We start from the raw sequence: 144179 nt of genomic DNA, 5'->3' as shown, positions 1-144179 counted from the left end.
ATGGGGTGGGCTCCCGTTGCTCGGTCCCTGCTCCTGCCAACCTAGCAGTTCGAAAGCACGTCAAAGTGCAAGTAGACAAATAGGTACTACTCCGGCGGAAAGGCAAACGGCCACATGACCCAGAAGCTGTACGCCGGCTCCTCGGCCAATAAAGCAAGATGAGCGCCACAATCCCAGAGTCGTCTGCGACTGGACCTAATGGTCAGGAGTCCCTTTACCTTTACCATGCACAGGGTCATTGTAAGAATAAAATGGAAAGAGGGAGAAGAACCATGCATGCCACCTTGTGCTCCTCAGAGGACAGCTGGGTTAAAAAATGCATAAACAAACAAACAAACACTTTCCAGGGTGTGTGTTTTTCCACACATTGTTTCAGACAGCGCAAATTTGTAGGTTTGCTTTTAAATGCAAACAAAATCAAATTTATCTCAAATCCCTAGGTGCAGCATAAGTCGCAAATGGAGTATGGCAGACAGAACACCAGCTAAATCAGAAATGAACGCTCACCAAACCTCTACTAACTGGGTTCTGTGCATATGTTATAATTTGTAAAAGTGCAGAATGTGACTTTAGGAGCAGCAGTAGTGGACAGCAGTGCTCACCTGACCTCCCAGCAGCTGAATTGGAGCTGCTTACTAGGAAGAAGTGGGGAGCCAGTAGGAGGGTTTTTGTGGGGCAGAGGGAGAGGCAGGAGCTGGCTCTGCCAGTGCATTTGTACTGCACTGACCTCCCTGCTGTTTCATCCCTCTCCTTCCTGGTGAGCAGCAGTGACTCAGTTGTTCGGAGGTCAGGTGAGCACCACGCCATTGACTGCTGAGGAGCAGGTTCCAGAAAATCTCAGCCTTTGTACATTAAAAAAACAACAACAGCACTTATTCTAGCCCTTATTGTTGTGAAGCTGTGCTTGAAAGCATGTGGGCCTTAAAGCCAGGTGAAATACATCAAGCTGCTGTTACAGTAGTGTGAGCTGTTCCACTTCAATAGACTACTCTCATCTTTAGGATGGGATGATAATTTCTCTCTCCTCTTCTCATATGCCTCCTCTCTTTCCTTCTTTTTTTTTACTAATGGACTGTGGAAGTCAAAGCTTGATCTTTGCTATTTCCTCCCCATTTTGAAGACCCTGTTGTGTGCCATACATGTATGTGTACATGCACATAACACACAGGCAATAGCATCCATGCCTGCGCACACACACACCACAAGTCTGTGTTATGTCCTTTTCACCCCACTGTTTTCTTTCACTTTCATTGTCAGAACTTAAAAAAAAACAGAGTTCAAGTCTTTATTGATTTTAGAGCTGTAATTAATTTCATCCTTTCCGCCTTTGTCAATGAATTCTCTGCCTCTCTGCCTCATACACTTGTGCAGTTAAAGTGGATTGACTCCAACTCCCCCTCCCCTTTGACACTCCATATCTTGCCATCCTTTACAAGCCTCAGGTGCCAGTCCTGAAATTAATTTGGAGCAGGCTGTCACCCATTGAGAAAGCTCTTTGGGAAACCTGGATCTTCCCAGCAGATGCGAGTAATCACATTAGTAGCCTGGATCTTTCAGGAACCTTATCATCTCACATGACCCATAGCGCCCCTGGATAGCCATCAACCGTGTTCTAGATCAAAACACTGCTCATTTGGAGCTGTGGGAAGTATTCTAAGAAGCGTCCCCACAGTTATTGCAAATTTGTGGGGAAGGAAAGAAAGGGAGAGGAGAATGAAGGATCAGTGACTGTTGCACAACATATTTCATGTTTAAAACCAACTGCAGAGAATGGGGCAGGATGTGCAATAGAAAGCTGGTTGGTATTTGTGTGGGGAGCTATGATCAATGTGAGCCTAGTACCGTGAGCATCAGTGTGTTGAGCAACAAGTGCAACTTTTAAACCTTTGTACAGTAGGCTAGTTCCTATGCACACACACACACACACACACACACACACACACCCTATCCTCCATCCAGGCAACAAAAGTCATTATCACAAATCAATGATACCTTCCAGGTAGAACAAAAAGCCTCAGAGAGTATGAAGCAAATCTGCTGAGAGGTGTGGTCTGGATAGAAAGGGTGTGGTTGCCGCTGAGGGAGTCCCAAGGGCCAGTTAGAGGCACATCTAGCCTCTGGACCTGAGGTTCCCCACCTGTTTTAGCTTAAGAATGTTTGAGCCTCTCGCTCTGTTATGATGAAATGAGCTGCTGCTGCTGCTTCTTTATTGAACAGGCTACCCTCTACATGTCACTTTGCTGATAGGAAGCCTTCCATCCTTGCAGGTCAGAACTAGCATCATAGATCCAGCCACAGCTATATGTGACCACCATCGGACACTCAGTCAGTGTTTGATGTAAATGATTGTTTTTTAAAAAATATCAAAGGGCATGATTATGCGAACTGCAGAAAGTTTTTGATTTGTTACCTATCTCTAAAAATGCAATGTGGAGAATGAAAAGGTATCATCTCAGCTGCGCTGCTGGCACTTAACAAGTGCAATTGCCCGTTAATGCTTGACTTAAATGTGCCTGATTGTAATGGAATTTGCCAGACTGGATGCTAAAGTGGCGCATGTAGAAGTGGAAACCAAGACCAGGTTGTAAATGCTTGCAGGATGGGCCACCCCAGCATGTTCGCCAAGCTTGGGGTGCGACTTTTGCTGCTGTACTGGAAACCACAATGGAAGTCCGAGTGCCCAGTTAACACACACTCACATAAAGTTTTCTTTCTTTTCTTTTCTTGGTTTTTTTCTTTTCTTTTGTTTTGTGATGGAACAAGAAACAGTGGCTTTTTTCAAAATGGCCGAGTCCTAAGCATCACTTATTGAGTAGTTAATGTGCATAATAACCAGCCACTGGCACATTCACCAGGCTTCAGGAAGTATATGTCCAGATCCTTCTGTAAAGAAGGAATTGGGCACACCTCCCGGTCATATACATAAGTAATGTGCTTATATTGACTGTATTTTGTTCATTCTCCAGCCAGTATGCATAATCTCCAACAGAAAAAAACTACTGTATAATAAATACAATGCAGTATAAAAGAAAACTACAACATAATGCATAAAACAACTTTAAAAACCCAAACGAAAACATAGCAGCACATTTTGAAACATATTTTAGCGTCAGAGATCCTTCCCTCTTCACCCCGCCTCTTGCAAGGCACATCCTGACCCTCACTATACAACACTCATCCCACTAACGCAAAGACATCACACCCCAAATTCTGCCTTACAGTTACACAAAACCATACAGTACAAACTTCTTGTTCCATATCACTCAACCCATTCTACTCCTACACCTCACATGCATTCATCAGTACACACAAACACACCACCCCACCTAGTATTCCAGTTATCTCCCACTCCATCACCAATCAATCTTTCTACTCAACTTGAAATATACGACAAAAACACCAAGACAACAATGAAACCATCCACTGACAGAACTGTATAAAACTGTATAAAATAATGCAGATTGCCACATGTCAGTCACGCCAGGTTGCTGTCTCCCACCCAGTACTCTCGTGCAAGGATGAATGGTGCTCCTTCCCCCTCATCTCAAACATTTCAACCCACACAAGGAAGAGGAAGTGGGGAGCTTGCATCTATCTATCAGAGTACTGTATGTGGAGGCTCGCTGGTAGAGGGAACAGGAGCACTTGGGGCTACAACATTTTATTGCAGGTATCGCTTGTGATGCACTTTTCCCCCTGCACATTTTGGTTACATCCTGCATATTTGGGTTGTGTCCTGCCCATATGTCTTGCATAGGGTGTGTGTGTGTGTGTGTGAGAGAGAGAGAGAGAGAGAGAGAGAGAGTCCGTAAGGATGACTGTCCCCTCTCTTACAGAGTTATTTTTAATGTTTACTGAGCTGATAAATGCAAGGCAAGGCACTTGGAGCACACAGTGAGTGTTGTTGTTACTACAAAACAGCCAGCCAGCAGCAGTCAAACTCTCTAAAACAGCCAATTCCTGCCTTCCAATGGTGGAAGTTTGTATGATCATCAGGATTCACAACACCAACTTGTGCCATGGTGTAACTCGCAGACACTGGCTAAATTGATTAGCTAAGACCTTGTTTGCTCCAGGAACTGGGGGGGGGGGCGGCAGCGGCAGTTTTCAAAACAAAACAATCCCTACTTGGTTGCTGAGTTTGAGCCACAGAGTGGCTCTCTGGCTTAATCCCCAACTCGGCCACCACTCGCTTCCCAGTCTGACATTGTTTGCTGGCGAGCGATGGTGCCAGAAGGAATTAGGAGCCATTTGTCTTGTATTCCCTCCACCTCCACTTCCCCACAAAATCTGGACATGCCCTTGAATTCAACAGTCCTGGCAATAAGTTAATGGCAGCTACTCAACTTTAACAGGTCTGTGGGTAGCTTTATCGCCAGCCATCTGTGTTGACAGCAGCGTAACCAAAGCTCAAAAGCATATTGGAATCTTTGGCCATATGGCGGCCAGGAAGGGAGAGCCAATGAGTCCAGGAGGAGAGTTTGCATCGTATACAAAAGCAGGTGCCCAGAGAGGGAGGCATATGCCTTACCTGACAGCTAACAGGAAAAGGTTGTCCTTGGGGTCCATACACAACAAGAGCCATGTTTCCATAGAATCATAGAACTGCAGAGTCAGAAGGGAATCTGAGGACCACCCAGTCCAACCCCCTGCAATGCAGGAATCTCAACGCAGGACTCCTAGCTGGGTCATTAACACAAGGCCATTTCTATTAAGGGCTTACCACTTTGCCAATCCACACTTTATTACCATTTAGAAACATGAAGAAACATGAAGGCTGTCAGCTATAAATAATAATTATTATATAATAAATACTACTACTACTATAATAATAATAATAATTAATATTTATTTATTTATTTATTTATTCATTCATTCATTCATTCCCCACCCATCTGGCTGGGTTTCCCCAGCCACTCTGGACGGCTTCCAACAAATATTAAAACAATAGTCCGTCAAACATTAAAAGCGTCCCTAAACAGGGCTGCCTTCAGATATCTTCTAAAAGTCTGGTAGTTGTTTTTCTCTTTGACATCTGGTGGGAAGGACATTCCACAGGGCGGGCGCCACTACAAGAAGGCCCTCTGCCTGGTTCCCTGTAACTTGGCTTCTCGCAGCGAGGGAACCGCCAGTGATAACTTATACAAAGCTAAAAGCCATTTAATGCTGATTTTAGGTGTTTTATTATGACTGCAGCATTTTTTTTTAATTGAGATGTGTTACTGTAAGGCGCTTAGAGGTTAAAGTACTAGAGAAGGCCTTTTTCTTAAAAAAAAAGTCAAGAAATCTCTCTAACCTGTTTCTCACCCCATTCCGCAAAACACTCTCAACCTTCCCCTTCCCTTGATGCTACGAAAGGCTTACTTCTTAGTCCCTTTTACATCCTGTCCAGTAGACCACTTCCATGTTGACTGCTGGGCCAAAGCTCTCCCATTCTTTTCGACACCCTTCTTCCAAGCATGTGCTTTGAGTGCTTCCTGATGAGTATTCTGTTCACGGGGATAATCTAGCCGAGCACTTCCCATTTTATGCTTTTCATTAAATCTCACCAACATCTAAATAGCAAAATCGATGCTTTTGTCAGCAGTGTGCATGCAGCAATAAGATTCCTCTTCCTGGTCTTGCTTCCATGCCCCCACTCGCCCACAAACCACCTGGTTTTTCCTCATGAGAAGCAGCACAGGCAGCAATTCAGCTCATAGCATTTTGCAGGTCCATCACAATCACGAGGAAAAGGCATTTGAAGTCATCAGGTGGGTGAGGGAGTTCCCTGTAGGGAACTGCCATGCCCCTGATCCAGCAGACTTTGGTTTAACTGCCCATCCTTTGCCAATGCACAGTTGGAGCTGCACTTTCAGGCTCCTGGCTGTGCACACTGGCAGACATGACTCTACCTGCTGCACACTTGATGTCACATATGATATCAGGATAGGGAGGCATAGTTTGGGGTGGGGGAAGAGCCTTGTGGGCCAAATTTGAACTCCTGGAGGGCCATGTTTGGGTTGAAAGCTCCCCATCCCTAGTCTCGATGGACAAATGCCATTGCCTGATATAAGGCACCTACATTTATTCCTAAATAAACATGTGTAGTTTCAGGATCTCTGGGCTTGAACTCAGATGGGAAGGAAACCTAGCAGGTACTATGAGCTGCATGCACACAGCACGCTCAGGAACGGAGGAATTATAGGGGTGGCCAACATTGCCCTCTGCAATTGGGTGATGTATGGAAGTGAGAGCTGGACCATAAAGAAGGCTTATCACTGAAGAATTGATGCTTTTGAATTATGGTGCTGGAGGAGACTCTTGAGTGTCCCATGGACTGCAAGAAGATCAAACCTATCTATTCTCAAGAAAATCAGCCCTGAGTGCTCACTGGAAGGACAGATCCTGAAGCTGAGGCTCCAATACTTTGGCCACCTCATGAGAAGAGAAAACTCCCCGGAAAAGACCCTAATGCTGGGAAAGATTGAGGGCACAAGGAGAAGGGGACGACAGAGGACGAGATGGTTGGACAGTGTTCTCGATGCTACTAACATGAGTTTGACCAAAATGCGGGAGGCAGTGGAAGACAGGAGTGCCTGGCGTGCTCTGGTCCATGCGGTCACGAAGAGTCAGACACCCTCCCATCAGAGGTCAAAGAGATAAACAACTACCTGACATTTAGAAAATACCTGAAGGCAGCCCTGTTTAGGGAAGTTTTTAATCTGTGATATTCTAATGTATTTTAATATTTGTTGGAAGCCGCCCAGGATGGCCGGGGACACCCAGCCAGATGGGTGGGGTAATATAATATTATTATTATATTATTATTATTATTATTATTATTATTATCAACAACAACAGGAGCATCTGGATTGGCCAGGCGTGGTATAAATAGCATGATCATAGCAGTTAGTCAGGCCTTCTTCCTTTGCCAGCTAAAATGGGCTAGTGCTTGCTGCACTTCAAGTTCTCCAGCTCAAGCTGCTGATTTCAGTGACCATGAGACGGATGCACCACTTTAGATTCAAGGATGGCCACTCATAGCCTTGTCATGGCCCTGACTGACAGGGCAGGTCCTAGGAGGTCCTGAAACAAGGGAACAAAGGGCATTGATCAAATCAATCTTCCCCTTAAGCCAGGAAGGGCCATTGACCAGTGGTAAAGCATCTGCATGGTATGCACAAGGTCTCAAGTCCAATCCCCAGCATCACCAGGTGGACCAAGAGAAACTCCTGCTTGAAATCTGGAAAGGCACTGTTGGTCATTGTAGACAACTGGACCTGTGATCTGACTCAATAGAACACAGCTCCCCATGATTCTAGAAGCCAGGGTCTGTGTGCAACAAACTCAATGCCTAAGGAAGAAGTCTGCCAATTTCAAGTATTTTGGCAAGAGAATAAGAAGGTTGGCTGCATTTCCCTAATACTTGCTAATCCTGCCAGGTCAGGTCACCTTTTGAATCCATTTTGCATTGTTGCATTGTGGTTTTGCTAACTGAGACTGGAGTTTGCTTGCTGTGAACAGATTGAGAGCTCCACCAGTATGGCCCTGGACTCTGCATGCGTTCCTCAAAGCAAAGTTTCCCAAGAGTGTGCTTTGTTATGGCACACCAAGCTGTGATCTGAGGCTGCAGTGGATCCTTCCTCACATGATCCACCGTCCCAAAGCTGCAGGCCAGGTGGCTGGAAGGCAGCTGAGTTGTCAGTCACATTCTTAGCTTAAACAGTCACATGCTTAGTTATCACTGGACTAAGTTTCAGAGACTTGAAATGGATTCCCTCATTTCTCCCATAATGCATCTGTGTGGAACAGGAAGGAAGAACTCTCTGCTGCTGTTCTTTTCTATGGTTTCATCAAGATACTACACTGTATCCATGTCCCAGAATTTTTATTTCGTTCCTTCCCTTTCCCTGTGTATAATAGGGTACTTTTTACAACAGCTTCTTTCACTATTTATTGTTTTTACTTAGTAAATATACATGTGCTCTTCCTCTCAAAGCAGCTCTGTTGTTTTTAAAGACTACAAAGTGCTGAGTGTGTGACGATTTCACCAAAATTGTGGAGAATCAGGGTAAGGATTATCAGTAACGTTCAGGGAGATACACACACCCTGCCACCTTCCCACTATTTGAGCACTACTGTAGATAGTAACTAAACCTGAGCGTGCGCGTGCACACATTTTTCTCCTTCTCTGTGCAACCAGAAGTCCTATTATTATTAATAACATTTGCTTTTATCCCCGCTCTCCAAATTCACACGTGCATCCACCTGCTTAAATTCAGAGCTTTCCCATTGCAATCCTTTTCAGAATATACACTTAATAGAGCTTTGCACAATGCTAGAAATTCAGGTACCACACTGAACCACAAGGGGTGGGTGGGGAAAGGCTTCCAAGGGACAGGGGGGCTCAAAGGGGGCTCCTGGCTGCTCCTTTGCTGCAGCAAGATGCACTCCCAGCTGCCCATCTTCTGAGCCTGTTGATACCTCCCTTTGTGGATGGTGCTGGTTTGGCTGGGTCAAGTACTGACACTCAGAGAATGGGTTTGCTACTAGTATGCAAGATAATACACAGCACTTATAGGCATAAGCCATGTGCTCCATAGTTAATAGGTGAAGGAGGAATCACAATTCCATTGTCTTTGATTTATCCAGTCTCCCCTGTCCGTACTAAAATCAGTCTTCTAATTGCAGTGCCCAAACCCTCAAGGTGTATCAGGTTGCTAAGGCAGATCAGCTGAGAGGAAGACCCTCCTTTGCACCCAGCGGGGCTTAAAATATATATATATACATATATCAACCCACCGAATTTAAGGGGCAGGTCTGGGGAGTAGGTGGAAATGGAGGAGAGAAGGAAGGAGGGGGATGAGCCTCCAGCTGTTAGTTGCTGGAGTGAGATCATATTGAACTAAACCACAGTGTAAACTTTATTAAAGGTCACACTAATGAATGGCTTAATTCTAGAATTATAAATTAATTCATGTGGCTTTTCCTTTGTGAACAACTGTGCTTTTCTGGAGCTAACCAGCTCTCTAACATACACAGTGGGTTGAGCTAATGTGGTTATACTGCCACCTGCTGATCAATGCCACTATTTACATCTCAGAACTGCTCCAGAGATGGATGTGTAGAGAGATAAAAGTGAAGGGCGTTGGGAGTGTGCCCAAGTACACTGCCTTGTGTGAGAATTGCATACATGTTTGTTCACTTCAGCTTCCAAAAGGAAGAGAAGCTTTCAAAACCACCGTCTGGAGCCACAAATATAAGTCCTTGCCAAAGACCACCTAGGCTGGGATGAGCTCTGAAGCAGTGGACTCCATGGAGGCTGATCCATTCAGGCAAATCAGGCACTGCCCCAGCCACCTCAGTCTACGCTAAGCCAATCCGCACCAGCCTGCCTTCTTACAACCAGTCAGGAGATGGCTCTGTCTCTCATAGGCTCTGTCTCCACCTACTGTTGGTCTCCCTGCCTTACATTGAGCAACAGCCAACACTGAGTGGACTTCCTAGCCCACACTTCAGCGCCTCCTAGTGTTGGATGGTGGTGGCACAATGGTTAAATCCCTGCATCTCATTCCTCAAGTGATCAACCCAAGATCTACTGTAGGCTTAAACGTTAGCAAGCAGAGCTGTTGACTTCAACACAATTAAGTTTTAAGGGACCACAGCTCATAGACACAGTACATGTTTTGCATACGGATGATCTCAGATTCAGTCCTGAGCATCACTAGGCTGGCTGAAAGGAGAGATAGCCCACTGCCAGAACGTGGTCCCCTCAACAACACAAAAAGATTCCCCTCCCCTGCTTTGGGGTCTGAACTGCAAAGACAGCAGGGGATTGACTATCATCAGCCCCTTTACAAAGGAACCAAAATGACACCTTTCAGGATCAACAAGGAAACAACAAGCTATTTAAAGGCACAGGGTAGTGTCCAACAAAATTCTACTCAGAATAGTCCCACTGAAATTAAGGAACCTAAGTTAATAATGTTCATTAACTTCAGTGGCTCTACTCTGAATAGGACTACCATCAGATACAACCCCTTAGATTGTACTCACCTGGGTACTGCCTGAGATAGCATCAAATGGCCAACGCCAACACACACACACACACACCACACAGAGGCTGGGCTGGGGGGATGGGGAGAAATCAATGAAGTTTACATTTAAACACAAATCTATCAAATTCACACTTTATAAAGCAATCACTCCCCCCAAAAAACAGCTTCCTTCAAAATCTGCTCATCTCCACATTTTTCAATGCAGTTACCCAGCAAGTAATGTGCATAAAAATGCAGATACTTTGGTTCTTGAACGCCTTGATGTTCGAACATTTCGGCTCCCAAACGCAGGAAACCCAGAAGTGTTCCAGTTTTCAAACGTTTTTTTTTTGGAAGCCAAATGTCCGATGCAGTTGTCGGCTATTGTTTCCGGGGTACCTGCGCCAATCAGAAGCTGCACCTTGGTTTTCGAATGTTTCAGAAGTCGAACAGATTATGTTTGAGAACCAAAGTACTACTGTACAATGGTTAGTGTGCATCAAAACGCACATATTAATTAAAATAGCAACAAAATGTGTACATTGAGTCAAATTGCATACAAAAATAGGTTTATTGGAGAAAATTCACACTAAAATGCTGTCCAATTTTATTTTATTTTTTAAAAAAATCCACAAATTGCTGCAGAAATGTGGAGAACTGAATTTAAAATGGGAAACTGAGAGAACCAAAATTGACAGATCCATCCATCCCTAATCCCAGGCCAGGTTATAGGGTATCCAGGGCCAACCACAGCTGGTGTAGAAAATTTCATAAGCACCTCTCCCTACTCCCTGGCAGTAAGATAAAATAGTGTCGAATTAAATAACTAACAATTTGCAGCCCTTTCTTGACCCTCAAAATTAGCAGCCTAGAGATATCTGTCTGCATATGCACACACGTACATGTTCTAAATTTCCTTACCCCTATCCCTTTAAACTGAGAGGCCATGACTGCAGTGCAACTTGACATTCAGCCCACTGAGAGGCCACGTTACCCATTTTGGCTGGTGTGTTCTCTTTTCCTCCCCCCCCCCCCATGCCCCAGATTTAATACTTTTGACACATTTATTTATTCTATTGAATCAATTGATGCTACCAGCAATTTTTTTTTACCTCCGAGCAAAACAAAAAACAGGTGCCTTAATTTATTGCATTAAATAGCTGTATCAAAGACTTTCTGACAGATCAAGAGAAACTGCTGTAGGGGAAGGATTTCTGCCACCATTTGCCAAGCTTTTAAAAAAAGAAAGGAAAAGAAAAGCTAGACGCCAAGCAACAATCAGGACTGTATTGTAGATTTAGAATTGTGATTAGCCTCTGCATTCAGAAGCGGTAATTCCACCAGAAGCCCCAGACTTCAGTGGCAAAGAGAAAAATGGGAATGCTGAAGAGAAGAGATCAATTCTAGAGGAGATAAAAGGCAACAGAGAAATTGGCTGATAACTATTCAGATCTCGTGCATCCCACCTTCCTGAAAGAAGGGTAATTAAAGCCATATTCTAATTAACTTGTACTTTGCCCCCAATCAGAAGCATCCTTTGCGGAAAAACTAATGAGGCTGGGAGAATGGGTTCTTCCTTGTGGATCCTGTCTATCTAAGTAAAATAGAAAGCAATCTTTAATTTGGGGCAGGAGAGGAGGGAAATGAGACAAAAGCTCTCTGAATAGTTGGGTGCTAAAGACTTCAGACCCCTCAACTGGTGCAGGTTAGAATCGGTGACCCCCTTCAGAAGCTCAGAGCCAAACCATACCTGATCTGCAAATATGTGCTTATAAAACTCAACACTTGCTTCAATTGGGAAGGGGTGGTTTTCAGCAGAGGAGTTGCGCTACTAAGCTTCTGCTACAACCCAGATCTAAGAGGAGGAGGAGGAGGAGGAGGAGGAGGAGGAGATTTGCTGACAGCAGCTGGGTGATTTCATCCTCCTTTCTACCCTGCTCCCTGTCCAAACTGCCAAAAATGCTGGATATGAGGGTGAGAGGGAAGAAGACTTTTCACAACCAGCAGTGCCATTGAGGTATCTGACAATGTTCCTTCTGCCACAGGCTGAAAGATGAACCCAGATTAATTCCATGGATGGGTGTTTCAACTGTATTTGCTAATCTGCCTCTCCTGTTTGCAGATGGACAGGAGCGAGTTCCAGCAGGATTCGGTTCTCAAGCAGCTGGAAGTGCTCAAGGAGGAAGAGAAGGAGTTTCAGAATTTGAAGGTAATTGACTACAGCAGGGGTGGGGAACATGTGGCCCTGGAAATGGTGCTGGACTCCAGTCCCCATCAGTGTGGACACAGTGCCCAGAGTTGATGGGAGTTGTAGTCCAGACAACATCTGTAAGGCCACAGGGGCTCCTTTCCTGGGCAACAGGATACTTACTACTTTACTCATGTAGACAACAATGCTACCTTGGGGTTAACACATCCAGGGATTCCTTAGTCACCTGTATCTGACAAATGGGAAGGAAAACAAGTCAAGTCCAGTTTAAGCCAATGAAGCGCCACTAGAATCAACATCAATACAATAAGCACAAGTACTTATCACACCAGGTAGCCAGGTTTCTTCATTCATTATACCATGAGAGGCTGGTAAACACCAGCCCCTGCCACCTTTTACAAAAAAATTAAAGTGAAATTTGGTGCAAAGCCAGACTCAATCATATTGAGAACATGGGTGAGAGTGCGGCCCAGAGGAGTTCAGCATGTGATGGCATCATCCTGTGGTTACATCAACAGCCACCCAGTTCAGTATTCAAATAGGTAGTTACTGCAGCGCTCAAATGCCTACAGCAGCAGCTTGGGGAGCAATGTGCCAAACTCATTGTAGATCTGCTAAAACTATGTAATGCAAAACTCATTGTAGATAAGATAAACTAAAGCAAAGGCAGGGAACCAATTATTATCTGCTACCACCATCCCTGCAGGCCAAGTGTGACAGGTGGGGGGGCCACTTGCTTGTCAGTCACCTGATGCCACAATAATATCTGATGTCCTTTCTTCCCTGCCCGCATGATTTGAAATACAGGCGACGACCATTTCGCACGGGGATTCCCTTCCCTCTTCCAGGTCCAAAAGTACCCGTGGTGTGTGATCATGTCATTTGGATATGCCTAAAATGGTTACCACCTGTACTATTATTTAAGAATTTGCACCTGAATTCCCTCCCCTCCCCCTTCCCTTACTGTCGCTTTCCCCTTGTATGTTGTGTTTTTTAGATTGAAAGTCTGCAGGCAAGGAACTGCCTTGTTAAAATTTAGTGTGTAAGCCACTCTGGCTGAATGTTGGGGTGAAAAAATACAGTCGTACCTTGGATCTCAAATGCCTTGGCTTCCGAACGATTGAAACCTGGAAGTGAGTGTTCTGGTTTGTGAATGTTTTTTTGGAAGCCAAACATCCGACAGGGCTTCCGCGGCTTCTGATTGAGTGCAGGAGCTTCCTGCAGCCAATCAGAAGCCACGCTTTGGTTTCCAAACGTTTTGGAAGTCGAACAGACTTCCCGGAATGGATTCCGTTCGACTTCCAAGGTATGACTGTACTCTTAGGGTACCAGTAAATAAAGGCGCAGCCAACAGTATAAACCAAGAAGTCTAAAACACAAAACATGCACCCTGGGCCAAGAAATAACCCTTCTCCCCATTTCTTCCAGGATCCCACTAATGGTTATTACAGTGTGAACACCTTCAAGGACCACCACTCCACTCCCACCATCTCCCTCTCAGGCTGCCAGCCGGACCTGAGACCAGCCAACAAGCAGCGTGTGCCTACGGGCATGTCCTTCACCAACATCTACACGACCCTGAGCGGGCAGAACCGCCTCTACGACTACAGCCAGCGCTTCGTCTTGGGCATGGGCAGCTCCATCGAGCTGTGCGAGCGGGAATTCCAGCGGGGCTCCATGAGCGACAGCAGCTCCTTCCTGGACACGCAGTGCGACAGCAGCGTCAGCAGCAGCGGCAAGCAGGACGGCTACGTACAGTTCGACAAGGCCAGCAAGGCCTCGGCCTCCTCTTCCCACCACTCCCAGTCCTCCTCTCAAAACTCAGACCCCTCCCGGCCCCTGCAGAGGAGAATGCAGACCCATGTGTGAGAAGGATGGGACTGGGACATGGAAGCGGTGGTGGGGAGGAGGAGGGGAGGAGGAAGAGGAGCAGCAGGCTGGGACGCTGGAAGAAGGCAAGGTCCTATCCCAGCCTGAAAACCCATAAGCTTCGTTGGTTGCTTTTCCATATGTGTAACAACGGCATCTTCTTTCAGGAAAGGGTTGGAGTTCTAGACTCAACACCACAGGAGAACCACACGAACCCTCTTTCATTCTATAAAATATGAGCTGTCTGGCTACAGGATGTTTGAGACAACACATGGTCTTCCTGTTGATCAGCAATTTTGTATTTCCTGATTCCTCTGAGATTACCTCTCCCATTTTCACTTGATGGGAGAGACATACATGCTACCTGTCAAGTCCTCTGTTCTTGGTCACTTCACAAAGAGAGGGTGACCAATGCTCCTGGTGTCTTTCCCCTCCGCTTCCTCTTCCTCCATGACATCACTTCCTGACTGGACATTTTGGAGATGGCACACCTTCAAAGCTGTCAAGTTTGCCAGCCTAACACCCTTCCTGCCGCTTAGCCCCATTTGCAAACTGCAATCACAAAAAAATATTGTCTTCAAACAACCTCAAAGAGTTTGGCTTACTTTTAAGGAAGTTCCGTAGGGGGGAGAGGAACAGTCATTAGTGTAACTTAGTGTGCACTGACTGCTTAATTCTGGTCGTCTCTCTTTTTTTTACTTTCTTTTGTTTGGTGTTGAGTGTTCATAATATTACAGTGTGTCTTTGGACTAAAAGCAAAACAAAACCTGGAGTTGAAAACTTTTAAAGTGTCGATTCTCAGCAGAACACCCAGACAGACAGAAACACAACAGACACGCACAATAGGAACGCTCTGGTCTGGATCAGCTGCAAAGGAACTGTTGGTGGAGAGAGGACTGAGCTCATAATCTGAGTGACGTGTGACAATCACAGAGAAGGCCCTTCCCGTGGGGGCTACTGCGAGTGAACATAGACCATTTTCTTACTGCTGCTTGTGTATTTCCTCCCCCCCACCCTATTCTCTACCCCTCCCCCCAATAGCACAACTGGAAAATTAATACAAGAGTTGTTACAAGTGCCTTTGCAGTGAATTCATTTGAAAGCTTGTCAAACAGAAGGTCTCCATTGCGAAAGAGAAATTACATACACCTTTTCGGGTGAAGGGTACCTACAGAAAGCCCCACAATCTCAGGGCTCTTCCAGATACCCTATTCACTGAACACTCATTCTGATTTGTTTGCACGGGGTTAAGGTGACATTGCATCAAAGCAAGTGTTGTCCCACACTTTCCTATACATTTCACCATCACTCGCCTCAATGCAAAAAGTCCAATATTTGGGGGAAGTTGGTTTGCTGCACAAGGACTCCAAACCAACCATAACTGCACAACCTGAATTTGCCAGTATGTGATTGTATCCCGCCCCAAAATGGCAAGTCTGGAAGTGCCCTCCATTCAATGCCAAGTAGTGGCTAGGTGATCAAAATGTACCAGGAGTACTTATTAATTTAATTTCATGGAATTGTAGAGGCAGAAGGGACCCTGAGGATCATCTAGTCAACCCCTTCCAATTGCAGTTGTCCCATACAGGGATTGAACCTGCAACCTTGGCATTATCAGCACCACCCGGTAACCAACTGTTGCCTAATACAAAATGTTTCTAGATGACTTACACACACAGTTATAAAATGACCATCGGGTATGTAGCAAAACAATGATACCCAAATATCTATCATTGAAACTGCAGTAAGCATGACAATATTCACTCAAAACCAACTGGGAGATGAGAAAAGGGCACCCAAAAACCTGCAAAACAAGGCCCATAAATCTGCTTTAACAATCTACACTCTAGCAGCCAAAAGTCAAAATCAGCCCCAACATTAAATAATTCTAGCAAGATGTACTTCTGGCACTCCCTGTAGGGGTTCCCCCAACCCAACCCAGAAAAATACCCACCTGGCTTCTGGGAGGTTCTGGCCTTCTCAAGCCAGCAGGTGACAATCAAACAGCAGGTCTTCCTGCTGGGATTCTCTTCCATGGCCATGCATCAGCAAACACAGAACAGGGCCCAGATGAGGTAAAAGAGTCACCTGTGCCATGATTGTCCCCTCTGCTGCATTCTTTCATCCAGGTGGGTGACTATGGGGGAACTGGATGCACAATACATCTCTGGCCTCCTTCCTAGCAGCTGTTCACTGAGGGTTTTAGCCTTTTAAAAAATTATTTGTGCACAAGTTTACATTTTCACATAATGTGCAGCAGACAAGGAAGTGCGTCCTGGTTTTATGAGAACCCTGTCTGGTACAGGAAAGCTTAATAATAATAATAATATAATAATAATAATAATCACTTTGAAAAACAGATTGGTCCACAAACTGCGTATCTTCAGGGGACTGTTCACAAGACATGGACGTCCACAAATATTCAAACTGTTGTGACTGGGTTGACTTCCTCTTGATGGAAGGGTGCAGGGTGTAAGCATGGGATAACGTATTTGTTAATGTCTGGAAGAACAGCATATATAGAGAGAGAAGGGATGGGGACAGTGGCCTGATCTAGCACATCACATTTCTCTGATGATCGCCATGTGTATCATGAAATACTTTTTCCTCCCTGTTGCCCAGTATGCTGTGCTCCTGCTTTAGAGGCCAGAAACAGCAGAGATTTGCATATGCTAATTTATACATATAGATGCAAGTTTAGAAATAGTTACTATAATGTAAATAGAAATGTAATACATCCCACCATAGCAGGGAACAAGACTTTAAATAGGTGACCTGTGTGCCTTCTCAGCCTGCTATTTTGATTGAGGGCAAATCTAAGCCCCCTTCATTATCTTTAATCCAGACTTGAGCCGGACAGCCCTTCAAAGGGGACTGTCCTCTGACAGCCTTTCCAACATAGGACACAGTCACCTTTTACTGTTTACACAGATAACTTAGGAAACTGTTGAGGAGGTTTGGGGGGGGGGCGGTGTATCAGCAAAAGAAAGAAAGAAAGAAAGAAAAAGAAGAAAGAAAGAAAGAAAAAGAAAGAAAGAAGAAAAGAAGAAAAGAAAGAAAGAAAGAAAAAAGAAGAAAGAAAGAAAGAAAGAAAAAAAAAGAAAGAAAAGAAAGAAGAAAGAGTGCAGCCTGCATAAATAACGAAGGGTTTCTGCCTTTCATTATTTTTTGAAATTAGGGACCAAGAAGATGCATGTTCGCTTTTTGCAGCAGATGCATACCCTCACAGCCTGTCAGGGCAAAGCTGTACTGATGCATGGCAACCCCTAAACGTTGGGGACCCAGTGGCCAGAGCAGTGGGGCAGTGAGTGATGCAACTTTACACTTTTGACTTACTGGTCTTACGGAGGGCAGGGGCATCCACCGTGCAGCTCAGAGAGTGGTGCACAAAGTGGTGTCCCCCTCCTCATTTCACCCTCACACCAACCCTGTAAGGTAGGTTAGACATAAAGGGCAATTAGTTCACTTCAAAATGTGGTAAGCCAGCCCCCATCTGCTGTGTTTCAAGGCCTGCCTGCTCTTTCTGTGAGTAGGGGTCAGGCCTGGACCTCTCCCCTAAAGCCCTGCCCTGACAGCACTGCTGGATCAGTGGGAGAAGAAACCTGTAGGGAAGTAAATAGAAAGGACGGCCCTGTTGAGTTGATCAAGGCAGAAAGCCAGGCTGCCTTTTTACCAGGCCTACCCTGAAGTTCCATATTGCTGCCACTCCTTGGGGCTGAGCTGCAGATTCCAGTTTCATTCTCCGTTGGAAAGGACTTTGACACCGCCCAAATGGACTCACCAGGCCTGACCCCAGCAACAGGCTTGGTCCACACTGCCGCTCCAGCAGTGTAGGACTCAACAGAGATCTTGCTGCTCTTTGACTATGGCAGGGGCAGCCAATGGAGTGCCCTCCAGATGTTGTGGACTGTAACTCCCATCATCCCTGACCTTTGGCGACACTGGCTGGGGCTGATTGGAGCCACAGTCCACAACATCTGGAGGGTACCATGTGGATTACTGTTGGTCCACACTGGAACCAATTTTTGGCATGCAAAGTGTGCAAACGTGTAAATGTTTTGCATGTGAACTGTGCTCTACCATTAAACTACAGCTCCGCCCTTACCAAATGCACACTGCCATGAAAAAGTACAACAAGGATTCTAGATCAAATTCAAGGGCACAATAAAGATAAGTGTAAGGTTCTGCATTTAGGCAGGAATAACCAGCTGCACAAATATAAGATGGGGGACATCTGGCTTGCCATAAGTACATGTGAAAAGATCTAGGGGTCTTAACAGACCACAAGCTAAAAATGAAAATGTGTTCTGCGGCAGCAATAAAAAGCGAATGCTATTTAGGCTGCATCAACAGAAGTAAATGACCCCTGGGTGGTTAGGTCCAGTCAAGGCGATTATAAAGTGTGGCGGTCATCTTGCGTTCTGGTCCGGAGGGAGCCGGTGTTTGTCCACAGACAGCTTTCGGGTCATGTGGCCAGCATGACTAAACTTCTGGCACAACGGAACACCATGACGGAAGCCAGAGTGCACGGAAATGCTGTTTACCTTCCCGCCGCAGCGTACCTATTTATCTACTCACACTGGTATGCTTTCAAACTGCTAGGTTTGCAGAAGCTGGGACAGAGCAACGGAAGCTCAACTGCCAACCTTCTGATCGGCAAGCCCAAAAGGCTCAGCAGTTTAGACCAACAGCACCACCTGTGTCCCTGCCAATAGGAAGTACAGTATCTTGATCAAGGGAAGTAATAGTCCCGCTCTATTCTGCCTTGGTCAGACCACACCTGGAGTACGTGGTCCAGTTTCTGGCACCACAGTCTATAAAGGATATTGACAGGAATGTGTGCAGAGGAGGGGGACCGAGGTTATCAAAGTTCCGGAAACCAAGCCTTATGAGGAACGGTTGAGGGAATTTGTTATGTTTAGTCTGGAAAAGAGGAGAGTGGGAGGAGATACGATAGACATCTTCAAATATCTAGAGGGCTGTCACATGGAAGATGGAGAAGGCTTGTTTCTCCTGCCCTGGAGGGGTAGGACTGAACCAATGGTTTCAAGAGAGGAAATTCCATGTAAACATCTGGAAGAACTTTCTGACAGTAAGAGCTGTTCCGACAGTGGAATGGTCTCCATTGAGACGTTATGGACTCTCCTTCATTGGAGCAGAGACCTGTTATGGATGCTTTAGCTGAGATTCTTGCATTGCAGAGGGTTGGACTAGATGACCCTCGGGTTCACTTCCAACTCTACATTTCTATGATTCTATGAACCCCCTGGGCCATTTGCAGTGTCAGAGGTGAAGATGGCTAACCTCCACAGCACAGGGCCAACAGGCAGCTAACAATGCAGACAATTAAACAGCTCGTAAAATGCTTCATGTTGAAGAACCTTCCACTTCCCTAAGCCAGCAGGCTGTGCATCAATCTTACAGCAGCTTTCTGCTGCTTACCAGCACTGGGTGAGCTATTTAGGTCGACAGTACTCAAAATCCCTGGATAACAGGTTGCATTTTTAATTATTTGTCATGCCTAGCGTTGCTTCTGGTTTTGCAAACTGAACATGGAAACAAGACAAGTCCTCCTTGGCAGAAGAACTTGACAGGTGCTTACATTGTATATTTGCACTAACCAAACATTATTAGGCTTGGACTCAACAATACAGAACAGGAGATTTTAATTTTAATTCTATTATTTATTGTAAAAGGGAGGAAGGAAAAGGGAGGGGCGTCTTTTCGTCCTCTCGCCCCTCTTTTTTCTGAAAACATACTGTTGCTGCCACCTACTGGTCATGTGCAAGAATCGCAAACTCCTAATTGCCTTACATCCTTGCTATCCATACAGCACCCAAAGTCCCCTGGCTGAGACCACGGTGTAGGGCCCTCGCTATTTCTACCTCACACATAATTCATGAAGCTTGATTAATATGCAAATACTTGGCAGCTGATCACCCCTCGCGAGCAGTTAATGATTTGTTCAGGGACCCAGCTGCCTGCCAGTATATATATTTTCTTTAGTTTACTGTCTACGGCAGGCGCTTCTTCAACCATCTGTTCATTAAATATGTAACAAGCAACAGTGATAAGCAATTAAACTGGCTGCAAATTAACCAATTTGCTTGGGGAGCAGCCTTTTGAGCGCTTGTTTGTTTCATTAAACCTTAAATTCATCAGGAATCCAAAGGAACGGAATGCCGTGAGCCACGTTCAGAGCCAGGCTGCAGCTTTCTTTCTCGGAAGCAGGGAGGGGACGATCCCTTCCCGTAAGCAAAAATGCATTAATGTCCATTCAGCCCAGATATGCAAAGCCGCACATGAGACTTCCTTTCCAGCCTAAGTCAGGGTAGGCTAGCCCCCACCCAGTTGCCTGGAGGGTGCCTCCAATTCTGTTCCTCCTGGCCTTGGGTGCTGGCACAATAGCAGCCTCTTGGTGCGGGGTGGGGGTGGGAATCTACCAAGTGTGGCTAGTGCATCAACCACTGAGACCTCAAGTGGGATCTGCCCAGCCAGCTGTGCTCAGAACCCCTACTAGTCACTTATCCTCACATGTCCCATTTTCCCCAACCTCCCTCATTCCAGCAAGGATTCAACTCAGGGGCGTAGCCAAGGGCGGGGCTAAATCAAGTAAACCATTAAAAAAAACTTACATGACTGAGGTTCTGCCCCCCCCCTATCATGAAGCCTGCCCCCCTATCATGAATCCTGCTATGCCCGTGATCCACTCTGCTGTCCTTGGTCAACTGAGCATTCCATATCCATTTTCCTGTGGTTCTTTGACAGACACTAGAGATGGCATGACATAGTTTATTCCTTTTGTCTTCATCGCAATGCTCAAAAGGAGGAGGAGGAGGCGGCACCTGTGGTCCTTCAGATGTTAGTGGATCACAGCTCCCATGGTCCTTCACCATTGGCCATGCTAGGAGTGACTGGTGGGAGCTGGAATTCAACAGCAACTAGGCGAACAGAAGTTCCCTACCCACTTGTAAAGGTTTATCAGACAGAGAGCAGAGTCGGCACAAGACAAGATTCTTGAGGCAGAACTGCAAATATCTCTCTCTCTCATACACCCACACCCACACACCCCAAGGTGCTTGACACCCAAGGCTATTTGAAGTTATTCTAGCACCTGAGGCAGAAAATCCCACACGTCCTTCTCTATCAGAAGAAAAAAATATGGTAATAAATAACAACTTTGCTGACTACTCATGACAATTGTCGGACGAAACCACCTCACTCTACCTAAACGGTAGAACTGGCCCTAACTAACAAAGTACTGAAGGCTACCCAGAGAGCTTCACAGCCTATTTGGGTTTTCCAGTTTTGGGGTTTCTACATCCGGATCCAACACAGTACCACAGCACTTCTGGAACAGACCTTTTAATTAAAAGCTAGTGGCACACATGTGTTTTGCTTTTATCTTTTCACCACGTTTTGAGAAACATCCTCACCGAACCTCGCAGAGGTTCTAGCATGACAAAGCCCCACTTTGTTCCTAAAAGAACACACTCTCTTTGCAACAACTGCAACTTCGAGGGTAGCTGAAGCATCCAGAGAAGTGATGGGTGCTGCAGGCAGATCACCAACCAACACCATCATTGTGACCATCCTGCACAGCACACGTTGACCATACTCGATCAGCTTGGATTATTGCCAGCAGTCCTGGAGAGAATAGCAACGCTCCAGCTTGAGTGACGAGTCAGCATGGCTGCAGATAAGGGCTGCTTCACTTGGGAGCATTTAGGGCTTATCCACAATTCCTCTTGCCCCACTGCTTTCTCTTTCCCAAGAATGGGAAACCTGTGGCTCTCCAGATGTTGTTGAGTAACTCTAAAAATCCCTAACACAACAACAAAGGAAAAGTCCTGGTGAATCAGGCCAAAGGCCTGTCTAGTCCAGCATCCTGTTCTCACAATGGACAACCAGGTGCCTCCCCACCTGCGATTCCCACCAACTGGCATTGAGAGGTATATTTCCCCAAACCATGGGGGCCAGGGCATAGGCATCATAGCAGGTAACATTGGCAATGCTGGCTGGGACTGTTGGAAGTCGAAATACCACAAGTTATGGAGAGCCATATGTGTATAACCCTCTTACGGGGGGGGGGGGGGTTACAAAAAAAATGTGCAGGTAATCAATCCAATTGTTCACCAAGTAGTAATGCAATTACAAAACTAAACATATTGTGCTATATGTATTCATTGTGTCGACTCTTCTGTAGTTATTCTGTTCCCCCATACACATTTTGAGTATAGGTCTAAGCATGAATACTACAGACAGGCATGTTTGCCAGGGAGCTACAACTGGTTGAGGATCATTGACACATTGCACTTTAGCAATCCGGGTTGTTATTGAGTGTGCATTCCACAGGGAGCCACAGCCAGCCCCAGCTCCGAGAGAATTATGGACATTTCCTGAGCAAAACGGAGCTGCTTTAAGGATTTGGGTATCTTTCTCTATAGAGCTTTGGCACCTATGTAAATGAAGCAAAGCCTCAGTTTACCTATACTCAGCTTTTGAAATTGCCGTCTTCTTTGCAACACAATATAATCCCTTAAATCCTGAGCTCCTGGCATGAAATTTGGTTCAGGGTTAAATTCAACATTCTAGGGTCCAAACCAAGGCCTAGTCTCACCTCCCACTCGAGAGGGAGGGGGAAAGATATAACATACATCCATTTTATTCAGTTCAATTGTTTGTCCTGCTTGCAGGCGACACCACATAAACTGTGGGATTCTGAAGCAAGGTGTCATGAACTGGCAGGACTTTGGGGAAGAGAATCCCGGCGAGGGGTGTAGCCAGGACTGGGACACATCGGGGCAAGCTGCGGATGGGGAAGGAAAAGTTAGTGTAGGAAGTACTCACGGGCTGACAGAAGATGATGAGGGGGTGGAGGTCAGTGCACAGGAACCAGAGCAGCAGGGCCCATCACAAGAGCCAGGGGGCCCCTGTCTCCATGAACACAGTGGACTCTGAGGTGTAGGGAGCAGCAGGAAGGGTGCTCCAGGAGGCTGAGGCAAGCAAGGGCCCACAGCCCGCTCCCTAGCTGGCCAGGTGGAGCTCGCTAGCTCTGAGAGGAGGTGTGTGATTCCTCAACTGGAGTAGGCAGGTGAGGGTCAGCTGCCTCATCAAGCTCAGATGCTGCAAGGGGCATGCAAAGTATAAAAGGGCAGTAGAGCTGAGGAGCTGTGTCTGCTCAGCTATCCATGTTGATGGACCTTGAACTGGATGTGCCTAGACTGCCACAAGACTGTACTTTGGGTTTGACTCTGGACTGTTTCCTGAGTGCTGGACTTGGCTACTTGGGTTGACCTTGAACCTCGTTTCCTGACCTTTGGATTTAGGACTTTGGACTTCGCTTGTGTAGATCGAGCCTCAGACTTTGAACTTTGGACTTGACATACAGCCAAGTAAGCCAGAAACCTCTATCAGTTATATTGAGTTGTGGAGATTTCTTTCTGTTACGGTTCAGAGAACAAAAGTTTGAATTGGTCATCCACAATTTATGCATGAAAAGGCAGCTGTTGCCTGATAACTTTCCTTTTTGGAAGCCATCATTCCATACTCTATCCAGCCACAGGGTGGCGCTGCACAGGATTGCTAAAATTGAAGACATTTCCTTGGTGTGAGAGAGGGATTAATAAGTTTTCCCTCATAACAAATAAATCAGTATAACTATTGAGTAAATTTCCACTGCAATTCTACCTGTGTGAGAAGTGTAAGACAAGCAGGCAGCTTGTTCTTGGAAAGAATGAGGGCAAATTAACCTTGCTCCTGAATAATTATTATTATTAATTTTTATTTATTTATTTATTTATTTATTTTTAACAACACATCAGTGTGGTTTATTAGGTCTGATATATTGGGAATCTTGCCGCCAAAAGACACAAAACCCCACAAAATATAAAACATTTATGAAAACTAAATGGAAACTTATTGCTTATAAAGCAACGTCAAGTAGCCTATGAATACAAAAATATTTTTTGCATACTTGGCAGAAATAATGTAGTTTTTGGTATTCGTGGAAAATTTGCAGGCCAATGAGGTTTAGCAGTTAGATACGAAAAGGCCGGGGGGGGGGGGGAGAGATCCAGGTTTAAATCTCAACTCAATGACAGCCCAGAGGGAGATCTTGATCCAGGTCACTGTCAACCCGTCTCAAAGACTTCTTGTGATTATGCTTGCTAAATGGAGGACTCATGAAATTGTGGGATATTTTAAATAACAAAATACATAAAATTACATTTAGTTGGTGTGTGTGTGTGTGTGTGTGTGTGTGTGTATTGTGGGAGCCTCAGGCAAAGTGAGGACTAAAACAGCCCACAGAACTTATAGGGTGCAGGAATCATAGAATCTTAGAGTTTGAAGAGAACAAAGGGTCATCTATTCCAACCCCCTGCAAATGCAGGCATCCATGACAGATGGCCATCCAACTTTGCTTAAAAAACCTCCAAGGAAGGAGAGTCCACTATCTCTTGTGGGAGACTGTTCCACAGCCAAACAGCTCTTACTGTCAGAACACTTTTTCCCTCTGCAATCTCCTTTCTTGCAACTTGAAGCCATTGAAATCAATTGGTGGTTACTCCATTAGGGCAAAATGGGGCACTGCCCCCCAAAAAGGTCAGCCCACCCCAGATTGCCCCCCCCCACCCTGCATGCCTTCTTACTTAACAACCAGTCCAAGGAGCAGCCACTCTTCTTCCCCAGTCTCTCCACCCTTCAGCAGCAGCCATCTGAAGGGTCACTTCACTCCCGATACAGCAGCCATGTTTGCCATTCATTGGAAGAGTGGTCCATTAGTGTGAATGGGGCCCAGCTCCCCCCCCCCAACTGCCTGTCTTCTTTTTTACAGCCAGTTGAGGGCGGTGGGTGAGGGGGCATGACAGTCATCTTCTTCCCTCTCAGTGGTGCCATTATAAACTCAACTGGGCGGAGGAACAGTGTGGGAGCAAAACTGAAATAAGTTGACTCTGCCTGTCCTTGGTTCTGGCTCCACTTCCTGCCTCTTTCTGTGGGCATCAGCCACCACGGTTGCCATAGCTACCCTGCAGGGGTGGGGAACCTGAGGCCCAGCGGCAGAATACGGCTCCCCAGGCCCCTCTATGTGGCCCTTGGGACTCTCCCCAAGCCATGCCCCATCTCTCCAGGCCACACCCCCTCAGTGTCCCGACTTTGCAGCCTCCTTGGGTGTTTTTTGCCAGGCTGGAATGAGCCTTTCTTGAACACTTGGTTGTGCTTCTTGCTTTCCTGGACTGACAATACAGAGAGTGTATGTTTGTAGAAACCAGCTTACTGTAAAAAAGGGGGGGAAAGTAGGCCCACTTTGGCCTCTGGCCCTGCCCGCCACTGACATGTGGCCCCCACAAGATTGCACAGAAGGGAAGGCGGCCCTTGAGCTGAAGAAAGGTTCCCCACTCCTGCATTTTAAGGGACACACCAGTCTTCAAACACAGGATCCAAAGCATCATGATGTATGTTTAGATATTAAAAACATTTTCTTTAATCAGTTCTTAGCAGTCATATGTGTGCTTTAGAGGATTGTGGCACATATAGTCTTCCCGTAATCATAACAAACTTATTAATATCTTTCTACTGCAGAACAGGAAGGGGAAATAACAAGGAGGAGCATTGTGTGTCTGTATGTGTCCTGAGATCGTCGGTGCTCCAGGGGTGGGGGGTGGGAGAAGTGTTAACAGGGCCTTTGAGAAACAAGTTTAGATTGTCTATGGGGTTGTTGGCATTCATTTATGCTGTCTGCTTTATTTATCAGCTAGCATAAGGCGGCCAGGTCTTTAATTAGAGAATGTAGCCTCATCACTGTCCTATAAAAGAGCTAATGTGAATGTTCTTTTGTTTCTTTTAATAGTGTTGCGATATCACGAAAGTAATTAAAATAGTTGCTGCATCTGCCTAGCTCCAATAAGGAACCCTTTGCAGCTCTATTGAATCACACATTTTATGAGCAACCGAAACACATCTAGAGAAACTGAAATTCAACATTTTTACACAGCCTATAATCGTCTTAAAGGAGTGGTGGCCCCCTCAGTATCGTTGTGCTTCAACCTGGCTTTCGTTTCAACCTGGGGTGGAGAGATTGAGTAGATATATGCAGGTTTGCATAAGTTTGAGGAAGCCATTTTCGAAAATAGCCACCAACCATCCTCCTTCAGAACCTCCCTCATATGCCTTATAGCACCTACAGCCATACACTTCTGTCCAAAAGGCAGCAACTGGATTAATGGCCAGCTGCCATGGTTGTCAGTTCATTTCCAGGCCCTCACATTAGTGTATAAAGCAAGGGTAGGCAACCTAAGGCCTGTGGGCCGGATGCGGCCCAATCACCTTCTCAATCCGGCCTGCGGACGGTCTGGGAATCAGCATGGTTTTACATGAGCAGGACATGTCCTTTTATTTAAAATGCATCTCTGGATTATTTGTGGGGCATAGGAATTTGTTCATAATTTTTCCCGTCTGAGGGACGGTGGACCGGCCCACGGCTGAAAAAGGTTGCTGACCCCTGACATAAAGCCTTACTCCACAAATATATAAAGAAGTGGTGGCCAAAACTCGGCCCTCCAGGTGTTTTGGGACTACAATTCCCATCATCCCTGACCACTTGTGCCTTCGACACATATTAAGTTGTATATTTCAGTATTGCTATTGTACGTTTATTGATGCAGCTCCACCTACTGGCCAGAAAGAATGTTGCAATGGATGGCAGTTGCTGGCAGTTGCTGACAGAGGGGAGGGAGATTCCATTTGGTGAGAGAGCCTGAGGGATTTCTGTTACATGTTTCCACAGATGGTATTGCATCATTGTTTTACCCGATCTTTGACTTTTAAATAAGTTAGATTGCTGAAACAGTCTCTTTATTAAAGGACAGAGGGGTTTACCTGCCTGTCAAGCTACATGTGTCACCAGACAGTGTAGTGGGGGCAGAACACCCTGGTTCTATTAGCTAGGGATGATGGGAGTTGTAGTCTCAAAACATCTGGAGGGCCGAGTTTGGACACCACTAATCTAAAGTCACCCTCCTTCCCTACAGATCCTCAGACGCTGAGCAGAAGGGGCCCTCTTGGTAGTTTTCCTAACCCTCAGAAGTTCCAAGGGGTGGGCAACCTAGGAGATGGTATTCTCTGGGGCAGCCCCAAATTGTAGAATTCCCTCCCTACAGAGGAAAATAAAGCTTTATTTGGGCGTAAGTGTTTAAATACTCGATGACCTCGCACTTCCTGTTGTCTGCCAGGCGATTAGCTGTGCCAATTACACCGGAGCCCTGCCATGCTGATAATTGAGGATAATGTGGGAGTAATTATCCTCCCAACCCTCCCAGGGTTGGGGGGGCACTCTACCCGCAGATCGTCCAATACCTGCTGCCCGTCCAGAAGGAAGAGGGGGCAGGGGGCGCTGGGTGTAAGCCTCACGGTTGTGGCAACTTCCCAAAGCCGACGCCATGAGCAAAGGACACCTGTTTTTTAAGATAAATTCGGACTTAACTAACAGGCATGCTCTGAACCAGCATAGATGAAATAACTTGCTAATTTAATCAGCCACTGAGAAAGATTGATCTGCGGAAAGACTTTTTTCGGGACCAAAACACAATGGTTTGAAATACGTAAGTGGACGCTATCTTAATTGTGAAACAGACTGTGTGAAATTTTGTCTATGATTCTGGCAATGATCATTAAGGGAAAGATGAAAGGAATTCCTGATGGAGCTATTGTTTCAGTGTGGAGGAATCATCTCATTAACAGCTGGAAGGAGGCCAAGACAGAGTTTTGGGTATCTGCCTGGGATTAATGGTGGACTATGATGTGGGTGGCACTGTGTTCTAAACCACTGAGCCTCTTGCGCTTGCTGATCAGAAGGTCAGCGGTTCGAATCTCTGCGATGGGGTGAGCTCCTGTTGCTCGGTCCCAGCTCCTGCCAACCTAGCAGTTCGAAAGCATGCCAAAAAGTGCAAGTAGATAAATAGGTACCACTCCGGCAGGAAGGTAAATGGCGTTTCCGTGCACTGCTCTGGTTTCAGTGTTCCGTTGCGCCAGAAGCGACTTAGTCATGCTGGCCACATGACCCAGAAAAACAGTCTGCAGACAAACTCCGTCTCCCTCGACCTGTAAAGCGAGATGAGCACCGCAACCCGAGTCATCTGCGACTGGACTTAACTGTCAAGGGTCCTTTACCTTTTTTTTAATGACACAGTTAAAATATCTCTGTATGTAGAAAATGAAACTAAAGATAGCTGAGGAGCAGAAACAGTACAAAGGACTGACCCACTCATTGAATTAATTGATGAATTAATTGTACAACCCCAGGGCAAGGTGAGCCTTTTTTATTCTCTTTTGAAAAAAATGCATTTACAGTTTTACCTGGTAAACCTCCCCCGAAAGGTCAACGGTCTGAAATACGCAAGTGGGTTTGAAAGAACACTGCTGCTATCTCCTCAGTGGAAGGAAGTAAAAAATTCTGGACTGGAGCTACTTTGTTTTGGCAGGGGTACCAGCATGTTGGGAGATGGTGTGAGACTACGGAGGGGAATTCTGGATGGCTGCCCGGAGCTAATGGTGTCTTTTTTGTCTGGGACTGTGGCAGAAATCGAAAATGGAATTGCTGGAATGTGGACAATGGGGGGGGGATATTTCACACAGAACTGTGAAGATGAAAGTTTGAACAGACCAGTGGTTGTAAACATAAATGAAAATTAAGTGAAGGATTAACATTGGAATGGTTTATTGACTAATTAAGAAATGCAATGTGATATTAGATTATTAGCACTCCGTGAAATTCAGCTTGGGAAGCCACCCAAAGATACATAATTTGGAATTTATATTTGGCTTTTTCATTGTATTGTAATTTGGAATGTTTTGATGTGGTTCTTTTTGGATGATTAAAATGGAAAATTTAATAAATATTATATACAAAAATAAATACTCAATGACCTGCCTTTCAAATAAGTGGAGATGAAGCAGCTGGTTGCCATGGCGAAATTATGATGACACTGTCACACTGTAGTGGCAGTGCTGAAGTCCTAAGTCAGATTCAAGGGGGAATGTCTACCAGTTAACAGTGACCTAAGGTTTACCAGTAAAACATGAAATGGTGCACACGCTACATCTTGTTCATGTGCTTAGTTCATAAATTTTCTCTTAGTTAAATAAACAATATTTTATTACTTATCCCCAGCTACTGGAGGGAAATGCAACCTCTGGGCTGAAAAATGTCCCCCTCCTGCTCCCTTGGGTTTCCGGTGGCCTTCAGAGATAAGTGGCACAACTCGGGGGGGGGTGTCTTTTGGCTGCTGAGCTGTGCCCCCCATTGTGAGGGCTGAGGGCGTGATGGTGATGCCTCCCCAGCTGCTGCCATTGTCTGTGGGTTGACTGTGATGTCACAAAAACATTTGACAGCTGAGCGGGTATAAATGTGGGCCAAGGCGCAAGCCTTGGCAGCTGACTTCCCCAGAGAGAAATGGGCAGCTCGGTGGCACTCAGCCCTGGTGGTCTCCTGTCCCGTGGCAGCAAGCTGGCAAGCAGAAGGAGGCAATCGCCTGGTGCTGGGATGCTATGCAGCAAGGAGAAGGCAAGTACAAAGTTTACTTGCTGGTGGGATCGCTACTTGAAGGCGACTGATACCCAGCTCTGAAGCTGGTTGATGTCTGGCAATGGACTTTGCGGGGCTGCAACTGGTGGATGGTTGTCGGAAAAGTTTGCATTCAGGCTAGTGGATGGCGCAAGGCTATGCTGGCTGAGATGGATGCAAACTGCTTTGGAAGCCTTGTTTGTTATTGGGCCGCCGAACAGAGGAGTCTGGGGGAGACGCTGTCAGATAGTGGCCATCCCACTCACCTGTTTGCCTTTTGCCATACCTGAGAGAAGGAGCTTTGAAGGGACATCTGCTACATTGCAAGTGATGGGGCAGTGGGAAAGAGGAAAATGAGGGACGAAACATTAGGCTATTGGAGGTGCTATGAAGACGTTTTGAACAGGAATGGCTTCCCCTCAGGGATTCTGGGAACTGTAGGTGGTTAAGGGGACAGAGTTTTTAGGGTGGTTTGGGGTTGGGTTAGGGGTAGGATTTAGGTTGGATAGGGGTAGGGTTCCGGTTCCCTTCTTGTCAGGGAACTCTGACAAGGGTTAAGGGCTAGCGTTAAGATGTGTTTTTCCTGATGATGTGCCTGATCTTGGGTTACCCCACTTGCAAGTGTGTATAATTAAAAGGTTTCCTAATTCACCCATTTTGTCCAGATCATTTTATTTAAAAGGTCCCAGAGACCTTAAGTCAAAGGAACCAGTTTATTTAGCTCTCACAAAGGGCAAAATAAATAATACCAATCCCTCAACTGCCCAAACGGTCTATTAAAACTAACAGATTTTGGGGAAACTTTTTAAAAATGGGAGGGCCAGGGAACCTTGGTGGGTGCTAAGGGGGGTTTTTGAGGGTGCCACGGAGTCCACATTCTACACGTGTCACAAGGGGGGGGCTCCTCAGTCATCATTTCTTTATTAACAAGTGCCGCCCCTTGAGGCCTAGTTTCCCCAGCCCTGTCTATGTACCCTGGGTATGGTCTCCTGTGATGTCACAAACAGACACAGCAGCTGAGGGGAAGGAGGACAGGAGGGGGACATTTTTCAGCCCAGGGGCTGCATTTCCCTCCACACAACACTAAAGCAAGCCTTATCTCTGTACAGGAAGCTGTTCAAGGAATGACATGCAGAGAGAAAGCACCAAACCCAATTAAACCTATTAAGAAATATGTTGTCCAACCCCCTGGAATGCAGGAAACTCAGGTGGAATTTAGGAAATGTTTGTATTTCTGCTTGTGTTTATAGTATCGGTATTGCTATTCGGAATACTTGAAATGGGGGGAGGGGCCTCAGCTGTACAACCACCTCCCTTCATTTGGGGGGGTCTCCCCCCCCACTTGCCCAGCAGCTTCCCTGCCTATCTCCCCCATCATCATCCCACTGGCATTGCATCCTCCCCCCAGCCCCCCCAAAAAACTTTGCTGCGCCCCCAGGTGTTTTTCACTCACCTGAACCCTTGCAGGGAAGCGGCAGGGTGACTGGGCTGCTTAAACCATGCCCCTTTTCCAATGGAAGCGGCATGGGGGGGTCGTCAGTATCCAGCACCCCTTTCTCTGCTTCTCTTGAACTCTTTGACTTTAACCCTTAGCAGTGGTGTCCAAACCTTTTTCAAAGAGGGGCCAGATTTGATGAAGTGAAGGGCCGTGAGGGCTGACCTTTTTTTTTTAGGATTGAAATTGTGGGTTGTTTTTTGTTTTTGTTTTTAGGATTTTACCCCAGAAAACAAACTGCCACAGGGGCCAATTAAATTGACTGGCAGGCCGGATTTGACCCCTGAAATGGACTTTGGACATGCCTGCTCTAGGTTGAACACACTTAGCAAACCCAATGTTTTGTTTGAACACAGAATACTGCCAAGAATGTGAGTCCAGACAATTATCCTATTTTTAACAAAATGGGAATAAGGAGTAACGGGGGCACACCCCATTTGCAATTTTGGCCCATTGCACATGCAGGATTTTGGAAACTGCAGACTTGAGTCAACCTGCACGTGAAGTCTACCCTTCTTTTAGTTCCACACTATGCCTTCTATGTCATCCAAGTGGAAATGGCCATCAATATTTACTTTCCCACATGAAGTCCATTACAGTGACAGGACTAAATGGGGTGGAATGATTTATGTGAGACAAGTAGCATCCCTGGGCCTTTCTTCTTCAACTGTCACCTGGTAGCAGCCATTACAGCAGGCTGTCTCTGTGGGAGAGATGGTGAACAGAGCCCATTCAATCCGCTCTGCTGAAAAACAGCTCCATTGTTCTTTCCCTAGCAGTTGATCATTATAAGAATGTTTAACTTTTAATGATTGGTGCTTGAATTCTTTTACCCTCCCTCTTTCTTCCATATCCCTTTCTTCTTGAGTGTTGTGTATTTTACAGTGTAACCCTATGGGCACACTGTTTAATTGATTGTCTGCAAGCTGTTCTGAGTGGCGTTTTGGCTAAACAGCGAGTTAAAATTGCTCTAAAGAAATAATATACATATCTAGGACAAGCAATATTGTTTCAATTAGTCAAAAGTAGTGAAAAGTCACTCAAATATCAAAAATTTCCAACACATCTGCTGTGTTTGAAGACACTGTCTTCATATATGGAGGATATATGAAAATCTGAATTTACAATATAGCACGATAAGGTTGGTGAACAACATAAAAAACAAAAGCCCTGAATTTTAAGAGCTTGACAATTGGCTAGTCTGAAAACATTTTTATCAGACTTCACCAATTTGGTGCCTTCCAGGTGTTGAGACTCCCATCCATTAGGGATGGTCTGAGTTGAAGACCAGCAACATCTGGAGGGCTGAGGAATACCCCATGTTTATTCTCTGCTACATAATTACCTTCCTGCAGAAACCTGCCAGTCCCATTTCCTTTTGGCTTTATACCTACTAGAGAGAAAGGTTGTAAGGCCCTAAACCATGCAGGACTTGGTCACGGAGGTCATCTGGTGGTGCCATGTACATCCGAGGTTCTTTTGGCTGGCAGCCAGCCAGAAAAGAGCATTTAGCATAGAATCAGAGTTGGAAGAGACCACAAGGGCCATCCAGTCCAACGCCCTGCCAAGCAGGAAACACCATCAAAGCATTCCTGACAGATGGCTGTCCTCTTAAAGACCTCCAAAGAAGGAGACTCCACCACACTCCTTGGTAGCAAATTCCACTGCCGAACAGCTCTCACTGTCAGGAAGTTCTTCCTAATGTTTAGGTGGAATCTTCTTTCTTGTAGTTTGAATCCATTGCTTTGTGTCCGCTTCTCTGGAGCAGCAGAAAACAACCTTTCACCCTCCTCTATATGACATCCTTTTATATATTTGAAATGATGGCACACACTTCTTCCCAGTCAACCGTTAGCTGCTTTCAAGGCTTCTAGGAGTAGCAACGCTGCCTTGTTTGCTTTTGTAGTTCTCTACGGTTGAGATTTCTTAATATTAGTTATTCCATGTTTTTAATATGCTGTATACCATTTTGAAACCTTTTGTCATCAGACCTCCATACATGTTTGCAAATAAATACATACATAAAGGATGGGGAGGCTATGTTTGCAGGAGCATCCTGCAGCCAATCGGAAGCCACACTTTGGTTTCCAAACGTTTTGGAAGTCGGACAGACTTCTAGAATGGATTCTGTTTGACTTCCAAGGTACAACTGTATTGATAGTTCCAACAATGCAATGACTTGTGCTTTGTTCCATAATTTCATTCCTGCTTTGTTATGGATGTGACATGGAACAATCCATCATTGTTGTCACCCTTTATGGGGCTAGAAACCAGTTGCAGGTGAAAAATCCTCTGCCACCTCTAAGATATGTTTCCAAATCACCACCACACTGCATGAAATTGCTCTTGATTGCCCTAAACCGCAAGGAAAACTTCATTGGTAATGAATATCAAGCTTATTCTACAAAAGATGCATGATTTGCAAAGGGTATTTTAAAATTTAATTTATTAAATTACTTAACACTGAACTGCAGTAATTGCTTAACCAGGAAAGATACTTCCAACATTCTCTGTAGGTTTCAAACTCCTTTGAAATAACAACATTTAAGAACTCTTGTTCTTCTGAGGATCCATATGGAATTCTGCAACAAACCAGTTCCCAAGTTGAAGCTCTCTGTGCATTCTCAAAGGGACATAACATGAGCAACTCAATTCAGTTGCCTTCTTGGCAATAGGTGTGATGGCCTAAGCCATAAGGAGGTTACATTCCCAGCAGGCCCTTCAAAGTTGGGCACTTGCAATCACAGCTAAGGCACGGTGGTTGTGCACACAAGGTGTGGCGGGTGGTGGACAGGGAAATTATATTGTCACCTTCCTCCCTTTGTCTTCTTCCCCTCATGGATGAATTACAAGGTTCCAAACTGTGCAGCAGTCAATTCAGACCCTTTAACCAACAGTAAGCAAATTTAAGAGATATACTTTGATCTCAAAGCTGAAATTAAAAGAAGGTGGGGTTAAAGTATTGATTCTTGCACAACTAGCCCCAAACAATATTTGAAAGAGAGTCTCTTCCAAGCACTTGTCTGTGCCTCAGGCAAGACTAGAACATCTGACCCGAGGCCCATTTCTGAAATGTCTGGACCACTCCCCCCCTCCCCCTAATTCTCTGCCTACTTAAACTGGCAGCTTACTTCAAAATTTGCCCCCCTTTTAGGTGCATGAGAAGAGTCTTCATCCTAAATTACCAGAACACTCATCCTGCTACTAGAAAAGACAAAGGAGCGGTACAGAATTTAGGTTTTGTGAGCGAGGAATAAAACATTTTTCCTCTTCCCCCCCCCCCCCACAAAACGGATACACAATTCCCAGCTATCTCCCCCCTCCCCCTCTCCTTCTTTCCTTCAACATTCAGCTTTGGTTATGCCATTTCATTTGTACTGGAGTCTTATGTCTGTTGGGAAGTAACTCCCAAATGCTAGAGGGGAAAAAAGCCTACAGCTTATATTTAATAACAGACTTCGTATACAGACATACTCTCATTCTCTCTCTCTCTCTCTCTCTCTCTCTCTCACACACACACACACACACACACACACACACCCTTCACAGAAGGAGGATTTACTTCCAACGAAGTGCCCAGAAACACCCATGTTCAGCTTGGCACCTTTTTTTAAGTAAAAAAAAACCACTTATCAAATACTGTAGGGTATCCTCCCCTTATGTCACAGACTCCAAAAAATAAGAACTGAATGAGACAGAGAAATCAACATTATCAACTCCCACCATCCCTAACAGCTTTCTCCTGGGTATTCCAAACTCCTTCACTGCATGGAGGACTTGAACCAGTACACTTTTGTCTCATTCAAACACAAACATTAAATATGGCAGGCAGCTAACAATCCTTCATTCAATTGCCCCCCTGCTCCGTCCGGTGACACCTAACATAGTTTCAACAGAAACAGCAGAGTAAGCAACTACCACTGCACTTCCCGGAGTCAGAAGGCAAAAGTGATTAAAGATCTCGAGGTGCCACATGGGTGATAATTTGACCCCCAATGGGAATGCCACTTGTGCCACCCTTGAGGCCCACAGGCAGCTCAGTCATTGGCCTCCCAAAGGCTCTTCTATGCCACGAGTGAAGCTTTTGGGAACTTCTGTATCTAAAAGTCTCAACTTGGTGCAGAGAAAATCCTGCAACAGTCCGTGCAAAGAGGACTCTGTAGCAGGCAGCATCCACCCTGCTTCCAGCTGCTGCCATCAACCAACCACTTCCCAGACCATCTCCATCCTTAGCTGCCAATACATCTAAGGGTCACACACTTCCACCCCAGTGTTTCGAGTGAAGCTGCAGGGTCTCCACACCAGTCAATGTTGGGGGGTGGGGGCAAGGGACAGCTAGCCATGGGCAGCTGTGTTGGACCAGCAGCTGGCTCAGAAAAAAACCCTCAAAACGGCAGTCCATTTTCCATCAGAAGTAGGTGAGGTTCTTGATGACACCCAGTTCAAGCATCTTTTTTATTGCTAATGCCTCATGTGAGATATTGTGTTCTGAACCCTGTAAGAGAAGGCAATGAGAAACACATTAGGCCAGGTCGATATATTGATATAATGTCAAAAACTGGTTTGAAGTTCACATCGTGATAATTGTTTCATAATATTTGAGCTAGCAATATATCCCAAATCACAATGTGTGTAAGGGCTAGGCGATACCTGCTTATCAATATCACAACTCACGAGCTAAACATTGCAATCTACCACAATGTCTGAAATAAGGATGGAACTATACAGAGGCAGCTGCTGCTACTGCCATCACTCTTATCACCGCCACAGGGCTTTGCAGGCCGCCACTGTGCATGCCACAACCAAGATGCTGCTGCCTAGAAGGCCTGCTGGCAGTCTGGTAGTCCCAGATTATTTGTATTCACTATGACTCATCAACTGCACTTTGGATTGTCCAGAATACCACCATTTGGTAGCCAAGCCCAAAACCAAAAGTCTCATTTGGATGCACTTGGGCTTCCCTGCTGCTGCAAGTGAGATGATTGATAATATCATCATTTTAGACCCTTAAGTAGTAGCAGTTGCCTGTCCTGTTTGCCTCTGCGTAGTGTTCCTTCCTTATTTCAGATATTGTGGTATATTGATATATCATGATGTTTAGCTGGTGATATACTGTGATACTGAAAACCGGTTATCGCCCAGCCCTACCATGCAGTTTGCTGGTTTTCAGCTTTTCAAGAGTCCCCGAAGGAGAAAGTTTGTATTCTAAGAAAAAATAAACAATTGAGCTCATCCAGTCCAACCACCTGCTTAATACGGTACCTCCCTGCCTAGGGCTCCTTTGCCAACTTGGGAGAGGAGCAAGCAGAATGAAAACAAGAGCCCGGCTGCTGGGATCAGACCAAGGGGGACCCATCCAGTCCAGCATTCTGTTCTCACAGTGACCAACCATATGCCTAAGGGAAGCACACAAGCATGCTTCCACACATATGTTCCCCTGCAACTGGTATTCAGAGGCATACCACCATCTCTCCCTTCTCTCCCTCTTTCCCAGTCTTATCTCTAAACCTCTTTTCAAGCTGTCCAATCATCTTTCTGGAAGCCCACATGTTCTCACTAAGCCATAGCTGGCTTATCATGCACTGCAAACCTGGTAAATGAGAAAGATACTCCCAGCCTAGGTGTAAAGGGAGGCAGCGGCGGGGGTGGGGGAGGGAGAGGAATTAAAGGTTGGAGTGAAACATCAGTAATATGCAAAAAAAGGTACAATCTGTTACAACTCAGAATTGGAGCTCAAATGTATGCCGTGAAGGATGGAGCCAGCCTGCCAAGCCAAGAGGATGGAGACTGCCAACCCTTGCTTCCTGGTGCTCAGCACTGAGATCAGGAGATAAAGCACTCTGCCTGCTCTTTAAAGAGGAGGGGGGGAACCCTCTTCCATCTCAGCACTGAGATGGGGAGATAAAATCTGTCTGTGAAGTGTAAAAGGCAAACATTTCACACCCGCATCACATTCCAATGCTGTGTCCTTGTACATGTGGTTTGTGTGCGGTATGTGTTCTCTGGATGTGCAGTGAGTGTACGTGCATGCATCCCCTCACACAGAAGTATAGAATAACCACACCTGCTGATGGCATGTGGCTAATCATTAGTTTAGCCTCAGGTTGAAAAAGGGTTCACTACTCCTGCTATGAAGGGTCATCTTGCATACTTGCTATTTACTTCCAACCTGTTTTTCTTTTGCACCAGGGATGGGCAACCTGTGGCCCTCCAGGCACTGTCAGACTGCAACTCCCATCACCATCATTTACTGGCCATAGTGGCTCGAGCTGATGGAGTCCAACAACATCCGGAGGCCCACAGATTCCCTGCCCCTAATTTACACTCATCTGTATATGCCAGTCATAAAGCTGATTAAAGCTAGTCCATGAAAGGTTAATGCCCTAAGAAAACTGATTAGTCACAATGTTGGTTTTTTTTTAATGAACTGTTTGTTTGTTTCATCTGTGAATGATTAATAGTTTTTTTTTAACAAGCCAGAATATTAAACTAGGTTCAAACCTGGTTTGACATCCTGGCTTGTTCTGAGGCTATAATTTCTCAGTCCAGACAAAATGTGAAACTACAGTTAACTGCAGACTTTCTGATTTGTTTGTTGGCTCGTACAAAGTGGCTAAAGCCTTGTTCACATCTCAGTTTATTAAGTCGAGGGAAGATTGTATGGACTTTCCCTATACAAGCAGCTTCTTATATTATATTCATCTGACAAGAGAGGCAATGGTTACTCACAGTCATCGACTTCAGTGTGACTTGCTCGTAGTAGTGAATGGTCTGCTTCTTGGAGTCAGGGTATCCAAAGCCCGCGATATGAACTATGTCACAGAAGTGCAATGCTAAGGTGATAGCCACTAATCCTGTGGTTGGTTTCTAGGGGAAGACAGAGGAACATGATGCTGGGTTCACTTTCTCTTGGCACAAAGCTTACCTTGAGAAGTCAGGATGGTTTAGTGGTTGCAGCAGCCTTCGACTGATGGAAGTTACAGCCCAAAACATCTGGAGGGCACCAGATTGAGGAAGGCTGGGCCAGAAGGCTTGACCCTGATCAGGGGGGACACCCAGGTTCAAATCCCCTCCCAACTACAAAGTTTACTGAGTGACCTTTGGCCGGTCCATGCCTCTGACCCCTAACCTGCTTTACAGGGCTGCAGTGAGTACGCTCTGCCTCCACAGCAGGGAGGCAGAATTATTATTATTAATTATTATTATTATTATATTAATTTTATTTGTACCCCACCCATCTGGCTAGGTCCCCCAAGCCACTCTGGGCGGCTTCCAACAAATATTAAAATACATTAAAATGTCACAGATTAAAAACTTCCCTAAACAGGGCTGCCTTCAGGTATTTTCTGAATGTCAAGTAGTTGCTTATCTCTTTGACCTCTGATGGGAGGGCATTCCACAGGACGGGTGCCACTACCGAGAAGGCCCTCTCGGGCTTCTGAATATAAGTTGCTGGAAACCACAGGAGGGGAGAGTGCTCTTGTGCTTGAATCCTGCTTGTGGGTTTCCCATGGGAATCCGGCAGGCCACTGTGTGAACAGGATTCTGGACTAGATGGGCCACTGGCCTGATCCAGCAGGCTCTCCTTATGCCCTTAATCTATACATTTTCACACGCACACAACTTTTGCCTATAACTGGTATTGAGGGGGAAGTTCCTGTTCATTCCAGAGGCTTTCCCCATCCCTAGACTGCGGACTTTCTTAAAACAATAGAAAAAATAATATCAGCACGCTCAGCTTTATTGTCCCAAAACAATGTCTGTGTTTGCACAGGTGTGATGACAGCATCTTAGATAAAGTGTAGCTTTGAAACCTTGGCAGAGGAGTTTCTCATCGGCTTTGAAACTTCAGCCACAGAAATGCTTCCTGATAACTGCCACACACATAAAAAAGTAGTTCTAAAGTTGTCAAGTAAAAAGCAAGACACCCCACCTCGGCAAACACTGGTAGACTACAGCCTGTCCAATCTAGAAGTTGCCAACAGGATAGCAAACAACACTGAACATAAAAGCAGTGTGTCCCGAGATAACATGAACTAAGGCCCAGGTGTCTTTGAAGGAGTAAACATCTTCCTGGGCTGAACCACTTCAGACTACAGGTTGGGACTCCCATGAGTAAATGCTCCTCCACACACAAAAAAAACTCCCAGCTCATTTGAGGGACAACTAGCACATCTGGGGGGAAGGGTTCTATCCTAGCCTTAACACACTCATCTTCTATATGCAGGGATATACTTAAGTAAATTTAGCACAAAGAAGCATTTCGTCATGCAAGCCCCCACCTGCAGCCTGAGGTGATAAGGCACAGGCATAGACTTTACCACCTCAGTGAGAACTAGGCTGAAAGATCTTACAAGTCACCTCACCCTGATTTGGAAAAGCAGTGCAGGCTGAGCTGAGGTGCTTTCCCCACACAAGTGACTAAAAAAAAAATACATCTGCACCTGAAATGTCAGTTAATTGAACATACTTCTGATTCAAAATTTAGCTTTCTGCCCTGCATGGACAACATTCACATCTGCTACTTTCCTCACTAAAGATGCTCCTAGCAGCATGGGATACAGATGATCTGTGATTGGAGAGGTAGGGGGAAGTGAGAGAGACAGAGAGACGGACAGACACAGACACACTGTGTTTAAATGCTTAAAATAAGTGGCAGATACAAGTTGAGAAGTGAAATGTCTCAGGACACCAGAGTTGGGAAAGGGCCACAATTAACACTTGGTCTCCTGTGCTGTTTTCCCCAATCAAAATCAAAATCCTGCTAGAAGGCAGGGGGAAGAGATACAGACATCCATACTGTATCACTCCCCCCCCCCCCCGTCCCACTGGTCTAACAGATTTGGGGCAGGGGAAAATATGTTAAAGGAAATATAACACACACCTGATACCACTGTTCTGAGGCCATTTACACTCTACTCTCACCACTGATTTTAAGCTTTAAAGACAGACACCTGGAGATCCATTCAGAGACCACCCACATCATGTGTATTTGGGTCCCAAGATATCCAGGTGCCACATTACAGGAGCGATCACAGCTTGGAGACGACCAAGAAAGCACGCGTTGCTCGTTTTAGGAATAAACCACAACTCTTGTAACTTGTCCCTTCCCTTCCCTTCCCCCCCCTCTCATGCTTGCCACTCTTACCTGTTTTAACTTCTTCAGCTGCTTCATTGGAAGCTTAAGCAATTTGGCAGCGGTTATTTCCATAAAATACGGGTTCAGGATTCGCACTTGCTCAGGATTTGCATCCCAAATTAAGGGAGGCTGTTTCCAAAAGCCCTTCCGAACCTGGAAAAGAGGATTAAGATATGTTAGCCAGGAGCTCTTTACTCTCAAGAGCAGAATCAAAGCAAGAGAGCTGAGCTGGGTTTAAGCAGGAGGAAAAAGTGGGGCAGCGAAAGCAGAGTCATTTCCTATTGGTGGCTTTCTGGTGTTATACCCTAGGATCTGATCTCTGGGATTAGATGGGATGCTCTCTCTGTATCTTTAGGCCGCCTGGAGATCACAGTATCTCTGAGCAAGACCAGAACGCTCTTCCATAGCTACTTCAATTGCCTTGGTTCTCATGTTCACCCACAACACCACTCTAGGAGGTAGGTTACTATTCCCATTTTTATAAGCTGAGAATTTAGCGTTTGCCCATGTCTACCATAGAAGACCACGGCAAAGGCAGGTCTTCCAGAGCTGAGTCCAATACACTGCCTGCAGGGTCGCATGGACAAGCAAAACAAGCTGCCATGCTTCTGAAGAACATGCTCAGGGGGGAGGAATGAAACTCAGTGGTAGAGCATCTGCCTCACTTGTGGAAGGTCCTAGGTTCAATCCCTGGTGTCCCCAGCTGGGGTTGGGAAAAGCTCCTGCATGAAACCTTAAAGAGCTGCTGCCACTCAGTCCAGAAAATGCTGAGAACTAGACGGACCAATGGCCTGGCTCAATATAAGGCAGATTCCTGTGTCCCTGGGGGTAAAAGAAAGGGCTTCTGGATCAGAGGAAAGGGACCAGGAGATGCACTAGTCTTCATCTCCCAATAACTTACCCTTTTCTTGTCGTGCAATATTGTTTCCATCCACTGGAAATCCATGGGTTTGAATGGCACCAGCACCAGCAATGTGTCTGGATTGTTTTCTCTTTGGGGGTTGAAATGTGCTGACTCCGGGTAGAAGAGCCGCATAGTGGTCTTGGAGCCCACGTCGCTCTCATAACCATAAACTGGTGCATTGTTCAATCTGCAGTGGGGCAGAGAGGAGGAAAGGGAGTTTGCACCCTTGGCAGAACATAGGCAGGCATTTCGTCGTTTTATGAGAACGAACCCATGCGCAGGGGTTCGATGTAAGGGTATCTGCCACATGTCCACGTTATATACTACAGGGTGGCTGCAGTTACCCTCTTCTCTTATGCCTAGCCACTGCTTTGACTAGAGCAGAAGCAGCCAAGAAGGGTGTCCTCCAAATGTTGCTGAACTACACCTTCTATCAGCTCCAGTGAGAGTGGCCAAAGCTCAAGGAGGAAGGGAGCTGGAGTCCAAGAACACCTCTCAGGTAGAGTGCAACACATCATTTACTTTATCTGCTGATCCATCAATTCAGAGGGAAACCCAGAGGACATTTATGGGTCTCTTCCCAAGAACAGGTATATGTTATGGAAAAGCACTGGGCTACCAATAAAAACAACATCGCTTAGTCATATTCTTCCTGCTTTGTAATACAGTAGGGTGTGTATGTGCTTGGTGCTCTGATGTTATCATGCTGTGCATTTCCCCATCTCCTCCTTCACATTACTTGCTGCCGCTGATGGGGGTGGTAGCAAGGTGGAAAAGTGGAAGGTGGTGGTGTCAGTAGATGAGGTAAGTACGACTTGCAGAGGGGAAGGATCCACTGGGATGATGCCGCTGTTGCAAACAGCCCCATTCAGTTCCACGTGGCAAAACAGGACCATGCTACATTCAGAGAAACTGGCTGCATTGCTGTGAAAGATCACAGACCCCGATGCATCTAAGTACCTGATCACAACATCGTATTTGTTAATAGCTTCTCCCATAGAGCTGTTTCTGAGCCGGTGTCCATTTCCTACTACTGCACATCTCCGGCACTTCAAACTGCGAAAGAGAAAAGGAAGACTCCGTTATACACTCCTAGACAGGGAAGAAACGTCTCAGAAGGTTGGCTAATCAGAGAAGAACACAGGAAGCTGCCTTGGTCCACAGCTCAGTGTTGTCTACACTGACTGGCAGCAGCTATTCAGGGCTTCGGGCAGCGAGTGTGTCCTAGCTCTACCTGGAAATGCTGGGAATAGAACTGTCCATATGCAAAATAGAGGTCTTCCAAGCTACAGCCCTTCCATAAATGCTATGACCACTTACTGGAAAGCGGAGACACGTGCTACTTTAAGCACCCCACCTGACAATATATGAAGTGCCAGTAGGGTGGGGTTTGCAGGGGTAGACTAGTTGTACACTAAAGGGGGGGGGACCGACCAGAGCACAATGGCAGAGTATACTAACCATTTGTAAGAAACTATTTTTACACAAAGTATTCTTCTGTCTCAGTCTTTGACAGTACTGATTTGCTTAAATTTGTTTGCATTTTTCCATTAACATCCAGATTTAAATAATCCCTTATGAATTTAAGAACATAAGAGAAGCCTTGCTAGGTCGGGCCAAAAGCCCATCTAATCCAGCGCCTTATTTTCACAGAAACCAACCAGGTGCCCGGGGGAAGCCTACAAGCAAGACATGGGTGCAACAGCACTCTCCCTTTAATTAGCTGTCATCATTGGGCTATATTTCTGTAAATACCTTCTAAGTCAGGCTTCCTCAAACTCGGCCCTCCAGCTGTTTTTGGACTACAATTCCCATCATCCCTGACCACTGGTCCTGCTAGCTAGGGATCATGGGAGTTGTAGGCCAAAAACATCTGGAGGGGCGAGTTTGAGGAAGCCTGTACTAAGTGTTGTTAAGTTACCCATTTCGAATATTCCCATAGTGTCCTTAATACCTGCTTTTTGGTAACACGCCCATGTTTTTGCATGTTCTGGTGTTATTTTTTTAAATTTATGTTACAACATCGTACATGCATAATAAAACATGATACGACTGCCAAAAAAAAACAATGGGTCACTAGGGTAAAATACAACATGTCATTTTACAGTACATCATAATGAGCTGATGGCAGTAAACCAACTTCAGTAAATTAACTTGGAAATACACAGAATAGTAAGAGTATTATTACCCGCTTATCTACACCATATTGCACTATATGTTGTAGGCATTTCTTATTGTTTCATCTGTATATTTAATAAAATTATACCACACAGTGTATAAACTATCTTGTTTTTTAATCTCCCCTTGCCACCTTCAATTTCTATGACGTTTCCATTATGGCTGTTTGCCAGACTATATTACACCAGAGGTTAATTTGTAGACATTCCCACCACAAATGGTGGTAAGTAAAGGTACCCATAATTTGGCATCCTCTGCAACATAATGGGAAACTACTGGGCTTTGTAGAAGATAGGTACCTCAGTGTTATACACCACCCCATGCACAATTTTTAGTGAACATTCCCTAATGGTTGCTGGAAGAGATTTATATGGTGCTTTTATCCAATTATTATATGCAACTTCAATACTATTTTGTAGATGGGAAGCCAGGTGCTAGGCCAATACAATTAATTTCTATCTTGAATGGGGATTTCAGGCACAGACCTACCTGGTTTACCACGTGCTAATCCACTAGGCCAGCAGCTTGGTAGATTAAGCCACAAATTTGCACACACCTAGGTGGCGCTGTGGGTTAAACCACAGAGTCTAGGGCTTGCCGATCGAAGGCCGGCGGTTTAAATCCCTGCGACGGGGTGAGCTCCCGTTGCTTGGTCCCAGCTCCTGCCCACCTAACAGTTTGAAAGCACGTCAAAGTGCAAGTAGATAAATAGGGACTGCTCCGGTGGGAAGGTAAACGGCGTTTCCGTGCGCTGCTCTGGTTCGCCAGAAGCAGCTCTGTTATGCTGGCCACATGACCCAGAAGCTGTCTGCGGACAAAAGCCGGCTCCCTTGGCCTATAGAGCAAGATGAGCGCTGCAACCCCAGAGTCGGACATGACTGGACCTAATGGTCGGGGGTCCCTTTACCTTTTAACATTAGCTATTTCATCCTAGCTTTGGTTGATTGGCAGTTCAGCTTCTCACACCTCTGCTAAAACCAACACTTCCTTTACTCTCCTATGGATTTCTTACTTTTCACTTTAAATACCCAGACTGACTTTCAGAGCACTGACTTTATTTCCAGGCAGGTATCAGACTTCTGGCTGTGACTCAGTGCCACAATTTTATGTCCCGAAGGAAAGGATGGAACCACACGTCAGAGACTTGATCAAGATTGGCACTCTGAAATACTGAAGAGTCACACTGCCTGTAAATGACCTAGATGGACTAATAGCCTGACATGGATTAAAGCAGCTATCTAGGTTCCCCACGTTAAGATTTGAAAGAGGGATTGCCACTCTTAGGTCATATTTATACCATACATCTAAGGCACATTTAACAAACATGGTTTCCCCCAAAGAACCCTGAGTTTACCTCTCACACAGCTGCAATTGCCAGCACCCATAACCAACTACTGCTCCCAGGATTCTTTGGGGGAAGCAATGTGCTTTATATATGCTGTAAATATGTATTAGATCAGGGGTCGGCAACCTAAGACTCATGGGCCACAAGCAGCCCATGGGGGTCATTTAACCGACCCATGGACCCCTGCCGCCCCTCGGTCGGCTCCCGTGCTAAAATGGCACGGAGCAGAGCGGGGACCGCCTTCCGGGATGCTGGCCAGCTTCCCATTGGCTGCAGGAAGCTCCTGCAGCCAATGGGAAGCTGTGCACGCCTCCTCCGCACCAGAAGGAGTACCGGAAATAGTGTTTGCGCATGCATGTGCACACTCCGGCCCACCACGGCGTCTGCAGGACCGTGAACCGGCCCAAGCCGCAAAAACTTTGCCACCTCCTGCTTTAGATGCACAGTGGTGTTGATGTGACTGTACATTGCACACTCACACCCAGTTTCACCTCTGATAAGCAGGTTTTGCAGGATTTAAGTTTAAAAACTATACCTGCAGCACAGGCTGAAGTGGGGAAAACTTGTTCCAAGGGGAATGAAACCTTCCAAACAGTGGTGCTCTCAAAAGCCTTTGACAGAGATAATTCCTAGCACTGTCACCTTAAGAGTTTAAAAACAACAACAAAAAACTGGAGATGCTGTGAACTGAAAGAGGGACCTCCCACACAAACTACAAGCTCCACCCATGCTCACGCCATCACATCTCTGTAAAAATGGCAAGTTTCTGAGTATCCTCCCCTGACCATTCACTTTGGTTGCAGGGTCAGGCCTCTGGGTTCTCTGAATTCTTTTACCGCTGAATTGACCTCTTTGTGACTTTACACACAGAGAGAAATTCTCGTTCCTGGCATTGCTTGGGAACTCTTAAGAAACCAAAATATTGCTGCAGTTTTGAAATCAGTGGTTAACACCAACAGTTTTGTAAAGCTCTGTCTGCCAACTTGATTCAAAAATATGTCCAACTGTATGCCAACATAGACGAAAACATGCTCCCTGATCTCAGGAACCATCATGCAAAATTTGGTTACAATATCTTAAGAGGTGTTGATATATACAGCAAACTTTCCAAAATACATAGATACACATATTTCCTGTAAAAAAAAAATCATTCTGTAACACACATGTATGAACTTGCCCGGAGTAACTATGGTGGAGAAAAGGGATACTCCATGCTCTGCAGCTACCAATTCCATAAATGGGAGAGAATAGCCCAAAGAACTGAACCCACCCGTTTTCTGAATGAAGTTGTATTACCTTTGTAAGCTTTCAGGCACAGCATAACTTGTGATCGCCAGAACTCGCAAGAGAATTTCCTCTGCAAAGGAACAAATGTAGGCAATTAACCAGCTTAGTCCATGCTGCCTCGGTTCAGACATTAAGAACGTAAGAGCTGCCCCGACGGAACAGCCCAAAGGACGAAACTGCTGGAAACAGAATGATGGACTAGATGGAATCTTGTTCTGATGTAGCAAATCAATTCTTACAACTTACTTAGGGTGATTGGAGAGCCAAGAAGAGCAAAATGGTGCAGGCAGCATTACTATATAACGTGCCTCTTGCCTGACGCCATGCTAACTCCAGAGGAACTCAGAAAAGAGGACTCTCTGGTTTTGAAGGTCCCATTTTTCTCCTGTGTTCCAGACACAGGAGAAGGGCATGGAGTTATCAGACCTCTCGTATCCAAGTGCATCCAACTGGCATTAGGGCTGGACAAGGGTTCTTCTGTATTCCGCTCAGCACTGGAGCGAGCTGTCACCAGATGGAAAGATACAGCGCAGTATTCAACTGAATTTTACTCGGGTAGACCCACTGAAATTAATTGGCCTAACAAACTCAGTTGGTCTCTAAGGTGCTACTGGATAGAATTTTCTATTTTGTTTTGGTTATATTCATTAGTTTTAGTCAGTCTACTCTGAATAAAGCTTAGTTGAATACCATCTACAGTCACCACTTGCAACCTAGAGAATGCATTTGTGGATTTGTGAATGCAACAGCTATTATATTGTCTTCTGCTTTTACAACTTTATTGGTTTGTGTTTTTTGTAGGGTTTTTTTCCTGCTTTATAGCTTGATTGTTTGGGTTTTTTATGCCATATAGTATTTAGTTTATATGGTAATTTTTACAATCTTTCTTTTGCTGTTTTATATTTGTTCTTTATTCTTGTTAACTACCTTGGAAAGCTTTGTGTGGAAAGACGACATTTTAAAAACCCCAACAACCCTGTTTTTAAAATATTTGTTTCCAAATGAGTTTCTCCCCCCCCCCAAAAAAAAAATTGGTAGTTTGACCTAACTGCAGAGAAGCAGCTTACATATTTTGCTCACCTCATCTTATCCACCTCAGGCAGCAAAATGTCTTGGGGTGACCCAGCCCTCCCTCTTGCAAAGAATATTGACAACACCCAAACAAGGAAAGTTTTTAACTGCATTTGACAGACCAAGTGAACATCGAATCAAAAGTTAAATCACTGTGGCCGACCCATCATGCTTCAAGCAGACCATCCTTTTTTCTTTTCTTTTTACATTCTTAAGTACCGTAGGTACAGTCTCCACCCTATTAAAAAATGAGTAATTTTTTTGATGTAGAAAACTTGCTCTGGCAAGGAAGGGGGAAGAGCCACTCAGCACAGCGACAAATATGAAGATTAGCCTTGGAAAAGCTTTAACTCTGAAAGGCACCATACAAATTCTGGAGAGAAAGTAAATAAAATGGTGCCTGCTAAACTCAATGTGGGAGAGAATGCAACATGCACTGTGCAACAAGTGTGTTTCCACGGCAGGCTCTCTGCTAAAATTACATAAATCTAAATGTATCTTGAAAGTTCCAAAGTCCATTGTTGACCAGGGTCTTGACAAGACTCATGTCACAAACCTGGAGTTGGATTTCTCATCTTCAGGAGATGAGGGAGGGGACTAAAGCAGAAGGGGAAGGATATGCAGGAGTGGCCCCAAAGTGCTCTTAGGTGGATCTGCGGGACTAATGCTACCGTCTGGCCTGAGGATGCAGTGCTGCCATCCTCTGACTTGGAGGACTCAGCTGCAGAAGACCCCAAAAGACATGAGGCTCCCTGCTCCTTTGTGGTTGGAGATAAGAGGAGAAGGCTGGGCCCTTTCACAGAGCAGCATCTTGCAGCACAGGTGGCGCTAACAATTAGGCTGCACCTGCTGCTGCTACTACTATATAAATGCTCAATTTCAGCTTCCCCTTACTGGAGCAATGTCAGCATTTCCCAGAGTACGAACTGAGCCCTACCCTTGGTTGGGTTGCTGTACCACAGGCCTAGTTCACACAAAAAAGGAATGAAGTGCTCTAACTCCCCCTGAACGTCTGCTGTAGGTGTGCAGAAATTTTAAAATATTTTTAAAAGGCTCAGCCTACTATACTTTACCAATATTTTTTTTAAATGTTCGGCCATGACACGAGGCAACACAACTCAACTCAACTTGCATTGCATGTGCAAGGTGTGCTTTTCTCCCTGTCATGTACTAGTGGATTAGGAAAGACAAGGAGTCAGATCAATCTACAGACGGATGCAGATGAGATTTCATCAGTTCCTAAGCAGAACCCAACACATATTGCAGCACAACAGGCCCTTTGACTGCACCTTGCACACAATAGTGGTTCTGTCTGGAACAAGGAAAGGAGGGGGAAGGAAGAGTTCCAGCTTTGTACATAAAGTAATTGAACTGTGCTTATTTTGGGAACTTCCACCTTGCTGAACTCCCTGGGGAAATGAGAGGCATTAAAAAGAATCTGACGGCCAATTGTTAACAAATGCAATGGTACAGCCAGTCACTCAACAGAAGTAGAATGCAGTCCTTTGTATTATTAAAGTTAGTTAACTTTCAACCAACAGCAACAGTTATGAGAGAGCCGTTAGAAAGATGAACACCTATAACACCTGTCCAGTGGATACCTGCCAATTTATACTTTTGCCTCTTGGAATGAAGCCCACTGTTTCAAAATAATGCCAAGGCTACCTGATACGATGAAGTTCTCATGAGCCAACCGATTTATCTGCTGAACTATAGATTTAAAAGTGTATGATTGATGAACACATTCTGCTGGACCTATCGCAGATGTCTTTCCTTATCTATGGCTCAGTTTTAGCACCACGCTAAATCAAAGTTTAGTGTGACGAGACTGAGATGAGGCGAGTCTCAGGTTCACAGGCTCCCCTCTCTTACTCCAGGGCAGCCGCAAAGAGAGCTCCTTAATTACCGTTTTCTAACTATGTGCTAATTTTATATTTTTCCTTGATGGTTTACGGATGTTGTTAGGGAGGTTCCCAACAACATCCATAAGCTATAAGGAAGGAGGGAATCAGTGGCTACAGCTATGAATTCTGCTATTTTACTGCCTGTGGCTCTTGTGTGTTTCCACAGTTGCCACTTCCTTATAGTTTATACTGTGAATAAGAGGCTAAGGAAACCACAACTTTGCTGATATTGGCTCTTAGCAATCACAACTGGCCGAACAAACATGTGGCTACAGCAGGGATAGTGGTAACTTCCAGATGTTCTTCAACTACAACTCCCATCAGCCCTTGGCTGCATAGTCAATAGTTGTGGATGATGGGAGCTGTAATGGGAGGGCACCACCCTGGGCTAGAAAGTATGCTGTGTGGATAAGGAACCCAAACTACGTGATCTGGTGAAAGTCGCCTTCAGTAACTGAGCACACTGCAAAGATAAGGTATCCTATTGGGTGCATTTTTGCTGTGAAAGAAGCCACACTGCATGGGCCCTATATGATGGGAGACCTCCTGGAAACTTAAGATGCTCAGAGCTCCTTGGAGAAAGAGTGGAAACACCTGGCTTACCTTTGTGTGAAGAACAATATATATTATCTTAGAAAAATAGTCCAACAGATGGCTACTAAATCAGAGCAAACTTTCCGCAAGAAAAATGAGAGGGAAAGCGTGGAATACAGGGACAAATACAGAAGATGCCGGCTAGAAGAAAAGAGACAGCTGGTTTGCTTACCGCTTCCTTTAGTACCATATGGCAGCTCGTAGGGTGAGGGGGTCCTTACCCAGAAGTAATCCTTTAGCTGTAAAAATAGTGGATGTTCCCGTGTGTAACTGCAATGAATGCAGAGGAGAAGATCATGCAAATCTGGCGTTTTATATATTCAGAGCCTCCCTCTCCTGTTAGACTCACTCTATCCGATCCCACCCCATTCCTCCTATCTGGCCCCCCCAAGCTTAGGAGAAGCAGGTAGATGAGATCTCAGAGACCACATTCCCACAATATACAACAAGTCCGGTTACTTACTTTGCGATGAGCTGTGCAGCTTTCTTCTCCACCTCTCCCAGAGGACAAGTCATCTGTTGCACTGGGTAATCAAAACTGTAAGACAAACAACAAAGGGAAGTGGGGTGGGGGGGAGTTAAGTGTTGCTGTTGCTTCCTTACCCCCCCCCCCCAAAGTTGTCTCAGTGATGTACAATTTAAGAGTGGATGCTTGTGCAATCCAAGACTCTAGGGCACTGCAACCAGTTCTGCTGCCCTGGGCGCTGAGCCCAGGGGATGCCGCAGGGCATCGCAACTATGACATAGTGATCTGAACAGAAGGCAAGAGGAGGAGGTGCACCAAATTTTGGCCTCGCACAGGGCAGTGCTGAAATTTGAAAGTCCATAGTCCGCCCACGCTCTAGGGACTTGAAAGAAAGAGGTTTGGTTTGAGACATCACCTGCTAGCCACAAGTGAAACAAACCACCACTCCATTAGGGTGCCTCCATGGGACAGATGAGAAGCAGGGCTCATTCCATCAGATTTGCCAAAGGTTGAGTCCATCAGGCATGCCCTGCCCGTGAACTGATAGTCATTGTAAGGACTACTATTTAAGAACCAATGCCTGAGTTTGCTTTTTTTCCTCTTCCCTTTCTGTCCTTATCTCCTTGTGTATCATGCTTTTTTAGATTGTAAGCCTCCGGGCAAAGACTGTTTCGTCTTAACTGACTGTATGTAAGCCACACTGAGCAGCATTTTGGCTGATGGGTGGGGCACAAGTCCTCAGCATGGATCGGCGAGGCTGTGCAGAAATGACAGCTTCTCCTAAGACCCACATTGTTGGAAAGGGGCTGCAGCTCAGCAGTAGTCAACATGAGCTTTATACAGACAGTTGCAGGTTCAATCCCTAGCATTTCCAGTTAGGGAGGGATGGGAAAGACCCCTGCCTAAATCCCTGGAGAGTCACAGCCTGTCAACATAAATGTGCAGACATTACTGAGATAGGTGGCCTCAATATTCATACATGCCATATACTGAAAGCACAACTTGCCCTGAAAAATCCTGGGAACTGTAGTTTGTTAAGGGCCCTAGGAAATGCAGGTCTAGGAGGAGTAAGCTACAGTTCCCAGAATTCTTGGGGGAGGTAATGTGCTTTACATGCGTGCTGCATACTGTACACAGCCTCCGTAAAAGGCACCTTCCAAGCCCAGGATTACACTTCCAAGAGTGGTGGACCAGCCTGTGCACTAACAGAGCATGAAAAGTGATGCTCCAAGCATTTGGAAGGTAATGGGAGATAAAAGTGTCTTAAGCATTCGAGAAGAGGTGCTTACATAGGCAAGCAACCTTCCTCAAATGGCTGCAAGCAGGACAGAAGTGAGCAGGGCTCGTAGGTTTTATTGATAAGTGTGTTTTTGTATGGCTTTTGTTTTTGTTGCTATATCTTCTTTACTTTTGCAAACCAGAGACAGAGGATCTACGGTCTCTGGGTCCAATTCAGACCCAGGCAGCATTGCCAATGGTCAGGTATGATGGCCTTTCAGCTGCCACAGGGTGAAAAGGAGTGAATCAGCTCTCAGTCACCTACACAACCACTTTTTGTGGTTGGTCTTTGTTAATTGCTTGCAGTGCATGGCTTGTTACGTGGCACCCCAAGACATGGGAAGCTCACAGCCAAGGAAAAGCAAGAATCCATGTTTACTGGGTTCAAAATGTCAAACCTCACGCCACATTACTTACACTTTAAAAGAAAATATTTTTAAGCTGGCTGCTCTTATTTCGAAAGAAAATCAACCATGTTGGGGACCCTAATCATGCAGGGAACATGCTTTCTACATGGATCGAAGACCTATGTTGCTTTACTACCAGACATCAACACCAACTCCTCTTATTTGTCCCCAAATGTGGTATCAAAACCATTGGTGGGAAATAGGAGGGGGGATTTCGAGTGAGAAACAGGGGCTGGCCCCAATCTGGACTCCTCTTGAAATAAGCCAGTTTAAGCAAGCCTTTTTAAAAGTGGGACTAATTTAATGTGCAGTCTGGGCAATATATTGATGCATCATCCAAAACCAGTTTGAAGTCCATATCATTATATCCGTTTCATAATTTTTGACCTGGCAATATATTGCAAATCATGGGGTGTGCGCATTTGCTTGCGCTATGAAAAAATAGCAATGCAGGAAAATATGTGAAGCCAGCCAATGCCTCTACATAGTTCCATCCTTATTTCAGATATTGTGATACAGTCGTACCTCGAGTTACGTACGCTTCGGGTTACGTACTCCCGTAACCCGGAAGTGTAACCCGCCGTGCGCGATCCACACATGCGCAGAAGCGTTCTGTGCACTTCGTGCATGCGCAAAACGCATTGTTTGGGTTACGTACATTTCGGGTTACGTACAGCGACCCAGAACCAATTAAGTGCGTAACCCGAGGTACGACTGTATATCAGTATATCGCGATGTTTAGCTGGTGATATACTGCAATGATGAAAACCAGATTCCGCCCAGCCCTGGTTTGGCCCAATGCTCACAATGGCTTCTGGTTGAGCTGCCAGGATAAAAACAGTCCAAGAAACAATTTGATAAATATTCCTCTTTCCAGAGTTATGGATTTGAAAGCATGCTCAATTCATTTGTCCTGAACACCACTATCTATAATCTGGTTTCCCCCTTCAAGCAAACTTTTCATTCCCAGTTTCCGGGCTTCATTTGTACCCATGGGATGTATTTTCAACACCAGGACTCCTTCCTGGAACCTATGAAAAGATGGGCAAGCCCATGAGCAGGTGCAGAGTGCACTTCTCTGGCCACTGATTCATACTTCATGACATCCACATGCATTCGAGATTAGGAGAAAGGATTGCCAAACAGTAACCGAACCTTTATCTCACTTGCTTTATTTATTTCTAAAATGTCTGCGCCAGAGCCAAAATAAATATTATATGGATGGCTTACACACACACACACACACACACACAGAGAGAGAGAGAGAGAGAGAGAGAGAGAGAGAGAGAGAGAGACTTTGACTTTAAGAAGATAAGAGCAAAAATTTAAAAGCAGAAAACATGATAGTAAATAACTAGTGGCCATGAAATGTCACAGTTTAACTCGGCTAGGTTAAAGACGCCCACAAAAGTAAATAGCCTGTGGAAGTTTTTACTAGTCTGCTAAGGAATGGCAAAGGATGGACCGAGACCTCAATCTTTACTCTGGGATCTTGCTGCTTTTCTACACTGGGTAAGGGGGGGGGGGTTCCCTCCTCTGGCAGCCCACTTGGTTTCTTTAGGCAGATGTAAGATAAGGCACTGCTTGACACACTCTTCTCCCAAGCCATGCAAGGCTTTAAATCGGGGACAAGGAACTTGTAGCCCTCCATATGCTGTTGGATTCCAGCTCCCATTATCCCTGGCCACTGGCTATACTGGGATGACAGGAGTTGGAAGTCTAGCAATAACTGGAGGTCCACAGAATCCTCACCACTACTTTCAAGGAAAGCAGCTGAACTGCGCTTAGGAATGGACTTGTCACCCATATGAATAAGTGAGAGATGTTCTCACCTATTGTTTCCAGCTAAAGGCCCCGAGGGTCCATTTTGAACAATGGCTATTAATCAGCTACGGCCCGATTCAGGTAATATATCTGACCTTAATAAAAGGGCAGGGATAACGACCCAAAACACCCCATGTGCCCCCTTTTAAAAGAAAAAGAAAAACAATCTCACAGCTGCATGTACCTTTCTTCCCGGGATTTTGTATACCACACCATCACCAAAAATATAGCCAATACTCCAAGTATCTTCCATCCTGAACAACAACAAAAAAAGACAGAATACTGTTAACACTGAGCCAGTTAAGTGTAGCCACACAACGCCTAAAACACATGTGAAGGAATGCCAGGGTGCAGACAGAGAGAAAGCTTTAACTTGAGCCTGGATTCACTATGGCTCAGCTCAGGGGCCTCTTTCAAAGCCAACCTGCAAACTTAGGACATGGGTGTATGGGAAACAACCCGGAAGATATTGTCACGAGTTCTCCCCATATCCTAGCCCCGCCCCAAACTTAACTTATTGATGTGTGGGTGTTCACTTTAAGGAAGGAAAGCTTGGATGTTTGATCACAGATGTTGCTAATTAAGATCAAGCTCTCTATAAAAGGCAGGCATTTAAGATGGGAGAGGGAGCATCGTCACAGACCCAGGGCTAGGGTGCTGTGAGTTGGTTTGTGCGTCCCCGCTACCCATTTGAGGGGCTCCTGTGAGCAGATTGGAGACATGTTGATTTGGGTATGTATGTTTTACTTTCTTCAATAAAGGTATTTTGGTTCACCCTCCACCTGCTTGGTTTATATGCCCTGATATCCCTGAAAAGAACCCCTGCATTTGGCAGAACACTGGGATGTAACAAGAAGGCAGACACCTGTACATCAGGGGTAGAGGAACCTATGGCTCTCCAGGTGTTGCTGTACTCCAGCTTCCATCAGCCCCAGCCACCTGTCCTAATGCTAAGATGTTCAAGTACGGAGATGTCACCATCTTCTACAAAGGAAGGCGGGACGTATTTTTGGTCGTATCTGGGGCATTCGAAGAACATGTGGGCATAATAATGTATGAAAGGGGTACAGGTGTACTGCTGTAGCCCACATCCCCAATGTCCTTGCAGAGAGAATTCAGTGTGCATTCAGCTGAACAATCAAGAGAATCAGACCTTTGACCCAATCCACAAAGGTCTGAGGTTGCAGCCAACGGGGATGTTGGGAGCGGGGTTATTGTGTGCAACCCTGCTTCACCCTCAACAGTTTTTCAGGTGAAGACCTGAATAAGAATACAGGGGCAAAGCAAAGTGAAACAGCAATCCCATACGGACTAAATAAATGGATTTTAAAGATAGAGATCCAAGAGCACAAAGTTGTAATAAACAACCTAAAAGCATTTACAAACCTTTCTGATCCCACCCACACCATACATTTAAAGCACATGATTTCGCCCCAAAGAATCCCAGGAACTGTCATTAACCATCAACACAGCTACAATTCCCAGCACCCTTAAACTGCAGTTCCCAGGATTCTTTGGGGGAAAGCCATATTTAGTGTGGATGGGATCTCAAGCAGTGGCAGAGGCCAGGTTATAGGTGTCTGGGGTGGGGTGGCGGTGGAATCATTTGCTTTGCTGAGATTGCAGCCTCATCAGGGAGGCTATAGGTTTTCATGGGTCCTTGGATAACAGTACATTCGGGAACCCTTCCCCCTTGGCACCGCTCATTTGGCATTGTCCTCCAAATGCATCCTTTCTCACTTTGGAACCCATATATTCATTTTCTAAAGGCACTTCCTTCTTTCAACCCACAACAAGCCTTTCCATATGACCTCAGACAGGATGCTTTTCAGTTGAATCCACACCATTATCCAATGCAGAATCATCCAATGCTGAGAAATCATTTTCTGGGCATCCATTTGTGAAAGAAGCTTCCAAGGCCCATTGCCCACAATCACTTTTGCTAAAGTCAAGGTTGACTTTTTCTTCTTCTTTAACATTCCCAATCCTGCATGGTGGGTATTTCTTATGACTGTAAACCTTGGTGGTGACATCTGTTACTCACTAGCCACATTCTCATATAATGATAAGCTAAGATTTAGAATGGTTTATCAGGAAAGAGCAACACATTGATATGATTACTGATGGTTCCCACTTTGCTCATCCCCTGAAACAGGTGGGATAAACAAACTAGGAACCCTTTTTTGGCTTTGTGTCACATCTGACCAGGGATCGTGCTTTCTTGTTTCCTTGCAAGCCACGGCCCTTAGCCAATCTTTTACCCACCATTTTTAAATACATAATTTTCTACACCACTATCACATACTCCACCCTTACTTGTCCAGATCACAGGTACACTTGCTTCCAGATACGTTTAGCATAAGAAAGGGGAATGGCACAACACTTGGACTTACGAGACTTGTTGATCATTTTTATCAGCAGATGAAGAATCGTCTTGTGGCTTTTGCTCTCATTGCAACTGCTATCAGCCACCTGGAAAACGAACAAGACATGCTTATTTAAGTTATTTATTAATAAAGATATGCACACACAGCTACTTGATTAAAAATATCAAAGCGGTTTGTCACAAAATGCATAAAACCACACACACAAAAGTTAAAAACAGACCTCAACTAACCATTGCAGAAAAATATATTCTCAGTTGCCTGCATAGGCCTGGTGGAATAGAAAAGTTTCCAGCAGGCATTTAAGAATTGAAACAGAAAGTGCCCACTGAGTCTCTATTGGCAGAGTACAGTGGTACCTCCAGTTATAAACTTAATCCGTTCCGGAGGTCCGTTCATAACTGGAAACCACTCGTAAGATGAGGCGCATTTTCGCTAATGGTGCCTCCCGCTGCTGTCGTGCTGCCAGAGCATGACTTCTCCTTGCATCCTGGGGGAAAGTTCGCAACAAGGGGCGTCTACTTCTGGGTTAGCGGAGCACGTAACCCGAAGCATTCGTAAGGGCGCCAGTACATAACATGAGGTACCACTGTATTCAACAATACTGGACCAATGACAATAAAGATTTCCATTTCTTGTTAGCAAGGGGGCCTTGCCAACTCAGGGAACAACCAATGATGCTTCTGCAGATGATCTCAGTGATTGAGCTGAGATCTAAGGCAGAGGTCGGCAACCTCCGGCCCATGGGCCGGATGCAGCCCACGAAGACCGTTTTACCGGCCCACGAGCTGCCCACAAACCAAGACGCCTGCTCGGCAAGTCCCCTGCGCATAGCATGGGGACTCACCGAGCAGCGCCAGAAATGGCAGCTGTGCACGCGCATATACCAGAAACCGGGTCTGCGCATGTCCAGACGCCAAAAATTGCTTCTGCACAGGTGTCTGGGCATGCGGTTTTTTTTTTAAAGAAAGCTCTTGAGCTCATTTGATTTCAATGAATCTTGAATATGTGAAAACGTTTCTGAATTGTGTTTTATTTTCTAAATAAGCATAATCCTAAATGTTCATTTAAAATCTAAACAGATGTTAATGCAAGATCATTTAAATTCATGTAGACTGAATTCAGAATATAACTTCTCAAAAACAAAAAAACCCCAACAAAAAACCCCAACTCCTAATCAAATACTTAAGAAAGCCACATTTAAGTTATATTTTTAAAAGCATTGTTTGTTCCTGTTCTGGTTTCAATTTGTAGCTTGCTTTCTTCTGCAACTATTTCAGCAATTTTATAAAGTTTGCATATCTCATCTTAGGTTAATATGCAAATGCTTGTATTTACACACATAGTGTGCCCTCCGGATGCTGTTGGGGTACAGAGCCTCCATCATCCCCGGCAACTGGTTAAACTGGCTGGGACTGATGGGAATGGGAGTTCAACAGTATCTGGAGGGTACCATGTTGGATGCCCCTACATCAGTCCAAGAGTTCATCTCCGCCAACATCTTGCTTGAGGTGCCAGGGACAAAAAATATTGGAGACCCGTTGCCCCCATCTGCTGCGAGGCTTCTCACTGGAAGGATTTGGCTGGCAACTGATATGCAAACACATTACATAAGACAGAGTACAGTGTTTCCTTTTCCAAATGCAAGGGCAATAAAGGAGAGACACCCATGTATTCCAATACTGTTCATATTCAAAAACATTCTGTTTTGACACAACCCCAAATGCCCGGAAACATCACCAAGCCCTCGTCCGACACCAGACAACACGGCTCAGTACGCTTTGTAGCCGCTGAACACCTCAGACGGGATCCCTCATAAAGCAGACAAAGAAGCAGGGGTAGAAGGTGACACTCAACATACTTGGAAAGAATCAACTTGCTCCAGCTCGGTCATCTGGATCAGAGCGAAGAAGTCAGTCTCTCAAAAGGGCCTCTGGGTTTATGTTTGCTGCTTTCCTTCCTTAGTGCGTGCACCCAGCACCACTGAGCAAAAGTGGAACTTGCCTCTTGGATGCCCAGTCTCCCACTAAGGGTTTTCAACACTGCACTGCCATGTGGCTCAGAAAAATGAACAAGGAAGTTTCCCTGCCCACATTCAGTGTTTACTTTCAAACACACCTATGATGACTCCTGAGTGATCCCCAGCACATCTTAAGCCTAAACTACACATTGCACCCAAATGCACGCAAAAGGAGACCACGGGTCTTTTTGGTTAAAGCAAAACACTGGCTTTGGTTAGTGACTGGTAGGCTCATTATGCTTAGCTTAGCTTAATTTAGCTGGGCTTGACTTGCTAACAAGACAGGTTACTTCCTCCCCACAAAACCAAATGAGCCTCCCCAAATTTGGACAAAGCTCGCCCCAAACCACCAAGATACTCAATCTCCTTTCTTACCTGTGTGTTATCCCCTGCCATCAATACAAGACTTGTTAAAGTTGTTTGGGGGGTGGGGCATGGGGAATAAAGAAGTAGTAAGAACTGGGTGCTTAACCCTTTCTCTGCTGGCCATTTCTGCTATGCAAGGATTTTTTATTGCAGGAAAAAGTGGACTTAAAACTGGGGGGGGGAAATGAAGAGCAGGTTGGTAGGGGTGTGATTGGGAGGGGTGAAAAAGCAGCTCAGCAAAAGGCTCCATGCACCCTCTTCAGCTCTCTTCATTTCACTGCCACCATCAAAAGTGGCTTCTCCTCAAAACTCTGGAACTCACTGCCAGTTGAACTTCACAAAATTACCACCCTTTTAGGCATTCAGAAAATGATTAGCAACCCACATATTTCCAGTGACCTAGTCATGGGGGATAATGTATGCAGCTACTGTGCTCCCTTGGGGTTGACAGAAATTGTGCTTTATCTATGGCTGGGTATACAGTACACGGGAGTGGCGCTGTGGGTTAAACCACAGATCAGAAGGTTGGCGGTTCGAATCCCCACAACAGGGTGAGCTCCCATTGCTCGGTCCCTGCTCCTGCCAACCTAGCAGTTCGAAAGCACATAAAAGTGCAAGTAGATAAATAAGTACCGCTCCGGCGGGATGGTAAACAGCGTTTCCGTGCGCTGCTTTGGTTCGCCAGAAGCGGCTGTGTCATGCTGGCCACATGACCTGGAAGCTGTACGCCGGCTCCCTCGGCCAATAAAGCGAGATGAGCGCCGCAACCCCAGAGTCGTCCGCGACTGGACCTAATGGTCAGGGGTCCCTTTACCTTTATACAGTACATTCCTAAATGGTGTGGTATATTGTCTGTTTTGGTGAAATGTTAATGTATTTAGTCACATCTATACTATACATCTAAAGTGCTGTTGGGGTCCCCTCACATCCTGAACATGGAGACAGGAACAAGCAGGGGTTCCTGTGAAGCAGCTATCAACCATTAAGACACAAGATAAATGCTCCAAAGAAGACAGGGACAAGACATTTGTCTTTGTAAATTAAAAACCACAATTTTGTTCTTAGTTTCCAAGTGCCTAAGGGGGACACTAAGTTGCCCGTGTCTATGTTTCAATACAAGACTCCGTTTCAGCAGAGCTTTTCATTTGAAAATTGGTGCCCTATGACAAAGAAGCAATAATTGCCTGACCAGGTCAAATCCAAGTTAAAAAAAATAATCTAAAAGGCCTGGAAAAAAGAAAAAAAAAGTTTTTTGACCCGCATTGAAAAGACAACAAGCTCGGTACCTAATAAGCATATCAGCATTTATAGCTTTGCAAAGTAAGTAAGGATTCCATAGCCGTTCACCAAAATAGCACTTATACAAGCTCATAAAATAATATAATGAAGTGAGATGCACAAGAATAAATCACTTCAATGTGTGTGGAGGAGGTGGGGGGAATAACCAACAAGCTTAATCTGAATATATCACTTTAAAAGTACAGCTATAAATCAAACTGTTATTAACTATAAAATGCTTTAGAAAAATCATTACAGATCACAATTCTTTTTCTTGTTTAACTAGAAATCAGCCTTTGAATTCATTTTCCCATAGAGGCTAGCTGTCAACTGATTCATGGGCAATCAATAGACTTTCAGCATGTTCAAATAACCCCTTTAGCAACTACTTCTCTCTCTCTCTCGACTTTTTATAGTCCTTCAGTTTTGATGCAGCCTATAAACACATCAATAAAATCCAGAAGGTCATTCTTTCTCATTGAGGAGTATTACTTCAGACAACTATAAGAGCAGAGGAAAGTATCTTTCCCTTGGAAGGGCAGGTTTATTAGTGCAGTCGAAACCAAAACAAGGGGGGAAACTGTAGTGCCGACTTAGAAGGCTTATTTTGCTGACTTTACCCTCCATAGGATTGAAGAGTCTGGTATGAGGGCTGGAGTGGGGCTCGTTTGGCAGAAGCTTTTAACATCCACTGCAAACCACACGAAACTTCAAAACCTTTAGACATTTCTAAAAGCTGCTTGACATTCAGAAACCTGCACACAATAGAAAGCTTTACTTGTCATCCGACATCTTTTTGACAAAAGAATATGTACAGTGTAACAGGAAACTCACCCAGTTTCAGAACTCACTAGATCAACAGGATCCACTGCCCTTTTCAATTGTTCTAAGTAGGGATCGGCAAATATGTCAATTTCAGTTTGTCATATATCCAGTTCCCCACATTTCCACAGCAAATTGCATCTTGGTGCAATTTTCTCTCAATATACACGTTTTTGTATGCAGCTTTGACAAATAGTCACATTTCCCCAACCCCCCAAAAAACGATTTCCCCTACTCTGATGCTTTTTAGAACATTGCCTTCACTCTCGTGTACATTTTATACACAGTGTCCTCCAATATATGCACTGTCGCAAACAGGGGCTGGGGAAAGGCATTGCAAAGTTCAGAGAACTGAAAATTTCAAAGGACAGCTGTGCTTCAGTTCATGTACGCATTGGTTCAAGAAGAGTGCATTAGGTAGTCTCTCATTAAAATGCAAACAAAACTGCAATTCTCCCCCACCCCTAATTCTAGGTCCGTACAATGATAATGGTGTCTGCTTCCAACCTATGCACATTCATTAGAAAGGGCGTAGCAAGACACAGTACCCACAGTTGTACACATAGAGAGATCCCTCCATATGATGAATATGCATATAGAGTAGAAACAGAGGGTTGCATCCATTGCTGATTCTACTCTACCCACTGAAGCTAATGGACTTGACTAACTTAGGTTCATTAATTCCAATGGGTCTACTCTGAAAAGAACTAAGCTGGATACAACCCAGAGTCTGTCACTATGATACTGCCCCAGTACTCGGAACAACTGGAAAGGGCTATGGAATGAGATGCTAATGGAAGGTCTAATTCCATGGGGGCTATAAGACATACAATTTGCACAGTTGGCAGATAAACTGCCAAGACACAGTAATGCAATTTATTCTAATCCCTGGCCATGGGCCGAAGCTAAGCACTTTGGTTGGTGCCTAGGCGGAAAGTCACCCGGGAGCCCTACTAAACCCCACCTTCAGTTCCACCAGACAAAAATAAGTAAATAAAACAAACTTTGACATTCGGTTCAGATTCAGGGCAAGCAATCAAACTGATAGCCAGCAAACGTTACTGCTGGAAGGTAAACGTCTAATCCACTTGCTATGAAGCAGTACTGTGTGCACTTTTATTTAAATGAATATAGTTCATTAAGTATTTCATATGTATGTTTAACAAGGTGGTTCTTGTGTATATATGCTGAGTAAGCCTTTATAAAAATAACAGCCATAATAAATCAATACTGTAATAAAGAGAGACCTGAAATGCAACTAACAAGAACTTTGCAAGTGCAAGAAAACTAGTTCTGAAACTGACTAGAATTTTATTTAAATCGGGACCCATGGTTTATACCAAGGCAAAGCAAGATTATTTAAAAGTGAAACTAACTGAGCAGAGGTCCTCCTACCAGCTGCACATGAGGAGGGTGAGAGATGAGTATCTACATAATGTTAAACCACAGTTCATGGTTACTTAGACACAGACATCATCTTGCTAGCTCCCCCATCCAGCTGCCGTCAATGTAATAATTTAGTCTATTTAAATGGCAGCAGGGACACAGGGTAGACAAATACAGGATCAAAAGTCGTTGGGCAAACAAAGAACACTAGCCAATACTAAACAGTTACTAAACATCCGTCGACAGAGTGCAATAAACTCTGAAGGTTTTTATTTCCCTGTCACAAAGAGCCCTTTCTTTCTCTTTTTAGTTTCATTCATTGATAGAACCTCTCTGTCATTCTTATGCCAACACATAACGTGCCTTATCCAGTCTTGCCCCATGCACCAGCAAGAGAAGGGAAAGGGGCAGAAAGCATCCCTTCTCTCATCTCTGTCAGAAAGCATACTCTAATTCCAACTGCCCCAAGTCTGCAGAAGCCAGACTAAAAGGACACTCTGATCTCTACCTCAACCCAGAGGAACAAGGGTGTTTGGTAGTTTTAAGTGGGTTTTATATATGCATATAGTTTTAATTCCATTAATGTTCAATTGGTTTTTAATTACAGTGGTACCTCGCAAGACAAATGCCTCGTTAGGCGGAAAACTCGCTAGACGAAAGGCATTCGCTAACGAAAGGGTGACCCGCAAGACTTATTTTCCTATGGCCGTGACTCGCAAAATGAAAACGTTTGCGATTCCCCCCCCCGTAAAACCGCGCTTCCTCCGACCGTGCTTCTCAAGACGAAATTTCCGCTATACGACAACACTCGCAGAACGAATTAATTTCGTCTTGTGAGGCACCACTGTATTGCTTCCCCCCCTATGTTTTTAGCTATTGTTTTTCTAATCTGTGAGCCGCCTTGAGTATCATTAGCCCTGGGGTCTCCAAGCTTTCTTTGCCTCGGGCGGTGTCTCCAGCGACGATTACATGGCGGGCCAGAGTGCGCGTGCCAACACGCATGCACACACACTATTTCCAGCGCACTTCCAGGTCGGAGGAGGTCTGTGTGCATGCGCACAAGCTATTTCCAGTGCTCCTCCGACCTGGAAGTGGGTCCCCATGCCGCACTGCGCCGGTAAGAGCAGGCCGCGGGGGTTGCCGCGGGCTGAATAAAAGAGTCACTCAGGCCTTATTCGGCCCCCGGGCCATAGGTTGGTGACCCCTGATTTAGCCCTTTGGCAGCTGCCTTAAGCTGGAGCCAATCTCACATGATGACAGGAGGGAGTCCACCATTTCCAGCAAAGGGAAATAAAGCAGAGAGGCCACAAACAAAATAATGGTACCCCCAGGGCTATTTTTCAGCCTGAAACTCACCAGAACTCAGTTCCAGCACCTCTCAGGTGGGTGGCATTGTCATTCAGGGTGAGTTCTGGCACTTCTTTTTCTAGAAAAATAGCACTGGGTATCACCACTGGTTGGAGTCATCTGCCCTGAGTCAGAATCATTCTAATATGCTGGAGATGACTCCACCCGAGTTTATTGAATAAGGAGGGGGAGATCCTCATGCTACTTACATACCAATCCAAACCAGGTGTGCCACTCACTCATCACAATGTTGTTCAAAAAAAAAGGGTTAAGAATGAGAAATAGTCAAGACACATTCCACTAGTTGTCACCAATTCATCCTGGCAGGTGTGTCTAAGGCAGCTCACAGTCCAGCAAACACAGACCCAATACCTCTCCCTGCTGAGCCACCAATAAAACCAAAGGAGAAAAGACTCTGTTAACTGACCTATTGCAGGGATAATTTGTGACAGCTAATAATGCAAGATGGACCACGTCTGGCTGTATCATACGATTTCCCCAAAGACTTTTAAAAAAACCAGAAGATTTTCACCTCTACACTACAAGAGGAAGCTAGCAAATGGTGAAGAAGTGCACCATCAATGGCTGACATATCCAACCTCAAAAGATTTGTTTTTGTTTCGCTGCAGGTTCAAAAGACTGAAAGGACATTGGAGAGATTCTGACCTTGAGGGAACTTGAATTGTGCTTATCTAAAGGAAAAACAATTGATATTAATCAGCAGAAAACTAGATGACCCTCGAGTCCCTTCCAACTCTATAATTCTTATGAACATTTAAACAGAGTTAAAGATCAAGAAACAATGGTTCACTTCCTTGGAAAATGTATCCAAAATGAGCTTGAACAGCTTCCAGCGGGTGCTATAAAGCAGAAAATTTGTACACACGCAAACTCAGCGAAATACTACTCAATTATTCTGGACTGTACACCCGATGTCAGTCATATTGAACAAATGACAATACGTTATGTTGATGTACTTTCATTGTACACTTTCATTCTTTGATCCGATATAGCTTCTAAGAGTTGAAGACTTCTTTCCACAGCCCAACTCTTACCATTCTTCCCTTACCAGTCAGTACAGTTCATCAGTCCCTGGAATTGTCCCTAACTCAGTGCAATTTATTTGTATACAGCAGGTGTTCTAAGCTCCCAGACGTGCATAAACTATGAATCTCTGTATAGTTGTTATTATGGCAATAAATTATAGAAATACTACAACCCTAAGCAAAACAGGAACAGCACTTTTAGCCGCCTGTCTTAATCCAAAGGGATGTTAATTTACTCTGGGGCAACACAAGCCTCTTTCTTCCAGAAGCAGTTCAAAATTAACGGCCAAGTTCCTATTGTGCAATAGTAAAACAACAACACTCACGTGTTTTACTATTAGATCCATGTCAGTTTCATGAGCCTATTGAGCTGACATCTCACCCTCTCATCTTCTTGCCAAAAATATTTTACTTATTATTCAGTTCAAATATTATAACCTACCCTTCAAATGCATTCAATGTACTAAAGCACAGCTTACAGCAATTAAAATATCTAACAACAAAAACAACAACAACAACAACAACAACAACAACATGCTGTAAGCCGCCCAGAGTGGGTGGGGAAACCCAGCCAGATGGATGAGGTATAAATAATAATTTTAAAAAATGTTTTTATTTATTTTCACAGTACAGAAGATAAATTTTGAGAAAATAATTGTTACAACAGTAAAGAAGTAACTTGTCCTGATAAACCTACAGACTTTTATCATGCCATCTGTTAAAGTTTCATTTGATTACTCTAAAATAGCACACCAAATTTTCCCATGAGTGCTGGGTGGATTGCTGCCACAGTCTGAACTATTTACGTATCCAATAAGCATTTGCCATATGTTATAAAAGGAATATGGATTGTGTTTGCCCTTTTCCACTCTCACCTGGTGTGTTAGTTTCTCAGCCAATGCTATTGACCATACTCTGCTATAACAAGAATCAATGTTCAGCCCATCACCGGTATTCCAACATCTGGCTATCTCCATACGTGCAGTGCTCAACAGAAGGGCTAAGAGGTCATCTTTTGGATAATCATGAGCAGACGTGATCCTAAGCCCAAGCAGTGCAAGGGACATTTCAATTGTTTTGTTGTACTGTATATCAAGCTTATTTCTTTGAAGACAACATTCAGAAGAGTCTGATGATGTCACACCACCACATATGGAAATATGTGCCTTTGACTGTGCATCCCCTCCAACAATTATTATTATTATTATTATTATTATTATTATTATTATTATTATTAACAACCAACAATACTAAAATAAACATACAATAATGGAAACTGGTCCAGCAGGTAAAAGCCATTTCTGGGTTGCCAATATGGTGTCTGTGGGTGAGCAGGTGTCCAAAGAGCCCTTCCCACAGGGCCATCTCCTCCCCACACCCCATTGATAGTAGGCTTGTAACCAGGTAGAAGGCCTTCTCGGTAGTGGCGCCCGCCCTGTGGAACGCCCTCCCATCAGATGTCAAGAAAATAAACAACTATCTGACTTTTAGGAGACACCTGAAGGCAACCCTGTTTAGGGAAGTTTTTAATGTTTGATGTTTTATGTGCTTTTAATATTCTGCTGGGAGCCGCACAGTTCAAGAGAGTGCTGCATTATTTACTTAAGAATTAGTTTTTCCAAGCTCTTAAGGGTGAACCAATCAACCTTTAAAAACTACACTCTGACCTCAGAAACTCCCCTTTGATATACAATCAGTCTGCTTAGGGTGGACATGGCTTGCAGTCAGGATTTTCCCACCAGAGTTTCTGCCCCTCTTAATTTGCAACTTTGGCTGGGAGTGGGGGTGAACAGAAACAACTTTTGCTGTTCGCACCAAAACTGCTGTTCACGCCAAATCTATTAAGAACTACTTGGAAGTCAAGTACAAATGCTAGCTGCAATCCTTGAGTCATTTACCCCCTCCAAGATAGTATTGGGAAAGTGAAGGGAACTACTTTTGATTTGGGAAATGCAATCTTAACATGCCGTATGATGACACAATGGACTTGAAAGATAATGAATCTAACTCACCTTATTCCAGAGTGAAAATGGAAAAGAACAGAATAAAGACATAATATACAAAAAAGGCATAAAGGAAACTGAATAGAAGGTTCAAAAGTTTTTAAGTCATAAAATTAAGTTTCTAGGGAAAGTCATGCCATCGTTCCATCTAGGTCAGTATTGTCTACACTGGCTGGCAGCAGCTTTCCAGAGTTTCAGACAGAGAACATTTGCAGCACTACCTGGAGATACTGGGGATTGAACCTGGGACGTTCTGCATGAAAAGGAAATGCAGATAGCAAATATATGGAAAAGACGGAAGTCAGTTCTCAGCTCAGATCTGCACAGTTAGCCAACAGACGAGCTGCTCCCTTCCCATGCTGACATACTCACACCTCTCTTTGATACCAGGACAAGGCAAGCATAACAGCTGCACTAGGCACTTACTGTAAAATCATGGAAGAAGAAACACACTGGCTGTAGGCAGGGCAATGCAAAGGGTTTAAAATAAGAGTGAGGTTTGTCTTTTTGGATTCCTAACAGTTTGCAAGCCTCCACAGTTTATAGTTCTGTGTGCACGCAAAATAAGGAACCTGAGGATGAAAGGTCAAATTCTATCACTAAATCCATGTGCCACAGCGAGAGCAAGAGCGAGAGTGCAGTGGTTGTGTTACTGACCACAAGACCCCACTTCCTTCTCCATATGCCCTGGACACCAACCGTTTGTGCTTCCTCTTAATCCACCAGAACATCCTCAGTGGTGCGGTGCAATCAATCCAAGCAGCAGCACGGACTGGACAAAATTAGTTACAGGTAGGTAGCCATGTTGGTCTGCCACAGTCAAAACAAAATAAAAAAAATTTCCTTCCAGTAGCACCTTAGAGACCAACCAAGTTTGTTCTTGGTATGAGCTTTCGTGTGCATGCATCTGAAGAAGTGTGCATGCACACGAAAGCTCATACCAAGAACAAACTTGGTTGGTCTCTAAGGTGCTACTGGAAGGAATTTTTTATATTTTTTATTTTGTTTGGACAAAATTAGTCAGCTAGTATGGCTGAATACTGTGCAAAGCCAGCATGGGCCAACAGACTGAAGGCTGCAATGGGGAAACCTGGGACCCCGCTCTGATTCCACCAGTGCAGTTTGCTTGCTCCCTGTTCAAGCTAATGGAGACCAAATCTATAGATGTTTTCACTCTAAGTCCTACTGGTATGTATTCTGTCTTCAAAGGGATCTCTCCTAGCCTAGATTGCTCTACTCCTTGGTTCCCGTTCCCTACCTCCTTCCACAATGTTCCGTAATTCCGCTTCTGTTTTTCTATCTCCCCTCATAATAACTGCAGCTCAAGGAAACATACCAGAGCTCAGTCTAACCTTGGTCTTCCATCATAGTAAAACTGGCCTGCCGGCTGATTTCCTCAACATCTGCTGAAATTCTAATATCCTGCAAGTTCAGAATACTCCACATCACCATCTCCTGTCTGCTTTACGTTAGAAGTGCAATTCTTGTAACTTGTACTAATTAAGGACAGATTGGCTATCGGAGCTAATAGACGGCCGAAGTTAATGGGAGTCTGGAAGATGCTCAAAACCTTCCCACACAGACAGAAGCAGAACCCAGGTGTCATGCTGATCACATGGCTCAGAGTATTATAATCCAATTCAAGATTGGGAGGATACGATTATGAAAAGACTTCCAGATTCCTCAGCCCATTTCAATTACAGAATCTAACACCTTCTTCCACTATCAAGTCCGTAAAAACTAGAGAAATGCTGTATTTGTGATTTCAAAAATACATACCATCAATTGGGGGTGGGAAAAGAAAAGGGGGAACACCATTAAATTAGAAAAAAAGAAAAAGAAGATCCTGAGAACTTGGGAGTTAGCAGGGATTGGAATGCACCTAAACCTTAGGAACTATTATTTTTGCCTTGAATAAAAGTGTTTGCTTGAAATTGCAATGATCCTGGGAAAATTTTTGTTTTTTCAGCACCTAAGAGGTTCTCTTCCTCTTGTCCCCACCACAATCCATGGCATTCTATCACACACATATCCAAAGACTGATCTTCCCAATGGCTGCTACTGCAGTCTTCAACTGCAGCTTCTCCCTACTTCTATTTAAGTTACCGGTACAAGTCCTAGGATGGAAGCATATAAAGCATGGGATGTACAATTAGCTGGCAACAAAAGTACCGGTAGATGGATAAAGGAATGGCAAGTAGAGAATGGCAGGGTTTTTTTGTCCTGTGGGAGGGGTTTGGAAGGCAAGTACTTTTGGAGCTGTATCTGCTTTTAAAAAATACATAAAAATACATAAATCTAAATACAGAATATAATATGGTTCAGAAGGCATGCAAGATCCAATCCTATGCCTGCTGGTAAATAAAAGATCACATTTTGCTGTACTACCGTAATGCCCTAAGCAAAACACATAGAAGCTGGATGCCCGTTATCTGCTATTTAAGGCGTTCATGTCTTAACAAAGACTTCAAAAACCGTGAATAGCTGAATATTCAAGGGGGTTGGGAGGCACCTTATGGCTGACTGTTGTGTTGGATCCAGTCTACAGCAATATGAAAGTGTACTACAGGCAGAACTAGAGGCTATGTATTTGATACTTAAGCAGTTTAGGCACACAGGATTCTATCAAGCAGGGAAGCTGAGAAAGGGAGGGGAAAGATCAGACCTCATTAGTTTTGTTGTGGTTGGGTCTCTTCCTGCTTAAGAGTTTCATTTTGGCTTACTTGGGTCTGCCACGTGAGCCAAAAACCTCAGTTTCAATTCTGCTTCTGGTTTTGCCAAAGTGGGTGTATAGCTTAGAGAGGAAGTATGCATCTCCTTTGACATATTTCAATGAACCGAAGCGTATTATTTCAAATGATAACATTTATATACAAAAACAGCTCTTCACCATGGAGGATTTAAGCCACGGATCCAGAAAACAACTTTTCTTCTACTCATACTGTTCTCTTTGGCTGAGACAATCACATTATGAAGTCCACCTTAAAAAAAGGCAAAACTTCACACTTAATGAAATGAAAACCAGGAGCTATTGCTTCAACTGGGGCTGGAAGCCAACCTTAAAACCATTTTAAAAATAATTTAAACTTGGTTCCTAAAACAGCAAATCTGGTGCCAAGATATGGGGCAAAACAACCAAAAAGTTCCTCTCTCTGATAACACCAACCACTTCAGAAGCCAAGGGAACATACCGGGTAGATTCCAGCCTTGAATATTGATCTTAATAAACAAGCAGATGAATGTACACATAGGGAAGGTCCATGAATGAAAGCCCAGTCACTTCACTGGAAGTCACTTCACATCTCCCTCCTAGCCTGGCTGAAGGCTTAAGCCAGAGGTAGGCAACCTAAGGCCCAGGGGCCAGATGTGGCCCAATCGCCTTCTCAATCTGACCCGCGGACGGTCCGGGAATCAACGTGTTATTACATGAGTAGAATGTGTCCTTTTATTCAAAATGCATAGTCCAGCCCACCACATGGTCTGAGGGATGGTGGACCAGCCTACGGCTGAAAACGGTTGCTGACCCTTGGCTTAAGCCAATGTTGGGGAATCTGTGGTCCTCCAGTTGCTACGGGAGTCCATCTCCATCAGCCTGCATTGCCAACAACATATGAAAAGCCATAGGTTCCACATCCCTGGGTTAAGCCAGCCAACTCAGGCTGAAACTCCTCCCTGGGCCAAGTTATTTTCTCAAGAGGAAAGCTCCCCTTTATCCAGGGTTGCTCGCTCCTTGACCTCCTTTACCCACACAGTGCTTTCCAGAAAGCTGACCACGTGGACAAAATGGCTGCCACATCCGAAAGAACATAAAAAGGCGCTGTAACATAAAATTGTGCAGGCATGCCTCCCCATCAATGGGGAATAAAGACATCTACATCAGCCACCATCACTCTTGTAACTACCCTCTATTCAGAATGAAAGGGGAAGTGTGTCTTATCCTGGCATCCAATGGCAAGTGGGCATGCTTAAGAGGGCAAGTTCAGTGTTGGATGGGCATATGTCATGGATGCTTTAGCTGAGATTCCTGCATTGCAGGGATTTGGGCTAGATGATCCTTGGGTCCCTTCCAACTCTAAGATTCTATGTTTCTAATGTTAGGAGAGGACAAGCCAGTACAAACCAAGTAGTGAGCAGGAAGAGGAAACGGTGGGATATTGTGGGGTTTTGAGGGGATATTTATACACAGGCTTCATGGGAAACAGTGGAGAGTGTTGGCAACCCCTGAAACATTTTTAAAACATCATCAAATCTATGGTAGTTGAAAAAGAAATGCAGCCTGGTGATGGGTTGATCAGAAGAGGAATGTTGAAATATCTCTTGTGACAGCAGGCATGAGGAGGGGAATAAGGCAACCTGAGCTGAACTCAGCTAGGTAAGCAAAGTACATCATAGGGCAAAATGGTAGGTTTCCATTCCCACAGGCTAAGTGAGAAACATGCACAGCAACATCAGGAGGAAGACATACATTTTAAAAAAGAGTTTAGCAGCTCAAGATTTAGGGTTTGGGAAACACAGAAACAGTCGACATGGATCAAAGATCTGAAAAGCAAACTAATTGTTCATGCACAGACACTACAGACGTGCATCATTTATAAAGAATGTACAAGTTCTGCATACAGCAGTAGCTTGTGCACGCCAACCAGATATTAACAAACAGAAAGATGTTGATCAGTTTAATGAGCAGCAGCTGTGGACACAGGTAAATATGTTAGCAACCACACTTCCTTTTTCCACTGCATCACTCGCTTAATTAATAGGAATTGCATTCATTGCTTCCCCCCATTTATTTCAACAGGAGCTCCCCACTAATCTTCTGCTACCTGTAACTTCCACACCTTGCATCTAAATAGCGTGACGTTTCAGGCATTCTACGAGAGCTGCAGCCTCACAAACCAGGCATCACGCCACCTGCCAAATATAGATCGAACAAATGATTCTCATTTTAAAGAGCCCATTTTATATTGGTCGATATCATTGTGCTTCCTCTTTGCATCCATCCCTGCAGCCTTTCTGTGGTCTCCAGAGGCATTGCTAATCCTCCCCAATAGTAATGATTGAAAAATAAATCAAACAGAAGACAAATCATTTTAAAATAAATAAATAAATCAGCATTTATTCATCCGAACCCCCTTCATTTTCATAATGAAAACAAATGAGATGGATTGTTTGTGTTGCTTGCTATTTGTTTTAAAAATGAATGAAAACCAATCCACCAGCATCCTTTTTCTCTTTCCCTCCCACCTACTCTCTGTATACACCAGGGGTCAGCAAACTTTTTCAGCAGGGGGCCGGTCCACTATCCCTCAGACCTTGTGGGGGGCCGGACTATATTTTGAAAAAAATATATGAATGAATTCCTATGTCCCACAAATAACCCAGAGTTGCATTTTAAATAAAAGGACACATTCTCCTCATGTAAAAACATGCTGATTCCCGGACTGTCCGCGAGCCGGATTTAGAAGGCGATTGGGCCACATCCGGCCCCCCGGGCCTTAGTTTGGGGACCCCTGGAATACACCAATGAAACAGGGAGACCTGCCTAGCTTCCTCAGCGGCGACGTATGTCAGGGTTTCTTTAGCAAATTGAAACTTTCCGGCTCTAGTCTCAATCTAAACATTACTCCACCCTCAACACCTGAATTCAATCACTTTCTCTACCACACCCACCCCTTCCGAAAGAATGAATGCCAGCTGTCACCTTTAATCACAAAGATTTACCACTCTAGGGTGGACCTTGGGCAGGGGGAAAGGTGAGTAAGATATAATGCAGCCAACTTTTCTGGAAATTCAAAAGCCCTGCAGCACCCACTTGCCAGAGGCACTCAGTATTACACATTCAGCCATCCCTAATAACAACAAGCATCTAAGCCAGTCTTTCCCAACCTGGTGCCATCCAGATGTTGCTGGACTCCAGATCCCATTAATCCCAGCCAGCCAATTGCCAGGTATGATAGGAGTTGTAGTCCAAAACATCTGGAAGGCACCAGGTTCCAAACGGCTGATCCGAACATTAACACTCTTAAGAGCATTTTGCATACACTAAATCAGTAATTCTTGTAAGTCAAGTCAACACGATTATACCCCATTTTTCAGAGGAAGGCTGTGGCTTGAAGTTAGTGGGTTATTTGCCTATTAAAATGAGGGCAATGGGGGAGTAGAGTTTTGAACAAGGGAACTTCACAGCTCATAATATTAGAGGCAAACTGTTTTTCTATAGACCTGTAAAAAAAGAAGCTTAAACTGTATTAAGCTTAAGATGGGACTTGACTCCCAGTCTAGCAATCATGTGGTGGTATGAGATTTTTGGCTGTAAACTGCCATGGAGCCCTGATCCAGATCTGGAGCACATTCAAAATAAAAGCACACTTTAAAAAGAAAAGAAAAGCGGGGGGGGGGGGGCATGAATAACAACATGTGTAGTCTGTCCCATAGCCTGTAAATACACAATAGCTTACGGAACTACATGGGACTGTAGATAACAGTAAATCTATCTGCCCACTCCAGTAAGGGCAAGTTGAGAGAGGTTTAAGGTGGCTGCTTCCCATGCAGATTATGTCCCTTCATTTGGAGATTCATCAAAACGCAAACCCAGGTGTCTCCTAGTAGCAATATAAGACTTCCTTGGCCTGACTTTTTAACAGCTTGTGTGATGCTACAGGTAGAGGTTTCAGCCTATGCAAGAAGATCGCAAGCAAGTTAAAATATTTAAGTATGATCCAGCAAAAAAAGAAAAAAAAAGTTAAAATATATTTAAGACACCACTGAAAGATCCACTTACAACCTGGGCTCCAAACAATGCTTATGGATAAAAAATTATTATCAATGGGAAAGCGACGTTCCACTGGGTTAATGGAAAATAAACCAGGATTGAAGGTTTTCTCTGAACCAAACCAGGGATAAACACAAACCAGGAAACTGCTTTCCACTTAATACACCTACAATGGAGAAAAACTATGCATGCAAGTTCGCCGCAGTTTGACATATAGGTTTCATATTCTTTTCCATATGCAGGGTCCTTCTTGGTTATTTAACGAAATTATTTAACAAAATGTACATGCCACGTGACCATAATAAAATCAGTTTGCAAGACATTATTATATAGCCTCAGACAAGTCATGATTACTCAGTCACCACTGTCCAACAGCTATAATAGTGGCTTTCTTTACAACACTGTAAGGCTAAGACTGGCTAGAATTCAGGCTGCATTTTAAAAACAAAAACAAAAACTATGTAGCTAAATAACAGAGAGTAATTAATTGATTTTCAAATAGCCATAAATAATGGTGGGGCTGGAAAATCTCGTGGCTGCTGAAGCTGCAGGACCCAAATAAAATGGACATGGCTTTGGGGTGGCGGAGAGGAAAAGACAAGAGAAATTGAGTTTATGTAAACATTATGTCATCTGGTTTAGATAAAACCGGAACCAATTGGGCAGAATTCACAGGGAAACTCAGCACAAAGTTACCATGAGGGAAACAATTAAGCTGTATTTAACTGAGCAAATTGATTCAGAGTAAACCATTTTCTTTTGTGGTTCGTTCTTTCCTCCATTCACGATTCACAAAGTTTAGTTTCCCACATGCCAAGGCAGTTTTGATTCAAGGCCAAAGACAAAGGGATTGCCACTAACCTTGAAGGAGGAATACAGCCTCCCCCAATTCTGAGTTTGCGAAGATGTTTTACAGGTGCCTGCAGATTTATGCCAAATAATTGAACTCAAATAACTGGTGGGAAGAGAAAAGAAGAAGAAAAACTTAGGTGGGAGACTAAGCTGAGAATTAATGGGCAGTTAACACTTCGTGGCAAATGAGGAGTGAGATGCTATAACAATTCTGGGATGCGCTTCTGTACAAAACAGATGGAGAACTGCATTTATTTAATGGTCTGGGGACAGTAAAATAAAACAGATTCCTGCATGTTGTGAACTAGCATAGTCAGGAGAGAAAAGGAGCATAGCCTTTACCTGGTTTTGCTGATTACCTTCAGACAGAATTTGCTTTTCAGAGAAGAATACCAGTGCAAAGAGCTGTAGACTAAATTGTGGTAGATCCCACAATTTTACCTGCTTGCTCAGAGAACTATACAGAAAGGCTATGACCTGAAACATCGCCAGGCAAGCCTAAAGAACAAATGCACATTAAAGATCACAGCCTTGTGCAGCATAGTGCAAAGATAGAGCATTGATAGCTGCTGCAACGCCCATCACATAAAAGTGCCTTTATTCAGTCTCCTCTCCCCTCCTGCCAGACTTTAGCCTTTTGTCTCACAACAGGTGGAAGGAGAAATTGGGTGAAGAGACCAGTGGGTCAAGAGATACAGAAGCTGAAGCCTCACTCCAAAAAACTTTGGACCTTTTAAAAACAGGTTCCGATCTTCCAAGCTGATATACACCAATCCCAGACTTCAGCGAAGTGAAACCACAGCAAGCCACAATCAACGCCAATGCACTCTTTGTGAGTACAGCACTTCCAAATGATATTTGTGTTAAAACAGAAACCCGACTACAGCATACAAAATATTGTGAGTAATAATAATAAATGCACAGTGGGTATCAATAAGTAATTTTTTAAAAATCAATTTGCTATTAAAAACACAGGGATGAGAAATCTTGAAGAAAGAAAGAAAGAAAGAAAGAAAGAAAGAAAGAAAGAAAGAAAGAAAGACACAATGCACCCATACTTTTTAAAAAGTAAGCAGTGACAAGAGTCTGATAGATTCTGTCTCTGGAAAAAAAATGTTCCACAATCTCAGCCCCACGGCGGAAACAGATCTGTCCTGAAAGCGCTGCCAGATGTCATTCCAACCACAGGATAGTAACAGAAGCAGATCTTAGAGATTGGGTAAAATCATAAGCATTCCTTCAGAAATACTGTATGCTGAATGCATATATCGACATGGAAAGACAGAAACCCATACAGATCTGTTCACACCTTCTGATTGATATGCATTGCTGTCCAACTGTACCACAAAGACTGAAGGTGGATAACCATTATTTGAAGGTAGTAATCAATTCATTAACAGCTGTAAAAATAATTATAGCAATGCACCATCCTTAAGTGACTGGATTGAGAAAATACGATCCACTGTAACAATGATAAAATTAACCTACTATTAAGAAAATACGCATAAATAAGGGGGAAATGTTTACGGGAAAATGGATTGTGTTCCTTATGGTTTGGAATAATAAATACCAAGACAATGTGCAACCTATATGATACTGTCTTCTTATAAATCTGATTTGGGTGTTTCAAGAAAAGATGGCTAACGAAAGACAGAGAAGGAAACCCGGGGTGGGGGGTGGGGATAACTGTGGAATCCTATGCATGCTTACTCAGAAGACCCTCAGTTTCATTGTAATAAATCTGTTTGCTTAACAAGTCGATTTAAAAAGAAACACCACAAATGTGTCTTTAGCAGCCTTTTAGATCTAGGCACAAGTGCTAAAGTACAGTATGTGTACACACCATACATTTAAAGCACAAAGAATCATAGGAGCTGTAATATACCCAACACAGAGCTACAGTTCCCAGGATCGGGGGGGGGGGGGCTTTCAATGTACAGTGTGTATTCAAATGCAGGAATGATAGAATGCATAGGTTTTGGTGTGTCACCACGCACCTGCAAAATGTTCTCTGGATAAAAAAAAAAAATCAATCTCAAGACTCCTTCAGTTTTGACCTCTCCATTAAAAAAAGCAAACCATCCCTATCATTACCTGGCAGCAAGTTCTTGCACGGAGGCACTGTTGAAAATCCATCACCCTTCTCGACGTTACCTTCCGAATGCTTCTTAATTCACAGGAGCACAGGAGACTCATTTATGTATCCCAGAAAAGTGCATGCTGGGAATAGGTAGACCTGAGAATCAGAGCTAGGGAGGAGTGCAGTGGTTATTTTTAGTTACCCGTGGCAGATCCTTTAGGTTTTGTGTTGTTGTTTTTTTAAGAAAGGGGGGGAAATGATTAATTTTTACCATGGCAGGCTGGTTTTCAAACATGTCCCGTGTGATATAACTTGAGGCATAAATCAACAAATCCTTTCACTTGGGTTGGTAGGACACCGCTCGCTTCTTTAGGCAATTGTACAGGGCGTGGATGCGAAATGATGCCAGGTGACCTCTAAGGAACATATCTGTATAAACTTCTGAAGCAATGCCACACACCCTTGGGTCTTAATACCAGCCTGACCATGGGGACGGGTGCAAGATGGCTCCCATCAAGTTGCATTCCTCTTGAAAGACGGCAGCGTAATATACTCTGCAGAAAACGCACACAGTAATATTTTAAGTGGTACCAGTAAGGCAGTGTTGCAATTTGTGTGTGTTCTCGAGCATACTTTGGATCTAGGGACCTGAAGAAATCTCTCTCTCCTCCACCCCAGCCCCCTCTAACACTCACAATTGTCCTGGATGAATATTAAGTTCTGCCAAGGAATGTTCTCCTCCGCACCCTTTCTTTAGGAGCTAAACATTATGTGGAGACACAAGACAAGGCCTCCTTCATGGTGGCTCCCCAGCTATGGAACACTTTCACCTCTGAGCCCACCTGGCACCAGCTCTGAATTTGTTTCAGGCTGCATGTCAAGAACTGGTTATGAGCTCAGGTACTTGACTGCTGTTAAGTTTGCGGCCTATCTATACGAACCGGCTTACTGCTTTAGGTGTGTTCCTTTATGCAATGAATTATAGCTTTAAATTAATTATGCACCCCGCTCTGAGACCAAGTAGTAAGGGGTGAGTTATGATGAGGTGCTCTTCCTTTCCACACAGCCCAAAGGACTGCTCACTCTCCTAGGAATCTTCAGACACTAAGATCTTCTTCAGAGTCCCTTTTAAGAATCCATCTGCTTTCACAAGGACTTTAATGGTGCCACTCCAATTACCGGTATGCAACTTCACTCCTAGCAAGGCCCACCCAGGGATTGCCCTTTTATGTTTCAGATGCCGGGAGAAGACCTTTATTATTTGATGCCTGCTGTAAAACTCATTGTTTTACCTGGTATTTTATTACTTTTACTACCAGTTTGCTTTGGGATGCTGATTTTTTTAATTGGATGTTTTAACTGCATGCTATTCCACACCACTTTGGAACATTTAAATTAAAATAGAAAAAGTGAGTTGTGAGTCTTTGAAATAACAATAAAAGGAAGGCAATGATTAGCATTCGAGGCTCTACAGCAAACTGCAGACAGGAGTGGTATAGAAATAGCCACTGGTTCTGCTTGATAATCACCCCCTGAGCGCCACTTCTAGAGCTTTTTTTGCAGGAACATTCAGCTGCTTAAAATACCTTCCTTTCCTACTTGAAATTCAAGACTTTTTTTTAAGATTTCTTTAAAAAAAAAAAACCCACACACAAAATAAATCAGTCTAACTAAAATCCCCCTCCCAAGAGAAATCAGCAGAATTAGCAACATTATTATAAAACTACATGCAGTTAAATTCTACCCAAAGCTTGCTTTTACGTAAACAGCTTTCATCTGGCCCTAAGCAGATATACTCACGGACGGCATCCTAAAGTCAATTTGCACTGACAGAGGAGTCTAACTTCCAAAGGTAGGGAGAAACCTTAGCTGCAGATAATAATAATAGTGCTATAGCTGCCAACATGGTGGCTGCCTGCATGCTCCCCAGTGCCCCCAAAGCCTCCCCTGGCACCCTCCCAAGGCCTCCCGCCTCTTCTAATTTTTGGAAGTTTGGAGGGAGGTGGTTTTGCTTTGTTTTTTTCACCTTTAGGAGACAAGCTCTAGTTTGCAGCCAACTCAGCCATCTTGCTTTCTTATCCCCAGAATGCATCTGAACTCCACCCTGGACAGACCAAGTTAGTGTTTTGCTTGTGCTCAGCCAAGGTGCCTGCATGTATCTATTTATGTATGCATGCACTGAACTAAATAAAAAGAGAAATATGGCACATGGTTGCCTCTTAAGGGTCTGAGGAGAGAAGGAGTGCTGGAATGCCTGGGAGGGGCCGGGGGATTGTGGCCTATTTAAATTTTGTGGGAAGGCCATTTTGTGCTTTGGGGCGGAGGCAAATGCATTGCCTTGTGTGTATTAAAATGATGCCTGGATGTGTTTGAAGAGGTTAGGAGGGAAGAGAAATAGGCCATGACAGTTTCTCAAATTTTGAAATATGCCCGTACACCTTAACAGTTAGGCAAGTCTGTATTATTAGTTAGGGTTCCTTTGGAATTTTGCCAATCGAGGATCAGTCAGTCATACTTGCAAAAGCTTAACTGATGCCATGGTGTCTTCAATAGTGCAGAAACATAACGTGATCAATGTACTGCAATGCAATAAAATCAATTTTATTTGCAAATCACGCAAGCCAGCTTGGCTGGAGGTTTCTCACTAATAGCATTAAAACCACGTGACTTGAAATGCACTCAGCAAAAGAAGCCAAACCGCAACCCACGTTCTATACATGGCAATGAGAGTTTAGAAATCTGGAAAAAATCTTTGACAATTAGGATCAAACTGTATGTTGTAGAAATGCATGGCGGCAGCTGATCACAAGTAGGTTATGCATCTCTCGGGTAATGTCTAGCAAAAGACATTACCCAAAATGGCTTTCACCATTTCTCTATCTGTTCTGAAATTCACTGTCCATTGCATAGAGCAGGTGGAGAAATGGTGAATGATCGCATCATTCATAAATGTATATAGAGATACACACATATATTAATGAGTGACATGGGCCACCAACAACCACATGTCCTTTGTAATGTCTTGTTAGGGCCTAAAAAGCAACCCAATAGCCATTTAGTGCATTATCACAGTTCTGAGATGCTGAACACCCACACCATCGGGGTGATGCAGTAGACAGGGAACACAGCTCTCAGACTCTTTCCAGAGCAGGATCAGTTATGTTATCTGCCAGAGTACTCCCGACAACCTGATAATGTGGCTTTAAAAATGTTTCTAACAGATTAGCAGAGAGGAAATCAGAGAATGAGGAAAACAAACAGAAGCGGCATACTAGCAGCTTCAAGGATAACACTTTGCTGGAAGATTATTGCCATTTCTTCTTTTAAAATTGATTTGTTGTTGTTGTTGTTGTTTTAAGTAGCACTTCCCCCTAACAGAAATCCCAATGTATACCGGTACATAATATGCAGAATTCTGTCCCTGTGGTTGTGGCCCAGGTACACCATTCTGAAATCTCAGTCTTCAAGGTAGATATTGTTACAAAACAAATGATAGGATTATAATATTAAGATCTGATGGAAACCTTGGAAAGAATTTATTGAGCTGCACTGTAAATGGAAATAAGGAAAATTTGGGACTTTTTGAGCGAAAAAAAAAATTAATTTGTGGTGCCTGAGAAGAATTATGTTTGGCAGACTGATAAGCACCTATATATGATATGATATAGCTAGATGGTATTCTACTAGTGAATGCTTTGGATAATTTGAATGATTATTATATATATAACTGGCGGACAGAGAATTGGAAGCTCCTCTTTCTTCTTTGTTTTTCTTCCTATCTCTTGATCTTTCTCCCTTTTTATTTTGGTTTTTGTAAAATTTATTTTCTTTAGATTACTTTAACTTCTATTGTATTTTTATGTTGCAATAAATTTTCAATAAAAATATTTTTATATGAAAAAGATATCAAATCTGCAGATTAAACCAAAAGTCTCCCTTCACTTGGCCAATAAAACATGCATAGAGGTCAACACACACATACAAAATTGGCTGACGGGAACAGCCAAAGAGAAGCTCGTCATGTCTTTGATGGGTACATTTTGACAATCAATGATCTCTGCATTTGCAAGTGGGAATGGGAGAGCATATGTCAGTGTTTACTGTGAATCGGTACAATATCTAGGACTGTTAACTGCTGGGTCTTGCCTTCATTTTTAAACAGAGTTTTGAAGAAACAGCAGAAGGGAATATAGGTATGTTGCTAGAAATAAGATAGATAAAGGGGAGAGCAGAGCATTAGTTATAGCCTCCAGCTGTCAAAAACCACTGCAACACAATTTTTCTGTGCACAAGGCTGAGACACAGTAGGTGTAGAGAGAGAAAACACAGGTATGAATAACTATTTAGGTACAATAGTCTCTTCTCGCTCTCTGTCTCATTTCATATTCTCTCTTCCAAACCACTGAATGGTTTAACTACAGCTTGTCCTCAAAATCAGCACGAGTCTTTCTTACTAGTCCACCAGTCTACATGTTTTGCTTTGATTACGGTACATTCCTCTTATCAAAGAGATCCTGGCAAGCCAGTTTGAGCAAGACAATCTTTTTGAGTTCCCTAATCTCTCAATGAAGGAGTGATTGGAGAACAAACACCATGCGGTACACAAGGGCGAACTCAGGAACCGTGGAGAGGAAATAAGAGTAGAGGAAAATTTCGGGCTGAAATGAAGGAACAGTAGGTGTCCTGACAGCAAGAAACATCAATGGGATGAGAGAGGGACAGAGATAGATGCCCAATCACATTGGTGCATTCTGACCGCTGAAAGCAAAATGGTGGAATACCTGTATCAAACACAAATTAGAGACCCAGTTAAAAGACTGTAGGATAAGGGAATTTGGAAGAGGGAAATTTAAAAAGAATAGTGACATGGGAGAGTAGTGGGCTCTTGAATATCTTATATCCAAAGGACTGGCTTTTTCAGTGCCTAGACATTTTCCCTTCAAGCCTCCAAGGTTCTCCAACATTCCAGAACAACAGCCTTTATAGAATCCAGGGCTGGCCATCTTGCTCTATTTCAATCATCCAGGAGGCCTCTGGTAAATTTCCATCACTGTCCTTTCTCCCTGCTAATTTCTCCATCAACAAGTCTGTGAGTGGATTAATGCAACTATTTTCCACCACCTTTTATGGCTAAGGGCCAAAGCTCAATAGTATAATATATACATTGCATATGGAAGGTCCCAGATTTGTATCCCCTGCATCTCAATGGTAGCGCTGGAAAAGACTCCTGCCTGAAACCCCTGAAAGTTGCTGCTTGTCAGTGCAGACCGGAGTTGGTGAAACTGTGTATTTCCAGAAGTTGTTGAACTGCCAATTCCCATCAGTCCCAGTTCCCAGGTTCATGGAAGCGTATTTTGCAAGACACAGCTTTTGAGAATCCTGGCTCAACCCTATTTTTGCATCACAGTTCAAAAGTCTATTCGCAAGCCACTGGCCTTAACAGGACATTACTATAGCAGAACAGCAGAGGCACAGGATTCTGCAGGTGCCGTTTCAGAAAGTGAGAAGTATTTAGCAGAACAGTAGGAGTGCAAACAACATTTTCATCCTTGCCCTGCTGTAGCACATATTTTGAAAGCCGTTGAAAGCTCTTTCACAGTGCATCATGAAGAAATACAATCTCACCCAATGAAGGCTGAATAAATTTCTTTTTATTGTCTTGTACCAGGTGAAATATTTAAAAGTTATGGTTAAGCAACAAAAGGAGATATTTTGCCCTTTGACTTGTATGCAAATACATGTTCTTTCCTTCACTTTACCAGGTTTACCATTCAATCCAATAAGGAAACAGTTATATCCCCTCAATAAATTTTTACAATTATGCAAATTTAATGCCTTGTGGGTGTGTCAGGTATGTAGGTAGCTTACCTTTTCCTTTCAGAGGATATACTGCTAAGTAAATAAATTTTGCTAGGATGGAGAGATCAGTCTCTCAAGTTACATGGGAGCTGTGGGAATGTGCTATAGATCTGGAATGCAAATGTTCTCAGGTTTAATTTAGTACCTTAAATTCAAAGCAGCAGATGATGGGGAAAGTGCCTTGCTACCTCAAGCCCTAAAGGTAAAGGGACCCCTGACCATTAGGTCCAGTCGTGTCTGACTCTGGGGTTGCGGCGCTCATCTTGCATTACTGGCTGAGGGAGCCGCCGTACAGCTTCCGGATCATGTGGCTGGCATGACTAAGCCGCTTCTGGTGAACTAGAGCAGCGCACGGAAACACCGTTTACCTTCCCGCCGGAGTGGTCCCTATTTATCTACTTGCACTTTGACGTGCTTTTGAACTGCTAGATTGGCAGGAGCAGGGACCGCGCAATGGGAGCTCACCCCGTTGCGGGGATTCAAAAGAGATGAAGTGATAGGAACCGTGCACTTTATTCCGATTTTGGTCAGACCATAAATTTGTGTAACAGCTGGGATAGCTCACTTGGCAAAGCACGAGACTCTTATCTCAAGGTCATGGGTTCGAGACCCACACTGGGCAAAAGATCCCTGCATTGCAGGGGGTTGGACTAGATGACCCTCATGGTCCTTTCCAACTCTACAGTTCTATGATTCTACTGGTAGTTTTATTTTCAGCTCCTTTCCTAATGATCCCAGGCACTGAATTCACCTTTTCCTCAGCTGCTGCACATTAATACCACCTCCATCCATGACATTCAGAACTGAAAGATTAACCCCAGCCTGAGAAACAAGGTAACGGCCACAGGCCTGACTGACAAGGTCCTTATCTTGTGGAGGTTGATATCTACAAAGGGCACGTTACTTTCCTGGCCATATTACATTACAGGTTTGATGTACCTACACCTGTCTACTAAAAAAGTGTAGGATTACAGATTGTTTTTTCTCATCCAATGCAAGTTTTTGAAAGCCACGGTGACTCTAAGACAGCTCCCCCAAGACTGAAAAAGTAACATCAAATGAAACCAGATGTTTCTTATCACTGTTGAGAAAGGAGGCATTTCAAGGTTTAAAATGAATGGAAGCCTTCCCAAAAAAATATCTCTATGTAAAGATGAAAGGGTTGTGCAGATCTCTTAGGGAAAGATTTGTTTTTGGAAATGTGCCAGGGTGGGGTAGGGTGAGGAGTATGTACAACACATGCAAATAGACACACTGTCCAAAAAAACCACAAACTTTATTCCAGCCCCGTTAAGGGATCAAACTACATCCTGTTACAATGATAAAATAATTACGATGAACTCTGTGAAGAGCGTTCTGACTTCACATTTCTGATTTACTCGCCAACACTTGGAAAGGTTCCAAGCATTGTGACATTTTACTATGTTGCAATAAAACATGCGTCATTAGGTCACTTGTGGATTTACCCAGGGCAGTAGCTAGCACAAACGGCATTTGGTCTAACAATTATATGACACAAATTATTTTAATGCTTGACATTTGTTACAGACTCTCTCTCTCTCTCTCTCTCTCTCTCTCTCTCTCTCTCTCTCTTACTATAAGTCATCCTGATATCCTGTTTCTTTCTTTTTTAATAATTCTATAGGGCTGTACTGCCCAGTAATGAGCAAACTTAATTTCACTGAGTGATGACAAATAACAATACGTCATACTTACCAATGTGGTTTGGCTGCTCCACCAGTAAGCTGTTCTCCTGAACCTGAGCTCATTCTTAACAGCACATTTGGAATCCATTATCCAATAGGGATCCATTACAGCAGTGTTTTTCAACCACTGTTCCGCGGCACACTAGTGTGCCGCGAGATGTTGCCTGTTGTGCCGTGGGAAAAATTTGTTTATTTGATTCCTATTCAAGAGAATTACTTTATATATAGTCAATATAGGCACAGAGTTAATTTTTTTAACATTTTCTAATGGTGGTGTGCCTCGTGATTTTTTTCATGAAACAAGTGTGCCTTTGCCCAAAAAAGGTTGAAAAACACTGCATTACAGTACAGTACTGACTAATGTTGTGGGGGCTATTATGTGACCTCCCCACAACACTTGTGTGAGGGGAACATGATGGTTAGTTGCAGCCCCCACTATAAGGCTCCCAAGTGCATTAGAAGCGACTCTATGCACATACCTATGTATGAGTGCATGGAGTTTCTCTACCTGAGGACAGATCCTGGCTCAATCAGAGTCGTATCCCCCCATCCCACACAGCACTGCAGGTAAACATGAACAGCTCCTTCCAATGTGCTCTGAACATGCAGAGCTAGGCACTATAGCCCCAAACACCATCCTTACGCATTCTTTCAGCATGGGTGCAGTGCCATCTGAAACACACATGAGCCAAATTCACTCAGTAGGGAAACCTTTCTTGAACTATCCCAACTTCTGAACACTTACATCTCTGAATTAATGCCACTACCTTTACAGCAAGATGCAGGGAGTAACTAATACCTTGAGTGATAGCTCAGCAATTTAGCAATACTACCAGCTTTTAGCCTAACCTAAGTTATCTACCCATCACCAAGATGCAAGAGCCTGCCAATGAGTAGGAAGACAGCATTCTTCCCCTGCCCCTCTGCATATGCTTCAGTGTTACAGTCCCGCAAGTGTAGTATTATCAGCTAATGAAGAGGATCCTTATTTATTTCCGATATTTATATCCCACCCTTCAACAACCACTTAGCACTCTTAGGGCAGCTTGCAAAAGCGTCTTTAAAAATACAAATATTATACCTAATAAACAGCAACAAAGACAATAATACCTAATAAACAGCAACAAAGGCACACGATAAAGCACAGACTTTGGTGCCACCACCAACAAAGCTCTCTCTCCTTGGTTCCCACCTGCCTTGCTTCCAGTTGTGGGGGTGCCCAGAGAGGTGCCCCAAATATAAATCTCAGCATATGGGTGGATAAATATTGCAGTGTGTGGATGCAAGTGAAAATCTTACCATGTGTTGATTCAGATTCAATTCCACTCCCTTAAGAAATCAGATCTGATTGCCTATTAAATTAAACAAGCCTATGGGGCTGTCCTTGCCCTGCTCCCCACAGTTCTGGTACATTCATGCTTACCACAGCTACATGAGGAAGCATACAGATTACAGAGCACATCAGCAAACACTTACCATACCACCAGAGATGCATGGGGAAGGTCCTTTTGCCATTATATTCTCATTCTTATACAGGTGATACTTTAAAAATTAGAATATCGTGGGAAAGTACATTTATTTCAGGAATTCAACTTAAAAGGTGAAACTAACATATGAGATAGACTGATGACATGCAAAGTGAGAGATGTCAAGCCTTTATTTGTTATATTTTTGATGATTATAGTATATAGCTGATGAAAACACCAAATTCACAATCTCAGAAAATTAGAATATTGTGAAAAGGTGCAGTACTCAATCCATAACACCTGCAAAGGGTTCCTGAGCCTTTAAATGGTCTCTCAGTCTGGTTCACTAGGAATCACAATCATGGGAAAGGCTGCTGACCTGACAGTTGTGCAGAAAACCATCTTTGAGACCCTCCATTAGGAGGGAAAGCCTCAAAAGGTAATTGCAGAAGAAGTTGGGATGTTCCCAAAGTGCTGTATCAAAGCACATTACTGGAAAGTTATGCGGAAGGGGAAAGTGTGGAAGAAAAAGGTGCACAAGCAGCAGGGATGACTGCAGCCTGGAGAGGATTGTCAGGAAAAGACCATTCAAATGTGTTGGGGACTTTCACAAGGAGTGGACTGAGGCTGGAGTTAGTGCATCAAGAGCCACCACACAGAGACGGATCCTGGAGATGGGCTTCAAATGTCGTATTCCTCTTGTCAAGCCACTCCTGAACAAGAAACAAAGCCAGAAGCGTCTTACCTGGGCTAAAGAAAAAAAGAACTGGTCTGTTGCTCAGTGGTCCCAAGTCCTCTTTTCTGATGAGAGCAACTTTTGCATCTCATTTGGAAACCAAGGACCCAGAGTCTGGAGGAAGAATGGGGAGGCACACAATGCCAGATGCCTGAAGTCCAGTGTGAAGTTTCCACAATCTGTGTTGATTTGGGGAGCCATGTCATCTGCTGGTGTTGGTCCACTGTGCTTCATTAAGCCCAGGGTCAACGCAGCCGTCTACCAGGAGATTTTGGAGCACTTCATGCTTCCTTCCGCAGACGAGCTTTATGGGGATGCTGACTTCATTTTCCAGCAGGACTTGACACCTGCCCACACTGCCAAAAGTACCAAAACCTTGTTCAATGCCCATGGGATTACTGTGCTTGATTGGCCAGCAAACTCGCCTGACCTGAACCCCATAGAGAATCTATGGGTCATTGCCAAGAGAAAGATGAGAGACATGAGACCAAGCAATGCAGAAGAGCTGAAGGCCGCTATTGGAGCATCCTGGTCTTCCGTAACACCTAAGCAGTGCCACAGGCCGATAGCATCCACGCCACGCCACATTGAGGCAGTAATTGATGCAAAAGGGGCCCAAACCAAGTACTGAGTACATATGCATGCTTCTACTTTTCAGAGGTCCAATATTGTTCTATTTGCAATCCTTGTTTTGTTGATTCTGTTATGTATTGAAGTTCTCACCCTAGGCCACTAGGGGGGGGTGTATATAGTTCATTCTACTGCAGTTTTCACTCAGGTCCGCATATGCAAAAGAGGAATTGTAAAGTGACGTTCAGGGATTGGGTAACTGCAGAAAGTTGTTACTGTTGCGTTGTAGCTGAGTTCTATATAAGCAGGCTGCTGAGGCCTTCAGCTCACTTCTGTTCCAGCCTGAGAATAAACAAGAGCTGCTTGGAAATCACTGTGTCGTCTGCTGTGTCCACCCACAACTTAACAGATTCCGTTTAATATTCTAATTTTCTGAGATTGTGAATTTGGGGTTTTCATCAGCTGTACGCCATAATCATCACAATTATAACGAATAAAGGCTTGACATCTCTCGCTTTGCATGTCATGAGTCTATCTCATATGTTAGTTTCACCTTTTAATTTGAATTCCTGAAATAAATGTACTTTTCCATGATATTCTAATTTTTTGAGTATCACCTGTACATACCCTTTTTTAAAAAAAAAAACTAACAACCCCTTTTAGCATGTATTTTAATGACTGCAAGTTAGCAAACTCAGTTACAGCATTGCAGAAGTTGACTTTGATGGGAGAGTTCAGCTCTATGGCAAGCGTCCTTTCCCCTTGTTGAACTAGAATTGTAGGAGGGGAGAAAGGGGACGTGCTGGCACACTCAGTTCCCTCCGTAACATCCCTGGCACTGTCCCAGGTTTCCTGCACTGGTTGGAGAGCAAACGTCTGCAACAGGGGGACTTCTGGAGAATCCCCACCCAGTTTAGAACCTTGAACATACGGGTTCTGAATCACACAGAGAACTCCAAGGTACAGGAGTTTCCATGCTGCAGGTATCTGGCCTTCTAATGAGTAGAGGGCAGCAGGGTCAGCAGTGGGGCCATGAAGCACACCCCCTGCTACCTCCCCCCCCCCATTGTACAAGAAGAATGATGCCTGGACAAGGCCAATGAAATCTAGTAAACTGGGTGTTCAACTTCATGAAGCTGGAACTTAGCATTCAAAATATGCAACCTGTTTTTTAAAAGCCAGAATCACAATGAAGATGTGCAGTCCACTTTCTGCTTCTGTCCATGACTCTCTGTCCACAGTGACTGAGGTGTCGGACAATTTGCAACGTTGCACACCACTGCAAACACCCTTCATGCGGCTTGAGTGCTGGTTAGCAAAATCCTGTGACGTCTTAAAATATCCTAAGCAGGTCCTGAAAGTGGTATATTAAATGTGTGCCTATGCACATCATCTCATGGTTCCTGCAGCCTACTTTGTTACCTGAACTGCTTACAAACAGCTGATTTAAAAAGCTCACTGGTTCGTGCCGGCAAAGTGTGGAAGAGCTGTTAAAGGGCACTCCAAAAATACAAAACTCTAGTAGAAAGATGTCAGGATGAGTGTTAAGCAGTAATTTCAACAGTGCACATTACAATACACTGGACATTATTCCCTTTATTTGAACCTATGGTCACATCAGCACATGATTTCAGGGAAAGAGATTTGTGTAATCAAGCAAATAGGCTTTGCAAATAGCATTTTCCATGAGACTGAGTCGTAGCTAGGAGTGACAGAAAAGAGATCTAGAAACCCTTTCAAAGAACATGTTCAATTCATAATAATTACAAATATCTAGAGAGATATCAATCAACTCATGACTGCAGTTCATTTTTACAGCCGGGTGAGTTTGACAGATTCATTGCATGCACTGAAAAAAGAAGTAAGGGCATGTTACTTAAGTGCTAGGAAGCACTGTTGTAAAGAGGAAAAAACTTATGAAGATAAACAGAACAAGCCTCTTGCCGGTAAATACTAATTCATCTGTTGTTTAAATGACACTGAAAGATGGGTTTCAAAGGGAAATGTTCATTTAGCAGGAAACTGGCATAGATTTAATGGAAAAAATAGGGCTCCAAGGTTTGCTCTCAGAAATATGTCAAACACAGTCAACACAAGGATATTGTATAACAGTTGATTATGGGGAGCAAGCACACTCCTCAAACTTTCTGCACCAAACTGCCCAATGTCACTATATCACTTGTCCGTAAGGATTTGATTACTTGTGTGCAGCTCCTGGGTTAGAAATCTGGGCTGGTTTTTTATGACACATATAAACCACACCCATGTGCAAAATTGTGCTGAACCACCTATCTTGAACACCAATTACCTCCTGGAAAAATGTGCAACTTCTTACCTCAAGAGCACTGGGATTTTCTTCCGTCTCTTCCATTCTTTCAAATGTTATCCCTCGGATTCTAAATTATAACAGCGGAATGTCAAGTTGGCAGCTCCTGTTTGATTAATTAGGCTTTTTTTAATTTATCTGTTTATTTAAACACACACACACACACACACAACTTCACCAACACCACCATTTAAGCTGCAAGTCAGAAGCAGACCTCCATTAGGCAAGTTTTGTTTGGATAAAGTCACCATCCCTTCCTACGTCAAGACAAGCCAAATTCAAAGAACAAAAAAATTAACATCTTTGCATTTTTTTTATGAAGCGGCAGACACTTTAATTCTATATTGCCATCTTGCTTCCTTAAGGGTGCAAGCGAGGGCAGAATGAGACATGGTGACATTTATTTGTTACTCTGCTTGGGGTGTGTGTGTGTGTGTGTGTGTGTTTGTTTGGTGGAGGGAACTATGCGATCTGAATTCAAACTACAGTACAGTGAGATGGAGTGGAGGGAGAATGCCAGCACCTCTTCTCCCAAAGAATACACAGTGCCTCCTGGCCCATCAGCCTCCATGATTCCAGAAAGGAGGTTGGGGGGGGGGAAGAGACTAATGGCCGGCTTCACAGAGAAGTGGGGGAACAAACCTAGGACTCATTTAACAGTCAGGAGAAAAGAGGAGACAAAGCAAGAGGAACAACTCAGGTAGGTATATAATTTAAAGTCCTACGCAGTGAACTTAAATGGGTCATTCTGCCCTTGAGCGAAGTGTGGTGTTTCTACAAGTTGCCAGCATGAGGTCCTCAGTCCATATCAGGCCCCTTCTATACAGGGGTTGGGGGCTTTAACCCTATGGTCCCAATCCGGATTGAGGGGCCCATTACTGCAATCTGCATTGCAAAATAAATAAATAAAAGGTTCAATCTGTTTCAACCACTGTATGGGGAGGAGCGTTTAAATAAAGCCCCACCCTACCCTAGCACTAGGGTCCCAATATGGATCCCCACACACACACCCCTGGCCATTCGTGTGTGTGTGTGTGTGAAACTATACTTAATATGAGAACAATGAAATTAAAGGCACAATTAACGGCTGTGAGGCATGGAGGCCACTCCCAGCAAGGCCCTTTCCACCCGGCCTAGGGGGCGAGGCCCACACTCACCCAGCCCCACTGAAGAGGCTCCTCATGAGGCCGGAGGAACATCGCCCAGCTAATGGACAGAATCGCCCAGCTAATGTTTTATTGATTTGTTGATTTTAATATGCTGTAAACCGCTTTTGAGATTTTTATTTAAAAATATAAAGCAGTATAGAAATTTAAAAATAAGCAAATTAAAATAGCGACTAACCCTAAGGAAACAGGAAATGCAATCTAATAGCCAAGTTAGACACAAGGGAACATTCAGAGTCTGTCAGACCTGTCTCCGGCTACACCAGTGGTGGCCAAACTTGGCCCTCCAATTGTTTTGGGACTACAATTCCCATCATCCCTGACCACCGGTCCTGTTAGCCAGGGATGATGGGAGTTGTAGTTCCAAAATAGCTGGAGGGCCAAGTTTGGCCACCACTGGGCTACACAGTCCTGGGATACATGCTGGTGTAAGCTTTGGCTCAGCCATATACCCTGGCAGGGTACTGAATGGGCACAGCTGTGTGAGGGAATCCGCCCATGGAGGGCTGCCTGCTGAGGGCCTGAAGGGCCCTGCCCTTGCCTCTCTCCACCTGGCTTGGGGTGGGGCCTGACAGGCTTCACAAGGACTGAGGCTGCCGCACAGCAGAGAGGGCTCCTCTTTTAAATTGTTTTTAATTTTTATCTGTGTTGGCTGTGAGCCCTGGAAGACCTGCACCCTGCCTTGCTGGCCTTTCCCCACCTGGCCTGGGAGAGTGGAGTGCTGACAGACTCCAGCTACAAAAGCTGAGGCTGTTGAACAGATTCTTGGGCTGGAGTATTGTTTACAGCATGTTGTTATTATTGATGCTGTTGTTGTATCTTTAGTTTTAGATCTTATGATTTACGTGGAAATTGTTTCCATTTTGTTGTGTACTTTTTAATGTGTTTTTTTATTGTTTGACGTTTTATTGTTTGTAGTTACAGGTAGGTAACCGTATTGGTCTGCCGTAGTCAAAACAAAATAATAAATAAAAAAAATCCTTCCAGTAGCACCTTAGAGACCGACTAAGTTTGTTCTTGGTATAAGCTTTCGTGTGCATGCACACTTCTTCAGATAGTTTGTAATTATGTAAATCTTGTCGTGTTGTAAGCTGCCTTCAGCATAGTTTCAACTATGAAAGGCGGCATACAAATAAAGTGATGGTGATGATACCCCCCCATCATGATATTATCTGCACAGCTCCTGCTCCCCCCTGTCCTGCAATCTCCCCAGTATCCCCTCAGAACCTGTCAGTTCCCTATGGCAGCTCCCAACAATAATAGTGATTTAATAATAGCAATTATTGCTATTTATTACTTGTCCCCCACCCACCCACCCATCTGACTGGGCTGCCTCAGCCACACTGGGCGACTTCCAACAGAATATAACAGAAGACAATGGCTAATTAAAAAGAAAAAAAGTAAATAGCAGTTGTGACTGGCCTAATCTAGGCTACAACTGGGAAAAAGGGGTTAAACTCCCCAGCAACCTGCCCTGCAAGCCCAGGTCCTGATCTGGAGCAGACCTTTGTGCTTGCTATTCACTTTTAAAATCAAACAAAACAAATTGCTAATTGTGTAAATGGCTTCATATCTAGTTTGGCCCTAAATGTTGTAATACCCTGTGAATAATAAGAAATCCGTATGGTAATCAATGTAAAGTATAAATATTCTACAAAACTAAAATACTGTAGGTAATTATTCTGTGACTCCCAAGAAGTGTCTAAGCACTCCTACAAAACTACAGTTGGTGATAATTACATGGGAGAATCCATGAAAGAGGTGAGCTGGTTTAAAATGTGCTTCAGATATGTAGCATGTAGCAAATTTTGGCACATGCATCAGGGTCCTATTAATAAGGTAATATTATAATATAATCTGGTAATATGCAGGTTATTGCCCTCTGAACACAGGGATATTGCATTTCTAGCTATTATGGCTATAAACAATGATAAGTATACCTTCCACAAATATATCTAATTCATGCTAGTGATTGGCTGTCATAGCCTCTTTAAGCTATTAATGTTGCAGGTTAACTGTGAATTGCATGAAGTGGTAATAATCCCCCCTTTATGCTTATCTAAAATGTAATCTACAATAAGGCTGGGAGTATTTAAGTAATGTTCCCATAGGCACACACATACACACAGTCTCAGTTTGCACACAATGTTAGTGCAAACATGCAGGCTCCTGTTGAGCAGATTGCAACCACTTTTCCAGCAACACACGTAAACAGCATGTTATGCCGTTTTATTATTTCCCCTTGTGCACTACCCTGAGGGAGTCCATTTGTATGAAGGGCAGTTCTAAAATATTTTAAATAAATAGATATTCCCCATTTTTGAGAAAGGAAGGATCAGCGAAAGAGAGCAATACCGTATGGTCAAGATGACAGATCAGATCAGTGCCAAAGGTGAGATCCTTCTAATCAGCAAAACTATAACAGAATCTCAACAGCTTGCAGGTTAAGTCCACTTTCCTATTCAGAAGGGTAGTCTGTGGGCTGCATTGCTCCCTCCCGTGTGCAATTTTACTTGGTCTCTGAAAACTGTAACCAATGGTAATTTAGGCATGGTTGAGAAAAAAATTGCTTAGGATAAGGAATAGAAAAGTTTTGTCCAGAAGACCAAAAAATCCCTCAGGTTCTGATACACTGCTTAGCATGCAGCGCCCCTAAACACATGCTCTGTAACTCTGACTCCTCAACTGTCAGGTTGTACCAAGTTTTATTACAGAGCCTGGCTGCTTGCCAATGGGTAGGGTTACAACTTGCGTGGCAAGATACTCCCATGGATTCCAGACCTTCATCACAAGAAAAGTGACCTTCCTCCCGCCACAAGCTGGCCACCCTTTACCAGCACTGTAATCTCAAATCCCCTACTCCCAAGCAGCTACTAAAATGTACTGTATTTGCCATAGTTTTCTGCACAAATCACTACCTTAACAAGACACCTCCCACACACTGCAAAAGGCCACTTTCGCACAAAAGTAGGCTTCTGCCTTACCTGAGGTGTCTTAGCTGTGCTAATCTGTGTGCAAGTGATCTTTTCAGCGGTCCAGCTACACCTGCAGCCTGACTTGACTGCTTGCTGGATCCCCCCTCCTTGTGTTTATCATCGTTGCCTTGTTTACAGCTGCAGCCTTTCCACAGGGAGTCAGCGACTGGGGAAAATTTCACAGCCGAGGGACGCACACACGTGCGCACACACACAACACACTCATAGCAGCACTGTAAAGGCTGCTTTCGGTTTGCAATGGCTACAAAGATATGCAAATACACGGGCAGTTATCTGACCAGGGATCTGGGGATGTAGTAAGCCAAAGGCTGAAAACTTTAACTGATTAACTGGTGTGGTTAAATAAAGGAAGCTCTGAAACCTGTCCCTTGCGATTTGTCAGCGGCAGGGGTGGCCATAAGCAAAAAGCCACAAAGGTTTAAGGAAAAATTCATGACACACTGAAAGACTGCCTTCCCCGCAAGCCACAGGAACCTGTGAGCTCTCACCCCTGTACACCAAATTGGATGGCCTTTAAAATGGTTTCTCCTTCTAACTCAAGGGTGAGGAAAATTTTGTCATCAGAGTGTCAGGTCCCCTTGGCTGCTGGTGCAGAGGCAAAAATGAGTGGAGCAACGAATGGAAATACTATCTTTGCGCATTAGGCTAGTTTCTGCTTACACTCGCAAAGTGCTCTCTGCCTTTCTTTCATCCAGGCAAGCAAGAGGCATTATCAGACTAGGGTGACACATTCCAGCCAGGCAAAAACAGAAACAAAAACCCACTTATGGAGGATGCAAAACAGGGCCTGGGGAAGAGTCCAAAGGACAAGACAGAGAGTTTGGAATGACACAGTTGGCTCCTGGCTTGAGGTGCCCAACTCCTGTTAAAGCTCATGCATTAGCAGTGTTGCCATTTAAGGATTTGTGTCATTTTAAATATGTGTTTAAAAAAACAACAGCAGCTTTGGTTCAAGATGAAGGTTAAGGCCTACAATTTCCAGCTGAGCTTCAGTAAATATGGAAATGGTAAAGTAAAGAACAAACTCCCATGCCAGATAAACAGCCAAGACTTTAGTACAGTCTTAAACATTACGCTCGCTTACATATTGGACTCCATGCACCCTCACATCTTGGTTGTTCAGCTCAACAAGGGGAGGGGGGGACATCTAGGCAGAAATTCTACAGGTACAGCTTCTTCAATCATTTGCAACAGCTCTTTTTGGTTTTTTTGAATAGTAAATTCACTGAGTTTTTGAGAAACTTATTGTAATAATAGCTTCTTTTTTAAAAACAGCAACCCAAAGGTGTCTGCAGCACCTTCAAGTTAACAGCATCTGTTATCTAAGAACTTTAACAAAAAGCACTGAATTAGGAGATGTTTCCATAGATTTTCAAGCAAGCTTGAGTTAGGAAGAGAGTTCCTCCTGCCCTCCTGAAATTAATTTAATCTTTATTTGCTACTTGTGCCACTTGCCTGGAGGTAGCATAGAAGGGGGAATGAAAAGTCACATCAAGACAAAAGATGCCGGTAGAGACTGCGGGAATAGGTAGGTTTCCTTATCACATGTATGAACCTTTGCTCTTCACTCTCAAGAAGCATTATTTAAGCTGACAGAGTCTTTACTTCCTGTCCTGTGTCCAATGTATTAAAAATGGGTGTGCACATACCTGTTAACGGCTTTTGATGACAGCTGTGTCTACTTTCATGGGTGAATTTTCAAGCAGTGTAACATTGCAGAGCATGTGAACCAAGAAAAGCTCTGCTGCCAAATTACCAAGAAAGGTGGACACATGCAGAGCAATTAAATCTCCTCAAGAGCCAAGGCAAAGCCATTCTTTTGATACACACTGTAAACACCTTTTCATGTGGCGAAGCCAACTTCTGCTCTGAGAACTTATCTTGCTGACAAGTGCCTTTTTTTAACATGCACTTGAACCTTCTGGCATTCGACAGACACACCTGTACTAATGTCCTCTGGCTCTAACGCCCTCGAGAAAAGGGCATGTTCTCATATGCAAATGGCTTAGCTTGAATATACCCAGAATATCTGATCTAGCAGTGCTATAAACGCTTTTAAATACTTCCCTCTCATATCAGGGTGGAGTACAGAAATGTAAGAACACAATAAAAGGAGCATAAAAAACTGCACAGGGCTGTCAGCATAAAAAAAGTCTTTAAAACTATGCAATATATGTAAGTTTAAGTGCTAATATCACAACTAATAATGCCCTACTACACCAATGGTTTTCAACCAGTGCCTTGGCACCCTGGGGTCCTTGAATGATGGTCAAGTGTGCCGCAGGCAGCACCAGTCTCCATCCTTCCTTGCTTGCTTCCCTCCCTCTTCTGATGCCCTCTCGTGTCTCATGCAACATATGAGTTCTTCAGCAGAGGTTATGCAGCTGCAATTTTGCTCAGATGTTTCACACAGAGCCATCAAAGAGTCACTAGGAGAGGACAGGGAGGAAACACAAGAGCTACATTGGTGCCACTTATGTGGCGGAAGGAAGATTTAATATGCCTATTCTTGGATTGCATCTTAAAATACTTGGGATAAACAGCACCACCGACTTCAAGACTCATAACATTATTAAAAAAAATTAAAAAGTTAGTTTATTATTTTCTTGTTACAAAATTGTACACACATAAATAATACAGCGTGACAAAAAAATGGGTCATGGGCGGGGTAAAATACTAATAACTAACAAAATTTCGTGTTTTCCATGCATCCATAAACATGCACCAAATGAAGAAATAAAAGAGTGTTTACTTTTTACAAAGATGTTAGCTAAAAGGTGTTAAGTGGTAACAAAATAATCATTAAGTGATTGTTAATAAGGGTCATCGTTCCAACAGCAATATGTACCCATTACCATGCAATAAAGAAACCCAAAGGTATCATACTCCAAGTCAACATTGAATAGGTGGATCTACATCGCGAGGACACACTTTCTAGGAATGCTAATTCTGTGGTAAAAGCTCTGAAGTGATAACAACCACATGTTGGAAGCTCTTGTTATTGGATTCCAAATACAACGCTAGTACAGATGTAAACACTAATAATCTCCCAAGCAGAGCTGGGAGATTGGGAGCGTAAACCAGACTCACACAGATCTCCATTCTCTCACCTGTGCTAATTCCACCTTCCCTTCTCTCGTTAGTGTTAATTATGGTGCAGCATTGCCTGAATGGGCACTAGCCATGGTTAGTGCAAGCCAGCAGCTTTGAACTCTGGTTTCAACCACTGATTTAAAAGCCAACAATCCTAAATACAGTGGTACCTCGGGTTACAAACGCTTCGGGTTACAGACACTTCGGGTTACAAACTCCACTAACCTGGAAGTAGTACCTCGGGTTGAGAACTTTGTCCCAGGATGAGAACGGAAATCGCGCACCAGCGGCATGGCAGCAGCAGCAGGAGGCCCCATTAGCGAAAGTGTGCCCCAGGTTAAGAACAGTTTCGGGTTAAGAACGGATCTCCGGAATGAATTAAGTTCGTAACCCGAGGTACCACTGTAGTATTGCTGTAGATAGTGCAGCATCACCATAAATACTAACTCCAGCAGCAAGCTCCCTATTTCCTAACCATTGTTGCCTGAGTCTGCAACAAGCTTCCAGTCTCATGACCATGGCTATGTCTGCATCAAGAGGTCAGAGCTTCAAGGCTACCTATTTCTAAGCACAAAACCTTTGTTTGCAAGTGTAAATTCTGAATAAAGTTCTAATATTCTTACTTTTAAACCCAGGACATTCCACAAACATTTTATTTATTTATATCCCACCCTTCCTCCCAAATGAGCCCAGAGTGGCAAACACACAGGTGATAAAACCATCAAAACATTTTAAAACAATGCCAATACAGACTGGGAATGATCTCTACTTTAAAATGCTTGCTGAAAGAGGAAGGTCTTCATTAGGTGCTGAAAAAACAACTGAGATGGTGCCTATCTAATCTTTAACAGGAGTATCAGACATATACTTTTAAAAGTACTCTAAAATGCAGTTTAATCTGTTTTTAAAATCCAATGACGTGAACTTAGGGATGTGAAGATACCTGAATAATCACTGACTACCAAGCTGCTAGGAAGTTCCTGGTTTAGAAATCACTTCTGCTATGAACTCACTGCATAGCCTTAAGCAAGCTGCCCTTTCCTCTTCCAGCCTCAATCCCTCAATCTGTAAAATGGGCACAGTAAGGGATAAACTCTGTAAGACAGCTGAGATATGAGATTTGATCTCCTGGGTCTCTTTTAATTTTGACAAATAGCAGCTTCCAAGAGTGGGCAGAGGGAATCCCCAACCCCATGTTGGGATTGGCTTTTAGCCTCCACTTCCACCCCCACTAATATTTGCCACAGTATGTGAAGCCTCTATGTAGGTAGCCTATGTAGGCAGTGAAAACAGCACCACCTACCAATCAAGTGTAAGGTATGAGCACTCTTGTTGAAAACCCCAAGGCTTGCGGGGGGGACTCTTAAAGGGGGGGGACCCATAACAACCCCATGAGGGCTGGTTGTTGGGAAGGGGATTGGAATGGAGTTGAATGGAATCCTGAACAGGAGCCATATATGCACCATACATCTAGGGCAAGCTTAAAACACATTGCTTCCCCCAAATAATCCGGGAACTGTTGTTTACAATTTACAGAGTTACAAATCCCAGCACCCTTAACAAACTACAGTTCCCAGAATTCTTTAGGGGGTGGGGAGTCATGTCCTATAAATGTAGGACACTTTTCTTGTGGTTCCCACTTAGTGCATGTTAATTCCAAACAGGGTCCCAACTGGCTTCAAGAAACCTGGCTATATTTGCAATGGAGACACTTGGTTATGCCCTCAGTACAGCGAAATATATGACACAGAGTTGAGTTGTGATCTGCTTCCAAAGCACACCGCAGGCCCACCATAGAGAGAAATAAAATTGGGAGAGAAAAATATATTGCTGTGCATTTCACATGTCTCCATGCTTCCCAATCATCATTGAGCTACCATATAATGCAACTTTAAAACTTTACTTACTTACAGTCCTCTCCTTCCCAAACCAAGACAGCATCACCTCCATGGGCTGGGAATCTACAATCCCATTTTATTTTTTTTGTCTGTGGAGAAATAAACAAAGAAAAATGCAAATGAATTGGGCGGGCAGTAAAATACAGTAAATAAATGAAATGGGCAGTTGAGTGTTGCTTTAGGAATCTGCCTTATACTGAGTCAGAACCATTGTCAATCTAGCTCAGCATTTCCTACACTGACTGGCAGCAGCTCTCCAGGGTTTCAGGCAGGAGTCTTTCTCCCAGTCCTACTGGGAAATGCCAGGGACTGAACCTACAACCTTCTGCATGCAAGACAAATGTTCTACCACTAAGCTCCAGCCCTTAGCACGGTACACATTCAAGCTGAGGTTGAATTCATATAAACCTTTCAATAAATCTTGTCGTTTGATGGCTTTTTGGGGGTTGCAACTGGACACAAGGAGAAGCACCCCTTCGTAGAAATGTGCTTAAGAGGGAGGGAGGGAGGGAGGCAGAAGGGACAGGAAACACCAAGGAATCTCTGTTTCCTGTTTCTTCTTTTGTTTAAAACATTCCCTGAGAGGCTCCAGAAGTGGAGACAGAACATGAATCTCACCACAGGTAGAACAGTTTCTCATGGGTTAAGTCACAAATCTGGATAAAAGACAAAGGATAGGTAACTGCTTGCCCAAACAGCCAGTTGCAATTCGACCCATGTTTTGTGATAACTCATACCCTGCCATGCTGAAAAGCTTGTGGGAACTGGTCTCCGTGTGCCACAAAAAAATGAGAAGATGGGGAAAGTGGGATGCTTATGGAATTTGCACCTACCAGATTCTGACTTGGATTGAGAAGTTCTGCCACACTGCATAAGTTTACCAAAGCAGAGCTGAAAATGCCAGATTCCATTATTGTTGTAAGACCATGAGAAGAACCCACTGGATCAGGCCATCTTATCCAGCATTCTGTTCTCACAGTGGCTCACCAGATGCTCACGAGAAGCCAAAAAGCAGTACCTGAGAGCATCAGCTTTCTATGTGTTAGCATTCTGGGGCATCCTGCCTCTGACAGTGGACGTAGGAACATAGCCATCCTGGCTAGTAGCCCTTGATAGCCTATAGGCTACACCCCAATAACCATTGTCTGTGTAGCACATTTTAAAGTATCAGCTATGATGACAACCTCTTATTCAACCATTCCCTCTGAGGCCACTGTGCAGTTACCTGCAAAGACTGCATAAAGGATTTCTTTGTATTGTAAGCAGGAATGTTTACATCCTGATAAGGCTCTAAAACTCTACATAGCTGCGGTCCTATCAGTCATCACTTGGCCTGGCCACTGGAACAAAAAGGATATGGTGGTTTTAAGCAGAGAATCGCAGCTTTTGTTATACTTTGGCCTGCATGGTTGACTGAGGGAAGGGGTGAAAATAGCTTTTACTAGATGAACAAAGTAAGCAGTCAATGTCTACATATATCTAAAAAAATTCCTTCCAGTAGCACCTTAGAGACCAACTAAGTTTGTTCCTGGTTTGTTTCCTGCATGCACACAAAAGCTCATACCAAGAACAAACTTAGTTGGTCTCTAAGGTCCTACTGGAAGGAATTTCTTTATTTTTTATTTTGTTTTGACTATGGCAGACCAACATGGCTACCTACCTGTAACTACATATATCTAGGTGGCCTATTGAGTCTCCCTGTCTATTCCTACCAATTCCTACTCAAAAACCTTTCTCTCTGCGAGGTTTTCCTGCCAACACCCTAGTAGACATCATCCAGCTGCAGCAGGCAGGCAGGCAGGCAACATTTAATAAAGCATATCCAGATGGCGCCAATGCAGTTGTCATTGGAAAGAAGTCCATTCATTCCAGTAACTACCAACAATGCTCTGCTTACCCCTCCTTGCACACTATGCAACACAGAGGTGTCGAGCAGCTGCAGGACTCCTGATTTCTCCTTCCAGCTGGGCTAGTGGGAAACTTTGGGCAAGATTATTAGACTCTCTGTGCCTCAGGTTCCCCATCTGTAAAAGAAAAACAATAACAATGCTATGTACTTCAAAGGGATGCTGCAAGGCTTCATTACATAGTCGCTTCCAACTTCATTAGGAGGAAGCCGTATTTTCACATACTCGGATGGCTATTACTTTTGCTGCATACTTTGTGGTACATTAAACAGAAAGCAAATAAGATCTGCTTATCGCATGGGCACAGATCAGCTGCCATAAGGTGAAGAGGGGGACAGTCATCATAGACTAATAACAGTGACACACTGACTATGATTGACACCCTTTCCAATGGGTCCTGCTCCACCCTGTTCCTTCAATAGCAGCCTGCGAATATTGTAGCCAAAACAAGAGGGGAATATCAACATGCTAAAGGGAACTGCAAGGTTTGCAGAAGCATTAAAAATGTTTAGAAAAACACACCAGAGGTGCAAAAGAATAATTTAAAAGATTAAATTATTCTTATTCTTATTCTTTTTTTTAAAGCCCAATGAGGAAGGGGCATGTTCAACAACTACAGAATGTTGAGTGTGAACTGGTGAAAAGAAAAATGGGAAAGGGAGGTGGGAGAAGGAATGGAAAGGAGCAGGCCCACTTCCACAGTCTCTTCTATCTATTTTTTTTTTTGGGGGGGGGTATTTGTAGATTTTCAGGGGGCCAGCCAATTTAAAGAATTTTAAACCGAGAGTGCCAAGAGTGCCCCCTCAAAAAGAAACCTTATTTAACAACAACAGCAAAGCCTTAACACAATTTAAAACATAGCTCGGCATTATTTCCAAACTCACACTGGCAACAGTTCGCCTTAACTATGACTAGTTGATTCAAGCCATAGGTCATAAATCTGGCTTGTCTGAACTAACCATAGTTATGATAAACCACAGTTTAGGATACAGGTATAACACTAAACTGTGGTTAATTGAAATTGGTGGCAAAAGTTTCCAATCTCCTCGCAGCCATGCCAGAGAGGGAATATACCTGAACCAGCATAAGAAACACACTAAAACCATAAGCTCGTGCTGCTTTAATTCTGCCAAAGGAGACCAAGGCAGCATGCATGGGTTTTGGGGGGGTTTAAATGTTGTTTTAAAGGTGGAAGTATCAATTTCATTTGTTTTTGTTGTTGTCAGTTGCCTCAAAAGCTTTTAAGCAGAAAGGTGGATAGATTTAAAAACAAGGCTACCAACAATGTTTCCAGATACCTGAAAGAGGAGTCCTGCTCTTCCTCATGACTACAGCTGAAGTTTACCAACAAGAACCTGCTGACGTTTTATAATCTCTCCCCAACACCTTCTGAAGTGGGTGGTGGCAGGAGAAAGGGCCCTTTTTTTTGCTGTGGTGCGCCAGCTGTGGAACATTTCCCCCAGGAGTCTTGCTAGGTACCACCCCCAGTTTGTTCCAGGGCCAGCCAGCGAAGTCCTCCTTTTTCCACTCAGGCCTGATCAACTTTTTGGTCTCCTTACAATTTTGCTCTGACACTATGCCACACTGTTGTTGCTATTAGTTGATGTTTATAAAAATGTCAAAAGGGACGTGGGTGGCACTGTGGGTTAATCACAGAGCCTAGGGCTTGCCGATCAGAAGGTCAGCAGTTCGAATCCTCACGATGGGGTGAGCTCCCGTTGCTCGGTCCCTGCTCCTGACAACCTAGCAGTTTGAAAGCACAAAGTGCAAGTAGATAAATATGTACCGCTCTGTCGAGAAGGTAAACAGCATTTCCGTGTGCTGCTCTGGTTCGCCGGAAGCGGCTTAGCCACATGACCTGGAAGCTGTACACCTGCTCCCTTGGCCAGTAAATCGATATGAGTGCCGCAACCCCAGAGTCGTCTGCGACTGGACCTAATGGTCCCTTTACCTTTACCTATAAAAATGTCAACTATTCTGAAAGTCCCCGGGCTTAAGAGCAGGGGAACAGGGATGTGTGATGATAAGTAACTCCCTCACCACCCTGTGAATCACCGAACTGCAACCAAAGAAAACAAGCACTTTCTCTCCAAAACCTGAGGGGAAAAGTGACATGGATTCCTGCAGAAATGCCTTTGGCAAGTTCTGCTAAGGCTTGCTGTATCAAAGGCAGCCAGCCAAAGCAATCTCAAGAGCACAGCAGGACTTGACTGCTCCAGCGTGGAATGGCAGGACACAGAATGGCTCATTGCCCCAGCTGCATTCACGCTTTGTACAAACTGTGTGCTAAGTCCTACTCAGTTTAAAACAGGCTTGGGTGGATCCTGACACCCTAATAAGTCACCAAATCATAATGCCGGGTCACAGTGAGAGGCAGCTGGCTGGCGACCTCCAACCCAAATAAAGCGTTTAGGTAGTGTAACAGCACAAAGGGAATATATCCCTTCATTTTACATTCATTCTATCTGGGCTTGCTGTTTCTATATGTCTATTGAGTTACTGGAGATATTTTACATTTATTTTTATCTACTTGTAAGCTCCCTGCAAACCTGGCAGGGTTAAAAACTGAGATATGAAAGTTAGGAGCTAAATGGCACCTTAAACCTAGGTTATGGGTGCAACAATGGAATGTCTAAGGGTGCTTTTTATTAAAAAATAATAATACAAAGCTGAAAATGAATGAGCTGCAGCTAAAATATTATGTTCATTTTTCACATGGTCTAGTCCTTTCCCTGCCCACCCCTCTAATATTCTTAAGAGGGTCTCTTATCCAGTCTCCAGAGAGTAGCTAGAAGTGGGGAGGCAGAAAAAGGTCCTCCTTTCCTTCCACTCTGCAGTTTTAATCTGAAATCTTAAGCGCAGTATTGCACCCAGAGCTCAGAAGCTGCTCGCACTAATGAAATTCCCTGTCGCAAAATGCACCTAGAACAATGGGAATTTTGAACATTGAAACCTGGGCATAGGGTTTGAAACAAATATAGATGTTTGAAACAAATACAAATTAGATAGATAGATAGATAGATAGATAGATAGATAGATAGATAGGCAAAAATGTACAACTGCCTCTGAGGAACAATTTCAATACAGGTGAGAAGCAGAGGGAGCCTTAGCTATTAATTCCTAAAAACAACTGGCACTCTAATCTGTCTAAACCCCATCTATCTGTTTGAATCTGTGTCTACTACGTGATCACTGCTCATGTTAAATAACAGCATTTTTGCAGCAATAAAAGCCTGCTGGAGATGTTCAGAATCAAAAGGCAACATTTTTCACATTTAGTGGACATATTCAAAAATAAAGATTTTTTTTTTTAAAGGGAGAGTAGAGAGAGACTGCACGTTATTGAAAAGGTGATTGGATATGTTATACCACCGACAGCTTCTCTTTTCTTCTCTGGCTATATGGACGATTTTGTGATTGCGAAACAGCATGAAGTGAGTTGGAAAGTGATGGCAGCTGCTAGGGTACAAACAAGCCCACAAAACTTATGTAGCCTGCAAAAATAAAATACTAGTCTGCTGAGGGCTGGCAAAAGAAGAATCGAAATGGGACTATCCCTCCTGCAGAATTGTGTGGCATTTCTATGCTGGGTGCAGAGTCTGCCCACCTGTCTGCCTGCAATTCCTTCTCACCTGTAACCACTATAGGTGTCCTTTTAGCTAGCAAACAGAAACACAGTGATCCCCTTGAAGTGAAGCACAGCCTAGCTAACGCCTGCAAGATTGCAGAGAAGGGGATGAGGAAGCTGCCATCCTCCAAGTCCCGTCAGCCATGATCCAAATGGTCAAGGATGGTGGGTCCAACAACATCTGGAAGACCAGAGGTTCCCCACCCTGGCTGTAGGAATAATGGAATAAATATACCTAAGACAGGGTAATGCAACCTGCGGCCCGCAGGCAAGGCCTTTTTTTCGCGGCCCTCATCAACATTCAAGAAGAAAAAAAACATTAAAGGCTTTAAAAATTATTTATTGTGTCATGTGTTGTTATCAAAAGTGCATACCTTTGTTTAATAATTAAATCTATTAATTGTGTCTTTGATTGTATATATATATATATAATTAAACGTATTACCTGTTGTAAGGTCCTTGGTTAGTTGCTCATGAGTAAGCAGGGAAAACTCCAAGTCTTCCTTTGAGAGTTTTATTGTGCATACTATGTACAGTGCAGAGCTAACAAGTTCATGTCTGTATCAAGCATCGGCAGAATCCAGGAATGGTCCCTTCCAGTTCTGACCCCAACAAAAGAGTTTCGGTATACGAAAACCCCGCCTTCCATCCTTTCGTTTCACCCCTCAATGCCTTTGGGGCGACGGAAATTGCGTGCCTCCTTCATCACCCCTTGGCCTAGGGGAGTGCAGGGTCTCTCCGGCATCCTCAGAGCCTCGACCCTCCATCCCCTGACACCTATGCTCCTCCCCGCTGGAAGCCTCGCTGCTCCCTCCGCTGCCAGAGGAGGTGCTGCTGGTCAGGTGGGGCCGGGGCTCTCTGTAGCATCCCGAGAGCCCTTCTACCACCTTGTGCTGCGCCGGAGACAGTTCCCTGATACTTGTGTATTTTAAATCATCTTAAATATATTGAAAACACTTTAATTTACGATATGGAAATTTAATTCAGTTTGTGGCCCACGGGTTCTGTGTTGAAGTGCTCGTGCGGCCCATTTGGTATGAAAAGTTGGGCCACCTTGATCAAAGAGAAGGGAAAAGGAGGGATCAAAAGAACATAGGAAGCTGCCTTATATAGAGTCAGACCATCTAATTCATTGTTGTCAGCACTGACTAGCAGTTGCTCTCTTGGGTTTCAGACGGCGTCCCCCTCCCAGACCTACACCCTACCCACTATACCAGGGATGGGGAACCTGTGGAATTCCAGGAATCCGAGGGCCATTATACCTGACTATTGGCCATGCTAGCCTGAAGCTGATGGAAGCTGTTCCAGGGACAGTCCCGGATTTACAGAAGTTGTCCCAGTTTCTGATTTGATCCTGGAATGTCCCTACTTCCCTCAGAGAAATGCTGGAGGGTATGGTAGTATGTCCCTATTTTCATCGGAGAAATGTTGAAGGGTATGAAGTTATCCAACCCCCCCAGCCATCTGAATGCAGCTCTGTTTAGGGAGGTTTTTAAATGTTTAATGCTTTATTATGCATTTTATGTATGTTGGAAGCTGCTCAGAGCGTCTGGGGCAACCCAGTCAGATAGGCAGGGTATAAATAGTTAAATAATAATTATGGAATAGGACGGCCCTATTTTAAACAGTGTTCGGATGGTATGCCATGCTGGTTCTCAAAATACAAACACTTGTCTTACAAGTTACAGGGTGCAACCATGGGTACAACAGTTAAAGACAAAACAAAAATAACCGTGCAAGTAGATGTGGTCCCAACACAATTTGACGAAACTCTTTATCGGGGGGGGGGGGGGGAGTTGTAAAAGCATACAAAATTACACACTCTAGGAAGTGTGTAACACCTAATAAGCTGTCATGAACCAATACTTCAGTCTCGAACCATAATTTTCACAATATATGCTGTTTAAACGCTCAACGTGTAAGCAATATTCAACACACATTGCAATAAACTGCAGAGAACCAGATATAAGCCTCAAAGGCATATAAAAATAAACACCGATTCGTCTCCCCAGCCCAGCAGCCTATATACCTGTATCTATTCACACACGGTACAATAAAACTCAAAACTTGTGTAGCGCTTCTTGATAAAAACTGCTTATGAAAAAAAATTCTGATGCAGCATATCCAAGCAGAATAAAAATTGGTTCACATTTTGTTTCATACACAGATATAAATATAACCCGCTATTTCCTAAAACAGCTAACCCTAAGTAACTTCAAAGGGCCTTGTTCCAGTTTTTTAAAATAACAGGCTGATAATTTGGTGAGTTTGTATTCTGTTATAACTAGCATAGCACTCCACAAATCTCACATTTATCATGCTATGACTTGACTGACAGTCGCTGCACTGTAATCAAAAGCAGTACAAGTACCCCAAAAATGCAGCACCCCTAATTGCATTGTGAAGGAACATATTACTATCATGTTTCCGAAGGAAACTCATACTCCTATCTTAACAGAAACATATATTACGCTTTGTCGTTAAGCATTCTATAGTATGAAGCCTCGTAATCCATGTAGAGGAGTTTATTTCTAAATATATTCCTTCTTTACAGGAACAACTTGCTCAGCAATCCAGAATCTCCTATCTCATGCCCTGCACCCATACTGTAAATAATGTCTAACTAGGATTTCCACTTTTATTTTCTGTTTTATATTTTTACGATGTTTACCAATTCTGAACGGCACTTTATGGGTTGGCGTCCCCACATACATCTGTTTTCCTGAGAGTTAACAAGTGATTCTGTGCCAAAGCACTACTGAAGTTTATATTTGTATGGACTACATGTTGGAAGAAGACTGGAGGGATGTCACGAGGTTTCTCCGCTTTCCCACTATGGGCTGTCTAGGCTGCCACATTGCTGAAATGTCTAGACATAAATGTTATGATCCAACAAAATCTCTGACCCAAGAGGTTCACGCTTAGCAATGCTATGGTGTGCCATAATATTTATCCTTAAATATTTATTTCCCAGTAGTTAGAGACTCCAGGGATGAATAGCTTTCAAAGAGTTTTATATGGTGTTCTATATGTAGGGCCATCACAACAGCTTGAAACTGCCCACTAATGTGCTGTATTATAGTTTTTTGTTGTGTATCTAAGGAGAAGGAGGGGGGTGGTCTAAAAGGCTTCCCCAGCCAGATGTTGTCAGACTATTAACTGCCATCATCCCTTACGACAGTCGTACCTTGGAAGTCAAACGGAATCCATTTCGGAAGTCAGTCTGACTTCCAAAAACATTTGGAAACCAAAGCGCGGCTTCTGATTGGCTATAGGAAGCTCCTGCAGCCAATCGGAAGCCACGGAAGCACCATCAGATGTTCGGCTTCCAAAAATAGTTCGCAAACCAGAACAATCACTTCTGGGCTTACAGCATTCGGGAGCCAAAACATCCGAGAACTAAGCTGTTCAAAAACCAAGGTACGACTGTATTGGCCATGCCGGCTGGAGCTCATGTAAAGTTGGGAGTCCTGCAACATCTGGGGGGGGCACCATGTTGGCTACCCCTAGTCTAGACCAATCCAAAGAAGGTCACAGTTAAGAGACAACCTAAGGCATCCCCCAACACAGTGCAGAAAGCTCCCAGCTGTTCAGCCCTTTACTTCTTGCATCTATAGAATTTCCTTACTAAATCCTTGTTACATTAATTTTGTTGCATAGGAGTGTGCTGGGATCAGAAGGAATCTTACATTTGCTCCAACCGCTGTGCAGCTATTGTAGACAGCCCCACCTCCCTCTCCAGCCCAGACCACTGAAGTGCTCAATCTGTCTAATTAGGTGGCGGCAGCCATGTGCTAGCAAAAGCTAAACACAACACACTTGCTAAGGCATACTCTGCTCTGTCCTTCTCCAGTAGAGGTCACTAATACATATAATAGCATGTGTAAACCAGAGTCATCTTCATCTAAAATACAGGTCTCCCTAGACTCTGCTTAGCACAGTCTGTTTTGTCTAACTACCACTGATAACAGGCTAGCCAGATTAAGCTGATTTGCCCTTTTATTCTCCCCTTTTCCCCCTGCTTTTTTGTAGGGGGGGGGGGCAGGGAGCTGGGAAGTAGCAGCATGGGTAGTGCACCCAGAGATTTTGACCTTCCTGGTCCTTCCTGCAGCCTTGTTTCCAAAATTCTGCACACAGTCGCCAACACTGCCAAATCCTCAGGCCACCTGCCCAGCTGCTGGTAGGAAGGAGAGGTGCAACAGAATTCTGCAAATGCAAAAAGTAGGAAAGACTCTGAGATGGAAGCTGATCTGCCAGGAGCAGAAATTGGAAACTCGATGCAATATCGCTGTTGTTGCTTTCAAAAAAGAAAACTCTGCATGAAGCAACCCAATTAAAAATGCAATTCAAACCGAAGGGTGGGGGAACCAATTAAAAAAACCAACAAATTAAGACGGGGGGAATAGCATCCTGTTGCAGATGTCAATTCACTGAACTGTGAAATACGTTCTATTTGTTACATGGCTGGTGTAGAAAACAAAAAAAATGAGAAATAACTAGTGTATTAGGCTAGAAGACAGCTTCAGACAAGAACCAGAGTTAAGATTATTCACCTTGAATCAACGTAAGGGGTTTGAGAATTAAGGATTACGCATCCTTACAAATGATGACAAGGAGAAATAAGCAGAAAATGCCTAAGAGTTACAATGTACCAGATATGATTTACTGTATTTTCATCCAACCATTCCTCCATGGAAGGCAAGGCATTTTACTCACAGCATAAGGATCTAGGGGAGTTCCTTTTCCAGACAGTGATGAAACTCCTATTTGCCCTTTGATTCAGAAGCAAGTTAATTGCATACCTTCAGACTATGACCACATTCATGCCACTTTAAACAGCCATGGCTTTCTCCAAAGAGTTATAGGAGCTGTAGTTTGATGATGGTGCTGAGAATTGTTAGGAGGACCCTATTCTCCTCCCAGAGCTATAATTACTGTGCATACCAGAGTTCCCTGTGACGAGGGACTGATTGTTAAGCCACTATGTAATAATATTACAGGGGCAATAGGGGTCTACTATGGTGCTGGAGGAGACTCTTGAGAGTCCCATGGACTGCAAGAAGATCAAACCTATCCATTCTCAAAGAAATCAGCCCTGAGTGCTCACTAGAAGGACAGATCCTGAAGTTGAGGCTCCAGTACTTTGGCCACCTCATGAGAAGAGAAGACTCCCTGGAAAAGACCCTGATGTTGGGAAAGATGGAGGGCACGAGGAGAAGGGGACGACAGAGGATGAGATGGTTGGACAGTGTTCTCGAAGCTACTAACATGAGTTTGGCCAAGCTGCGAGAGGCAGTGAAGGATAGGCGTGCCTGGCGTGCTCTGGTCCATGGGGTCACGAAGAGTCGGACACGACTGAACGACTGAACAACAACAACAACAACAACAACTCTCAGCACCCCAACAAACTACAGCTCCCAGAATTCTTTGGAGAAAGCATGATACTGCTATAAATGCATGGTGTTAATGTGGCCTATGGGTTGTTTTCAGCTAAACCATCGCACGTGCTGAATGCTTTTGCAATCGCAACGTAACGTCCCCTCCCTCTCTCTCCCTCCCCGACCCCCGCACCACCCAAATGCCCTCTAGGGTTTTTCCCTAACCCTCTGGAGCAGATTTGGGGACAGGGATATGAGAGGGAAGGAGAAGTTCCATTGTGCTCACAGAAGCCATCACACACGCACAATGATTTAGTTGGATGCCGCGCTAAGTCCTGGAGCAAACAGCCCTAGGCTACAAGCAAATATATATGTCTCATCACAATCAGCACATATAAAGTGTCTGGCCTTATTCCATGGACAGAAAAGTACTGCACACAGGGGCGTAGTGTGTGTGTGCCGGGGTGCCGTGGCCCCAGGCACACAATTTTTGAGGGGGCACGAACCAGGAGCCCCCAGGCAGGTGCCCCCAGCGCAACACATCCCAGCCCGGTGCTCCTCTCCACCCACAAAGGACCACATCAGCTGACTGGGCTTCCCCAGCAGCATGGCCCCGCTCACAGATCACTGTCAGCTGGCAGATCACTGTTTGGGGAGCCCTGCTCTAGGCTATGGAAACTAATGGTTATTATGCAGCATGGGTCCGAATCATGCAGCAATTATGTTAAAGCTACTTGAAATATACTTTAGCACAGGTCTTTATTATGCTGCCTCAAGTTTAGTTAGGTAATGCCCTGCATTTATTTGGCTTTCAACAATGCGAACGTGTTCATATGCACACACCTACTGTAAACCTGACACTAGTCCTCCAGTTGCTCAGTTTTGTGCAAACGAAGCGCTGTATTGGCCAAGGTACAAAGTAATGTCCCTTATCAATAGCCCCACATGGCCCAAACCAAACAGACCCACAGGCATGAAGGAATCAAGTAAACAAGTACATCCACAAACAAAAGAGTCCTCTTTCAAAACAAGTTGCTCAGGGTTTGACTAGATATTGGCAGATTGAACTGGCTCTGAACACCACTTTGAGTACTCTTAAGCCCTATCCAACTATGAGCTTCTTGACATGGCAACATGGTGCCCTCATATATTACCCTTGGTGCTTTCTAAGGTCCCCAGTCCCTCCCATTATTTATTTAGTTTTAATGAGGTTGTTGGGGTTTTCTTCTTTTTTATTTTGTTTTTTGCAAACAAGGTTTTCCTGCTTTTTTTCATGGTGAGAGTGTGCCGACTTCTTTTGGTCTCTGTTTTGTGTTGTATGTCTCAGATTTCCAAGTGTGCCCTCAGGCTCAAAAAGTTGGGTGATCCCAGATCTGTCCTTTACAAATTGTACAATATAACTCAATTCTTGATCGTTGGCCCTTGTCCGGTTGGGGTGGAACTCACTACTGGTGCCTTCCAGGTGTTTTGGACAACAACTCCCATGAGGCCCTGACAGCATGGCCACAAACAAATGGTAAAGAAGGAGGAAGAGGGCAACAACTCCTGAACTATCCAGGGGCCCCAAGGTCTTAGTAGGCTGACAACTACTATTTTACATGGATTGCATGCATTCAAAATAAACAGTCCTGCAGGTGAAAAGTCCTCCTTGCACCAGTTGTGTTGCTAGTTCAAAAAAAGGGGGAGGGATTGTGGGATCTGTCTCATGGTTTATGATATTCGGCATTACAGAATCCTGGCTGAGCGAGCAAGGCAGCTTTGTTGGCAATTTCTTGCGTTTGTTCAGCTGCTCCAGAACATCATGGGCAATATAATTATAACACACACACACACACACACACACACACACACACACACCATACATCCTGCAGCTGAATGCAGCTGTAGCTGAGGAGAGGAGAGAGAAAATAAAGTGTGTAATGTTTAATAATAAAGTTTCTTTCTTCCGTCTTTGTCTATGACACAAGTAACTGGTCTTTTAGCCCAAATACTGACCTGTGGAGGCCCATCTCTATCTCAGAGGCAGGGGTATTTCTCAGAACTTCTACCTAATACACTTAACTGGGGCTGCCAGGATTGGACCCCGTACCTTTCTGCATGCAAAACAGATACTCTGCCACAGAGCTACGGGAGCTAGAGATTTACCAAGCCTCTCTATTTCAAAACAAAGGTTTACTAGGGAATAAGATTCACAACCATGTTCAAAGTTGCCGTCATCTGCTTCTCCTCAACACCCCCTCCCCACCCAATTTTTTTTTTCTTTTTATGATGTGCATATAACACCACAAACTGGCACGACTCCACATTAACCAAGGCTAAACGTTTACATATAAACAAGAGCAAAAAGATGAGCAAATAGAAAGGAATTCTCCAAGGTTAAAGTTGTGGTTGGCAAGTTCAACTCCTACTTCCCCCCAGAATGTAACTAGGCAAAAGGATAATGGAGATTTAAAGTTCTCATACATGCCAGAAGATTTCCAAAGACTTAAAAGAGTGTGTCCATTCAGCTGCAGGGATGGAGGAGGGAGGAATAATTGTGCAGTGTGCGAAGTGCGAATAAATGTAAAATAACAGAAGGCACTTCTGAACAGGGTAAACAGAAAGGTAACAAAGCCCTGCTGGTGTGAAGTTGGGGGGGAAAGGATAAAAGGAACTGCTTTTTTTTTGTATGTTAAATTTATATCCTGCCATTCCTCAAAAGGAGCCCAGGGTAGCAAATTGTCCTGCTCAAGCCCCTAACAGCTTGCAGTAAGTGTCCTGTAGAAACAAGGACAGCTCAACTTCCTGTGCTATACTGTATAGGGATGTTTCAGGAGGAAGGCAAAGAAAAGGAGTGTATTTTCCTGCCTCCAGAATCACCTCCCTTCCACTGGTCTGGCAGCCCAAAAATTGTAACACAGGAGGGGAAGCCTCCTGGGCAGGTTTGATGAGGCCCTAAGCTACTGAAGGTAATGACGCCCTTTATATGTCCAGCTGTCCTTTGTCAACAACAAATTGTCACTGTTTTTTGTGTTGAATATATTCTATATGGTAATTTATGGACCTAATAGGTCTAAAGCAGGCACGTCCAACAGGTAGATCGTGATTTACCGGTAGATCACTGGACGTCTGTGGTAGATCACTGGTAGATTACTGGGTCCCCTGAAGAAGCTCAACTCCCCTAAGAAAAGCTCAACATTTTCCCCCTGCACCATCCAAAAACAGGAATTTCCTTCTTCCTAAAAAAAAGCTCAACAACAACTTTGACCTGAATGCCTAAAAAACGGGGCTTTCCTCCTCCCTGAAAAAGCTCAACAACTTTGACCTGAACCCCCCAAAAAGAAGAATCTGAAGAAGTGTGCATGCACACGAAAGCTCATACCAAGAACAAACTTAGTTGGTCTCTAAGGTGCTACTGGAAAGAATTTTTTATTTTGTTCCCCAAAAAAGGGGTAGATCACTGCCAGTTTTTAACTCTGTAAGTAGATCACAGTCTCTTAGGAGTTGGCCACCCCTGGTCTAAAGTCATTTGCACATGCAAAATGTAGGCATCCTACATATAGAAATAAGCAAACCAGTGATATTTTAGGGAGCAGGCGGGGCCCATTACTTACACAACACACAAGCACTTGCTGTATATAGGTTTTATTTTATTTGGTTTTTTATCTTATATTTTGGAAATGTACATCCAGTTGGTTTTTTCCTTTAAATTTTTTTGGGGGGCCCAAGAGAGTGGGGCCCTAAGCTATTGCTTGTTTAGCTTTTACATAAATCCGACCCTGCTCCTGGGGAGAATGGCTGCCACCCCTTCCCCTGAACAGGAAACTCCACTTAAGAAGTGAGGACAACCCTTTAGTGTGCCAGTCTCACATGCAATCCTTATTTCCAGACTTACCAGTTTTGCCGTATCCCTCAGGAAATGCTTTACACCAGGGGTGGCGGACGTCAGGCCATTCCCCTTTCCTCCAGGCTCATTTCCCAGAAGTTCAAGACCTCTTGAAATATGCACCTCCTTTCCTGGAAAATATCTGAAAGGCCACACCAAGCCTTTGAGGCCCAGCTGAAAGAAAAGAGATAACAAAAATTAAGGAAAACGTGCAGGCACAAATGACAAGATTACAGTCACGCTTCCTGAAAACACTGTGCTAAATAGAAGCACTGCTGCTAACGAAAGCAAATTATAGTCATAATGTTCGCGGAAAAGGGTGGACGGAAGGGGGAATCAGGATTGTTATTATTGTTATCTTTCTTCTCACATTCAATAAAATTTTAAATAATGTGACCCAATGGATGGCTCCCCACTGCCACCTTCCTCAACCTAGTGTCCTCCCCATGTTGTGGGGCTACAACTCCCATCATCCCCAGCCAGCATGCCTAATGGTCAGGGATTGTGAGCACCAGGGTTGGAGAAGACACTAACAAATCTACACACACACACACATACCGAGAGAGAGAGAGAGAGAGAGAGAGAGAGAGAGATGCACCATGGTCTTGTGGACTAATCATTATTATTAACTACAATTATTGGTAATTACTTATATGCAGGATTCATCATGTGAAAGGCTGGGCTGGATGAATCCCAAACCGGAATTAAGATTGCCGGAAAAAATATCAACAACCTCAGATATGCTGATGATATGATACAACCTTGATGGCAGAAAGTGAGGAGGAATTGAAGAACCTTTTAATGAGGGTGAAAGAGGAAAGCGCAAAATATGGTCTGAAGCTCAACATCAAAAAAACTAAGATCATGGCCACTGGTCCCATCACCTCCTGGCAAATAGAACGGGAAGAAATGGATGCAGTGAGAGATTTCACTTTCTTGGGTTCCATGATCACTGCAGATGGTGACAGCAGTCAAGAAATTAGAAGACGCCTGCTTCTTGGGAGAAAAGCAAAAACAAACCAAGACAGCATCTTAAAAAGCAAAGACATCACCTTGCCGACAAAGGTCCGTATAGTTAAAGCTATGGTTTTCCCAGTAGTAATGTACGGAAGTGAGAGCTGGACCATCAAGAAGGCTGATCGCCAAGAATTGATGCTTTTGAATTATGGTGCTGGAGGAGACTCTTGAGAGTCCCATGGACTGCAAGAAGATCAAACCTATCCATTCTCAAAGAAATCAGCCCTGAGTGCTCACTAGAAGGACAGATCCTGAAGCTGAGGCTAACCTCATGAGAAGAGAAGACTCCCTGGAAAAGAACCTGATGTTGGGAAAGATTGAGGGCACAAGGAGAAGGGGACGACAGAGGATGAGATGGTTGGACAGTGTTTCAAAGCTACTAACATGAGTTTGGCCAAACTGCGAGAGGCAGTGAAGGATAGGGGTGCCTGGCGTGCTCTGGTCCATGGGGTCACGAAGAGTCAGACACGACTGAACGAATGAACAACAACACAATTATTGGTAGTAGCAACAGTGGTAGAATTTGTGTAGTGCCATCAGTATGTACTAGAGGAAATGTTCATGCCCCAAGGAGTTTACAATCCAAATTTCACCAGGGGAGGAGAAAGGCGGAGATAGGGGTGAACAAAGAAGCAATTTGTGGCTGTTTCCATTGTACCTGCTTAAGTTTAGCTATGGGCCAAGTTACAACTGGACATGGAATCTTGGAGGTTTATACCACAGAAGAGGGGAGTTTTGAGGAGGAAGAGAGGCTGCATTGCACAGGTAGATAGCATCACACTGGGAGACAGCTTCAGAGACAGCATACGGACCATGGTGGCAGGGCAGATACTTCAAGTGAACAGGAAACTCTCAGAGTGTAGGTCTTGGGCAGAGATGTATGTGGAAAGAACTATGGGGAGATGAGGAGGTCAAAGACAAGAAGATTCAATACATGTTCAGTGCAGTGGGCTGCAAACTGAAACTCTGAACCTGAATTAACTCAAGTTCTGAATATGTCGTGAGCCTTACAATACTGGGGATGCATGACAGAGATAGGCAACAGACCAGTTGCAAACAACCGAGGGAGCAAAACCATGGATGATATTTCTAGATATATAAATATTGAGGGATAGGGAGATACGGTAATTCAGCTTTGCATTCAACATAGTTTTACACTGGTCAGCACAAACAGCAGCACAAATGTATTTAGGGGACAAAAGAAAGTCTCAAGGCACTTGGGGTGTTGGAAAGAATTTTTTTCCAGAGGTGTTTACTGTTGTCACTTCTTCCCCACTCCAGAAGCCATCCAAAATGAATGTTGTTGTTGTTGTTTAGTCATGTCCGACTCTTCATGACCCCATGGACCAGAGCACACCAGGCACTCCTGTCTTCCACTGCCTCCCGCAGACTCATGTTAGTAGCTTCGAGAACACTGTCCAACCATCTCATCCTCTGTCGTCCCCTTCTCCTCGTGCCCTCCATCTTTCCCAACATCGGGGTCTTTTCCAGGGAGTCTTCTCTTCTCATGAGGTGGCTGAAATATTGGAGCCTCAGCTTCAGGATCTGCCCTTCTAGTGAGCACTCAGGGCTGATTTCTTTGAGAATGGATAGGTTTGATCTTCTTGCAGTCCATGGGACTCTCAAGAGTCTCCTCCAGCACCATAATTCAAAAGCATCAATTCTTTGGCGATCAGCCTTCTTTATGGTGCAAAATGAATAGCCACCTATAAACACCCCTATCAACCTGCAATAGAATTAGCTAAACTGTTGGAACACCAAGATCTGCTCATAGACACACATCCTGCCAAGTTCTATCTTCTGAGAAGCAGTGCAAGGATAAGACTGACATTGACATTTACAATCCATGTTTTCCAAGGTGGACAGGCCTGATTCATTTAGATATGTTAAAAGGGAGGGAATGCAGCTGTGAGACCTGGAACTTGGAACGGGCTTTTTAAAAACATTCCATATAATTACAAGGACAAGTCAAAGCAAACCAAAAGAAGCATATCTCGGTTTACAGAATTTCTCAACCTTGAGTCCAAACTGCAACCTCCAGTTAGTTCCAGTGCAGTCAAAGCAAACCTCAGTCTTCTGAATTCATGGGTTACAACAGCCGCCTGCTGCCTCCTGGTCTGTTTGGATGAATGCTGCAGTCCAAAACATCTGGCGGGCACCTGGTTGGGAAAGGCTGGGTTGCACAATGGGACTAGCAGCAAGGTTAGGAGCAAACTACAGTTCCCAAGAATCTTTGAGGGGCAAATTGCTTTAAAGATATGCTTTATACCCAGCTAAAGCTGACAGAGGGCACAGTGCAGTGGCATAGAGACTGAGCTACACATCTGAAAGTCTCAAGCTCAAACTAGGGAAGGGCCATAAGCTCAGGGGCAGAGCATCTTCTTTGCAGGGATCAGTTTTAGCTTGTTCCTTGCTGGGGCAACTTTAGAGCTCTGTGTCCCCTGGAACACAGCCTGATCCTTGCCTTGCTGCCACCCTGATCTTTGCCTTGCATTCAGCTTGAACTTTGCCTTGCTTCACTTTGCCTTGTTATCTCCCCCCCCCCCGAACCTTCTCTCAACTTTCCTTGTGAATCTCGCCTTGCCCTACACCCTCTTTGAGTCGCAGAGCACAACACCTTCCTCCTTGCAATGAAGGGGACAGTGGCTGATAATACTCGTTTATCTCACAGAAGTTTCTGTAAGGTTTACAACTAGAAAATGCATGTGAATTCCTTTGAACATGATAAAGCGCTATGCACTTGTTAAGCATCATTGCATTTAAAGGAGGAGGTGCAGGGACCAAGAGCTGTTGTGGGTCTTAAAATGGGTGAGATAGGTGAAATATGAGTTAGGGAGATAACTGCTCAGTACGGGAAAGGAGTGGTGAATCCTTGTTGAAAGAGGATGGGGGGGAGCGAAGCAGCAGCAAGAACTGGAGGAAAGAAGCAGGGCTGGTGGGGAGTTAAAAGTAGGGGGAAGTCATTGTGGCTCTCAGCCACAATGGTTTTCGTTGTAGCTTCAAACTTGGCAGTCCCTTGAATGCACTTCCGCTATACATCTAGCATCAGTGCAACCATCTGTACACTCACACCGTTCTCCAGCATTCTGTTTTATTGAGTTTTTCAGAATTACATCCAAGGTGGTGGTGGAGGAAGAACTAAAGGCTAGAACTTCTAGATCAGTTAATGCACTTAAAAAGTTATCTTAAGCGCTGTGGCACATTCACAAACCGGAGAAACTGTCGTGGTGGACACCACCCCACACCCTACTGACTGCAGCAGCAGCAGCAAATGCTTCTTTCAAGCCAGTGGTTGCTGGTGCCCATCAAGACGGTTGGAGCACAACACAGGGAGCCCAAACAGTAGGCAGTGCCCAAACCAACAGCAACCAGGGTTAACTAATTCTATTCTTGTCCCCATCCTCAGCTTTCCTGCTGCCACGGCCTGGACTTTAAGTAAGAAGGCAGACAGATGGAGGCAGGCAGGTTAGTGGGAAAGTGTCCTACTTGCCCAGATGGACCAGCATCCAATGGGTCAAGCCTTCTTTGAGAAAAAGTAAGATGAAGAGACCTTCTGGGTATCAAGGTAGAACTATGCAGGCACATTGTGTTCCTGCGGTCACCATGCAATACACACAGTTCTTTATTTCTTTGACTTAACTCAGTTCACAGGATTTGGGTTCCAGCCATCAGCGGGAGACTTTCTGTCTACCTGAGTTCAAGTTTGCTGCATTAAACTAATCCACAATTATCAGATCCCATCCTCCCCTTTTTTTGCTGTATTCACTCCGTGTGTGTCCGTGATCCAACGTGTGTCCACTCAGGCACACTAATGTCGGGATATAAAATATTAATTTATTACAGAAATTAATTTTCATACAGCTTCTGCCCCTGTAATTGGTGTCACTTGAGAGCATTGTTCATGGTGCACAGTATAGTTCACATTTTGCTCTGTGTCCACATCCCAACATGCTTCACAAGCAGAGAAAGAATTTCTCGGGCTTCCAAAGGGACAAAACAATACAGTGGTACTTCGTGTTACGGACGGGATCCGTTCCGGAGGCCCATCCATAACGTGAAATGCCCACAACTCGAAGTGCTGTGTCTGCGCAGGCACAGGGTGCGATTTGGGGCTTCTGCGCATGCGCAAAGAACTATTTAGCGCTTCTGCACATGTGCAAGCGGCGAAATCTGGAAGTAAGCCATTCCGGTACTTCCGGGTTGCAGCGGGACGTAATGCGAAAACACACAACATGGAAGCGGACACAACACGAGGTACTGTATGACTGTACATTGGAAATGTTTTACCAAAACAATTAAGCTGTTTCCCAGCAGTTCCACTCATGCAATAGCCCCTTGCCAGATCAAATGTCCTGAGCAAAATCCATCTGTTTCTTCTTACCAGAAGTATCTAATAAGAGCTAGCTTATTAGAGGGCTCTGACTCACTCAACACCAATGGAAGGACAGCGAGTACTGTAATATACAGCACTTTTGTTCTGGGGCCTGGCATTTGTCTGATCCTTTGATGTCTACAAAAACCAGGAAAAAGTTTTGGGTATATTCCGCCTGCTGAAAACCACGGGCTGATGCAAAATAATGGGACTCCCAGCATGAACATAATTACAGCTATGTATCTTGGGAAATAACTTCCCATACATCAGTGGCTACTTACAGTCAGTAAAATACAAACACCCAACTCCAGTGCAGATGCTACTTATTATTAAACAGTGTGAAACTTTCTCCCGTCAAATTACCTCCACGAAATGATACTGCGGTTGGTTGTACATAATGCCTTTTAATTTTCTGGGCAGTTACTCAAGCAAAAACTTCAAAGTAACCCATTTGTCCTTTATGGAGCAACTTGCATAAACAGCAGAGGAAATAAATTATAACAAGGTAGGTAAGAGGTCCATGTATGAATTCCAAAAGGTCGTCTGGCCACTGCCAGAGTGCTTTGTCCTGTGATGTCATGGGCACAACCATCTGGCACAACGTTAGAATTACTGTGGATCTCAAATCTTAAAGTTTCTAGCCCTCACCAATCAAGAGCAATGCTCTTTTTTTCTTTGTTTTTTTAACAAGATGTGGAGTACGTATGGACCAATGGTACCAAATAGTATGGGAAACGGCCTTACAGTATTAGAAAAATTAACCAATAAACTGAAACTGACACGGGGACAAATGGAAGAAGGCACCTTCACCCTGGTATGGCTCCCTTTTATCACATACACAGTGCAACAAGACAAGGACAAGAATCCATCAACAGCATATGAATCAATATGACTAACCTGATTCGAAAACACCCACCCACCCCACTCACACATGAAAACAAAGTTCACCACAGCCAATCACAAACGAACGACCACACCCTAGGCCAACCCCAACCTCTCTCACCACCAAAGGAACACAAGCGAATAGTAAAGTGAACCCGCACAAGCGACACTGACACAAAACCCCACACATACATTAAGTAAATGGGAAACATTGCCATCCGACTCCACCCCCACTCACCATGGCCCCCTCCACCTCTTCCCCCCTTCTCTTCCTAATGTAACACTAATGTCTCAACAAATGAAACTGATCTGTAGAAAACGTAACTTCAAGAAAGAGACATTGCACATACTTTTGTAAACCAATAAATCTTTAATAAAAAATACATTAAAAAAACAAACAAAAACAAGATGTGGGGTAAGGATCTAGAAAAACTCTTATACCGTATATACGTGAGTATAAGCCGACTTTTTCAGCCCATTTTTTGGGCTGAAAAAGCCGCCCTCGGCTTATACTCAGGTGAAGCGGGCGGCTGCAAAGGGACAAGCGGCAAGAAAGGGATCCTTTCTTGCTGCTTGTCTCCCCTGCCCTGCCGATCCCCCATCTGTGCCTGCTCTCTGATCCCTCGTCCTGTGCCTGCTCTGTGCGAGGATCGCCTCCTCCTCCTCCTCCCGTCCCTTCTCCCCGAAGGGGAACAGAGGTAGCGACGGGGGCAGCGGGAGCAGGACAAGTTCACAAGTATCGAGCAGGCGCGCGAGCCGGCTCAGCCCCAGAGAGCCTGTTGCTTTTGCCCCCATCCCATCCCAGCCCAGTCCGCCATAGAAACTGCCCACCCTGAAACTACCCACCCCTGAAACCTTCCCAGAATCTGCTCCCTTAATTCCTCCCTGAATATGCCCCCTCCCCCTGAGCCCTCCCTGTAAAGAGACCCTTTCTTTCCAAGCCTTCCCTCTTAACCCCTGCCCATCCCAGCTCTGCCCACTGTAGAAACTGCGCTGAGACTCTATGATCCTGTGCCTGCTCTACCCCTGCCCATCCCAGCTCTGCCCACTGTAGAAACTACGCTGAGACTCTATGATCCTGTGCCTGCTCTACCTCTGCCCATCCCAGCTCTGCCCACTGTAGAAACTGCGCTGAGACTCTATGATCCTGTGCCTGCTCTACCCCTGCCCATCCCAGCTCTGCCCACTGTAGAAACTGCGCTGAGACTCTGTGATCCTGTGCCTGCTCTACCCCTGCCCATCCCAGCTCTGCCCATTGTAGAAACTACGCTGAGACTCTATGATCCTGTGCCTGCTCTACCCCTGCCCATCCCAGCTCTGCCCACTGTAGAAACTGCGCTGAGACTCTATGATCCTGTGCCTGCTCTACCCCTGCCCATCCCAGCTCTGCCCACTGTAGAAACTGCACTGAGACTCTATGATCCTGTGCCTGCTCTACCCCTGCCCATCCCAGCTCTGCCCACTGTAGAAACTACGCTGAGACTCTATGATCCTGTGCCTGCTCTACCCCTGCCCATCCCAGCTCTGCCCACTGTAGAAACTGCGCTGAGACTCTATGATCCTGTGCCTGCTCTACCCCTGCCCATCCCAGCTCTGCCCACTGTAGAAACTACGCTGAGACTCTATGATCCTGTGCCTGCTCTACCCCTGCCCATCCCAGCTCTGCCCACTGTAGAAACTGCACTGAGACTCTATGATCCTGTGCCTGCTCTACCCCTGCCTATCCCAGCTCTGCCCACTGTAGAAACTGCGCTGAGACTCTATGATCCTGTGCCTGCTCTACCCCTGCCCATCCCAGCTCTGCCCACTGTAGAAACTGCGCTGAGACTCTATGATCCTGTGCCTGCTCTGCGCAACGCATCAGGGAGGGAAAAGTGGGGAGAAAGTGCTCCTCAATGCTTTTCCTCTCCGATGCCTCGCACAGAGCAGTCACTGCTCTGTGCGAGGATCGCCTCCTCCTCCTCCCCCCCCCCGTCCCTTCTCCCCGAAGGGGAACAGAGGTAGCGACGGGGCAGCGGGAGCAGGAGGAGGACAAGTATCGAGCAGGCACGCGAGCCGGCTCAGCCCCAGAGAGCCTGTTGCTTTTGCCCCCATCCCATCCCAGCTCAGTCCGCCATAGAAACTGCCCACCCTGAAACTATCAACCCCTGAAACCTTCCCAGAATCTGCTCCCTTAATTCCTCCCTGAATATGCCCCCTCCCCCTGAGCCCTCCCTGTAAAGAGACCCTTTCTTTCCAAGCCTTCCCTCTTAACCCCTGCCCATCCCAGCTCTGCCCACCCTAGAAACTGCCCACCCTGAAACTTTCCCAGAATATGCCCCCTTGCCTCTCATGCCCTCCCTAAATATGCCCCACCCACCCTGAAACCTTCCCAGAATCTGCCCCCTTCCCCCTTAATCCATTCCAGAATATTCCCCTTGCCCCCTGAAATGTACCCACAATATGCCCCCTTACCCCCTGAGCCCTCCCTGTAAGAGACCCTTTCTTTCCAAGCCTTTTATTGGTATTTATTTTTATTTTTGAAATTTACCAGTAGCTGCTGCATTTCCCACCCTCGGCTTATACTTAAGTCAATAAGTTTTCCCAGTTTTTTGTGGTCAAATTAGGTGCCTCGGCTTATATTTGCGTCGGCTTATACTCGCGTATATACGGTACTCGGTGAATACAACTTTCAAGCTCCATAGATGTCTCAAAGCTCCTCTGGAGCAAGTTGGTTACATTTCCTTATCTACCATACCTTGCTTACTTACAATGGGGAAGGGCCATAACTCTGTTGCAGAGCATCTTCCCCAACATCTCCGGGCAGAGCTGGAAGAGACTCCTGCCTGCCCCAAACCCTGGAGAACTCCTTCTAGTCAGCATAGAGACAACTGTGACCTAGATCAGGGGTCAGCAAAATTTTCAGCAGAGGGCCGGTCCACTGTCCCTCAGACCTTGTGGGGGGCCGGACTATATTTTTTTTGGGGGGGGGAATGAACGAATTCCTATGCCCCATAAATAACTCAGAGATGCATTTTAAATAAAAGGACACATTCTACTCATGTAAAAACACACTGATTTACGGACCGTCCACGGGCCAGATTTAGAAGGTGATTGGGCCGCATCCGGCCCCCGGGCCTTAGTTTGGGGACCCCTGACCTAGATGGACCAAAGGTTTGATTCAGTATAAGGCAGCTTCTTTGTCATTGTCATCTTATATATTTATTTATATCCTGCCCTTTTCCTTGATAAAGAATCAAGGGGGCTTACAGATAAAAAATAAGAACACCAAAAACATAGAAAACCTCCCAAACGTTATAGAATCCAAAAGATGTCATATACAAAAGTCTGGGCAATACTTGCGTAGCATTCAAGGACTTCAGGCAGTGGCATAGCGTGGGTTGCCAGTGTCCGGGGCCGAGAGGAGGGGGAATTAGAGGGAGGTAAATGGATAGAGTACACATGCACATTCAACTGCATAATAGTTTCCACATCACCCAGGAGATTGCAGCTGCAGAGATAAGAAAAGAAGAGTCCTTCCATTGTCTAGAGAGGTAACTTCCTGGTTCTTATGGAGAAGCCACTTTCAATGGAGCCCAGCAATGGAAGCATGTAGCTATACCGAGGCATCGCCAGCTGTTGAATTTTTGTGCCCCCTAACAATTTTGCACCCAGGGCAACTGGCCCTGTGCCCGCCCCCACGATACGCCACTAACTTCAGGAAATTCTAACCTTTTCCAAATCCCATTACTACTTGTTCTAATCAGAGAAGCTGCTCTGCCCACAACAAAGATGCAAAGTCAATGGCAAACCGAGGGAAGATACAACCTCTCTGTTTGTAGAGACCTGTTGTGACATCAGAAAAAGCCACTGGGACATAAAGAGGCTTGCAGAAGGTCAGAACGTTAAGAGGCACATGCAGAAACCAAGAGCTCAAAAGTGCAGGAAAGTCACCATCCATCACATTGATTAGCTTGCATGTTTTGTTTTGCTTCACTTTTAATTAATATTTTACTGTATGCTTTTCATACAGCAACCATCCCTGAGCCTCAGAAGAGCAAGATGACATAAGTCACATTAAAAAGAAAAATGTCTATAGCCGCGGAGCTGACACCTTCATTGCCACAATTAAGGATAAAATAAACCCACAAAGAGAACGGCAAACTTTATTTCTACTTATGAGTTCAAGACAAGGCTGCAGCACTGAGCCAGGCAGAAGGCCAAGAGAGAAGGGGGGGGGGAGAGAGAGAGAGACGGGACCATTTGGTACTTAACACATCAGCTGGTCCAGTAAACAAGAGGCAAGAGCATAAGGTTATTCCCTAAAGCAGAAAGGAACCAGGATGTGCCCAAGATAATCCTCTAAAAAGGCAAGGATTGGTTAGATCAAAGTCACTGGCAACAAAGGAAGCTTTATTATTGTTGTTTAAAAACCATGAATTATAGAATTCCTTAATGAGGCTAAAATTCTCTCCGGAGTGAGGATACAATAGGATGCTGGTGCTTTCAACAGAGCAAGAGGCATTTCATGGAGGCAATGTGTGCATTCATTGTGGAACCCGTGCAGGCACATGACTCCAGCTCTCCTCTGCTTGAGCAAACTCCGCAGACAGGGCTGCAGTTCAGAGGGAAAGGTCCGTTTTGAGGACAACTTCATCTCAAGAATGATGCAGGGTGGGGGGAAAAGACAACAGAATTCATATGAGGCACAGAGCCTTCACTTATTTTCAGAAATCAGGCTCAGAAATCAGGATGAATTATATAAGGGCCCCTACAGAATGGGTTGTGTGTGTGTGTTCTGCAAGTATATTCTGCAACATGCTATTGAGTTCCACAATAAACATAATATATTCTGAGTAATACAGAAACAGAGCAGCATAGGCGATTCAAAGAAAAACCCTTAGTTGTTGTTTTTTTGTAGAGCCTTTTCTAATTTTGGCTCAACTTCCCTAGTACCAAAGTCTGGGAACAGAAATAACATTGGAAAAAAAAAAAGATTTTCTATCATTTTATATTTTTAAAAACTTAATATAAAACTAAAGCAGTAAGGAAGTCACCAACATGTGGCTTCTTCCCCATAAACACAAACCTAATCTACAACATACACATTTCAAACTATTTGCATTTTAGTTAAATTAGAATATCTGGTTGTTTACCCTGCAACACACCAGAATATTTAGGTGAATGGCTTGCTGGAAAGCCAACATATTTATAGGTATTGCTTATGCTAGCATGAATTTTTAAAAACGTTTTTAAAAAAGCTATCGCTTCTCAAGTGCAGCATAGGGGAAGAAAATGAAGTTAAGAGCCTCTTAAGACATTGTAACACACATTAAGTATTGCCTTCTGTTTTTGTACACATCACCACAGATTATGGGAGCCACTTCACATAAATATCAGACATATGGAGAAATCTGTCCTTTTACTCCTGATTCTGAGTGTCGAAAGGCAATTCAAGTGCATTAGGACCAAACGGCATTACATCATCGCAAGGAAGCACCTTGAAAAATGCATGACTGTTAACTCTGCAGTTTAGCAAAGACTGGTGTGTTGCCAGTTACAAATCATATACACAAACACACAAAATACAATATACATCCACCAATCAGGCAGCTGCTTACTTAAAATTCAGTTGTTATAGCAACTTTCTGGCAACTTTTTTGAGAAATGCCAGACTCTGGCAAGGCTGGCAGATTGCCCTCAGAGGAAGATAGCAAGTTTCCTTATGAAACAGGAGCACACACAGGGGGGGGGGGAATGTCAGAAGCAGTTAAGAAGGCCATCAGGGAAGAAAACAAGGACTCCTAACATAACATGAGGATCCTGTCTAAATTCCTAGGCCGGCCATCCCCAAGCTTGTGCCCTCCACATGCTTGGGCTACATATCCCATCAGCCACAGCCAGCCTGGCCAACAGTAAAGAGATTATAGGTGTTATTGTCCAAAAGTTCTAGGGAGACCAGGTTGGGGAAGGCTGCTGCACAGACCACTGACTCAGGGCCGTCTTACCCACAGGGGCTAGGGGTGCCGGGTACCCGGGCGCGGGCTCTCAGGGGCGCCAGGCCGAGAGTCCGGGGCCCGAGAGTTGAGTCTAGGGAAGAGCCCGTCCATTGGTCAGAGCACCACAGCAGGCTCTTCTGCTGCAGGCGGCTCTATGCCGCGAGTTCGGGGGCGACCGTGCCAGCGAGATGCTGAGGCAGCCAGCCAGCTCCGCCCTCCTGCGCACCTGGGACTGGGCAACCGGGGGAGGGCGCCGGGCGGATCTTTTCACCCTGGTGCCGCATATGCTTAAGACAGCCCTGCACTGACTACACACAGTAAAAGATTGTCATCTAGTCCAACGCATATTGCAAGCATCCACCAGCATAGATCTACCTATGGCATTGCACAGAGTGCCACAAGCAGGGGAACAGGTGCACTGTTCAACACATGGGTTCAGAGAGATGCTCAACGTGATGTACAGATGCAAGCCAAGTCACACACAACATTCATGTCAATGGCTGCAGAACGTCTTGCATTATGAACACAAGCAAGGCAAACGCTCTGGACTGAGCTCAGTCAGCTCAGTAAGGACAATTCAAGTGTTAATTGAGAACTGGAAATTCTTTACCCCTTCTTAATCGTGCTTTTACTTGAGTTGATGTTAGAAAACAGGTTTTGAGCTACATTTTAAAGATTAGATTTATTTCTTAAATGGATGGTTTCTTCTTACCAAATTACGATATCCATGATAGGGGTGGGTTGGTGGCTGTTTTCTCTCTCTTTCCCCAGAGTATTTTGCATCTCTTTATAACCATTTGAACTCTACCTTCATTTAAAAAACAACAACTGCATACTTCTCAAGTTTATTGCCAGTTAGATCTACGGGGAAATATCTACACACACCAGAGAAAGTGTTCCAAAGCTGTTGAGAAAGACAGTTTCCCCCCAAAATGTAACTTTGTGGAATTATTACAAATGCTTGGAAATTATATATGAATTCACCAGTGTATAAATGCCTTAACAACAACAACAGCAACAACAACAACAACAAGAGATGGGGGAAGCAATACAAACCAGGTGACCAATTAATGCAGTACACTTGAATTTCATGAGCAGAATACTAGGGTATGTAGTTATATAGTTTTACTAATTGTTATTTGTTTGTTGTTGCTGTTATATATCTATTTCCATAGAGGTAGCCTTGTTAGTTCCTTGCAGCAAAACCAACAGAGTCTCGTAGGAGATTAACGGTGGATTAACAGTGCAGTGTACCGTAAGCTTTTGTGAACCACAGTCCTCTGAACTCAAAACTTATTGATGATATTGTTGTGGTGACGGTGGTGGTTGTTACCTGCCCTTCACCCTAAGGCCCCACGGTGGGTTGCAACAATTAAAACACAACATAAGTGTTGAAACACAGTATCACACAATATTAAAAACAGTTTAAAACAATTGAAAATTACAAAATAAGGGGGGTGTCTTAAAATATACATCTCAAATACTAATACTAATAAGTTATTATTTGTATATAAAAACATAGTAAAACTCTACTAAACGTTAAAAAGCTTCCCTATACAGACACACCTCTGTGGGAAGAGAGTGCCACAATTTAGGATCTGCCACAGAAAATTCCCTCTCCCAAACCACCCCCCTCAAGTTTCTGAAGGCGATAGAACAACCAAGAGGACATCGTCTGCTGATCTAGCACCCAAGATGGTTTTAGGGAAGGATATGCATATTTCCTCTGAACACATATGCATCCATCAACTGAGAATAAACAACAAACATCTGATGAAGTTGGCTCTAGTCCATACTTCCTCCACAATAAATCTGCAAGTCTTTAACAAGACTTTGTGGCTAAATCCCAGAAGGAGAGGTTATTAAGAAGAACAAGGGAGGGCAATTCAAATGACCACTGACACTGGCTGTAATCTCAAAATTATAAACAAAACTGCAACAGTTTATTGCAATCATTCCTTCATTATTTATTAGTTACGCAAGTTGCACAGCATGTGATATGCTGCTTTATAGTTTTTAGGTTTGTCAACAGCCTTCAGAAAAGCAATGTGAACAAAGACCAGAACGCATTGCAGCTAACTTGCACACGCGCACGACCAGTCAATCAACAGACAAATAATAATCAAATCCCACTTCTAGATCAAAGTACCCTCAATCCCCACTTATAATCAAAGCATGCAAATGAAGTGCACTTGTCTGTATCCCCCCCTCCCCTTCTGCGTGCATTATTCTACAAAAAGATTGGAAGTTTACAAGAAAAATTAAGAAGGTATTTTTGACAAGAGGTGAATAGGAGGGAGGTGAGCTGAGGTTGGATTACCAATAGAAAGGGCCAGGAGGGTAGCAAACAACACGAAAACGAAGCTGTGTTAGGAGAATTACAAGTTGCAAAGAGATCAGAAGCTCTGTATTCAGGTTGCTGGGGAGGGGAGCACTGCTCTGCCTTACAATGGTTTCTGAATCCTTTTCAGAAACTGCCCGTGCATTTTAAACTCTTTCTTCGCAGCCATGAGATGGAATATCAAACAAGTTTCACAGAGAAGGCACAACAAGTGGTTGTGAATCCTCTCCAGAGCTTGCAACTCTGCACCTACCAGCACGATTATAAACTTCGTACGATTATTCTTCCCTGGTATGGCAAATCTGTGCAGCACCCACGTGAGAAACAGCAGCGGGGTTCCTTTACCACAAGGCCTGTAAAAGCTGGGTATATAAAGCCATCTTACAATCCATTTTGCCATGTTTGTTCCAGGAACTACAACTGTCTTCAAGCTAACAGCCTGCATCCCAAAGTCAGCTGTGGGAATCTCGATTAACGAAATAACGCTAGGAGCCCAGCATCCTAGACAGCTACCTTATACCGAGTCAAACCATTGGCCTGTCTAGTTCAGTTCATTCTGACTGGCTGTTACTCTCTCTGAAACCCAGACAGGGGACATTTCCAGATCAATGAGGAGGGGTGCTGCAAATTGAACCTAGGACTTTTTGAAGATGCACTCCCATTGAATCGCCAGTCCTTCATGATCATTAAAGCCCTTGAACTTTAATGAAGGATGTGCCTGGAAATAATATTATTTTCATTCAATAATTGTGTTATTTTTTTAAAAAAAAAAAAGAGAGAGAAAACATTGGACGATGTTCCAAGGAAATTAAAATCTGTGGGAAAGTGAAGAGTGTTTCAAAAGATGAGGAGAAATCCAGCATGCTTGGAGCAACAAGTGATGCAGATTCCTTCCAGACGCCAATTTATTTTTATAGTGTATGTTCTCAGATTCAAGGCAGAGGGTTGATTTGCCTTCTTTTCCAAAGCACTGGATGTCTTCCCCACTGACTGAAATGGGAAAACACACACCTACACTTATTTGTGTGTGGAAGATTTCAATGAAATTTACAGGCATCATAGCCCTTTCAGTGGGAATAAAGAACTCAGACAAACAGGTGAGCTGTTTTTGTGCTAGGTAAAGGGGCCCCTGACTATTAAGTCCAGTGGCGAAAGGAGCCAGCGTTTGTCCGTTTCCGCAGACAGTTTTTCCGGGTCACGTGGCCAGCATCACTAAGCCGCCTCTGGTGAAACAAGAGCAGTGAACGGAAACGCTATTTACCTTCCCACCGGAGCGGTACCTATTTATCTACTTGCACTGCGTGCTTTCTAACTGCTAGGTTGGCAGGAGCTGGGACTGAACAGCGGGAGCTCACCCCGTCGCAGGGATTCGAACCACCGACCTTCCAATAGGCAAGCCCAAGCGGCACAGTGGTTTAACCCACAGTGCCACTCGCGTCTGGTTTGATCCTTCCTTCTAAAACGGTTGGTGTCCTCTCCAGACGTTGTGTGGGCAATGTATGCATTTAAAAGTATCTGAAGCTTTAAGACTTACGAATACATTTTGTTTTCTACTCAATTTGCACCAAAGAGTCACAGGACTTTCTACTTCCCCTTCCCAAAACATTGTGCTTGGAAGTAAAGGCTGTGATCAATGTCATTCCCTGATTGGAAGCCAGAGATGTCTGTCACAACTATGTGTGCATCTAACCCTCTCTGCCTGGCATTAGAGAGAGCTTGGAGGTTACCAAAATTCCTCCAATTAAGTAAATAAATAAACACCAGAAGCCTTTCCAATGTCCGAAGCTGCTCCAAAAGCCACAGAGCTAGCCTGCTTATGCTCAGACCACCTCTATTCCACATTTCTGAGGCAAGGAATTCAAAGCCCAAGTAAACTTCAGATATTTTTGGCTGCCTCTGGTTTGTTTTTAAAACCGAGATTCAAATGCTAATGAAGGGATCTTCATATAATGCTCCAGAATTAGCCCACACAGAAGCCAGAAAGGATTTTCCCTCAGAAAATTGTTCTCCCCTGGGTATACCCATTAATCTTGTCCTCTGGGCTCTCTTGTCTGATGCAGGTGATAAGCTTGTGACATCTGTATTATTCACAAGGATGGAGTAAAATAAAAACAGTGGCAAGGGGGCTGGGACAGGGCACTACTGTCGTCCTGGGCAGGACTTGCCAACATGGTGCCCTCAGGCATTGCTGGATTACAGTTCCCATGAGTCCCAGGCAGCATGGCCAACTGTCAGATGATGGGGATTGTAGTCCAGCAACGACACCTGGGGGGGCACCACATCAGCTACCTGCGGTTTATACTCAGGCGACAGCAGGAAGCGGGTGGCACTGTGGTCTACTCTAAACCATCGAGCCTCTTGGGGTTGCCGATCAGAAAGTTGGCAGTTCAAATCCGCGCGGTGGGGTAAGCTCCTGTTGCTCTGTGTCGCGGGCCCTTCGCCCTGTACAGCCCACCCCCGGACGTTTTACGGTCTATGAGTGCTGCACCAACGACAAACAGTCCCCAGCTGCCGCCCTTCAGACTACTAGCTGGATCCTGTTTACTTCATTCACCACAGACGAGGATATTGTGAACTAAAAAGATGTTTATTGCGTACAAAGCTTATGGTTGCTGATAAATAAAAGGTTGTTCAATAAGCTTATAACAGTTGTCCTATACTGGCCTAATACCTCTAAATATTACCGGCCTAATACCTCTAATAGTAAACTAAATATCAATAACAATGCGTTTCACAATCTCTTTATCCTCTCTGCTAACATCCACCTAAGACTCTAAACTCCCAGCTCTATCTCTTGACTCACACTGCTCAACTCCAACTCTAACTCCCCGCACTTAACTTCAACTCCTCCTGCCCACACTTCAACTGCCTTACTGTCCACTGGGAGGGGTGTTTTATACCGAGGCTAAGCCCGCCCCTAAGGGTTCTAACTGTCAGAACACTTAACCCCTACCTGGCATGGGGCTAGTTCTCCACATACCTCCCTCCTTTTTAGGTTTGTATCAGAGGAGTTACTAGCCAAAGTATCCCTCTGATACAAACAACATTTTAAACATCACTATAGACATTACATAAACAAACATTTTATAACTCTTACCTATTTTACCTAACTATGGCATAATATTACCTCTTCAGTAAAAGTACATATAGTTGTGAACATTATATACAATAGTTCATGCAGCATTAGGTCTTTATTGCAAGAAAAACCGTAACTGTCCATTAACCTTTGTCTTTGGGTCTTCATTATAAGGCGTCTGCGATGATGTTTAGGATCCTTTCACGCTCCTTATCGTCCTTAACCGTTACAAGAAGTATCTTTCTCGGGGCACCAGTCTTTTCTCTGCCAAACGTGATGGGATGTAAGCTGTCTTCCCTGGCCAGATGACACAGTCCCATTCCAATCTCTGCACTCGAGGCGTCTGTAACGATTGTGGATCCCAAGCTGGGTAGAGTCCTTGTTTCTCAGGGTCAAAAGCTCTCTTAGTTCAACCTCTCCCTCCTTCAGGATCTCTGTTAAATGTTTAAGCTCGCAGACTTGTACACACATCTCCAGGTCATCATAAGCTGCATAAACACTGGTTGTCTGGCTTTTAAATGCACTGGGAACTATTTGCAGAAGTTTGTGGATATCTTCTGTTTTAGTCAGCTTGCTGAAGCTTTCTAGGCAAGCGTGATCTCTTAATGAAAGTAGGCTAACAAGCTCTGATTGCTTATTGCTCATAGCAATCTCCCTTGTTGTCAGTTCATCTTTGGTCTGTAGTGATTTATTAGTTCCCACTTCGAGCAATTTTAAGATTACTTTTGTATGCCTTTGACGTGGTAGCCCTGTTAATGCTGTGTAACTACATTCATTTTGGACATTTATTTGTGTTGCATGAGCCGCAGGGTACCCATCTTCCCACCACACAATCTCTAGTGTAGGAAACACTTTCACTTTCATAGAAAGTCGATAGGCCCCCATGCCAGCTATAACTTCCAGTACGTCTTTCTCTCTATCTTTCCAACTGATGAATGGTTTATCGTAACTATGACTAGTTGTTCTAACTGATCTCACAGATAGGTCACTGGTCATATTGCAGGTAGACACTCCTTTACCAATATCACAGGCTTTTTCAACAACGTGACTACTGTAGTCTAGATTGGGTTCATGGTTTAGTGACTGGGTTGGGTTTATCATATTCACCTGCATGACCCGCCTCCCTTCACCATGCTGAATTATATCGTTTATATCATTCATTTTTGAAATGATCTTACAAGGACCTTCCCATGTCAGTTGTAACTGGTCACTGTTTACTGGTCTGATTACTAAAATATCTTGTCTTGGCTCAAAAGATCTCTCATGTGCTTTTTTGTCATACCAAACTTTCTGTTTGTGTTGAGCAACCTTGCACTGTTCTCCTGCCAGTTCTAGTGATCGTTTGAGAGTGTTCTGCAATTTAAATAGGTAGTCAACTACATTAAATCGCGCTACAAGGCCATTGATCTGTGGGTGATCAAGGGTACTGGTGATATGTTTGATCCCACACCTCTCCCACAAACGCTGCATCAGTTTAGAGGTAAATGAGGCTCCAAGGTCTGTCACGATCTGTTCTGCAAACCCTAGCCGACACATATAGCTTATTAGAGCTGAAGCCACTGTTTCAGTCTCTATGTTTCGTAACGTTATTTGCTTGCCCATCCCAGGCCAAAAGAAATTTTGGGATACCCTTTGTTTGGTTCTGGTGATTCCCAAGTGACCTCCAAATATACTGCCATATGCATGTTGTATTATCTTGGTTCTAAATTCAGTAGGTACTATCAGTTGCCTGTGGATCTCATTACCCCCTCTATTAGGCTTTAAAAGAATCTCCCTGTATAGCAACCCATTGTTGACTATAAACCGCTCCGGGCTTTCAGGGGTTAATACTGTATTCACGGCTGTGGCTTGAAAATATTTCTGTAAATCTGTATCTAGTTTCTGCTTGGCTGCAAAACTAGCTGCTTGACTATTTGTAACTGGCATTATACTTGTATCTTGTGCCAGTTCAACAATTGTATCAGGCCTTTCCTCCTGAGGTAACTGTCGCAGTTTTTGTGCCCTAGTTATTACAAATGCACTCTGTACATGGTCAAGTAGATCCCACCCGATTAACATTGGAGCTGGGATTTCTGGTGAAACTGCTACTTGCCATTTTCCAGACCATTGTTTATATGTCAGATTAACTAATGCGACTGGCAAGATTTCTGGCTGTTTTGATATTCCTTTTAAACTGATTGTTTTGTCTTTAATAAAGTCTTCTGGCTTTAACAAATCAGGATGTACAATACTAATCTGAGACCCTGTGTCTTTTAAGCCTTTATATGGTTTACCATTCACCCAAATTTCTTCTCCTGTTTTGTGTAATAGCATGTCATCTTGTTGAATTATATAGCACCTCACAACTTGGGCCACTGGTAACTCATCAGCCTCTGACTGGGCCTCGGTTGCCGTGGCAACCATGTTGGCAGTTGGCTCTGTCTCCACAGTTTGGACACAATATGTCTGCTTCTGAAGGATATTATTTGCACTCCTAGTTCTGAGTTCAGCTCTACAGTCCACCTGTCGATGGCCTTTTCTCCCACATTGCCAACAGGTTAATTCAGGCCTTTTACCCTCACTATATTTATTTACTTTTCCCTCAGTCCCCCCCCCCGTTGTCATAGGCGTGTTATGGGGAACATTTTCATTGGCGGGAAAAATTTTCTTGGCAGTTTCTGTGGTAAACTTTGTGGGCTGTTGCATTCTCTTAAACTTATTTGTTTCCCACTGTTTGTCCTTATATTTTGGGGCATCATAAGCGTGTTCTCGGATTTCATTTATTTCATCTGCCAGATTAGCAGCTTCCAGGATGGTTTTAGGGCGTCTTTCTTTAATTAAATACTTCAGATGGGTATTAATCGTGTCATAAAATTGTTCTAATGCGAACACCTCTTTTATTTTCGCCACAGAATCAGCACCCTCCTGTTCTAGCCACTTGTTTAAATAATTTGTAGTTTTAGCTCCTAGTTGAGCAAATGTTTCCTCACGCACCTTTTTTATTGTTCTAAACTTTTGTCTCAGTTGTTCTGCAGTAATTCCGAATCTAACATAAACCAACTGTTTAAATGCTTCAAAATCTTTAGATTGATCAGATGGCATTTGAGAATAAATCTCTGTTAATGTTCCACTAATACGCGCTCTCAGTATTTGCATTTTTTCCTCATCTTTTACTTCAAAATCTTCGCAAGCCCTCTCAAAAGAAATGATAAACGCTTCAGGGTCGTCTTTATCTTTGAAGTCAGGGAATCTTTTTAAATCCACCCTGCTAGGATTTTGTGTGGAACTATTGTTGTTGTTTCTATTATCTACAGCTGATAATTCAAGTCTTTTCATTTCTAATAAATATTCTCTTTCCTCCCGTTCTCTTTCTCTCTCAATATTTAAGGTCATTTCTTTCTCTTTCAGTTCTCTTGCCTCTCTTTCTCTCTCAATAGTTAAGGTCATTTCTTTTTCTTTCAGTTCTCTCTCAATATTTAAGGTCATTTCTTTCTCTTTTGCCTCAGCTTGTAACTTTAATTCTCTCTCTTTTGCTTCAGCTTGTAATTTCGCTAGCTCGATTTTTAAATTATATTCTTTCTCAAGTTTCCATTTCTCAAATTCCTCTGAGGCTTTAAAACTAGTCCCCTCAGCAGGATTTTTGTTAACTGTTTCAGTACTGGTTTCCTCAATCTGCGAAACCCCATTTTCTTCTTCAGAGCTTTCTACTTGTGAGTCCCTAAGAGCTGTTTTCGTCTTCCTAGGTGGCATTTTCTATTTATTCGGTGGTATTATTTCTGTACTTAAATCAAGGATGTTTCAGTTAAACTATTTCTCCAGGCTTAGTTTCCACAGTTTAGGTCCAAAGTCACGCCTAAAGTTACCTCAGTGCACTTTATCCAGCGTACTTTTCCGACCTCTCACTATAAACCTTTCTGCCTGAAATAGTTTCAAACGCAAAGTATCTTTGTAACTCTCTCACAATCTCACAGTCTTAGGCGCTATCACACCACACCCTAGGGCCAGGTAATTCCTCTCTGAATTCCCCTTCTCCCTTTCCAGGTGTATGCGATCCCCTTCCTGACTAGATTGTAGAGTCTCACTGAAGTTTGCTTAAATCCTCTTTAAGCCTCACACTTCACACAATGCGTCACCCTTAAATCCTTCTTGTACCTTGGCACTTCTTGCCAACACTTTAGATCTATGATCTTAATGTGACCACCACTTTATGACAATCTTTCGTCCCGACGCTGCCACCACTTTAATGTCGCGGGCCCTTCGCCCTGTACAGCCCACCCCCGGACGTTTTACGGTCTATGAGTGCTGCACCAACGACAAACAGTCCCCAGCTGCCGCCCTTCAGACTACTAGCTGGATCCTGTTTACTTCATTCACCACAGACGAGGATATTGTGAACTAAAAAGATGTTTATTGCGTACAAAGCTTATGGTTGCTGATAAATAAAAGGTTGTTCAATAAGCTTATAACAGTTGTCCTATACCGGCCTAATACCTCTAAATATTACCGGCCTAATACCTCTAATAGTAAACTAAATATCAATAACAATGCGTTTCACAATCTCTTTATCCTCTCTGCTAACATCCACCTAAGACTCTAAACTCCCAGCTCTATCTCTTGACTCACACTGCTCAACTCCAACTCTAACTCCCCGCACTTAACTTCAACTCCTCCTGCCCACACTTCAACTGCCTTACTGTCCACTGGGAGGGGTGTTTTATACCGAGGCTAAGCCCGCCCCTAAGGGTTCTAACTGTCAGAACACTTAACCCCTACCTGGCATGGGGCTAGTTCTCCACACTCTGTCCCAGCTTCTGCTGACCTAGTAGTTTGAAAGCATACCAGTGCAAATAGATAAATAGGTGGGAAGGTAAACAGTGTTTCCATGTGCTCTGGCACTCATCACAGTTTCCCGTTGTGCCAGAAGCAGTTTAGTCATGCTGCCACATGACCTGCAAAGCTGTCTGCAAACAAATGCTGGCTACCTCAGCCTGAAGTGAGATGAGCGCCGCACCCTTTAGTCAAGTTTAACTAAACTTAACCACCCAGGGGGTCTTTTAGCATAGTCAAGCAATGATTCCATTATTGCCACCTGTGGACAGAGAAAAGTTCTTCTCCCTCTCTCATTAACACCAGGGATATCCAATGAAGCATTATATTCCAGGGATACCCTGGAAACTGCAGGAGCAGAAAGTGCTCTTGTGCTCAGGTCTTGCTTGAGAGTTTCCACTGCCATCTGGTTGACCACCGTGAGATAACCATGCTGGACTAGATTGGCTAGGCTCTTCTTAGGTTGTCACAAACAGGTTTGAAGAAATCTGTCCTTGCAGGAAGCAACCAAATGTAGGACATTACTATTAAGCCCTGAAGGGGTTCTAGAACCAGGCACTCTGCCAACTAGTTTCTAGCATCTTATCTCTTGCATGCCAGCAGCACATTGGTCCCTGAAGAAGTGTGCATGCACACGAAAGCTCATACCAAGAACAAACTTAATTGGTCTTGAAGGTGCTACTGGAAGGATTTTTTTATTTTATTTTGTTTAACCTAGGCAGTTTAAGACACGTGGATCAAAAAATACCCTCTACACTGCAGTATTAGCCTGTGTTGACTGAGCCCACAGGCCAATAGGGACATGCATTTGCATCCAAGTCAGCTGCCAAGTCTGATCAATTTATCTTGTTTCAACAGCCACGCAGACTCCTTTGCCTCATCTCTTCCAGACTCTGGCCACCAGCCTACCTGCAAACACACCATCTGCTTCTGACCCTTTTGATCCTTGTTTACTTGCACGGCACCTGGACCGCCAGATGTGCCCTTCTCTTGGGAGCGTGGCCAACGCTTGGCACTTGCTGCATGATCTAATGACTGCTGTGATTGAGGCTGGCCAACCTACGGCACATGGCAGAGCCAACAGGTGGCTGTGGCAGGATCAAAGCTAATGGGGCAGGCCTAATGCGAGTTGTAGTCCGAAGAAGGTTGGCAGGAGCTGGGACCGAGCAATGGAAGCTCACCCCGTCGCGGGGATTCAAACCGCCAACCTTCTAATCGGCAAGCCCTAGGCTCCGTGGTTAACCCACAGTGCCACCCACGTCCCTAATAATCCTTCTAATATTCTAATAATCCTAATAATAATCCTTCTAATACTCTAATGAGTATTAGAAGGATGCTAGTTTACAGTGGAACTTTGGTTCTCAAACGGCTTAGTTGAACAAATTGGCTCCCGAGCACCACAAACGTGGAAGTGTTCTGGTTTTCGAACGTTTTCTGGAAGCCAAGCATCCGAAGCGGCTTTCGCTTGAGTGCAGGAAGTTCCTGCAGCCAATCAGAAGCCGCGCCTTGCTTTTTGAATGGTTTCGGGAGTCGAACAGACTTCCGGAACAGATTAAGTTCGAGAACCAAGGTACACTGTACTAGGACAAAAAAAGAAAGAAGGATCTCATAACTGATGGTGAGGATTTACCACGGGGGTCAGCAAACATTTTCAGCAGGGGGCCGGTCCACTGTCCCTCAGACCTTGAAAAAAAAATATGAACGAATTCCTATGCTCCACAAATAACCCAGAGATGCATTTTAAATAAAAGCACACATTCTACTCATGTAAAAACACGCTGATTCCCAGACCATCTGCGGGCCGGATTTAGAAGGCGATTTGGCTGCATCCAGCCCCCGGGCCTTAGTTTGGGGACCCCTGGTTTACCATCTTAAAGCACCCTTCCTACAGAACAGCTGGAAATTGATGCCAAGTTGTATCCAACTCACTTATTCTCATGGTAAAGGTAAAGGGACCCTTGACTGTTAGGTCCAGTCACGGACAACGCTGGGGTTGTGGCGCTCATCTCGCTTTACTGGCCGAGGGAGCCGGCATACAGCTTCCGGGTCATGTGGCCAGCATGACTAAGCCGCTTCTGGAGAACCAGAGCAGCGCACGGAATTCTCATGGTAGACACACAGAAATTAATAAAACTAGGTTAGCCATGCCTATTACTTTAAATGGGTCTACTCTGAGTAGGGCTAGCAGTTCCTCCCATTCTTTGTAGGGTTTGTTTGTTTGTTTGTTTTTTTTAAAAAAATGTTCCTTATGAAAAGGAGCCATGCAAGATTGTAAAAGAGAAGAATGGAGCATATTGAAGAGAAGAATGGAGCAAGTTATGCTATGTGGTAGACATGTAGTTATGTACAAAAATACTGGAAGAGGACTATTAGAAAAATAACAAAAACATTGAAATGTGAAGTTCCCTTAGATACTGTGTTGATATTGCTGATCTATAAGTCGTATATCCTAAGGAAAGAACATAAAGAACTTCTATTGTGTCTGTTAACAGCAGCAAGAACGTTAATTGCTCAAAACTGGGAAGTTACAGAGCTTGGAATGTGCAGCTTAATAAAATTTGAGATTTGGCTGTAATAGCAAAAATAACATTATCTAAGAGCGAGAACTGCAAATGAATATGGAAATAAATTCTGAGAAAACTGGTTACCCTTTATACGTTTTCTTTCCCAAGAAAATAGTTAACTCCCACAAAAGCAACTTCAAGCAGGTATTGTGGTTTTATGTTAAGTCATATTTTGTTGCAGAGGATTATGACCTGATTTTTTCCCCCGGGAGCAGTTTTGTTTATTATTGTTATTAATTGTTAAAGGGGAGAGGGGAGGGGGTCCTAATCATAGTATAGCCACCAAGGGGAGTTGGCACCAACCAATTCCTGCCCATCAGTTCACTTGGTAGCCCAGCCATGAAAAGGATGGGAGATAAGCCAAAGGAATCCTCCACTGTGTCCCGGCTCCATTCAGGTCACCAACTTCGGATGAGCCACAAAGGAAGCACAGCGTAACTGGCATTCCTCATTAGGCAGTGCACAGAATCACCCTGCCCCACACAGGCCTGGCCAAACTAGCAGTTCTGGAGCTTTCAGGGCAGGCTGCAAAATGCACAAGTCTCGGAATGCTGAACAGAGAACGCTTGTCACATCTCCTCCCTGGGATGTGCAGCCCAGTCCCCTGATGCAAAAGGCAGCCTTTGTTCTTAGCCTTTTGGGGAGAAAGGGACTGGCGAAAATAAAGCATCTTTTCAAATGCATTTTGAGAAAAGAGATAGGGCTTTTAATGGCTTTGCCTCACATTTCAAAGGTTCTTTTTCACTTTCCATAGAAGTTAAGTTGCTGAACTGGATGAGGGGTAGATTGATCTGGATACAGCTATGGACCCTGCTGCAGGGTAAGTGTAGTAGGTATTTAACAGTATCATAAAAATGTTGGGTTGCAGGAATATGCAGCTGTCCCATATGTGGATCGAACCTGCAACGTTGGTGCTATCAGCACCACGCCCTAACCAACTGAGCTATCCAGGTTGTCATATTATTATAAATATAGTTACAGGTAGGTAGCAGTGTTGGTCTGCCTTAGTCAAAACAAAATAAAAAATAAAATTCCTTCCAGTAGTAGCACCTTAGAGAGCAACTAAGTTTGTTTGTGGTATGAGCTTTTGTGTAGATGCACACTTCTTCAGATACAGTGTGTAGATCTGAAGAAGTGTGCATGCACACGAAAGCTCATACCAAGAACAAACTTAGTTGCTCTCTAAGGTGCTACTGGAAGGAATTTTTTGTATTTTGTATTTTGTTTTGGGTATAACTTAGTTCAGTGTTTTTCAACCACTGTTCCGCGGCACACTAGTGTGCCGCGAGATGTTGCCTGGTGTGCCGTGGGAAAAATTGAAAAATTACTTTATATATAGTCAATATAGGCACAGAGTTAAATTTTTAAACATTTTTAAACATTTTCTAATGGTGGTGTGCCTCGTGATTTTTTTCATGAAACAAGTGTGCCTTTGCCCAAAAAAGGTTGAAAAACACTGACTTAGTTAGCTATAGCTCACGGAACAAAAACATTTTTTTTAAAAAAGAGAGAGTCCCAGGCTTTGCCAAGGAACTTGCAATTGAAACTGAAGTTGTGGGTGATGGGCACAGCCAATGGAGGGTGAAGGATAACAAGCTGTGATGGAGGATATTTCCATGACAGTACAAGGAAGTCTACAGTCTCCACAAGAAACCTGTGTCGTTGTCCCCCCCCCCCAATGTTAGTGAACTACAACTCCCATTAGCCTCAGTCAGCATGTACAGCAGCCAGGGATAGCTCAGTCCATAGAACATGAGACTCTTGATCTCAGGGTTATGGGTTCGAGCCCCAGGTTGGGCAAAAAGATTCCTACATTGCAGGGGGTTGGACTAGATGACCCTCACAACTTTACAATTCTATGATCTGAGGGCTGCAGGTTAGCTGCCCCTTGCATATAACAAGAGTTGTTTCTTTGAGACCTATATATTCTGAGTAACTGAATATTTAAAACCTGAGTAAGATTTTAAAACGAAAAACCTGAATATGGTTGAACACCCAGAGCCCATTTGGGCTTATTAAGTGGAGTGGAGGTGTTTCCTCACATAAAATTAAAGGAAGTGGACCTGCTTTTCCATGGGGGGGGGGGAGAGAGAGAGAGAGAATAAGCCATTGTGGGTGATTGTGCAGCTGATAAACAGAAGAAAGGAGGGCCTTGATTTTCCAGGAACGCCTAAGGGGCCATTACCCCAGGCAAATTTCCCAATTATACCCAGAGCAGGACATGAAGCAGATCAGGATCTACTGGTAAGGGGTGAATGATTTATTAGTAGCTCTGAAAGGCTTTCTATCTTCCAATGGTTTAGCAACAGCAGCAACAAAAGGGCTTTCCTAAATCTAAATTAGGCTGTTAGAATTTTTGAACTGCAATAACTCAAGTTTTGCACCAACAAGAGAGTCCTTAAAAAAGAGACAATGCTATTGCTTCAATGTTTGAGAAACATACAATATTCCAACTAGCTTCTGGAATGTAACCACCTTTAAAAGGAGGTCACAACTTGTTAAGAAAGAAAGAAAGAAAGAAAGAGGAAAAAGAAAACCTCTCCTTCCCCGCCCACCTACTTAAACCCCACTGACACAGCAGGGGACCACTTATATAGCACTAAAAGCAATTACCCAGACTGGCTTTCAGCCAGGGTTAAACACATGGTTATTTCTATGGAGGGGAGAAAAATAATAATCTTACTAATGTGCTTAAATTCACAGAGGAGACGCCTACATCCATTAAAGATTATGTAAACAGCGGGAGATAACTGTCACACTGTACGCCTCTGCAATAAGTGATTTGCAAACATCGGGGACAGCTGGACAACTACATTTTTAGAAATCAGTTTACATAGAGAGATAATCCAATAGTTCACTTGTCAATGCTAAATATACAAAATAATAATAATAAGTGTCGTGTTCAAGAACTTAAGCATTAGTTACATAGCTACAAACTGCTTCCAGAGTTTGTGGACAGAAACAAGGGTAAGCCTTGATAGGGTCATACCAAAGGATGTAGAGGGGCTGACCACACAAATACCTGACTGTGAGATGGCCGTGGAGAAGGTGGGAGATGCGTCCACTGCTAGGTAGAATTTTCTGCATATGTTTTTCATCATTTTAACACCAGTAACCAGTATTTCTACATCACCGCTACGGTTTAATATTTGCACTGCATCAACAGAAGTTTCATCGCTGAAGCACCATTAGCTCTGCATATTGACAATCTGGGTTAATTGAAATCCAGGCAATCTATCTAATCAACGGCATGACAGAAGAAACTGAACTGTTCATACAAACAGCTACTGTCCACCATCAATGACACAAGGACTCCAAATCTGTTTGGGCGTGTTTACACAGTGGTTTCACTCATGAGACCACCAAGGTCTCCACTAAAAGCAAAGAGGCAGAAATCGAAGCAGGTAGGCAGGAAATGGATGGGCAGGGAGGGCAATGGAAGGCAGCTGCTGGAGTAAACAAGAACCATTAATACCCCTCCTGCACTTCTCTACCCCTACACCATGGACAATAGCAGCTGGAAAGTATGACCCTGCTGAGATGCCAAATGCTATATATATTCCACTGTGCAGATGTTAAACAAGTGGAAAAAGAGGAAAGGTCTGCAAATCAGGAGAAATTGAGGGGGCATCTAAGAGTAGTTTGAGGATCACACATCTACAGTAGATACCGTTGTTGTTGTTGTTTTCCTATCTCAAAAGGAGATGGCTAATCACACTTGCTAAACCTGCAGGGCACTGAAGTGGGCATGTTTTCCCCCTACATAAGGCATGTCCAGCAGGTAGATCGTGATCTACTGGTAGATCACTGGACATCTGTGGTAGATGACTGGTAGATCACTGGCTCCCCCCAAAGAAACTCAGCAACTTTGGCTCCCCTAAAAAAAGCTCTACATCTTTGCCCTGAAGTCCCCAAAACAGGGCTTTCCTTCTTAAAAAAAACCTCAACTTTGACCGAACCCCCCAAAACATGGATGGCTTTCCTTCCTAAAAAAAATAAAATAAAGCTCAACAACCTGAATCTGAACCCCACAAAAGGGGGTAGATCACTGCCAGTTTTTAACTCTGTGAGTAGATTGCAGTCTCTTATAAGTTGGCCACCCCTGCCCTACATGAAGGGTTCTCCCTTGATGTAGAGCTGGGGTCAGCAAGGTTTATCTTGCCTGGGCCGGATCAGTCCCACGGAGATCTTTCTGTGGGCTGGATTGTGCGCGTGCGTGAGCGTGCACGCCCACGATTTCCAGCGTCTGCGCGCACACGGTTTCTGGCGCCGCGGAAGCAAGTCCCTACGCCGGTTTAGTGAGCAGGCAGCTCGGTTCAGGGGCAGCTAGTGAGCCGGTCAAACAACCTCCGCAGGCCGCTTCTGGCCCATGGGCCTTAGGTTGCCGACGCCTGATGTAGAACAATCTTTGCAAGAGGCCACAGGTTTCATGGGGGGGGGGGAGAGGAAGACTTTCAAACTAACACACTGAAATGTGAAGACAGAAATGGAGCAGACCCCATTTGGGTGAGGAATTTTCAGCTCATTAACTCCACCAACCAACCCCCCCCCCCACCGCAGCCCACCCAACTAATCACATTTACAATTAATCCTCCAGATAAAAGACTGTCGAGCAAAATGCTAAATACTCACTTTGGTGCCTATTGCAGGTGCTGCACTAGCTTTTACTTTGCAGGAGTGAGACTTGGAAGAGGAGAGGTGAATTCCCCTCTGGCTGTAAATGACCAAGCCCTTACTTAAGTGTTCTCTCCAAGCCACTCCCTGACCTGTCTTAAGACTTGGAGAAAGGATGAAGAGAGAGATAGAGGTGGGGCACTACAAGATTTTTCCATTCCACCCAGGGAGTTTTGTGAGGCTCTGTCCATGCTCAAAACTTTACAGATACTTGTTCCCGCAGACCAATATCATGCCACTGATGCAAACACCATCATTTTCCAGTTCATGCCCACATGCTTCAAGTACTCTTTAACAGTTATGGCTTCCTTAGCAGACTACAGTTCCCAGGACCCTTTGGGGGCAAGCATTGGTATATGGTACTAAGAAGAGTGCTTTAAATGTATGGTGTAGAGAAGAAGAAGAAGAAGAAGAAGAAGAAGAAGAAGAAGAAGAAGAAGAAGAAGAAGAAGAAGAAGAGGAGGAGGAGTAGTAGTTTGGATTTGATATCCCGCTTTTCACTACCCGAAGGAGTCTCAAAGCGGCTAACGTTCTCCTTTCCCTTCCTCCCCCACAACAAACACTCTGTGAGGTGAGTGGGGCTGAGAGACTTCAGAGAAGTGTGACTAGCCCAAGGTCACCCAGCAGCTGCATGTGGAGGAGTGGAGACGCGAACCTGGTTCCCCAGATTACGAGTCTACCGCTCTTAACCACAACACCACACTGGCGATTCCAGAAGTTGTGATATCCCATTTGCTACCTTAGGGAAGCAACTGTTCTTTTCAACCTCTGCGTTCCCATGTGATGAAACAAACCTGCCTTATAGGACTGTTGGTGAAGTTGGTGCCGGGTGAAGGATTCCTAGTGGTGCAGCAGTAAAACTGCCAGCACACCCGCAAAGCTAAGCTTTCAAATTGGAGGAGGCGGGGACCATGTGTTAAGATTCCTGAATTGCAGAGGGTTGGACTAGATGACCCTTGGGATCCCTTCAAACTCTGCAATTCTATTTTCCCAGACTCTTAAGTAAATGTTTCACCTTCTATGCTGATCCTTACACTCTTATGTCACATGCTGTTTCAGATCTGAGAATCAGATTTATGTGTATTTATTATTATTTTATTTTACTGTGCCAGCAGGAAATATTTTCATTTTTTTTAAAAAAGGTGGGATAATAAATATTTTAATGAAACTTAAGAGTATTGAGATAATTACACCAAGCCCTGTGGATACTGAAAATGCACTGTATTAAATTATCCTCATCTATCCCAAAACGTAGTCCATGGTTAGGTAGAAAATACTGTACTAGTAATGTGCTAGAAGGCTTAATTGTAGCAAAATGTGCAAGATGGCATGCCCAAAAGACAATTATACTAATTAATAAAGCATACTAGAAGTTCACTTCTTAAGTCACTTAAGCTCTCAGTTGAATGAAAAGTCTTCTGGAAAATGCAAGGTGCCTTAAAATGTAGGAAATGCTGGAAACATGGACAGATGGCCTAAAAGTGTGTTCATTTTATTCTTTCATTTTAGTCTAGGGTGTGTATACTTCCACCCTGCAGTCTTTGGGTGGAGGGCAAATTATATATAATCCCAATTTTCTAATATTTGTTTCCCTGCAATCAATGCTGCAATTGGGTAATTTTAAGACTCTGGACTTAATGGGCTTAAGGAAGAGAGGCTATTTAAATGAGAATGTATATTATTTTACATTATCTGTAGCTGCTGCTCAGTGGTGGAGCACCTGTGTCACATGCAGAACAATCCCTGGCATCTCCAACTGAGTCCCTGGAGAGCCACGTACAGTTAGTTTACGGTCAGTTGGCATCTGCCTGTTAGCCTGTTTCAGAATGTGCCGTATAGCAGGCATGTCCAGCAGGTTGATCGTGATCTACCAGTAGATTACTGGACTCCTCCCAAAGAAGCTGAACAACTCCTCTAAAAAAAAGCTCAACATTTTATGACCTCCTCCCTGAAAAAAATCGGTCTTCCTCC

At 44.2% G+C, this 144179-nt stretch overlaps 2 protein-coding genes across 4 annotated transcripts in view; one reads left to right on the top strand and one right to left on the bottom strand.

Annotated features, from left to right (window-relative positions):
• KIRREL3 (kirre like nephrin family adhesion molecule 3) overlaps nucleotides 1-14193 on the top strand; it is a 761063-nt gene extending 746870 nt beyond the window's left edge. Inside the window, exons 18-19 of one of the 2 annotated variants that reach the window (XM_033171779.1) lie at nucleotides 12142-12228; nucleotides 13657-14193. In XM_033171779.1, coding sequence (XP_033027670.1) covers nucleotides 12142-12228; nucleotides 13657-14097 — 528 coding nt within the window. In that variant the 3' untranslated portion in view covers nucleotides 14098-14193. The remainder of the gene's footprint in view (nucleotides 1-12141; nucleotides 12229-13656) is intronic. The other variant, XM_033171780.1, reaches the window with a different exon arrangement.
• Nucleotides 14194-34447: 20254 nt separating this feature from the next.
• Nucleotides 34448-97803, bottom strand: ST3GAL4 (ST3 beta-galactoside alpha-2,3-sialyltransferase 4). Of its 2 annotated transcripts, XM_033171782.1 has the most exons (12): nucleotides 97730-97803; nucleotides 88577-88637; nucleotides 55945-56023; nucleotides 53736-53805; nucleotides 50040-50126; nucleotides 49749-49846; nucleotides 46017-46077; nucleotides 42158-42253; nucleotides 41195-41384; nucleotides 40303-40446; nucleotides 37884-38021; nucleotides 34448-35649 (listed from the first exon to the last, which is right to left on the bottom strand). In XM_033171782.1, the coding sequence occupies exons 2-12, from the start codon at nucleotides 88610-88612 to the stop codon at nucleotides 35563-35565; spliced, it is 1086 nt and encodes a 361-aa protein (XP_033027673.1). In that variant the 5' UTR covers nucleotides 88613-88637; nucleotides 97730-97803; the 3' UTR covers nucleotides 34448-35562. The 2 variants fall into 2 exon arrangements, with proteins under 2 accessions (XP_033027673.1, XP_033027672.1); XM_033171781.1 differs by lacking the exons at nucleotides 88577-88637; nucleotides 97730-97803 and adding an exon at nucleotides 77931-77979 and having other exon boundaries at nucleotides 50040-50114.
• Between the last annotated feature and the right edge of the window lie 46376 nt (nucleotides 97804-144179).

Source organism: Lacerta agilis, chromosome 15 (assembly GCF_009819535.1).
Source record: "Lacerta agilis isolate rLacAgi1 chromosome 15, rLacAgi1.pri, whole genome shotgun sequence".
NCBI classification, from domain to species: Eukaryota; Metazoa; Chordata; class Lepidosauria; order Squamata; family Lacertidae; genus Lacerta; species Lacerta agilis.
The sequence above is the reverse complement of the archived record's forward strand: the minus strand, read 5'-3'. Positions and strand labels throughout refer to the sequence as shown.

What these genes read in the sequence shown, in the direction of transcription:
- ST3GAL4 (XM_033171782.1), bottom strand. Translation starts at nt 88,612, where the DNA reads ATGGAAGAGACGGAAGAAAATCCCAGTGCTCTTGAG. An exon ending in AAAATCCCAGTGCTCTTGAG is followed by an intron (nt 56,024 to 88,576) that starts GTAAGAAGTTGC and finishes TTCGTTTTCCAG; the next exon opens with GTGGCTGATAGCAGTTGCAA. An exon ending in GCTGCACAGCTCATCGCAAA is followed by an intron (nt 49,847 to 50,039) that starts GTAAGTAACCGG and finishes CATTCATTGCAG; the next exon opens with TTACACACGGGAACATCCAC.